At 45.5% G+C, this 111,668-nt stretch overlaps 1 protein-coding gene across 1 annotated transcript; it reads left to right on the top strand.

Annotated features, from left to right (window-relative positions):
* Positions 1-36,047: 36,047 nt before the first annotated feature.
* Positions 36,048-107,931, top strand: COLQ (collagen like tail subunit of asymmetric acetylcholinesterase). Its single transcript, XM_032144280.2, has 17 exons — positions 36,048-36,354; positions 68,664-68,776; positions 69,992-70,093; positions 78,925-78,969; positions 79,306-79,332; positions 81,118-81,189; positions 82,825-82,887; positions 83,364-83,390; positions 84,041-84,085; positions 84,277-84,312; positions 87,690-87,770; positions 91,853-91,949; positions 99,764-99,903; positions 101,510-101,629; positions 102,070-102,190; positions 104,150-104,252; positions 106,358-107,931. Exons 1-17 carry the CDS (start codon positions 36,249-36,251, stop codon positions 106,425-106,427), a joined length of 1,368 nt encoding a protein of 455 aa, XP_032000171.1. The 5' UTR covers positions 36,048-36,248; the 3' UTR covers positions 106,428-107,931.
* Positions 107,932-111,668: the final 3,737 nt, after the last annotated feature.

Raw genomic sequence — 111,668 nt, 5'->3', positions numbered from 1 at the left:
CAAGACTAGCCTGGCCAACATGGTGAAACCCTGTCTCTACTAAAAATAAAAAAGTGGCCGGGCACAGTGGCTTACACTTGTAATCCCAGCACTTTGGGAGGCCGAGGCGGGCGGATCACGAGGTCAGGAGATTGAGACCACGGTGAAACCCCGTCTCTACTAAAAATACAAAAAAAAAAAAAAAAAAAATTAGCTGGGCGTGGTGGTGGGCGCCTGTAGTCCTAGCTACTCGGAGAGGCTGAGACAGGGGAATGGCGTGAACCCAGGAGGCGGAGCTTGCAGCGAGCCGAGATTGCGCCACTGCACTCCAGCCTGGGCGACAGAGCAAGACTCCGTCTCAAAAAAAAAAAAAAAAAAGTTAGCCGGGCATGGTGGCACACTCCTGTAATCCCAGCTACTCCGGAAGCTGAGGCTCGAGAATCGCTTGAACCTGGGAGGCAGAGGTTGCAACAAGCCGAGATCCCGCCACTGCTCTTGAGCCTGGGCAACAGACTTAGTGTGACTCCCTTTCAAAAATAAAAAATAAAATAAAAAAATAAAAATATAAAGAACTCTTATATATAAGAAAAATATTAAGGTGCCAGTAGAAAAATGGGCAAAGGGCATGAATGTACACAGAAAAAATATAAATGCTCAATAAAAGTATGAATATGAATATGTAAGTTATACTGAAAATCCCTTTTTTTTTTTCCTGGCCTATCCACTTGGCAAAGAACTTTCTAAATTAATCTGAATTTTGGTGAAGTGGAAGTGAAAATGGAGACTCCCATGCTGCTGATGGAAGTTGAAGTTGGTACATTTCTGTAGAGTAATTCTAGCATTGCTTGTACTTGGAATCTTAAAAATGTTCATACCGCGTAAGTTTTGACCCCGTGAGTTTTTTTTTTTTCAAGACAGGGTCTTGCTCTGTTGCTTAGGCTAGAGTGCAATGACATGATCATGGCTCACTGCATCTTTGACCTCCTTGGACTCAAGTGATCTTTCCATCTCAGTCTCCCGAGTTGCTAGGACTACAAGCGCATACCACCATGCCTGGCTAATCTTTTATTTTATTTTTGTAGAGACAGGGTCTCACTATGTTGCCTAGGTTGGTCTCAAACTCATGGGCTCATACTATCCTCTTGCCCCTGCCTTCCAGAGTGCTGGGAGTATAGGCATGAGCCACTGTGCCAGGCCCCAGTGAGCTTATTTGGGAATATATCCTGAAGAAATAATAAAATATTTGGTCAAATATTTATATAAAAGGCCATGTAGCGTAATTTTATTTAGGAACAGTTCCAATGTTTAATAGTAGGACATTGGTTACATAAATGATGGTCTATCATAAAATAAAAATTGTATTATTTATTAATTGAGAAATAATCACAATACAACGTGTGAAAAGGGCAAGCTACAAAATGAAATGCAGTGAAGTAAGGAAATACCCATACTCATGCATATCTGCTTGCTTACAGAACAGAGGTCGGCACAAAATAAACTAACATTGTAATACAACTTGGTAGATGGAATTGTAGGCAATTTTTATTTAATTTTTTCCTTTATAGAATTTTAAAAATAATTATGTAATTTTTATTATCAGAAGCAGGCATTGTTTTAAAAGAATATTTGAAATGGAAAAGCATCACTTATTTTAAGGGCCATTCGTGTTTTTTATCTGCAGTTTTACATAAATTGAAGCATAGGACTTTATATCAAAATTCAGCTTCTTTGCACCACCCATATCAGACTTGTCTACACTGGCTAGTTTAGGCACAAGTGACCACCATGAAGTGGTAGACTTCAGTTTTAGGGGTGAACTCAGAAGATACTGTGACTTGGCCCATGACAGACTCGTGGAAGCAGCCTCATTTCTCAGGTATTCTTATGTCCTGCACAGGAGGAAGAGACTATGAAAAGGAGCATTCAGACTGGATAGTTTATGTAACCTCATCAGTCTCCTCCCACTCTGCCTCCGGACACACCTCTGGCAGCCAAATGCAATATAAGATTTTGCCATTAGGTGGTGTAGAGGGCTTGATTAATATTTGTAAATTGAACTGTGTAAATCTGTTACTAAATACTAGATAAAATTTGGGGAAAATGCTCCTTTCCTAATCATACTCTCTCAGAGAAAAAAAAAAAAAATGCTGACAGGTTATTAGACTGTCCAGCAGAGGTCAGTCTAAGTGTATAAAGACCCCATTAGTCCAGGGGCACTAATTGGCAGAATCCATTGACTGCTTATTTAGTAAAAATGATCTTGAAATTAATCTCCTCATAGAAGATTTTCCTTAGAAGGATAAAATATTGAAAATACCCCTCTAAAATGAATCTATTGGTTGATAGATATTTGATAGAATACTTTGTAGCCCCTAGTTTAATAATGAATTTCTTATGTGATCCTATTATATGTGTTAATAATACCCAGTTGCCTCATAAAAACTGAGCTTCGAAAGATTATGGCAGTTTTCTTAATTTAGAAAAACCCAGAATCCAGGGTTGAGGAGATGAATGGGAAGTAAGTTTTATTAATTATTTTGAGACAGAGTATTCTTCTGTTGCCCAGGCTGGAGTACAGTGGCACAGTCATAGCTTACTGCAGCCTGGAACTCCTGGGCTCAAATAATTCTCCCACCTCACCTTTCCAAGTAGCTAGGACTATAGGTACATGCCACCACAACTGGCTACTTTTTAAAAGTTTTTTGTAGAGATGGGTCTCACACTGTCGCCGAGGCTGGTCTCAACTCCTGGGCTCAAGCTGTCCTCCCACTTCAACCTCCCAAAGTTAAATGGTTTCTTAGGTTACTTTCTCTACTAATAGTCTTTCCAGAAATCTTTCATATTTCATAGGATTATTTGGGGATTCAGAAAGCCACCCAGAAGCTCCTAGCCCAATGCCTGGCATATAAAAGGCACTCAATAAGTGCCACTGCATTTTAGGAAGGTGAGAATTTAGAGAAGAGAACACCACCTGGAATCCCTGCTTAGCGGTGAATGTAAAAGTAGACATAGTGGTTTCCCTTTTCTCAAGTAACTGGGTCTTACTTCAAGTAAATTAGACATTTCCTGGAAATCAGGGGTTGTGTATTTTCACTTCTCTATATAGCCATAGTACTCTGTAAGAGTTCACTAACTACGTGTTAAATGGGAACTCATGATGGTTAACAATAGCTCAGTGGAGATGTTCTACAGTTATTTCATACATGCTACTTTGAAGTAGCTCAGCTTATTTTGTGAAGTGAGTGTATGTGCCATAGGGAAAAAAAGTCTCAAATCCATTGCAAGAAAATGGTAGGACTTTTGGACACTGAAGGAAAAAGCAAATGAAATGGAAAATTATATTTAATCCCAAAATGTTTTTGTTCCTTTATTATTTTCAAGACAGTTAGGCAGTGGGGAAGCAGTGCATGCCAATGAAGAAGCAGCCCATGACTCTGAAATAATGCAAATATAAAGTGATTACAGTAGAACATCATACGACTGTTTTAAGAAAGTAGGAAACCAGTTACATTCCAGATGGGAATTGTGACTGAGAAACCCCAAGAAAACTGAGTACTGACTATTACAGAGAGTAAAATACAGATGAAGTGTGAATTATCTGGTGTTTTCTGATTGCATTTGCTGCTGCTAATCTGAATAAATGGAATAATATGGAAAGAAGAAATTGACAATCCTATAAACTTTACTCTGGGAAGAGATGGAGATAAAAGTGTATGCCTTGGATTCTGATCTGACTGGCAGGATTGCCTCTGGCTTTTGCTAGATTATCTTGAATCTTCCCTCCCTTCCAGAGCCCTCTCTTTTAGAAGAGGGGCTAGCTGGCCAGTGAACCCATGACACATCCAGGTTGTATGGTCACTCTTCCAATTAGGGAGCTATGAAAGGAACACATAGAAACTCCTGGATCTCCTGTTTCAAAGTTTGAAGGAACCACTTTAAATTTTGATTCAGGGCCTAGAAATACCTGCAGAGATGGCAAGATCCATGATTTTCCTTCTATGCAGTGGTTGCTGGAGCCTGCTCTGTGGAGTGGCTAATCTACAGCCATGTAGTTCACTCCCAAGGCTCACTTCCCTGGTCCCTCCATATTTCCAGGAATTGCCTCCCCATTGCACAGTCAAGTTAGGCTCAAGAAGTCAGACCTGGTTTCACCTCAGCCCCAGCTTTGTTTGTGCTGTTTCTGCTGTGATGCTCTGTACACACCCACCCATTTTTGCCATGTGGAATTGGCTATAGGCTTCAAGGCCCAGCTCAACAGTCCCCTCTTCCATGAAGCCTTCCTTTCTCTGAATGCTCCTGCCGCACCTGGGGTGCACCCCTGTCACAAATTCATAATGTTCATGGTGAGCTAAATTCCCATCTCCCTCACCGTCTTGTCTTGGGAAGGAAGTAATCCAGGAAGGATTTGTATCACAAAAGCTATAGCAGACAATTTTAAACAAGGATGCAGGGTGGATAGATGAACTACCAAGGATCACAAGTCCACCCTGATGCCTGGGTATTAAGTAAGCCCAGCGGTTCTTAGAGCAATGCTGGGGATGGGGGGCTGGTGAGTGTGAGGCCCTGAAATGACTGAAGTTTTATTTCCACCCTGGCAAAATGAAGGTCAAAATTAAAATTAGATAGAATTACTGAAAATAAATATTTCTTTCACACTGTTGTGGACTGAGATTTATACCCACTACATTCATCAAACCATTTAATGGTTCGTAGTGCCGTCCCTGGCTCCCTACCCTCCATCAGCCACTCCATCCATCCCCTCTCCCCACCACCCTGCATTACTCTTGCGTTTCAGAATTTTTAATGGTTATTTTATTTATTTATTTTGAGACAGAGTTTCCCTCTGTTGCCCAGGCTGGAGTGTAATGGTGCAATCTTGGCTCACTGCAACCTCCTCCTCCTGGGTTCAAGCGATTCTCCTGCCTCAGCCTTCCTAGTAGCTGAGATTACAGGTGCCTGCAACCACACCCAGCTAATTTTTGTATTTTTAGTAGAGACGAGGTTTCACCATGTTGGTCAGGCCAGTCTCGAACTCCTGACCTCGGTGATCCACCCGCCTTGGCCTCCCAAAGTGCTGGGATTACAGGCATGAGCCACCAGGCCCGGCAGTTATTTTCACTTGATGATTTTTCCGTATTAACCTTAGTAGCAAAAAAACTGACATTTTAATTAGAGTGTGTTTTAAAATAGAGTGTGTTAACAGAAAATATTATCATTCAGTAAGGCCAACATATCAGGAGACTGTTGGTATTGAAAAAATAGTTATTACTCAGAGTTCCCAAGTAGAGGTCTCAGGTAGGAAGAGAATGAGAACGAGTGGGCTAAAACCCTATTGTGATTACTGCAGGAAGAAAGAAATGATGCAGGGTAAACAAGTTTAGGATTGGTTTATTTGAACAATGTCGATATACTCAGAAATGGTGGAGAGGCTGTCCCTAGCTGTCTGAATGTGGGCCTGGGGTGATTGGGTAGGGAGATAATCTCCCAGAATGTGAGAGCACCATAAAGATGGCCATGAAGAAGGAAGTTGGGGTTATGGGCTCTGGATTGGTTGGCTTGTGTATGAAAGGCGAGTTGTTTGACCTCTCCAGGGTCAGTAAGGCTCAAGCAGGTGAATCGTTTGCTATCACTGGGAATTGTCTAACCCTGTGCTGAGCAGTTCTGTCAGGGTCATTGAGGCCCAGTTGTCAGTGGAGTTTTAAAGTTTTCATTATATTGATCTCACACAATTTTTGCTAAATTTGTTTCTAGATATTAATCTGTTTTGTTGCTATTTAGTGGCATTGGCAAGTACTTCCAAAACAATGCTAAATGGCATTGTGGGCATGCACCACTTTCCTTCTAGGTGTTTTAGAATCAGCATGTCATTTATCTACTTTCCTCCTTCAGGAGGAGTAAAAGATGACAGGAAAACCTCCCTATTAGGAGTTACTGAGGCTGCAGGGTTGAAATACATGACAAGATCAAAAAAGAAAACCTACTACCATTTCCAAGTTGGGGCTTGTGGTCACCTGCAATAACAAGTGACTTATTGACAATTAACCCCCAATCAGGGCTAGTTGAAATGCTAGTCAATTACTTGTTGCCTAAACCACCTTCCTTCATAGCACTGAGACCAATGACAAAGGCAAACATTGAGAAAGCTGCTCCTCTGTAGTCTTCACCTTCAAAATCTCAGACCAGAAAAGAGGGAGGAGGTGGCGCAAGATGGCTGAATAGGAGCCTCCACCAATCATCCTCCTTGCAGAAACACCAAATTAACTATCCATACAATAAAGCACCTTCATAAGAAGCAAAAATAAGATGAGAAATCACAGTACCTGTTTTTAACTTCCTATCACTGAAAGAGGCACTGAAGAGGGTAGGAAAGACAGTCTTGAATTGCTGATGCCACCCCTCCCCCATGCCCCAGCAGTAGTTATGTGGCATGGAGAGGATCTGTGCATTTAGGGGAGGGAGAGTGCCATAACTGTGGGACTTTGCATTGGAACTTAGTGCTGCTGTGTCACAGCAGAAAGCATTATGAGGCAGAACTCAGCTGGTGTCCATGGAGGGAGCATTTAGACCAGTCCTAGCCAGAAGGGCTAAAGTGCTCTGGAGTCCTAAATAAACTTGAAAGACAGTCTAAGCCACAAGGACTTCAATTCCTGGGCAAGTCTTGATGCTGTGCTGGGCTTGGAGCCAGTAGACTTCAGGGGCACACAGTCCAGTGAGACACCAGCCAGGGTGGCCAAGGAAGTGCCTATACCACCCCTCCCCTCGCCCCAGGCAGTGCAGCTCGCAGCTCTAGGAGAGACTCATTCCTTCTGCCTAAGGAGAGGGAAGAGTAAAGAGGACTTTATCTTGTAACTTGGATACCAGCTCAGCCACTGTAGGGTAGGACACCAGGCAGTCCTGAGGCCCCCATTCCAGGCCCTAGGTCCTTGATGACATTTCTAGACCTACCTGGGCCAGAAGGGAACCCACTGCCTTGAAGGAAAGGACCCAAACCTGGCAGGATTCATCACCTGCTGACAAAAGAGCCCTTGGGCCCTGAATAATCAGCAGTAGTAGCCAGGTGGTACTCATCATGCGCCTTGGGTGAGACTCAGATGTGCTGGCTTTAGGTATGATCCAGCACATTCCCAGCTGTGGTGGCTATTGGGGGAGACTCCTTCTGCTTGAGAAAAGGAGAGGAAAGAGTAAAGGTGACTTTGTCTTGGAGCTTAGGTACCAATTCAGCCACAGTGAATAGAGCACCAAGCAGGCTCTTGGAGTCCCCAGTATGAGGCCTTGGCTCTTGATGGCATTCTTAGTCTTGCCCTGGGCCAGAGGGGAGCCCAGTGACCTGGAGGGAGAGTCCCAGGCCTAGCAGTATTCATCACAAACTGACTGAAGAGGACTTCAACCTTGGGTGAACATTGGCAGTGGCCAGGCAGTAGTTGCTGTGTGCCTGGGGTGGTGGTGACCACAAACAGACTCTTCTTGTGGAAATGGGAGGGAAGTGTGGGAAGGACTTTGTCTTGTGACTTGGGTGCCAGCTCAGCCTCAGTAAAATAGTGAACCAGGTAAATTCTGAAGTTTTCTGACTCCAGATCCTGTTCCTGGATGGCATCTCTGGACCCAGTCAAGGCAGAGGGGAACTCACTGCCCTAAAGGGAGGGACACAAGCCTGGCTGGCTTTGTCCAGCTGATTGTAGAGCCCTAGAGCCTTGAGTGAATATACACAATAGCCAGGTAGTGGTTACTGTGGGCCTTGAGCAAGACCCAGTGCTATGCTGGCTTCAGGTCTGACCCAGTGCAGTCCCAGTGGTGATGGACATAGGGGTGCTTGTGTCATCCCTCCCCCAGCTCCAGGCAGCACAGCACAGAAAGATTACATTTGTTTGAGAGAAAGTAAAGTAAGAGAACAAGTCTAGGCCTGGCAATTCAGAGAATTCTTCTGGATCTTATCCAAGACCACCAAGGTCTTGGGGCATTACACAGCATTACTGGGCCTGGGGTGCCACCTAAGGCAGGTATGGCTGCTGCAGCAGCCAAAAACTTGGATCACAACACCCAAGTTCCTTCAAATGCCTAGAAAGCCTTCCCAAGAAGTATAGGTACAAACTATCCCAGACTGTGAAGACTACAATAGATACCTGTATTAGTTCATTTTCATGCTGCTAGTAAAGACATACTGGAGACTGGGAAGAAAAAGAGGTTTAATTGGACTTACAGTTCCACATGGCCAGGGAGGCCTCAGAATCATGGTGGGAGGCAAAAGGTACTTCTTACATGGTGGCAACAGGAGAAAATGAGGAAGAAGCAAAAGCGGAAACCCCTGATATGCCCATCAGATCTCGTGAGACTTACTGTCATGAGAATAGCATGGGAAAGACCAGCCCCCGTGATTCAATTACCTCCCCCCGGGTCCCTCCCACAACACTTGGAAATTCTGGGAGATACAATTCAAGTTGAGATTTGGGTGGGGACACAGCCAAACCATATCAATACCTAACTCTTCAATGTGCATGCACTGATGAACATCCACAAGCATCAAGACCATCCAGGAAAACATGACCTCACCAAACTAACTAAAGCACTAGGGACCAATCCCAAAGAGACAGAAATATGTGACCTTTCATACTGAATTCAAAAGGAACTCAGTTTTGAGGAAAGTCAAAGAAATTCAAAATAAGACAGAGAAGGAATTCAGAATCTTTTCAGATAAATTTAACAAAGAGATTGAAATGATTAAGTAGAATCAAGCAGAAATTCTGGATTTGAAAAATGCAGTAGACATGCTGAAGGATATTTCAGTCTCTTAACAGCAGAATTGATGAAGGAGAAGAAAGAATTAGTGAGCTTGAAGACAAGCTACTTGAAAATACATGGTCAGAGAAAAAAAAAGAAAAGAAAAAAAAAAGAATGAAGCATGTCTACAAGATCTAGAAAGTAGCATCAAAAAGGCAAATCTAAGAGTTATTGGCCTTAAAGCCCGGGTGTGGTGGCTCACGCCTGTCATCCCAGCACTTTGGGAGGCCAAGGTGGATGGATGATGAGGTCAGGAGATCGAGACCATCCTGGCTAACATGGTGAAACCCCATCTCTACAAAAAATACAAAAAAATTGGCCAGGTGTGGTGGCACGTGCCTGTAGTCCCAGCTACTTAGGAGGCTGAGGCAGGAGAATCACTTGAACCCAGGAGGTGGAGGTTGCAGTGAGCCAATATTGTGCCACTGCACTCCAACCTGGGTGACAGAGCGAGAATCCGTCTCAAAAAAAAAAAAAGTTATTGGCCCTAAAGAGGAGGTAGGTAGAAAGAGAGATGAGGGTAGAAAGTTTATTCAAAAGGATAATAACAGCTTACCAAACCTAGAGAAAGATATTAATATTCAAGTACAAGATGGTTATAGAACACCAAGCAGATTTAACCTAAAGAAGACTACCTCAAGGTATTTAATAATTAAACTCCCAAAGGTCAAGGATAAGGAAATCAGCCTAAAAGCAAGAGAAAAGAAACAGTATACAAAGACGCTTCAATACATCTGGCAGCAGACTTTTCAGTGGAAACCTTACAGGCCAGGAAAAAGAGTGACATGACACATTTCAAATGCTGATGGAAAAAACTTTTACTGTAGAATACTATAACCAGCAAAAATTTCCTTCAACCATGAAGAAGAAATACTTTCCCAGACAAAAGCTGAGGGGTTTCATCAACACCAGACCTGTCCTACAAGAAATGCTAAAGGGAATTCTTCAATCTGAAAGAAAAAGACCTTAATGAGCAATAAGAAATTATCTGAAGCTGCAGAACTCACTGTTAATAGTAAACACACAGAAAAACACAAAATATTATAACACTGTAATTGCGGTGTGCAAACTCATATCTTAAGTAGAAAGACTAAATGATGGACAAGTCAAAAATGGCCAGGCACAGTGGCTCTTGCTTGTAATCCCAGCACTTTGGGAGGCCAAGGTAGGCAGGTTGCTTGAGCTCAAGAGTTCAAGACCAGCCTGGGCAACATAGTGAAACCGTGTCACTACAAAAAAATACAATAAATTAGTCGAGTGTAGTGTCATGTGCCTGCACTTTCAGCTACTCAGGAGGCTGAGGTGGGAGTCACCACCCTGGAGGTCGTGGCTACAGCCAGCCTGGGCGTTGAGTGAGACCCTATCTCAAAACAAAACAATAACTGCAACAACTTTTCAAGACAGAGTACAATAAGGTATAAATTAAAACAAAAACAAAATAAAAAGTAGAGGGAAGAAGTTGAAGTGTAGAGATTTTTTATTTTTATTTCTCACACTATACTGATGTAGAAAGTGTGGCACTTTAATTAGTTTTCTCTTTGCTTGTTTATACAAGTGTTAAGTTGTCATCAGTTTAAAGAAATGGGTTATAGGATATTATTTGCAAGCTTCGTGGTAACCTCAAATCAAAAAACATGATAGATAGATGATAAAAAAGAAGAAATTAAAACATACCACCAGAGAAAATCACCTCGGCTAAAAAGGAAGACAGGACAGAAGGAAAGAAGGAAGAGAAGACCACAAAACAACCAGAAAACAAGTCATTACTTATCAATAATAACATTGAATGTAAATGGACTAAATGCTCCAATCAAAAAGCATAGAGTGGTTGTATGGATTAAAAAAAAAAGAACCAATGAACTGTTGCTTATAAGAAACATACTTCACCTATAAAGACACTCATAGACAAAATAAAGGGATAGAAAGAGATATTCCATACAAATGGAAATCAGAAAAGAGCAGGAGTAGCTATACCTGTATCAGGCAAAATAGACTTCAAGACAAAAACTGTAAAAAGAGGCCAGATTATTATATAATTATAGAGGAGTCAATTCAGCAGGAGGATGTAACAATTATAAGTATATATGCACCCAATACTGGAGCACCCAGATATATAAGGCAAATATTAATAGAGTTAAAGAGAGAGATAGACCCCGATATAATAATAGTGGGAGACTTCAACACCCCACTTTCAGCATTGGACAAATCATCCAGACAGAAAACAAAGTAACATTGGACTTAATCTGCACTACAGACCAAATGGACCTAATAGATATTTATAGAACATTTCATGCAATGGCTGCAGAATATACATTCTTCTCCTCAGCACATAGATTATTCTCAAGCATAGACCGTATGTTAGGCCACAAAACAAGTCTTAAAACATTTTAAAAAACTGAAATAATATCAAGTCTCTTCCCTGATCTCAATGGAATAAAACTGGAAATCGATAATGAGGAATTTTGGAAACTATACAAACACATGGAAATTAAACCATATGTGTCTGAGTAACCAATGGGTCAATGAGGAAATTAAGAAGGAAACTGAAAAAATTATTGGAACACATGATAATGGAAACACAGCATACCAAAACCTACGGAATACAGCAAAGCAGTGCTAAGAGGGAAGTTTATAGCTATAAGTACCTACATCAAAAATGTAGAGAAACTGGCTGGGTGCAGTGGCTCACGCCTGTAATCCTAGCATTCTGGGAGGCTGAGGTGGGTGGATCACCTGAGGTCAGGAGTTCAAGACCAGCCTGGCCAACATGGTGAAAAGCTGTCTCTACTAAAAGTACAAAAAAAAAAAAGCTGGGTGTGGTGGCTCATGCTACGTAATCCCAGCTACTCAGGAGGCTGAGGCAGGAGAATCGCTTGAACCCAGGAGGCAGAGGATGCAGTGAGCCAGTATTGCACCACTGTACTCTAGCCTGGGTGACAGAGCAAGACTCCATCTCAAAAAAAAAAAAAAAAAAAGAAAAGAAAAAATAGAGAAACTTCAAATAAACAACCTAACAATACATCTTAAAGACTTAGCAAAGCAAGAGCAAAGCAAACTTAAGATTAGTAGAAGAAATAATAAAGAGCAGAGCAGAAATAAATGTAATTGAAATAAAGAAAACAATGCAAAAGTTCAACAGAACAGTTTTTTAAAAAATAAAATCCTTTCACCAGATTAAGGAAAAGAGAAGACCCAAATAAATCAGAGATGAAAAAGGAGACATTACAACTGATATCACAGAAATTCAAAGGATCATTAGAGGCTACTATGAGCAACTATATGACAAGAAATTGGAAAACCCAGAAGAAATGGATAAGTTCCTACACACATACAACCTACCAAGATTGAACCATAAGTAATACCCCACAAGCACAGGCAACCAAAGCAAAAATAGACAAATGGAGTCAGATCAAGTTAAAAAGCTTCTGCACAGCAAAGGAAACAAAGTGAAGAGACAACCCACAGACTGGGAGAAAATATTTGCAAACTACTCATCAGAATATATAAGGAGCTCAAACAGCTCTATATGGAAAAAATCTAATACAATTAAAAAATGGGCAAGAGATCTGAACAGACATTTCTCAAAATAAGTCATACAAATGGGAAACAGGTATATGAAAAGGTGCTAAATATGGTCATCAGAGAAATGCATATGAAAACTGCAATGAGATGTTATCTCACCCCAGTTAAAATGGCTTTTATTCAAAAGACAGGCAATAACAAATGCTGGAGAGGATGTGGAGAAAAGGAAGCCCTTGTACACTGTTGGTGGAATATAAATTAGTACAACCACTATGGAGAGCAGTTTGGAGGTTCCTCAAAAAACTGAAAATAGAGGGCCGGGCACAGTGGCTCACACCTGTAATGTCAGCACTTTGGGAGGCTGAGGAGGGTGGATCGCTTCAGCTCAGGTGTTTAGACCAGCCTGGGAAATATGGCAAACCCTGTCTCTACAAAAATACAAAAAAATAAAAATAAAAAATTAGCCAGGCATGATTGTATATGCCTATAGTCCCAACTACTCAGGAGACTAAGGATGGGGGATTGCTTGAGCCCAAGAGGTCGAGGCTACAGTGAGCCGAGACTGTGCCACTGCTTTCCAGCCTAGGTGACAGAGCAAGACCATGTCTCAAAAAAAAAAAAAAAAAAAAAAACCCACTAAAAATAGAGCTACAATATGAGCCAGCAACCCGCTCCTAGGCTTATACCCAAAAGAAAAATCAGTATATTGAAGCGGTATCTGCACTCCCATGTTTACTGTAGCACTGTTCACAGTAGCCAAGTTCTGGAAACAATCTTAAGTGTCCATCAGCAGATGGATGGATAAAGAAAATGTGGTACATATACACAATGGAGTACTATTCAGCCATAAAAAGAATGAGATCCTGTCATTTGCAGCAACATGGATGGAATTGGAGGTCATTATGTTAAGTGAAATAAGCCAGGCACAGAAAGACAAACTTCACATGTTCTCACTTATTGGTGGGAGCTAAAAATTAAAACAATCGAACTCATGGACATAGAGAGGTTACCAGAGGCTGGCAACAGTAGTCAGGAGAGGGGACAGTGGGGATGGTTAATGGGTACAGAAAAATAAAAAGAGTGAATAAGACCTAGTATTTGATAGCACAACAGGATGCCTATAGTCAACAATTGTACATTTTACAATAACCGAAAGAGTATAATTGGATCGTTTGTAACAACAAAAAAAAAGGATAAATATGTGTGGTGATGGATACCCCATTTACACTGACGTGATTATTATGCATTGTATGCCTGTATCAAAGTATCTTATGTACTCCATAAATTTATACACCTATGTACCTACAATTTTTTTAAAAAATTTCAGACCAGCTTCCCCTTGATGAGTCAGCAGATGACCTTTTCTCTCCTCGCCTTTCCCACTGTGATGTGTGTATAGTTGGGGGCACCATTAGGTAGGGGCATTTCTGTCATCCAGGTCCTCTGCAAAGTAGATGCCAAGGTAGGATTAAATACATGAGGGACTTTATTAAGGGAAATGCCTCTGTGAGAGAACGCAGAAGAGCTGGAAAAGGCTGGGAGCCATCAGACTGCAATGCAGGTCAGACCTCAGTGAGGAGAGAGGATAGGAAGGATGGGCAGAAGCATCCTGGCTGGGTGCCATCTGAGGAGAATTTGGCAAGACTTTTATCAGAGGAGTCCCATGCCTCCCAGGAGCAGGCCCACCTTCATATTTCTACTGGACATTGGAGAGGAGCAGCACAATGCCTGGGAAATGTGGCCTCAGCATAGATGTGGGTGACAGATTTCAGAGGGTGGCAGCTGGGGCTCTTGGTCAGTTATGCTCCTGTGATTGGAGACAGATTCTCATGGCTGCACAAGTATTTTCTGGAGGTCTCCTTGTTGCTGCCTTTAGACTGTTAGAACTGAAAAATCAGGAGGTGAAGTTTGCTTAGCAGCACTTAACAATCTAAGGATCTGACCCAAGTCCATCTGCATCTCTCCCTCTTCGACAGACAGATGGTCTGTCAGAAAGTGTTGAGTGTGATAAGCTGGAGTTTCTATTCTGGCTCTGCTTTGGGTTATACAACCTCTCTGAACCTCAGTTTCCTCATCTCTATAATGTGGGTTCCAGAATGCCTAACTCTATGGAGCTAAGACCATATGCTGTTTATAGAAATGCTTATTATGAAACCTGGCACCAAATAGCTCCTTGAAAAACATAAGCCCCACTTCCTTCATTCCCTCTTTATGCCTCTGGTCCCCCTCCCTCATAGAGTATAGGAGGAGGAGAAAGCTAGCTTTGCTGCATCGTGGAATCCTCTGTTAGACAAGTCCCTACATCTATATTGTTACTATGTGCCATTGACACCGTGTCTGTTGCCCACTGGAGAACTGGCCACAGCTGGTGTTTAATTCGGCCACCTTCCTTCCACATCTCAGCACAGAGCTGGGTTGTCAGTGTCAATGCAGGAAAGAGCACATTCATTTCGACCCAACTGAATTAGCCAGGCCAGTCGGCAGCCAGGAAGTCATGTGCTGCTTTCCCGAACCAAATATAAATTATTTTTAGATTATTCACTGTTTGGTATTGTCCATACCACAGCTCCCTCCTATTAGAGCACATCAGAGAAAATTGGCTGCAGCCAATTAATGGATATTTAGCAAACCATTTGCCAGTCCTGGGCCTCTGTGTTCTCATTTGTGAGAAAAGTGGCTGAAATGGACCCATAATTCTCAACCCTGGCGGCACATTGAAATCACCTGGGGAGCTTTTAAAACTCCTGATTCCCAAGCCACACCTCAGACCAATTACATCAGAATCTCTAGAGTGGGCCCCAGGCGTCAGTATTTTTTAAAGCTCTCCAGGTGATTCCAGTGTGCAGCCCAGTTTGAGAACCAGTGAAGGAGGATTTCAAAGCTTCCTTCCATCTCTAATTCCAGGGATGATGATCTTGAAAAGGGTATAGTCTACTTCTAATTCAACTCATTGAAATAGGAGTTACAAGAATGAGTATTCCAGCAATGTTATAATTTTATATTCTCAAGTTCCCTGTTCTTATGTTTCTGTTTGGCATCTTGGTCACTCAGTGTTTAGACTCATAAATAATACTTTTTTCTATATAAATATTTGTTTACTTCATGTGTCTGCCTTTCTTTGTTTTCACTTATGTTTGTGGCAGGTGTACATTTCACAGAATTGGTGAACTTTTCTTTATTACTCTATAATAGAAATTAGCTCCTGAACTCCATTCCCACTTAGTATTTAAGTGTACAGCCCAGTGAATTTTTCATATATATGTGGCCATGTAACCACCACCCAGATCAAGGTATAGGGCATTGCCAATAATCCAGAAGTCTCCCTCATGCTCTCTCCAGCCAACCCATCTATCCCTCAGAGCCATTACTCCTCTGACTTCTATCACTAGAGGTTAAAACTCAAGTCTCTTTTGAGTAAGTCTTTAATTTAGGCTCGTTCCTGTCCCTTGTTTTCTTCGTCTCTGGGGACGATCTAATTTTCAGGGGTCTTATTACCATCCTGCCATCAGGGGAGAGTTCTTCTTCAAGAATGACTGATTCGATAATCCATGTATACACAACAAACCATCCCAAACCAGAGTGACTAAATCCAAGACATTATTCTCTCATATTTTGTTGGTTGACTGGATTCAGTAGTTCGGCTTATCCCGCTTGAGCTGTCTTATGCAGTTGTGGGCAGATGGCAGCTAAAGCTGGATCCTCTCGAGGACAGCACTGGGCTGGAAGGCCTGAGTTGCCTGCCTTCTTCACTTTGAGAAAATAAAAATGAGCTTGGGCTAAGAATGTAAAAAAAAAAAAAAACTGCCTAAATAGGCATCAGGCTGGAATAACAGATGCAGATTGACATGATTTGAATCTGTGTCTCCACCAAATCTCACGTTGAATTGTAATCCCCCATGTTGCAGATGGTGGGAGGTGATTGGCTCATGGGGGCAGAGTTCTCATAAATGGGTTAGCACCATCCCCTTGGTGCTGTTCTCATGATGGTGAGTGAGTGAATGATTGTGAAATCTGGTTGTTTAAAAGTGTGTGGTGCCCCTGCTCTCTCTTCCTCCTGCTCTGGCCACGTAAGACATGTCTACTTCCCCTTCACCTTCTGCTGTAATAGGTTTCCTTAGGCCTTCCCAGAAGCCAGGAAGATGGCAGCATCCATGCTTCCTCTACAGCCTACAGAACCATTAGCCAATTAAACCTCTTTTCTTTATATATTACCCAGTCTCAGGTATTTCTTTATAGCAGTGTGAGAATGGACTAATACATGGATAAAGCCAGATGTGAAGTTAACAGGAGGAAATTTTTCATCCTGAGGCACACTGCAGCTATAAGTGGCTAACAGCTGCCTTTCTTATTCAGTGAGAAGCTTTGTTTTCTAAAATCATAGATTATTAGAAACTTTTATAAGTAAGAATGACATACTCCGTGCCTGGAGGGGCTAAGTCACTTTGGCACAGAGAAACAGTTTTAATTTGCAACTCAGATGCAGAGGATTTTCTGGACACAACATTCTACATCTGCCATAGCTTTCTAACATACAAGGAAGCAGGAGGACCTTGGCATTTCCCTCATAGTCCAGACCTGATGTTGAAACCTTTACACAGAGCCTGCTTTGCTTTGAGACCATCAACACTCAGATTCAATACTAAAAATCAGTGAATTGTATAGTCTAAAATGGTGACTTACGTGAATTTATGGTCTCTGGAGTATGGCATCTCAATTTGTTAAAATGACAGACATTAAAAGACTTTGAATGTTGTATATGGCTTTGCATCTGTTGGTGCTTCCTGGGCCAGTATTGTCTTACTCTTATTACTTGGCTCCTAGCAGATCTCCATTGCTTCAGTGTGTAACCAGGCTAGTATACCTAAGGTTCCCTCATGCCCCTCATCCCTCACCCTCTGGTGTATACCCACCTCATCCTTCTTTTATTTTATTATTATTATTTTTTTTTTTGAGGCAGAGTCTCACTCTGTTGCCCAGGCTGGAGTGCAGTGGTGCAATCTTGGCTCACTGCAAGCTCCACCTCCCGGGTTCACACCATTCTCCTGCCTCAGCCTCCCAAGTAGCTGGGACTACAGGTGCCCGCCACCACTCCTGGCTAATTTTTTGTATTTTTTAGTAGAGACGGGGTTTCACCATGTTAGCCAGGATGGTCTTGATCTCCTGACCTCATGATCCACCCGCCTCAGCCTCCCGAAGTGCTGGGATTACAGGCGTGAGCCACCGCGCCCAGCCTATTTTATTATTTTTTTTGTCGAGATTAGGTCTCACTCTGTTGTCCAGGCTGGAGTGCAGTGGCACGATCTCAGTTCACTGCAACCTCCATCTCCCAGGCTCAAGTGACCCTGCCACATCAGCCTCCTGAGTAGCTGGAACTACAGGCATGTGCCACCGTGCCCAGACAATTTTTGTATTTTTTGTAGAGACTGGGTTTCACCATGTTGTCCAGGCTGGTCTCAAACTCCTGGTCTCAAGTGATCCACCTGCCTCGATCTCTCAATGTTCTGGGATTATAAGCATGAGCCACCACGGCTGCCCCCCACTCATTTTTCTTGAGCCGCCTTCTCATCTATATAATGCACATATATTCTTCAAATGCTTTGTGTGAAAATTGTTTGACTCAGTGTCACTTTCGAGTTTCCTTGATGACTTCAATTTATAGAACGATTTTTCAGTTCAAAAACAAGCAGAAAAAAATCTACTTCATTTAAATTCCACGTTTTCCCCCAATCCTGTACTAACTCCACTTTAGATTTGTTTGGTGAGCTGCCCCACGGTTCCTCTGGGCTGCTGTCTCCCTCATTGCAATGGATGAATAAACTTGATTTTGTTAGACTTCTGATTTGTTTCTGACAGCCTTAAGCTGATTGGTCCAGGACAACTGTGGCCCCTTGGTGCACCTCCATGTGGTCTCTCTCCAGTAGGGTACCTGGTTTTTCTCATGAGGGCAAAAGTAAAAGCTGCCAGGCCTGGAACTGGCACAGTGTCACTGCTGTATTCTAATGGTTACAGCAAATGACAGGACCCAAGCGAGGTTCAGTGTGGGAGGGAACTACACAGGAATGTGACCCCTGGGAGGTGTGGTTGACTGGGGGCCATCTTTGGAGACCAGCTACTATAATTGTCCCCTCTCCTCATGGAGTTCCCATCCTGAGGCTCCACTTCTAATTTGCTGATGGATCTACTCTTTGCAAATAGGACTTTTCCAGTTTGCCATCTGCTCAGCCCCTTCCCATGGGGACATGGGAAGTTTCTGGCAGCATTCCTCATGCTATGCTGGGATGTACAGATCTCTGCAGGTCTCTCAGGCCCATCTGCCTGGACTTCTCCCTCAGACACTGGAATGCTGCCCCTGGGCATGGGCTTCTCCTTGGGGTCCACACTCTGGAGAGTCAGGCAATGGTCTCTTCTGTTCATGGGTTCCCCAGACTTGGCTGACCCATCCACTGCCTGAGATGACCCAAGGAATGGAGGACTTCGGGAAAATAAGAAGAAAACATGGAAGAGAAAATGGCTAATGTTCTGTTTTAGGTAACTGTCAGTGTTGCTTACTGGTATGGTTTTGATCTAGATTTGAGGGAATAATGATAGTCAAGTTTACATAACTCTTAGGAGCGTTCATACACATAATTTTATTTCATTCTTCACAGAAACCTTTTGGAGGGAGTGGTATTATTCCCCAGGTAAGGAAAGAGGCTCAGGGAAATTAAGTGGCTTTTTCAAGGTCGCATATGGTGTGGTTTTATCTTGAAGAGTGCAATTTTAAAAGAGAAAAGATTCAAAAGAGAATAAATGGGGCTGTGTTTTTAAATTGAGAACTTTTGAATTTTTTCCATTTTGATCTTCTTGCAAAATTCTGGGCTTAATATTTAGGTGACAAAACTCAGGATTACCTAAAGAACAAGCAATGTCAAAGTACAAGGAGGAGCAGTGATAAAGTGGTAAAGAAATAGATCATAACTCTTCTATATCATTCAGCTTCTACTGAGTCACCATTGTGTGCCATGCACTTTGCTAACCTTTTATGTAGCAAGATGTGAGCCTCTAGATTGCTCATCTGAGAAAAGACACTAGACGACACAGTTCCCACAGAACAGCTAAAGGGGCGACCAGACAAACTATTGGCTGAGATTTGATTCAGTGAGATTGATAAATCAGAGAAAGCAGGGGAGATGGTGCTCCTCAAATTGCAGGAGACATGAGGTGGGCTTCTCCAGGGACGCAGGCTTCAGGGCGCTGAACAGTGACCACTTAGGGGAGACATCTAGCACCTAAGCAACAATAACATGTGGCACTGTGCCTGAGGTGTGCATCTGAATCTCCTCCTCAGAGTCGTGGCAACACGGAACTCAACACAACAGGAGGGAGCTTTGATGCGTCCCAGCCAGCATGGGATGAAAGTGCTCACCAAAGACTTTGGCATTGGGATCTTAACTTTGAAAATTTCTTCCAACGGATATTTTAATATCTTCATCCTGCCATTAAGTCATTATGCAATAAACACTTTGCATTCATTTTTTAAAAGACTTTATTTTTTAAAGAGCAGTTTTAGGTTCACAGCAAAATTGAGAGGAAGGTACGGAGATATCTCATACACTTCTGGTTTCCATACAGGCATAGCCTTCCCCACTATCAACAGCATTCATTATTTATTATTATTATTATTGAGACAGAGTCTTGCTCTGTTGTCCAGGCTGGAGTGCAGTAGCATGATCAGCTCACTGCAGCCTCCACCTCCTGGGTTCAAGTGATTCTTTTGCCTAAGCCTCCTGAGTAGCTGGGACTACAGATGTGCACCACCACACCCATCTGATTTTTGTATTTTTAGTAGAGATAGGGTTTTGCCATTTGGCCAGGCTGGTCTTGAACTCCTGGCCGCAAATGATCCACCCACCTCAGCCTCCCAAAGTGTTGGGATTACAGGCATAAGCCACTGCACCCTGCCAGCATTCATTATTTTTAAAAGCCAGACTCCATTTTTAATAGAAATAGATTACTAGCTGGCTGGAGAGAGAGGTTATCAATAAAAACAATGTCACATGCTGGCGTAGTTTTCTTTTTCCTTTTCTTGCAAATATGTTAAAAATTGTACATCAGGAATATAAACCATTCAGCTTTCTTTGACAATTGGCTCAACTGGAACAAATAGGGTTGAGAATGATCCAGAGAAAAGTAAAACAAATTGGCTATTTATGGAGCCAATTACTAATATAAATGGAAATGCTTTTAGAACATGCTCTTTCCAGAAATCTCCCAGACTGACTGAAATAGAGCAGAATAAAAATAGAAAATTACTTTAGAAGGTCATTTGCATATTAGATGCTACCATTTGTTAGTTGCTTTGAGTTTGTGAAGTTCCTAAGTCAAGTACTTTGCAGATTCAAACTGATATGAAAGGGGAGAAATGTAATGGAAAGTTGGAGCATGTAAGAAAGTCCAAAAAAAAGTAATGAGATATGCTTTTAAGTTGGCCGCAATTCAAAATGTGTTTTTGAATTTGCAAACCACAGGGCCTCCTCCAAGGCCTCAGTTCTCAGAATTTGTGTACCAGTAAAGTGAAAGGCAGTTATAAACAAAAATCTAAAAGAAAAAATAGGTTATATATGCTTTTAGGGTGGATATATTTAATGGAAGGGAAAGAATGTAGGAAGGAGATAAGAGACCAGAAGAACATAGCCACAAAACATAATATTCCAGGGAAGTTGTAAGTTTGTGCAAATTACCCTGCTGAAAATGGCCACCTGGATAAGTGTGCCCCAATAATTCAATCACTGTAGGTGCATTCATTTCGCTCAATTAACCCTTATACCAGTGGCTCTCACAGTGTGGCCCATGGATGAGCAGCAGGAGCATCATCTGGAAACATAAGAAATGGAAATCCGCACCCAACTCCCAAGATTTTCTGAGTTAGAAACTCGAAAATCTTTGTTTTAAAACATTCTCTGAGTGACCTGATGCATGCTAAGATTTGACCTCTCTGCTTACCCACTGGGTGATATGTTTTTAGTTGTAGGTATCTAAGAAGAAAAATTGGCCCATTTTTCTTCTATGCAGGTGTACATGGATGTTTGGCCTCATTCCTGAGCCACAGGATGGTCAAAAGGATAGGGAAGTGGAGTTTCGGTTTAAGTTTGTTCTGGGCCACAATGGCATACAAAAGCAAGTGTGCTGGGCTAGGAAAAAGGCTGTGTGCCCCTGCAAATTCGGGGAGCTGGCAGAGAGGATGCTAGGATTCATTTGCATAACAAACCAGGGAGCCTTATGAGAAGGAAGTCATTCTAAGGAAGGAGAACCTTGGTGTTCACAAGTTTGACTCAAGAAAAGCAGATGAATGGGAGAAAGTGATGGTTTTGAAATATGTCTACAGATTCATTGGTACTCCTTCCTTCAAGTAGTGAAGCTTAATTCTCTCCTTGAGTGTGGCCTGGACTTAGTGACTTGGCTCTAGTGGTAGTGTGTCTCTTCTGGGAGTAGTCATCAAAAGGCATGGAGGCATTTTCCTTTATATTCCTCTTGGATCACTTGCTCTTGGGGAAGCCATTTGACATGTCCTGAAGACACTTATGAAGCCGTATAAAGAAGTCCAGGTTTCTGAAATCCTCCAGCCCCAGCTAACTCTTCAGGTAACTGCAGAGACTGAGCTCATTGCATCCTCCTGCAGCCTAACTCATATTGCCTGCCTCCACCCTCTGCTGCCTCTCCCCACCCACACTTGCGCTGGAGCCCTCAGTTTCAGTCTGTATTACATTTTAACATGCTTTTTAAAGATCATTTTGTAAGAGGTTTGGGATTTTTTTTGTGGGACAAATGGTAAAAATCAAGTGAGATGTAAGATTTTATTCAAAGGGGATAACTCAATTAGGAGAGTGCTTTGGCTTGACCCTTGTTTTGTGGCAAAAGTTGGAAGATCTGAATTTTTGGTGCTTTGAAGAAGTATTAGGGATATAAGATATCAATGAGACAAGAAATAATAAGTACTGATAACTAGTTTATTGAAAGTTTGGGATTCTTAAAAGAGCTTTATCACATCTCCCTTTCCCAGATTTTGGGTTATAGTTTAAGCAGGAATCATAGCTTTCGCTGTTAGTTTCAGCTATCAACCAGATATCTCATTTGCAAGCGTTAGAAAGTCCAGCCGTGTCTATATCAAAGCTTCTCATTCAATTCAAATAGCAAGGGAGGTCTCTACCTAAAGAGAGGTACTGGCCGTCTCTATGTACCTGATACTAGGTAGCCTAAAACCTGATCCATTTCCTGTGCCTGGCACAGTGATGTCCCCCACCAGCACAGGGGTAGGGAAGATGTCCTTAATGCATCTGCTCCATAGCGGCCTTCTTTCTCCTTAGTCTAGGGCAGGGCTAAAGGGAGCCATGAGCACTCCTCCCTCCTCCCCTCTCTTCCCCAGGGCTCCATTCAGCAAGTTGCCATGTGTATTCAAGAGTCCAAACATTCCCATATGTAGGCTAAGGGGGAAACTTTCCACATGACCATTCCTTTGATTTTCACAAACCCAGGAACTCCAGTTTGCAAATGAGGAAGCAAAAACTCAGACAGGTTTAACAACTTGCCCATGATCATATAGCTGGGAAATAAATGGACTTAAATTCAGGTCCTTCTGACTCCAGAGATGTGTGCTTTCTTCCACAGCTGAAACCAGTTAAGCTGGGTGTTACAGGCTGGAATGTGTCTTCTGCAAATTCATATGTTGAAGCCCTAACCTCTAGTACTTCAGGTATGACTGTATCTGGAGATTGGGTCTTTAAGAAGTGGTTAGGATAGGCCGGGCGCAGTGGCTCACACCTGTAATCTCAGCACTTTGGGATGCCGAGGCAAACGGATCATGAAGTCAGGAGTTCGAGACCAGCCTGACCAATATGGTGAAACCCCGTCTCTACTAAAAATACAAAGAAAATTATCCAGGAGTGGTGGCGCATGCCTGTAATCCCAGCTACTCGGGAGGCTGACGCAGGAGAATCACTTGAACCTGGGAGGCAGAGGTTGCAGTGAGCCGAGATAACACCACTGCACTCCAGCCTGGGCGACAGAATGAGACTCCATCTCAAAAACAAAACAAAACAAACAAAAAAAAACAGTGGTTAGGATAAAATAAGGTCATGAGAATGGGCCCCAATCCAATCCAATTGGTGTCCTTATAAGAGGAGGCAGTTTGGACACATGAGGCACCAGGGATGTGTACACACAGGTAAGACCACTTGACGACACAGCAAGAATATGACCATCTGCAAGCCAAGGAGAGAAGTCAGAGAAGAAACCAACTCCGTCTGCATGTTGATCTTGGACTTCTGGCCCCCTGAACTGTGAGAAATAAATTTCTGTCGTTTAAGCCGCCCAGCATGGGGTACTTTTTATTATGGCAGCCCTAGCAAACTAATACACTTGGCTAATGCATTTTCCAAGCAGTGTGTGGAGAATCACAGGCTGTCATTGAGGTTATGTCATCATGTCACCATTTTCTCATCTGAAGACTATTTTTTCCAAGGATCAATGACCTGGCAGTTCCTGAAGCCAGAGCTGAGGAGAGCTGGTTCTTTTGTCCCAGGCTAGGTGACATCCCTGATATGGGAGATGTCTGGCATATTGTGGAGAGAGACTGGGGGAGGCAGGTGGGCATCAAGGCACTCACCCTGCTGCCAGCTCACACAGAGGGCCCTGGAACCTCACATTCCTGGGCCAGACTTGTGCAAGGTGCCTTCCATGTGTATTCCATTTAAAGCAAAGGCCCATGGGGCTGCAAACCCATGATTCTCTTGGCAAGAACCACATCTGTTCTGAGACTTTGTAAAGGGAAACTTGATCTAGGCTGAATTATCTTTTTTTTTTTTTTTTTTGAGATGGAGTCTCGCTCTGTCACCCAGTCTGGAGTACAATGAATCTCTGCTCACTGCAACCCCTTCCTCCCAGGCTCAAGCAATTCTCCTGCCTTAGCCTCCCGAGTAGCTGGGATTACAGGTGCCCACTACCATGCCCAGCTAATTTTTATATTTTTAGTAGAGATGGGGTTTCACCATGTTGGCCAGGCTGGTTTCGAACTCCTGATCTCAAATGATCCGCCTGCTTCCGCCTCCCAAAGTGCTGGGATAACAGGCATGAGCCACTGTGCCTGGCCTGAGTTACTTTTAAGGTTCTAGATATATGCGGTGTAGTTTGTCTAACTTGCATGCATCGTGCAAATCAACTCATTAATTCATTCAACACTATTGAATGCCTGCTGTGAATCAGATTTGGCACCTGGAGGAATAAAGAGATAAAGCAGCAAGGGCCTTGTGCTCAAGAATTAATAATCTACTTAGAGAAATAAAGCACATACCTAAATAATTACGGCTATAGACCAAACATTTGTGTTCCCCCCCAAATTCATATGTTGAAACTTAATCCCCAAGTGATGGTATTAGGAGATAGGGCCTTTGGGATGCGATTAAGTCATGAGTTTTGAGCCTTTATGAATGGGATGAGTGCCTTTAAAAAAGAAGTCTCAGAGAGACCCCTTGTCCCTTCTGCCATGTTGAGGACACAGTGAGAAGACTGCCATCTATGAACCAGGAAATGAGCTTTCTCCAGACACCAAATCTGCCACTACCTTGATCTTGGACTTCCCAGAGCTGTGATAAATAAATCTCTGTTGTTTATAAACCACCCAGGAAAAGATATTCTGTTATAGCATCCCAAACAGACCAAGACAATTATATTGCAAGGTTGAAAGAACAGACTAGAGCCTCATTTACATTTACACGTATACATACACGCAAACCTCAATACTCATATTTTGGAATAGTTTAGATCACTCCTGCCACATAGTAAGGCATTCTATAAGGTTTTTTGTTTGTTTTTTTGAGATGAAGTCTCACTCTGTTGCCCAGTCTGGAGTGCAGTGGTATGATCTCAGCTCACTGCGAACTCCGCCTCCCAGGTTCAAGCAATTCTCTGGCCTCAGCCTCCCAAGTAGCTGGGATTACAGGCACGTGCCACCACACCCAGCTAATTTTTGTATTATTATTAGAGATGGGGTTTCGCCATGTTGGCCAGGCTGGTCTTGAACTCCTAACCTCAGGTGGTCCACTCATCTTTGCCTCCCAACGTGCTGGGATTACAGTCATGAGCCACTGTGCCTGGCCTTTATAAGTATTTTAGATGCTGTATGTCTAATCCATACTGTTGAAGAGGACACCCATTTCCCCACATTTCTACCTGGGCTACCACCATCTAAGTCCATGCTCCCATGCCCTACAAGAAAAAAAGGAGTTATCAATTAGATTGATCAGAACCAAGGACACTCTTTGGGTCATTTTACTCATGGGTGGGTGTTACCCTACCATGATGATCAGCATCGTGTCATGGGCTACCTTTGTCCCATGCTTATGGTCAGGAGGCTTCCTAGCAGCTGCTTACCCAGATCTGGACTCTGCCACCTCTCTCCTCCCTATCCCTGGAGGGGAGGCAGACAGGAGCCCGAAGAGGAGCTGGCCATCTTAGATTCCATGGGGAGGAAGCAGGCAATTCTCTGTGGTCTCCAGGCCTAACCCACATTCTCCAACTTTAGCAGAACCTGTTTGGTTGTTACCACAATTATTAAGGTGACCTCCCATTTCCATTTGGCTGCTAAGGCTTACATGGAGCTTCCCTAGTTAGGGGTCCTGAAGGAAGGAGGGAGGAGGGCTGAGTCCTGAGATCTGGATAGTCATTGTCCAAGGAGCCTCAGCAGTAATCTCTGACACTTTATTGAAACCCCAGAAGGATTCCTTCAGAGGAACTCTGAAGAGTTTCCTAGCTAATGAGTGGCAGAGCCAGGAATCAAAACAGGTACTGTCCGCTTTAAACCATGGTGCTCTTGCCCTCAAGCACACTGCCCAAGGAGAGTCAAGGAAAAAAAGCAGAGCATGAACTAGGGAAGTTCCCAGAGGGAACACATTCCTCCTGGCAAAGGCTTTGTTGAGGGGGAAACATTTAAATTTGGGAGAGTTGGGAGGATTTGGACATGAAGGGATGGGGACAGGAGGCTTTCCAGGTGGAGGAAGTGCAGGGATTCTGGAATAGGATGTCAGGCCAGGGAAAACACGGCAAGCTGTCCTTGCTGGCAATTCCCAGTAGGAGCAGGAGCTGGAATGCAATGAGCCCAAATAAAATGTTCCCCCACTATCCAGCCGTCCAAATTTGGAATTGGCCTTCTGCTATGCTGAGCCACCAGGATCTGCCAGCAGCCTATCATCCAAGCATAGCTCATTCTATTTCTCTTCAAGGGCTCCCAGCCAAGAGGCCCTGCCACTGCTCCCCAAAGGGCCATGATCATGCCCACACTGTGCCCTGGGATGGGGCAGTTCACTCACCTGCCTCCCCATTTCCCTACTGTGTCTGGTCCTGGAGCTGGGTAGTGTGGTGTAAAGAATACAGGCTTTGGGATATGTGGGCTGGCTTTGTGTTCTAGCTCTGTGGCCTTGAGCAGACTACCTAAGCTACCTTTGTCATCCTCTATCCATAGAGATAGTAATACCTACCTCATAGAGTTAGCGCAAAAGCCTAGAGGCTTCCAAGAAATCACATTTGTAGGAACATCATAGATATTTAATGATTGGTGGTTGTAATTGGTATTTTCATCCCTTAAGATCAGAAATGACTCTTCTGTGAATACTTCCCAGAGAACTACAATTAAAATTCATCTCTTACCTTCTCATCGACTCTGGCACTCCTCCTTCCAAATTCCTATAACTCAGATGGCAGTCAAGCCTCCCAGATCACCACTGACCCCAGTTCCATAGCTCTGATCACGCTAAGTTCTCTCCAGATTTCTGCAGTGTCTCAGGAAAGACTTTTCTCCCCGTCCCATCCCTGCGTTGTCCTACGCTAGCCTAGAAGCCAAGCCTGGCACCTGCACCTGTGTCTATGAGAAGGCTGCTCACTGCAAGCCCTTTCTGTGTTCTGGTAACTTTAATAAAGGCCTGGAGGCTGGGAAGAAGGAGGTGTCAGGTTGGGGTGAGTGTGACCTGGAAAACAATAGAGGTGCAGAGAGTTGGGAGGTGAAGGAGCCAGGGTTCAGAGAAGGAAAACACACACCACCTCTCAAGGAGAAGTAGCAACATTCCATCAGAAGAAGACAGTGGAGGGTGGGGTATTTGGTGGTGCTGCAGACTTTGGGAAATACAATCTGCTATGCTACCTTAAATATCTATCCAATCTGATCATTACTCACCACCTCCATTGTCACTTCTTGGAAAACCAACCGTCATCTCCACCTTCAGTGTCCTCCTATTAGGCCTCCTGCTTCCCCCTACAATCTACTGTGGTGAAGCCAGAGGTGATCCTGTTACAACACAAGTCAGAGCTGCCACTCCTGTTCAAAACCCTCCACTGACTTCCATCTTAAAACAAAGTCCAAACTCCATGCGTGGCCTACAAACGCCACATGACCTGGCCCCAGTGGCTCCTTGGATCCGATTTCCTTCATTCTCCCTCTTGCTTACTCTGCTCCAGCCACATGTAACTCCACTCTGCTCCTCCTGAAAAAACCAAGCTTGTTGGTGGCTTAGGATGTCTGTACCTGATGCCTTAGAATGCTTTCCTCCCAGATATCTGCATGGCTTATTTTCTCAGGTCTCTGCTCTGATGTCACCTCCTCAGGGAGGCTCTCCCTAATCAATTATTTCTCTCCATTATTCTGCATTACAGTGAACACCAGTGTGCTTCTGTCTTGAGACCTCCTTAGAATGTAAGTTCCCAAGGGCAAGGACTTTGGTACATTCTGTGCATGCTGAATCTCCAACTTGTAGATCTTGGCCTGTGTGGTGATAGGAACACAGTAAATATTTATTGAATGAAAAAATAATGGGCCAGGCGTGGTGGCTCATGCCTATAATCCCAGCACTTTGGGAGGCCGAGACAGGTGGATCACATGAGGCCAGGAGTTCAATACCAGCCTGACCAACATGGTGAAACCCCATCTCTACTAAATACACAAAAAAATTTGCCAGGCATGGTGGTGCGCATTTGTAATCCCAGCTACTTGGGAGGCGAGGCACGAGAATCGCTTGAACATGGGAGGTGGAGGTTGCGGTGAGTTGAGATTGTGCCACTGCACTCCAGCCTGGGTGGCAGAGTGAGACTCTGTCTCCAAAATAAATAAATAAATAAATAATAATTAAATAACAGGAAAAAAGAAAAATAATGAGTGAATGAATTCTCTGACCGTTCTCTTACCTTCCTGAATCATTGCTTTTCTGTTTCTGTCTTCTCCAGTTTAGCCTTCTTCATCTACTTCCTGGGGACACTCTTGTGGTTTTAAAACATCACTGTTACATTTGGTAACTCTTTATATAAGGAAACAGATTGCCACATAATCCATGATAACTGGGTGGAAAATTTTTAATCTCTCTTGTGCTTAAAAAAAAAATCACCTGTTTCTCTTATCTGAGATTGCGTCTGTTTACATTTTGGCCTTGGAGATAACCCTTTCCCTGTGGCTCAGTATTTTTAAAGCACTTTAAGGCCTTAAGTGGATTAAATACAGAACATACTGAGACCTCAGGTTTGTGCGACTTGTACTACAACCTACAGGATGGGAAGAACCTCCTTGTCACAGGGATTGTAAGGCTTCACTGGAGCAGCGTGGGTGCCTATGTATGTTCTTGTCCATCTCTGAGGAGATTATTTCCTACACAGCCAGCCTCAGCTAGTAGGTGACTCTGCGATACTCCTTAGCAGTGCCTGATTATTGTGCATGTTGGCTAAGATCTCTCTTCTCATAACTGGGATGCAGGATGTATAATTATATGCAGTAAGAGTGGTTCCCTTTCTTACCCTTTACTTCTCAGTCTTGGTCAGCATTAGCCTATTGTTAAAAGTTTTGCCAAACACAGCCACATGCCCTTGATCTCCACCTTCAGCTGGGCAGAGATAAGATCCAAGCTTTGAAAATGGCTTTGGGCCAAATCAAGTTGCTTGGTGGGCCTTCCTCCCCACCCCATCCAATCTCCTCAAATGCAAGAGGAACCATCTCTCCAGGAGGCAAGGTGGTGGGGTGGGGGAGTGGGATTGAGGTAGGGGGCTGGTGATGGGCTGAGAGTGTTGATGGAGGTGATGGGATTGTGGGTGGTAATATTATTTCAATAAATATATAAAAATAAAAATTTGCAATTAACTTGTGTTAAGTACAAATAGTATATTAGGAATATGCATTTGAACTGTCTAGAAGAGTTTGCAGTGAATGTCACCTAAGTTTCCCAGGGTTCACCTTAGGGGAAATCTGGGGCAAGCTCCATCTGAAAGAGTGAGGCAGATTTGTTTCGCCCTTTGGTGGCTTACTAAATATTATGAGCTTACTTATTCCTATGATTCTTGAAATAAATAACATTAGGATTTATTTGTTCAGGATTCAGGATGTTTTTCCTTCCTGTGGGCTTTAGTTCAAGAACCATCAATCCTCGGGTTGTCATAAAGCATTTTGGGGTCTCTTCGGAAGTCCCTGGCCTTCCCTGACTTCCTGTCTCCCTACCAAGAATGTGGTTTTGCATCCTCAGAGTTGAATGATTCTTGGACACACAGCCTTTCAGAGTCTGGTTTCAGGTAAAGACAAGGTTGATTGGTGTTCCATGGAGAACACGTCTAGCCCTAAAGGTTAGAGGACTGGTGACATCTGATTCGATGTGTCATTCAGCAGCCTGCACGGTTCATATCTAGTCTTGCTAGTCATTGTTCCAGCCAGCCAATGACCTGAACCTCTGCTGCTGTCCCCAGAACTTCACAGAAGCCTCAGTTTTCTCATCTGTAAAATGGGAATTGTAATTCTAGTCTTGCTGCCTCACTTATGAGTATCAAATGAAAAAAAGATAAGGATTTTATACAAAATAAAGCCCTATATAAGAATTATTTATCATACCAGCAACATGTTTAGTGTATAACATGTAGATAAAAGTGGGGAGCTAGATAATAAGAATTAAATAAAAATGGGTTTGAGGGTCAAATATGTTTGGGGTAAAAGCAAAGTCAATTCATTTCTTTACTGTAGGACTTCTCAGTGTTTTTGATATGCCAATATATGTTGTAAATTTCCAACAGTGACATAAAACAGGCAGGGTTTCCTAATGTCCATGAACTTCTCTGCTTTTCAAAAACCACGCATCTCAGAATGAGCACACCTCCCAGCATAGTATGAAAAACACTGTATTGGATAAGATTACTGTCGCTAGTGTTGTGATTGCACTCCAGATGGCTCAAGGCCAGCCTACTGTCTCTGCCCTGAAAGTGAGGAAATCCAAGCTCCTGGCCCTGGAGATGTAACTATGGGCGAGATGCCTGGATAAGTCTGATGGGTCTTATCAGACTCGTTAGCTCTTCTGGCCCTCTGTTGAAGCTATGCTTTGCATTCCCAGGCCCCGTCAGTTCTGGCTTTGATTTAAGCCTGAGTTGCCAGGGAACAGTGAGCTGTGAGGAGGGGCTTTCCTGGGGCTTCTCAGTTGCCCAGGCTTGCCTCCCGCCTGTTGGTGGGAGGTGGCTATGACCTCTGCATAACTGAAGTATCATCCATTCTGGGTCAGAGAGACCAGGCTCAGAGCTCTGTTTCTCTGCCAGGACCAATCAGTAACTCTCTGCTCTTCACAACACATCTGCAAAAGACTTGTTGGACCTCAGGCATGCAGGATTGGCACCTTTTTCCTTTCTGCTCTTTTCTTTGCTCCTAAGGCTGCCATAACTTGATTTTGTAAAAATAGAATTTTGTTTTTAAATTACAAATTAAATAAAGCTCATTGTAAAAATTTTAATACAAATATGTATAAGCTTGAAAAGGGAATTCTCCTTTTATCTTCCCTTATCCCGTATACTGTGGGATGTACATCATTCTAGATCTTCCTCTATGCACATATAAAAACTGATAAACAGATTTGCTTGTTTGTTCAGAAATTTGGTCAGATACACTGCCACTTTCCTATTTCACTCGACTGTGTTCCATTGACAATTTTCCATGTCAGTGCATACATGTGACATTTTTCTTATTTTTTAAAGTCAAGTTTACTGATGGGAAATGTACATATAATAAAACTGACCCTTTTTGAGAGTATGGTTTGATGAATTTTGACAAAATATACAACCACTCTAATAAAGATAAAGAATATTTCATCACCGCTAGTTCTCTTGGGCCCCCTTCTCTTCTCACAATTCTAACCCCTGGCACCATGGATCTGTTCTCCAGCCCCATAGTTTTGCCTTTTCCAGAATGCCCTACTAATGGAATTATACAGTATGTAGCCTGTTGTGTCTGGCATCCTTCACTTAGCATAATGCACTTGAGATTCTTCCATGTTACTTAGTTTATTCCATTTTATTGCTGAGTAGCTTTGCATTGTATGTACACATGCAGTTTGTTTATCCATTCACTGGTTGATGGCCATTTGGGTTGTTTTAGTTTTAGCTATTACAAATGAAGTGGTTATGAACTTTCATGTACAGTCTTTCTGTGGACATGTGTTTCATTTCTCTTGGATAAATACTGAAGAGTAGAATTGTTAGATATATAATAAGCGTATATTTGACTTTATAAAAAACTGACATTTTTTTTCCAAAATGGTTACACCATTTTGCAATTCCCACTAGCAATGTTTGAGAATTCCAGTTGCTTCGTATCCTCACCAACACTTGGTATTGTCAGTCTTTTAAATTTTAGCTATTCTAGTAGGTGTGTAGTGGTATCTCACTGTGGTTTTAATTTTCATTTCCCTAATGACTAAAGATGTTGGATATCTTTACAAATGTTTATTTGTCATTAATGTGTCTTCTTTGGTGAAATATATATTCGCATCTTTCGCCTTCCTTCCTTCCTTTCTTCCCTCTTTCCTTCCCTCCCTTTTTTGAGACAGGGTCTCATTCTGTCGCCCAGGCTGGAGTGATGCAGTAATGGCTCACTGCAGCCTTGACCTCCTGGGCTCAGGTGATCCCTTATCTTCAGCCTCCCACGTAGCTAGGACTATAGGCATGCACCACAACACCCAGCTAGTTGTTTTTTTTTTTTTTCATAGATACGGGGTTTTGCCATGTTGTCCAGGCTGTGTCCATTTCTTTATTTCATTTCATTTTTTTTTTTTTGAAACAGTGTCTTGCTCTGTCACCCAGGGTGGAGGGCAATGGTATGATCCCAGCTCACTGCAACCTCTGCTTCCCAGGTTCAAGCAATTCTTGTGCCTCAGCCTCCTGAGTACCTGGGATTACTGGTGTGTGCCACCACACCCAGCTAATTTTTGTATTTTGTGTTGAGATGGGGGTTTTACCTTGTTGGCCAGGCTGGTCTCAAACTCCTGGCCTCAAGTAATCCACCCACCTTGGCTTCCCAAGGTGCTGAGATTACAGGTGTGAGCCATGTCTGGCCTGCCATTTCTTTTAATTAAGGCTTTTATCTTATTATTATTGAGCTGTGAAAGTTTTAATATATTCTAGCTACAAATCATTTATCATATATGTGTTTGGCAAATATTATGTCCTAGTTTTTGGCTTGGCTTTCCAATTTAGTATTCTATTTTGAAGAGCAGAAGCATTAAAGTTTTTATAATGTCCAATTTAACTTTTTTAAATTTAAGATTTGTATTTTGCATCTTATTTAAGAAATCTCTGCCTAACCCGGGGTCACTAAGATTTTCTTCTGTTTTCTGCCAGAAGTTTAATATTTTAGCATTTACAATCAGGTCTGTGGTCTATTTTAAAATAATTTTTATGCATGGGGCAAGATAAGGGTTAATCTTTATTTTTATTTGTTTGTTTTGCATATGGAAGTCAAATTTTTCCAGCACCATTTGTTGCAAAGACTGCCTTATTCTTTCTAGTCACTGCATAACATTTTGAATGGATGTCCCAGGATTTATTCCACCAATGTTTCATTCATGGACAGTTAGGCTGTTTCCAACTTGAGGCAACAATGCACATCCTTGCACCTAAACCACTGGGCAGTTGAATGAGTATTTCTGAGAACTTCTGGGTCAGATGGCATGTGTATTTTAAGTTTAATGGGGCCAAAATATTGTTTTCCAGTATATACTCCTGCCTACAAGGTCTGAGAGGGAAGACTCTGACTTTGAATGGCTTTATTGGTGTGAGCTTTTCTCAAATCTCAAATAGTTTCCTTCTGGACAAATCTAATAGTCTATGTTATTAGATTCTGGAAACATCAGAGCCCTTCCAGGAGGATTTGAAGAAAGATGATAATTTCTGTCTTGGTCAGTTAGGGTAATCTTATAAGAAATAGGCTCATAAAATATAAGATATCTAAGGAAATGGAAATTTACTAAAAATTGTTTAATAAGTATTGGGGCCCTATAAATAACTCTGTGTTGGGGCCTCCTCAGAGGGTAGAGGCTCCTGTAGTAACTTTAGATCAGCAGTGACTCATTCTCCAGTGACTTGAATTATAAATTTAGCCCCTCTGTCTGCGGGTCCTAATTCAAGGTGGCCATCCATAGTCTCTCTCACACTCCCACCATACTCACCAAAGCCCTCCCTTGTATCAGGCGCAGGCCAGCCAGCTGTATGTGCAGAGGCTCCAAGGGGTGCTGGGGAAATGTAAGTTGTGCAGGAAGCTGGAGCATAAAGTTATGCTACTTTTGCACATTCTTCTCTTTTCATCCTATCCAGTGGTGTGATTTGATCAAAGTAACTTACATTGTTGAGGATCTGTTAGGTGACAAGGACTGTCCTGGGGGCCTTGAGAGTACACAGAGCTGTGGGATAGTCCCCTATCTTTAGGGATGTTAATGCCAGCTAAATAGCAACACAAAGTGGTGTTCAAAAACAATAGCAGCAGGTGTCACCGGTAGGACATATTGACAGAATTTGTTCCAAGGGTATGGTCACTGGTGAACTCTTTGTGCTGAGAGAAGGAAGAAGTCATGCTGGCTTTGCAGAGGAGGAATCTGAGCTAGATAGTGAAAGTTCATATTCTGACACCAAGTTACTCAAAAGATACCTTCCTCTCAGGTAGACTGTACCTTCTCCAAGCCACCAGAAGCTGGCTGCTGGGGCTCCAAGAGTTAACAAGAGTGAGCCTGAGAATGTCCTTATTGGGTTTGGCCAACAATCACAGCTCCTTCTTGTAAAAATTTTGGGAGCAGCTAAATGGGGGTACCCTCTCTTTAATCTGTCCTATAAATTTTGGATGTAATTCAAGTATATTTTTTCATGCTTTCAAAAGCTTTCCTTATCAACTCTGTATCAGTTAGCTATTGCTGCCTAACAAGTCATCCTAAAACTTATTGGTTTGAAACAATAGCCGTTTTATTTGCTCATGACTCCATAATCTGGGCTGGGCAGTTCTTTAGAGGGTCTCACTTGGGGTCACTCCTGTGGCTGGCATCATCTGAGACCAGGACAGGGCTAGATGTTCCAAAATGGCTTCACTCGCCTGTTGATGCTGCATCTGGGATAGTCAGAACAGCTGGAGGCTGGCTGCTTCCCCCTCCATGTGGCCTCTTCAATAGTCCAGACTTCTTAAAGTGGCAGCTGATTTTCAAGAAAAGGCAAAAGCAGGAGCTGCCAGGCCTTTTAAGGCCTAGGCCAGGAGATGGCACAGTGTCCCTTTAGCCACATTCTATTGGTCAAAGTAAGTCACAGAGCCACCTCAGATTTAAGGGAGGGGGAGCTAGCCCTGCTTTTTGCTGGGAAGAGTGGCATGCACACACTGGGATGGGAGGATTTTTGGAGGCCATCTTTGCACCCAGGCTACCATGGCTCCCTGGGTCTCCTTTGTGCTGTTCCTATATGCAAGTTTTAATCTGTGTAGGATTCATCCCCGTTACCTCACTTAACTTTCCAACAAACCTGTAAAGGGAACATTGTCTCCATTGTATGGATGAGAAAACTGAGGCTTAGAGAGGTGAGCTTGTGCACTGCCACTCAGAGCTGAGAGTCAAGCCCAAGTGTGGTGCTACAGCTGTAAAATATTGCTTTATACCATGCCCTGACCCAACTCCACCTTCCCCATAATGAGCACGGGGGCAGGATGCCCACCCAAGCGTCCAGTAACTACCAGACTGTTTCTGAGTTAACTCCTATGAGGCATGTAATATATAAATTAAAGCAAAATGAACAACTCTGTGAATTATTATTTTGTTTTAGTCATCTAATCGTCTCTATAACAGGCTTTTATAAACTCATAAAAGGTATTAAGACTGTGATAATTTTTATTTGAGAATTTTGTCTAGCCAAAGATTAAGTTAATGATGTTATTTTCTGAATATAGTTTGATAAAAATCATTCACTTTTCTATCCTTTTACTGTTTTCATTTATTTTGCCTTGCACTGAATCAAAAGGTTGCAGCTTTTGGAGAGAGAAACACTTTTTCACAGAGAAAGCTGTTTGGAAATATAAACTACTTCTTTCCTCCTTTTTATTGGATGATTAAAGAAAAAAATTAAAAGTTAACTTTACATTTGTTACACAATGGGTAAAAATGTCACAGGCTGACAGTGGAGGGGTTTTTCTCCATGAAATTCGGTTTGAATCAGGAGAGTTGTTTCTGCCCAGTTCCAAGCAGGTAGATGGTGGCGCATAACCAATTAGGAATCTCTCTGCCCTTGAGGACTGCCTCCAGTGAACATCTGAGACTTGGCTGCCTTCTCATCACCTCTTCACTAGCCACTGACCTCAGTCTCCAAAAAAGAAAATTTTGACATCTTAATTTTAATGTGGGCATTTGATATGGTGCTTGAGATAAATATAACTCTATGTAGTATGGAGACGGTTTAATGGGAAATGGTTGGCATTCTTTCTTGGTAAAGGCATGGGGGACAGCAGAGGTGGGGGAAGGAGAGAGAGGGAGGGGGTGAGGAGGAGGGAGAGGGAAAGAGAAAGAGGGAAAGACACACACACACACACACACACACACACACACACACGCATGCAAACAGCAGTGAGGAAGAGAAAAGCAGAGATAAGCAAGGCTCCGCAGCAGCCTCCTTTCTAACTTGACACTCGCCAGACCCTGGCCAGCATGGTTGTCCTGAATCCAATGACTTTGGGAATTTATCTTCAGCTTTTCTTCCTCTCTATCGTGTCTCAGCCGACTTTCATCAACAGCGTCCTCCCAATCTCAGCAGGTAAATGATGGCCACAACTTTCCTTTCTTCCGTCTATCAGGGGACAGGGGGAGGAAGGAAGATTGTTTTGCAATGTGTCCTGATGTTTTTGCCATTCAGCTCTTGGTGGAGGGAGGTTGGAAGGGAGACGGACGCCCCAGCAGCTTCCTGTCACCCGAGCTTGTCTCGGAAGCCCCTTCTGTCCTTGTTCCAACCGGCTCCTACCTGGCTGCTCAAAGCAGAGATGCTTTGAAAAATGGTTTCTGCCTCCCCTACTTCTCCCCATTTGCTGCATGATTTCATCTTGGTCAGGAATTTTGGAGAGCTTAAAAGAGACAGAGGAGTGCAAGTAATAGAGAAGTGAGTCTCAGATGTTTCTATAAATACATCTCTGACCTCTTCGAAGGGGGCTTGCCTCACAGGGGCTGTTGTGGAGTAAACAAACCTCTTTCCAGACCCAGATAGCATCCATGGCCACAATAGTCCCTCGAAGGGAAAATGCAGGTGGCAGGGGCCGGTGGGGTGGGGGGTGGGCAGCGGCGGGCAGTTGCAGCCTCAGGACTAGGTTTTCCCTTTCTCCAGCCCTGTCTTCCTGGGTGCGACTTCCCTTCAGCCTCAGACAAGGCAGCTGGAGGTCCTGAGAGAAGAGAGCTTTCCAGGGAGAAGTGGAGGGGGTTCCACAGTGACAGCCAGGTCTGGAGCTGAGTGTGTCTGCAGGGTATGAGGCTGGGAGATTTGGGGAAGGGGCTGTGTCTGGCAGCCTGCAACCTTTCCTGAGGTCACCAGGCTGTTGCCCTTGTCCTGTCTGGCCCAGAGCAGGGGAAGTATTGGGTTACTAGTATGGCCTATTTAAACCTTTCTGAGGAAACTCAAATGTTTCCGGAGGGCTTGAAGGAGGCAGGCAGACCCTCACAGCCCCCCTCAATTCACCTCAGTGACCCCTGACTCTCCCCAGCAAAGTTTTAGTTATGCCTCCAACATGGGTCTCATAAATACTTCAACTGAGACAGGAATTTCACTATCACTGCCTTTGCTGGAAACACAGGGAGGGCCAGAAATGCCAGGCTCTCGGAGAGGGCACATCTCTGAATCCAGCTCCCAACTGCTGTCCATTGATAAAAACAGCTCATCAGCAAGTTGTGTAGCCAACGTTTGTGGGCCGTGAGGGAGTGACTCAGAGACTGGTGTGGGGCTAATTATAAAAGTGTGAGAAACAGAAGGAGGTGGAGGCAGATTTGCAGAGAATTCAGGAGGGTGGGCAGGAAAGGTGAGTGGTGGTATCACCGTGGGTGTGTGCCCACATGCCCCTGCAAATTCAAGTTAAGAGCATCAAGCTTCTTCTAGGAGTGAGTAGTCATTATTCATTCCCCAGTTCAAGGGAGAAGCTTGAGAGTTAATTTGGCCTAGTTTGGTGGTTCTTAATCATGTTTGGGTCACGGATTCCTTTGAGAATCTGCTGAAGGTTAGGACTTAAGGAAACTCAGTTTTCTGGTTCTAGCCCTGCCTCTGATGAGCTCCCTGACTTCTGAGAGACAGTGGCCTTACACTATAAGCACCATGTGGGCAGGGCATGTGTCTCTCTTGTACCTTACTGTTTTCCCAGGGTCAGAACAGTGCCTGGCACTTAGTAATTAATAAATACTTGATGAATGAATGAATAAAAGCTTCTCATCTACAAACTGGGGTTTACCATCATTTTGTATTACTTAAATAGCACCAAAGTGGTTAAGGAGTTAATAAAACTAGAGAGAAAAGAACCTCTGGTTTTCTTTTGAACTCTTTGCCTTGGAGAGCACCCTGGCACAGCATAGATATCTCTTAGGTAAGGTTTTTGCAGACTGTACCAATCAGGGCCACAGCAGGATAAAGAAGCAACTCAGGTGGTTCAGATGAAAAGATCTGAATGAAGGGATCACTTTGAGAGGTGTGGGTGGGGTTAAGGGAACCAACAAGGAATGCTGAGGCACCTAGAGGTTAGCAACTGCAATACGCCTTTACCACCCTGTGCTTGAAAAGGCAAGAGGGGCAAATAGGAAAATGGATCCCAGGGAGATTTGGAGCCTTGGAGGAGGGGCCATCAAGCAAGAGCATTGGTCATGGAGGGACCTAAAGCAGGGAGAAAGTGAGAGAGAAAGATACCATCTTCTCTCTCCTCCCATCCAAGCACCTATTGGCAGCGCCTCTCATTGGCCAGCCCAACTTGAAGCCAGAGGGCAGAGCATGGAGGTCAGAGACCAGAACACTGAGGGCAGAGAGCCAAGGGGAGGGTTGGGATGGAGAACAACCAGTGCGCACATCCACACGCACTTCTGGCTGGGAATGTGGTCGTTAGACAGTTGGGAAAACGATGGAATAGACCTAGGGAAATCACTAAGGTAACCAGCTCAGTATCACAAAGATATGTTTTCTCCGGTGGTCACTTGGCTTTGTCCCCCTAATTTAGTCACCATGGCTTTATGACAGCACAGTTCAGAAATAAACTTAAGCTTTAAAAAAATGGAAACTGTTCCTTGTAATCCTTTGGAAATATTTTCCAACAGTTTGATGTAAAATATTCTATATTCAGAAGCTTATAGACTCTTATTCTTCTGAAGATAGGCTGTGTCTACACAGAAAATAAGGGCAACCAGGAAAATCTTTTCATTCTATGCATTATAACTTAGTGAGTGCCTACTGTGTGCTTGGCACTCTAATGTGTGCTTCAGGGGACACGGAGACAAGTAGGATGTGGCCTCTGCTCTGAGGGATTCCATGATCACCTGCTTTTGAAACACAGGTGGCATGTGGTAAATGCCCCGGAAAGGGATTGTGATGGAGGAAGAGCTCTCACGGGCCTGTAGGCCAGTACTTACCTTCATAGATAATCCACTCCTTCACTGCCTTCAGCAAAGACCATTCCAGAAGTGCCATGCACAGCACCAGCTATCTGGATCAGAGGTTCATTACCTGCAGCCTCCTCTGCTGGGTCCCAGAGGAGAACCAGGAATGGAGCAAAAAACATCAGAGGCCAGAACTGATGAGAGAAATGCCATCGCTAAAGCACATAATATTTGATACACACAAAACTATTTCAGGCCTTTAAGCCTATTAACTCTTATTTTCGGCAGCACTCTAATAGACATAGATAGTATGTGACTTGAAAGCTGGTGATTACATATAGCATATTAAATTGGGGAGGGAGGAGTTGCTGCTTAAGCTAGACACAATGACAGATGGTAAGAATGATTACAAGAAAAACAATAAAGAATTAGGAAATGGGTCTGAGATTTCAAAAAGAATAGTAGGCCAGGCATGGTGGCTCACGCCTGTAATCCCAGCACTTTGGGAGGCTGAGGTGTGTGGATCACCTGAGGTCAGGAGTTCGAGACCAGCCTGACCAACATGGAGAAACCCCGTCTCTACTAAAAATACAAATTTATCTGGGTGTGGTGGCGCATGCCTGTATCCCAGCTACTCAGGAGGCTGAGGCAGGAGAATTGCTTGAACCTGGGAGGCTGAGGTAGCAGTGAGCTGAGATCGTGCCATTGCACTCCAACCTGGGCAACAAGAGTGAAACTTTGTTTAAAAAAACAAACAAAAAATAGTAGACTAGAGCTACCTCTAGAGCCTCTGCTCTGTCTGTAACCCCTGAAGGCGTCATTGACTACAGCACATTAACTGGCTTTCATTATGATGAGCAGGAATGGTCCAGTAATGACTGGATTGTGCCTACTTTATCTTGCTTAAGAAGGTAGATAAATGCCATTTATACATTAGAATGATTTCTACTGAACGTGGCAATTATTAAAAATGCCAAGATTCCCACGTTTGGTATATTGCCTTAACCATTGGTGGGTAATAAACCACTGTGACACTTGGTAGATTAAAACAACAACCATTTATTGTTGAAGTTCATGTGTTTGTGGGTAAACTGAGGGTCAGCTAATCTAGCCTGGGTCTGGCTGGCCCTGGCTAGACTCACTTATGGGTCTGTGGATTGACTTGGCTCCAATATCCACCCACGGTTGTAGCTCAGTAGTAGTACAATTTCCAGAATGTGGAGGCACAGACACAAAGACAATAATATTTACCGGAGGGCAGGCCTTCCACACAGTTTAATTTGTGTAATTCTCGCAGCACTCCTGAATGGGGGCAGCACCACTTCCCCTTTCAGATTAGGAAATGGCAGCTCAGAAAGGTTAAGTGACTTGCCCAAGGTCATGCAGCTGTTATGTGGGAGAGCTGGAGACTGGAATCCTGCTTCTTTAAATCCAGGGCTTTCACCAATATAGACCAAATCTGCTTATGGTTTTGGATAAATAGTGATATTGGCTTTTAAAATCCTGTAGGCTACCCTCCTATCCTCTGGAAACTCCCCTCTGGATTCTTTTTTGTTTGTTTGTTTTTTCGAGACAGGGTCTTGCTCTGTCGCCCAGGCTGGAGTGCAGTGGCGCAATCTCGGCTCACTGCAACCCTCCACCTTCCAGGTTCAAGCAATTGTCATACCTCTGCCTCCTGAGTAGCTAGGAGTACAGGCACGTGCCACCAAGACTGACAAATTTTTGTATTTTTAGTAGAGACGGGGTTTTGCCATGTTGGCCAGGCTGGTCTCGAACTCCTGACCTCAAGTGATCCGCTGGCCTTGGCCTCCCAAAGTGCTGGGATTACAGCCACCATGCCCCGCCTGGATTCTTTATTTTCCATTCCCTCCTACTTTTTCCTCAGGATATCAATGCCCAAAGCTCTAGCAAAAGACTGAATATTGCTTTATATTAAAGTGTGCATGACTTGCCAGGGTACTGATTTATCTCTCCTTTGATGGTTCTTGCATTTTAATGGAGGTTAAGGATCTAAGCTAAACAATACTCTAGTGAAATGGTGTCAACCAGAGTGTTTGGGGGTGGGGAGCCAGGGGAATCCACTTCACAAGCCTTCCCTTTAGGCATTGTGAGCTGACCCATCGATGCCCCTGCAGACACATGTGGCTTCCCTCATTGAATACAGGATTTTCCAGGAAGGCAGGACTCTCCAGGTGATGTTTGGGTCCGGGTCTCAGAAACCAGATGGTGAGAACACCCAAATCCAGTCCTGTAGAGTGAGATCAGATGGAAGGATGTGATTTCTGTCTGGGTACTGGAATCTTCTCCTGTTGCCTGCTGGGATGTAACCCAGGGCAGGCCTTTTGTGGCCTGTAGGGCCTGATGTCCAGCCCCGTGCTCCCCTGCCTGGAAGCCAGCCAGGCCACCACTTGGGAACTATCCATGTTCTTGGCACTAGATTATAGACCATTTATTTGTGTCTGATGCTGATCAGCTATTGTTTAATGCTCCATAATGCACTTGCCAGCCATCTCCTCTGATTTACCGCCCCATATTTCCTATGGATAATAAAATCAGAGAGGATTCTTAAATTAAAGAACTCTCTAAGGGGTCCCAGGCTTCCTGCCAACCCCATCCCAAGCCTCTGCATGCAGCAGTAGGCTCATGTCCTGTTCAGACACAGAGAGGGATGGGTGTGAGAGATGGGAGACTTTCCCTTCTGATAAGTTGGGCCAACCCCCGACCTTACTGTTTGCCACACTCACACCTCCTTTTTCAGATCCACAGCCACCACTGCCATATCCATACAAAAACAACACAGCTCCAGAGTGAACAGAGAGCCGCTCTGGCTTCGATGAGACACCAAATAACCTCGTGTCCCATTTTCTTTATTTTATTTTTTATTTTGATTTTTTTGAGACGGAGTCTCGCCCTGTCGCCCAGGCTGGAGTGCAGTGGCACGATCTCAGCTCACTGCAACCTCCGCCTCCTGGGTTCAAATAGTTCTCTTGCCTCAGTTTCCTGAGTAGCTGGGATTACAGGCGCCCACCACCACGCCCAGTTAATTTGTATTTTTAGTAGAGACGGGGTTTCACCTTGTTGGCCAGGCTGGTCTCGAACTCCTGACCTTGTGATCTGCCTTCCTCAGCCTCCCAAAGTGCTGGGATTACAGGCATGAGCCACCGCCCCCAGCCCCCATCTTCTTTAAATGCAATTCAGTCATAAGTACCACTTGTATTTCTCCTATGGACTGGCACCAATGATCCCACAAGCCTCTTGTTTTACAAAGCACTTTCACAATTACAGTTGTCTTGCCCTTCACAGTAGCCCCTACTGTGAGGGGTCCTGGGTGCAAATTGTGCCTCCCTTGGTTATGAACTGTGTGATGGTGGAGAGCTCATTTCATGCAGTGAGCCCCAAGTTTCTCATCTGAAGAATGGATATAATAGTCTCTGTCTCACAGAATTGCTATGAGGATTTATTAATTCAACAAACATTTCATGAGTGCCAACTATATGCCTGGGGATATGCAGCAGTGAGCAAGCAGACAAAAATATCCCACCCACATGGAGTTTCTGTCATCTCTCTGAGAAGAACTTATCCAGTCCTAAGAGATGAATGAAAGACGGAGTTGGTGAACCAGCTGCCCAAAGACCAAATCCAGCCTTTATGCTTAGCCCTTAGAGTACTAAAGGTGGGGGGTGGTGATTTCTAAAAATTGCCTTAGTGGCTAACATTTAAAAATTGAATGCTTTAACATTAAAAAAAAAAGTATTTCTGATATCTATTTAGCAAAAAATAAAATAAAATTAGCAAAAAATAAAATAAAATAAAATAAAGAAGCAAACATCTTGAAAAGCAGGACAAGCTGCTGGACGCACATTCTGGCCATCACTGGAATGGAGCTTTTCCAGCTCACCAAGTCTGCTCTTAACCCCCTTCCACCTCCCTTACTACATCTACCTCTCTAGCCCCCTCTGGGCATGTGACTCTGATCTCTGGGACCAGGAGCCCTGCTGGCTTGGCCTCTGCCTTCCCCTTCTTCAGCATCTGTCTAGAATCCCAAAGCTCTGCACAGCTCAGTTTGAAAGTCAACATTCTAGATCAGAGAGTCTCAAACTACAGCACTGGTTCCCAGCCCTGGTTAGGCAAAAGAATATGCACCTGGGTTGCATTATGAACGTCCAGAGTCCAAGCTGAGCAGATGAATTAAATCAGAATCTCTGGGGTATTGGATCAGGCATCGGGAATGCTTAAAGTCCTCCAGGTGATCCTAATGTCTGGCGAGGGCTAATCACTGAACTACGGCCAGCATGGAAATCACCTGGAGGGCTTGTTAAACTGAGACCACTGAGACACACCCTGGGAATTTCTAATTTAGTAGTTCTAGTGTGAGGCCCAAGAGTGTGATGCTGCTGGTCCGTGGACCACGCTGTAAGAGCCTCTGCTCTAGCTCACCTCTGAGTTCCTATATTAGTTTCCTATGGCTACTGTAATAAGTCATCACAAACATAGTGGCTTAAAACAGCATACATTTATTATCTTATGGTTCTGGAGGTCAGAAGTCTGAAATCAAGGTGTTGGCAAGGCCGAGCTCCCTCAGAAGGCTCTCGAGAAGCATCCATTTCCTGCCTTGTCCAGCTCTAGAGCTTCATTTCTTTCATTCTTTGGTTCCTGGCCCCTTTCTCCACCTTCAAAACAAGCAGCATAGCATCTTGCTTCAGTGGTCACATTGCCTCATTCTGTGTCAAATGTACTCTGCCTGTCTCTTTTAATGACCCTTGTGGTTGTATTTAGGATCCACCCAAGTAATCCAGGATAATCCCCTCATTTTAAACTTCTTAATTTAATCACATGTACAATGTCCCATTTTCCATATAAGGTAACATTTACAGGTTCCAGGGATCAGGATCTGGATATCTGTAGGGGCTGCCACAGGTTACCTAGTTTTTCCACTAGGTAAACAGACCCATGAGTGTTTTGTTAAAGTGACATCAGAATCAAAGGCACAGGGATGTGTACTGTCTTCATTTGGGTTCCTTCTCAGAAGTGGAGCCTGAGACAAGGATTTGAGTGCAAGTAGCTTATTTGGGAGGTGATCTCAGAAGGGCAGTGGGGAAGTGAGACGGGGAAGTGAGACAGGGAAGAGAAGACAGTCAGTATGGAGTGTGTTCGGGAGCAGGTTACTGCTATGAGCAACTGGGGCTCAATTCTACTGGGGGCCTTAGGGAGACAGGCAGGGGACTGGGATATTTATCCATCAACTCCTGGGGATTTTCACCACTCTCTTCTTCCTGGTTACCCCAAACAACTTCCCATGGTTGGAGAAGTGCTCTGGCATAGACACAAGACCCTGTGGTGGGAAGCTGAAAGCATGAGCAGGATCGGCGAATGGGCGGGATTGATGAATACGGGCAGGGAAGTGTCCTCTGCTATAGATAGTGTGAGAGACCAGCTGTGTCCTGCTGGCCCTTACACAGTTCCTTGCCTCCATCACCCCTCTGGACAGTAACAGTTATAGCTCAGCAGCCCTTCCCTGCCAGGATGCAGAAGTTGGGATCCAGCGGGCCATGGAACCACCACTAAAAACACTAAAATTACCTTTCATTGAGTACTTTCTGGTCGCCAGATTCTTGACACATATTATATTTAATCTTCACAACAATGTCACAAGGTAGCCATTAGTACCCCTGTTTTACCAAAGAGGAAAGGAACATTAATAGAGGTGCAGTCACACGGTGTCTGGGTCAGCATTCCACATCAGGACTTCTGACCCCAAACCATGACAAAGGCAGAATCGCGGAGTGGTTAGGAGTAGGGCCTCTGGTGCTGCACTGCTGGAGGTCAAATCCTGTGTTCCCTTAGCTTTGTGACCTTGGCAAATTACCCTGTTGGTGCCTCAGCTTCCTCGTCTATGAAATGGCTGTAAAAGCAGGTTTTCACTCCCAGAGAAGTTGTAAGGATTAAGTGGTCTAATTATGAGCATAAAGTACTTTCAATAGTGCCTGGCATACAATGTGTGATATATACATATTTTCTGTCATTCTTTCCAGAACCTCATGGTGTCTCTACACATGGCAAGAGGTCACGATCTTTTTCCATAATTAATTGTGTCAAAAGGCAAAAATCCCAAATACAACCCAAAGAACTTTTTGCTTAAAATATCCAGTGAGTTATGGCAAAAAAGAAGAGACTCAGCTTCCACCCACTTTGCATTTATAAACCAGCCCCTAAAGAAGGAACACGTTGCCCAGAGAAGGAGGCTTCTCGTGGTGACCGGCTTTCCCAGATGCTTTAAAAATACACCTGGCCCTCTTCCATCTCCCAGCCCAGGAGCATTTAGCTCCATTCAAGCCCGCACTTATCTCTCATGGCAACCAGCATAAACACAGGCATGGGGCGCGTGTTTGGGAGCTGGCGACAGCTGAAGGAGAGGCCTTGTGGCTGCTACAGGCTTTGCACCATCAACCAGCTGGGGGCTGCGAATGAAAAAAGAGAGGAAAGAAAAGAAGGAAGCATCAGTGTGAGTCGGGCAGGTTCCTCCCTCCCAGGCATCCCACACTTTGCTCACTCATCCTGTACCACTCTCCTCTTCCTATGGGTGTCTTTGAGAAGTTTAGAGAAGGCACCAGGAGCTTTCCTGCTGCTGTTGGGATTTCTCTCCTAGGACCATGCTCCACAGAGTACTTTCCAGGGGTTTCGGGCCTGGCATGGGGCTTCTTGGGGACCCAGGAAGACAGGGAATGGGGTGACATTGGCCATCCTACTTGGAGAGACTTTCCTGCCCACCTGCTCTTCTTACTTCACTAGGATTCTGGGTTTGTTCCAGTGTTTGGACTTGTCCCCTGTATGAGGGGACTGTCGGGTGGGTTATGATCGTGAGGAGTTGAAATTGGACTGCCCTTTGTGTCCAACAGGGCCCACTTGGCTTCTGAGACCGTCCTTATTGGGATGGACCTCATGGAGTGGCCCCAAAAAGTTTCCAGATTCTCCGTGGTCATCTAGAAATGAAATTCTCAACCACTGAGCGGTGTCCAGGACTTAGGGAGGCTCCAGGTGCGGAAACAATCTGTTTTCCTTCTGTTGATCTTCTCGAGAGCTGGGTGGAGCAAGGTCATGGTAGGGAACCATCATGGTGGAAAACACAGGAGTCCCCTGTCTCTAGAGAGCAGCAGGGCCCTGCAGGAGCAGCGTTGGTTGGGTGGTTTGTCCCCTCACTCTTCCTGTCTGCCAGTAGAAAGTGAGGATTGAAGGGCCGAGGTGACTTTAGGAACAATCTGGGCCACAGAAATGCTTTCCCCAGAGTATATGAGGGAAATGGTTTATTTGCCTTTCTTTTCTTTTCTTCCGTTACCTGAGTCCGCTGCTCTGGCCCTCACTTCCCTCTGCTGTGGAGTCCTGAGAATAAGAGTGCATTGGCTGGACAGGCTTGAGAGCCGGCTGCCCTGGGCATGACTGCCAAGATTATTTTGTTCATGTCCAGTAGAAGGTCATATGGAGACATGTAGGCAGGGGGTTGGCCATTTGCCTGTTTACTTGTGTTTTTAGACAGACTTGCAGTGCAGTCCTTAGGAGTTCAGGTAAAATTAGGACACATCTGTAGTGTTGGACAAGTCATTTGCTCTCTTATAGGATCCAGTTTCCTCATCTGTAAAATTAAGAGGTGGACCAGACTTTAAATATCCTTTTAGACTTAGACTTTCCCTGACTTTGTGGCTAACATGCTGTTTGCAAATTTACAGAATTAGCACCCACACAAAGAAGGGGTCTTGGCGTGTGTTTCTCTTCTGAGCATTGGCACTGAGAACCCATTATGTGAGAGTAAAAGGCATGGAGTTCCCATTCACACAGCTCTGGACTTGAGTGAGTCTCTGTAACCCATCAGCTGAGAGATCTTGGTCATGTGATCTTTGTTTTGGTTTCCTTCCTTCCTTCCTAACTTCATTCCTCCCTCCCTCCCTCCCTTCCTCCCTTCCTCTCCCTTGCTCTCTTTCTCCCCTCCCCTCCCCTCCGTTCCCCTCCCTTCCTCTCCCCTCCCCTCCTGTCCCCTTCCATCCTGTCCACTTCCCTCCTTGTCTCACTCTGTCACCAGGCTGGAGTGCTGTGGCAATCACGGCTCACTGCAGTCTCCACCTTCTGGGCTCAAGGGATCCTCCCACCTCAGCGCTCCTTCCAGTAGCTGGGATTACAGGCACATGCCACCATACCCAGCCAAATTTTGTATTTTTTGTAGAGACAGGGTTTTGCCATGTTGCCCAGGCTCGTCTTGAACTCCTGGGCTCAAATGATCCACCTGCCTTGGCTTCCCAAAGTGCTGGGATTATAGGCATGAGCCACTATGCCCAGCCACGGTTTAATTTCTTAATATTTCAGTTTCCACATCTGTAAAATGGAGATAGTAAGAGTCTCCATTTTAGATGGTGATGGGGATAAAATGAGCTAATACATACAGAGCTTTGCACTGCACCTGACGTACAGTTTGCTCTCAATTACTGGTTGCAACCATTATTCCAAATGGTGGAGAGAAACTAGAATTCAGCCACTTGCCTCCTCCTGGGATGCTTCATTCCACTATCATCCCATCTGCTTTTTTTTTTTTTTTTTAGTTGTAGTCTCGCTCTGTCACCCAGGCTAGACTGCAGTGGCACGAGCTTGGCTCACTGCAAGCTCCGCCTCCCGGGCTCACGCCATTCTCCTGCCTCAGCCTCCTGAGTAGCTGGGACTACAGGCGCCTGCCACCACGCCTGGCTAATTTTTTTTTGTATTTTTAGTAGAGACAGGGTTTCACCGTGTTAAGCCAGGATAGTCTCGATCTCCTGACTTCATGATCCACCCACCTCGGCCTCCCAAAGTGCTGGGATTACAGGCATGAGCCACTGCGCCCGGCCCCATCTGCTCTTATTCAGTGCTGAAGATTCCAGTTTCAGAATTGAGAGTCTCCATCTAAAGCCTGAGGCTGAGTTGGGGACATCCCAGTGCACAGGCTATGGAACGGGAGGTCTGGGTTCAGAATCCAAACTCCACAGGACCTTGGATATCATAGAATCAATTTTCCTCACCTGGAAAAGGGGAATATACAATCCATAACGTCATTGCGAGGATCCAAGGAGAGAGCCTGGGAATGGCACAGCTCCGGGCCTGTGTCAGAGTATGTACTCAGGAATTACTGTTGTACTTTGAGGGGCAACATTTGACTTTCAGGACATGGGATGCTCACACCTGAGGACAACACCTTAGCCATTCTGAGTTCTCAGTAGAAAGGCCTGCTACCCAGCAAAGTTCATAGGCAGGAGCGCTTCCTTTGGCTGTGAAGGAGAAAGCTTCTCCCCTTCTAAGACAGGGGTGATCTTAGGAGGAAACCCTACAAGGCACTGCAATCCTGAGACTGTCCACTTTTTGGAAATTATGCAACTCTATGCAAAACCTAGCAAGAAGACAAGCCACGTACTGTATCTAGTTAATCTGCATCAGAACAGGCCCTCTGTCCACATGGCATCTGTCTTGCATGCTTCCTTTGAGGTGACAATGGTCATCAAGTCACCAGGCCTGCCTAGTGCAGGTCCTCCTGGGCAATCAGAGGAAAATGATTAAATATGAGATTTTCAAGTGGAATGCCAGCAAATAGTGGCTGATTTGACATAGATGCCCAGTTTTCTGGCCATATACCCATCTGCTGCCGCTTTGCATTTTGCTCAATTTTTTTTCTAATTGAAGCAATAAAATCCATTTGAGTTGATTAAGATCCTCCTTCTTCTTATAGTTATTATGTATGTAATTTTTTTATTTTTAGTAAAGACAGGGTCTAGCCATGTTGCCCAGGCTGGTCTTGAACTGCTGAGCTCAAGCGATTTGCCTGCCTCAGCCTCCCAAAGTGTTGGGATTACAGGCATGAACCACTACACCTGGCCTGCAGTGTGGTTTTAATTTTCATATAATGAAAATTATATACAATTTATAATATATAATTTAATTCTTATATAATGAATGAGACTGAAAATTTGCCCATTTTTCATCTGTCAGATGGGCAAAATTCAAAAGATGTAACATCAGACTGTTGGTGAAGGTGTGTGGAAACAGACATTCTCATCCACTGCTCCTAGGAGGGGATGTGAATTGATGGGGGCTTTGTGGAATTATTTGATGAATAATTTGATGAATTATTCACTCGTCAAACCTGGCTTTCCGTCTCTAGATTCATTACGACTATTACTTAATATACATAGCATTTGAGATACTTCCCCTCAATCAAATGACCAGTATTTGTTGTACTGCCTACAATATGCTTGGCTACTTGTTATACAGATGGTTGGAGTTTGTGTGAGAGCAAAGCAATCAAGACAAGGAGATAACTCATCTATGTTCAAGTAAGACTCTGCCATTTACCTGGGCACTTATTTGAGCTTCAGTTTACTTATCTCAGAGCTGTTGTAGGCCAATGCTTAGCACATAGTGAGTGCTCAATACGTGTTGTTGAGAGTTGTGACAGCTGGTGTTGGCAGGCTACCTAAGGTAAAGACTGTTTTTGTGTTCTGCTTTAGGCCATAAGAAAACACCAGAAAAAGTTACAAATGAATTAAGATTTAAATATAAAATGTGAAACTATAAAATTATTAGAAAAAACCTTGGGAATTTTTTTGGGTAACTTGGGTGTGTGGAAAAACCCAGAAACCATAAAAGAAAATAATTGTACATTAAATTCTGCTACATAAAAAAATAATGTGTAGCAAAAGCAAACTCAAAAGGCCAAAACAAACTAGGGAAAATAGTTGCAAGCCATATAATAAAGTGTTTCTTTCCTATATATAAGAAAAATAATGTAAGAGAAAAATTGACAACCCAATGAAAAAAATGGAAAAAGTATAAATGGCTTCAAAATGTTTGAAAATATTCTCAGTCTCATTTACTATATGAGAAATGAAAATTAAAACCATGCTGAAGGCTAGGTGCAGTGGCTCACACCTGTAATCCCAGCACTTTGGGAGGCTGAGGCTAGCAGATCACTTAGCCCAAGTGTTTGAGACCAGCTGGCCGACATGGCAAAACCCCATCTTACTAAAAAATACAAAAAATTAGTTAGGCTTGGTGGCACACACCTGTAGTCCCAGCTTCTTGGGAGGCTGAGGTGGGAGGATTGCTTAAGCTTGGGAGGTCAAGGCTGCAGTGAACTGTGATTGCACCACTGTACTCCAGCCTGGGCAACAGAGTGAGACCCACTTTTCACCTATCATATCAAGTAGGCAAAATTTGAGAGGTCGAACATCAGACTGTTGGCAAAGGTGTATGGAAACAGGCGCTCTCATCCACTGCTCCTAGGAGGGGACGTGAATTGATGGGGGCTTTCTGGAGATCAATTAGGCAGTATGTGTAAAAATTACAAGTGCTCATACTTTTTGACTCAGTATTTTTATTTCTAGGAATTTATGTAATGGATAGTCTTACCAACATACACAAAGATGCATGTGGAAGGTTATTTAGTTACATTGTTTGCATCAGCAGATGTTTTCAAATCATCCAAATGCACATCAATAGGGGGCAGAGTGAACAGATTATGGTTCTTCCAAAGAAAGGGATATTATGCAGCCATAGAAAACAAAGTGGGGTGGGCATGGTGGCTCACGCCTGTAATCCTAGCACTTTGGGGGGGTGAGGTGGGAGGACCACTTGAGGCCAGGAATATGAGACCAGCCTGGGCAACATAGCAAGACCTCGTCTCTAAGAGAAAAAAAAAAGAAAAGAAAACAATGTGCATGCATTTTATGTAGTTACAGAATAATTTCTCAGAAATACTGTGAAGAGCCTTGTGCACTGGTGTGTGCCTATAGTCCCAGCTACTCAGGAGACTGAGGAAGGAGGATCGCTTGAATCTAGAAGTTCTGGGCTATAGTGCACTATGATGATGGGATATCCACACCAAGTTTGGCATCACCACAGTGTCCTTCCAGGAGCAGGGTGCCCCATTGCTCTAGGAGGGGTGAACCCGCTCAGGTTAGAAACAGAGCAGGTCAAAACTCCTGTGCTGATCATTAGTGGGATTATGCCTGCACTCCAGCCTGGGCAGCATAATGAGATGTCGCTTAAACAAAATTACTGTGAAGAAACCAAGAGGGAGTACCATATGTATAATAGAATATTACAAGTAACACTTTGAGTAAAAGGGGGAAAATATTATACCTACCTATTTGCTTGTATATGCATAAAATATTCCCAGAAGTATACATAGAAAACTAAGTAATGATTGATAATACATAATTGGAACTGGGTAGCTAAGGGAAAGGGATAGGAGAAAGAATTTTAATGTATACTTGTTTATATGTTTTGAATTTTGAATCACATGCATGTATTACCTATTCTAAACAATTAAACAAAACACCATCTGTACAAAGTTCTACCTTTCATCTGGAGCACAAGATGGAATTTTTTGTCTTTAAAAGTCCTTAGATCCAAAGCAGCAAGGAGAATTGAGATCTCAGGGAGTTTCCAGATTGGTAGAATCACAGGATTATAGTGCTACAAAAAGCCTAAGGTTTATCTTGCCAAGTTGCTCAGTTGATAAGTGCTAGTGCTCAACTGAGTCCAAAGGGATCAGCCCTAGGTTCCCCAATTTCTGGAATCCAAGGGTTTTAGTGACTTTCAGACCAATGGGTAGAGATGCCAGTCTGTGCCAGTGGGCAGCCATGGGACTTCCAGGAACCCAGCCTCCCTCCTCCGCACCTGTTGTGGACCCTTGGACAATAGATCCTGGAGGTGGGGTTGGGGGTGCAGGGATGGATCTAGGGAAAGGAATAAGTGAGCCAGGTGGTTTTGAATTACAAGTGCCTATAGAGCTAAACTGTCACCATGGAAAAATGAAGCCATGGAAACGTAGCGGCTGGAAGCACAGGATCTTTCCACGCAGTCACAGTTGTCAGCAGGTGTTGGAAATAACCCACCCTTTGGGCCCGATGCAGCTGGAAGGTTTTGTCTCTGACCTATGGCCAGATCTCCCGAATAATTCTACAAACTTGTCCTCCCCTGTCAAGCACTGGCAGAAGATTTAATAGCACCGGTTGATTTATGTTGGCTGCTGTAATCAAATTCAGAGTCAAGGCACAGCCAGCCATGGAGAGGTTTCTTTATGTTCCCTTGGCTCCTAATAGCATTGTCTCCGCCTTCCTCTCTACTTACCACATGCCATTTGGTCAAATTAGAACTTGAACTCAAAAAGCAGATACCTTTCTTTAGATAAGATCCAAAATAATTCTCTTGTCAGGGGAAAGGGGGATGGATTTGTTTCCTTGACTCTATGTGTGCAAAGGAGGTATTTTTGATATATGACTTATATAAAATAATGACCGATATGAGATGACAGATTTTCTTTCATTTTTTTTTTTTTTTGAGATGGAGTCTCGCTCTGTCGCCCAGGCTGGAGTGCAGTGGCGCAATCTCAGCTCACTGCAAGCTCCGCCTCCTGGGTTCACGCCATTCTCCTGCCTCAGCCTCTCCAGGTAGCTGGGACTACAGGCACCCGCCACCACGCCCGGCTAATTTTTTTGTATTTTTTAGTAGAGACGGGGCTTCACCGTGGTCGCAATCTCCTGACCTCGTGATCCGCCCGCCTCGGCCTCCCAAAGTGCTGGGATTACAAGCATGAGCCACCGCGCCCGGCCGACAGATTTTCTTTCATCCTTGTAGTGAGGGTAGACTTTTCCTCCTCATGACATCTCTGTGGATTAGGGGTGGGAGACAGAAGACAATAACCTTCTTATATTGTTTGCGGTGATTCAACGACCTGCTCAAGGCCTCTCAATGAGCGGCTTCAGGTTCCTCTAGGCGGCGCTGGTGCCTTAGCTCTGTGCAGCTCCAGGGGCCCCCTAGACATTTGTCAACAAGGGAGTGGGGCTGACCTACTCCCAACCCTAATCCTTGTGAACATATCTTCTGGTTCTCTGTTGCCTACCTAAAATTTTTAATGGTATTCTTTTTAAAATTAGGAACAATTTCAAACATTCAGAGAAAGTAAAGATAATTTGTTCAGGGAACACCAGTATGTCCACTGTTTGGGGCTGAATTGTGTCTCCCCCAAATTCATGTTGAAGCCCCAATAATACCCAGTACCTTAGAATGTGACTGTATTTCTTTTGGTTTTGGTTTTGTTTTTTGAGATGGAGTCTTGCTGTGTTGCCCAGGCTGGAATGCAGTGGTGCAATCTCGGCTCACCGCAACCTTCAGTTTCCAGGTTCAAACGATTCTCCTGCCTCAGCCTCCCAAGTAGCTGGGATTACAGGCACCCACCACCACACCTGGCTAATTTTTGTATTTTTTAGTAGAGAAGGGGTTTCACCATGTTGGCCAGGCTGGTCTCCAACTCCTGACCACAAGTGATCTACCTGCCTCGGCCTCCCAAAGCGCTGGGATTATAGGCATGAGCCACCATGCCCAGCCAGAATGTGACTATATTTGGAGATGAGGTCTTTATAAAAGTGATTAAGTTAAGATAAGGCCATTAGAGTGGGCATTAATCCAACTTGACTGGTGTTCTTATAAGAAGAGGAAATCTGAACACACAAAGAGACACGAAGGATGCGTTCTGAAGAGAGGCCATGTGAGGACATGGCAAGCAGGTGGCCATGCCCACGCCAAGGAGAGAGGCCTCAGGAGAAAACAAACCAGCCACACCTTGGTTTTGGCCTTCCAGCCTCAAGATCTATGAGAAACAAGTCTCTGTTGTTTAAGCCATTCAGTCTGTGGTACTTTGTTACCCCAGCCCTAGAAAACCAATACACGCATCGCATTGATTCTGCACTGGCTATCATTTTGCTGTAATTACTCTATCATATATCTGTTTATTAATCTTTTTTATTGATGGATTTCAAGTGAGTTGCAGATTTGTCACCCTCTTTGAAGAATAGAGTAGGGGAGATAAACCCATGTTTGATTGAAGACCACCAGCACACCTGGTTGAACCCTCTCTGTGGTTGGGATAATCAGAGATTGTTTACTCATGGGAGTTTACAAACCAGGAAACTGAAACCCAGAGATGAACAGTCAGTGGGTTTGATTGGAAAGATGTGATTCTGGGCTTTGGTAAGTGGTTCCAACCTTAGCTGGCTGAGGCGACACTTCTGGCTCCTTTGGGTGCCATTTCTTCTGAGGTTTCCTGCTCGTTTTCTCTAGGTGGTGGTGGTGGAGGAAGATCTCCACTATGTGCTGGTAACTGAACCTCTAGAAGTCTCTGGAGTCAGACATCCAGATTCAATCCTGGCCTACTGCCTACTGGTTGTGTTTGACCTTGGGTGCATCCCTTAATCTCCCTGAGCCTTACCTGAAAATGAGGAGTACTAATATACACCTTGTGGGGCTGTTGCGGGGATCAAAGGATTGAATGGGGGAACATCACGGAATGTGTCCCATTGTTGGCACCTCACTACTGGGTTAGGGCAATGCTATCTATCACCTATCAATGTTATCTGCTATAACAGGTAAGCATTTTAGTGGCTTATCCTAATCAAAATCTATTTTTTTCTCACTAACAGTCCAGTGTCCCTGGTTGGGGGCAGTGCACCTCCATTCTGGCATTCAGGGATGCAGGCCCTTTACATCCTGTGGCTCCACTGTCCCCCAGGAATTGAGTCTGTGCACCCAGGCAGAATTATTGGCAAGAATAATGACATGCCCCCATCTCTCTAAACTGCAGGGGGCTGGGAAATGCAGCTACTTCACAGGGCTCACTCTGGCCTATGGAAGAGGGAGCACACATTTTGAAGGGAATGTTAGCCTTTTCCACACAGCCCCAACTCAGAGAAGGTCCTCTGATGGGAAGTCAGTGGCTGGGAGTTAGTAGAGGAGGCAGCCAGCTAGCCCGGGAAACTGCCCCACCAGGCTAGAGCAGTGAGGACAGCAGGAAGGTTGGAAGTGGTTAGGAACCAGTGAGGCATCACCAAGGGTCAGGGTCAGATGACCACAGGAGGGCACCTCCTCCTAGGGCTGTGTGCAAGATGGCTTTGGAACTCTGACCCCAATTCTGTACTAGCTATGTGGTCCAGATCAAGTGCCTTAACTTCTCCAAGAGTCATTTTTCTCCTCTGTAAAATGGAGATAATCAGCTGTGAGGGTTAAATGCAATAATGCCTGGGAAATGCTGAGTGTGGGTCATCGTCATTTCATGATGTGGGCTTTGCCAAACAAGAGTCTGCAAGTATGCAGCGCAGGCAATGCTCCTTCCCTTCATCTCAGGGAGGATGATACTAACAAGTCATGGCCCTCTTTCCTCAGAGTCCTTCTTAACACAGCATTCCAGGAAACCTGTATTCATCAGTGCAAGTTAGGCCGGGCGTGGTGGCTCACACCTATAATCTTGGCAGTTTGGGAGGCCAAGGTGGGCAGATCACAGGAGGCCAGGAGTTCAAGACCAGCCTGGGCAATATGGTGAGCCCCCCGTCTCTACTAAAAATACAAAAAACAGCCAGGCGTGGTGTTTTTCCTGTGATTCCAGGTACTCCAGAGGCTGAGGCACTAGAATCTCTTGAACCCAGGAGGTGGAGGTTGCAGTGAGCCAGGATTGTGCTGCTGCACTCCAGCCTAGGTGACAGAGGGAGACTTTGTCTTAAAAAAAAAAAAAATTTATAAAAGGCTGGGCACAGTGGCTCATGTCTGTAATCCCAGCACTTTGGGAGGCCAAGGCGGGTGGATCACCTGAGGTCAGGAGTTCAAGACCGGCCTGGCCAACACAGTGAAACCCTGTCTCTATTAAAAATACAAAAAATCAGCCAGGCGTGGTGGCAGGTGCCTGTAATCCCAGCTACTTGGGAGGCTGAGGCAGGAGAATCGCTTGAATCTGAGAGGCGGAGGTTGCAGTGAACCAAGATCATGTCATTGCACTCCAGCCTAGGCAACAAGGCAAAACTCTGTCTCAAAAAAAAAAAAAAAATCAGTTCAAATTAGCAGATGAGATGAAAACTCTTTGTCCCCAAGAGGTTAGTCTTTTATAAGACTCTCCTGAGTAAACAAAACCATTGGATCTAGAGGTGAGATTAAAGAAAAAATTATTCTGACACTGGTTAAAATGGTAAGGAAGACTTTATCCAAGACTATTGCAATAGGTTTAAAGACTGCTATTGTAATAGGACACAGACATCAACCTTAGCTCCATTACAACAAGGACAAGTGGGGAATTATAGCCAAGAAGCAGGTTGGGTGGGTCAGTGGATTAAAAACTACTAAGAGGAGACATCATGATAGGGGGATTTTGACTGAACCAGCTTAACAGGATTCTTGCTGAAGGCAGACCAGGATGATCATTTCTCAAGGGTGGGGGAATTCTCTCTAAACTGACTTATCAAGATTCTGGCTATAACTGGACTCTGCAAGGATGGACACGGAAGCCCACGTTCAAGGCCTAGTCAAGAAGAGGGCTCAGGGGAACCTGACCAAAGCTTGGCCGAGGAAAGAATGGTTGTCAGTGGGAAGGTAGAACTCGGGTCCTCCTACCAATTTCCCTGCCCACCAAGGTTTTGGGATGGGACAGCGGACGTGAAGTGCTCCAGGGCTGGTGGGAGCCTTGGCACTGCCCCAGACAGAGAGATGTCTTTGCCTCTGGGTCCCTGGGAAGGGTGTGGGAGTTACCTATGCCACACAGGCTCTCTGTGAGGTAGTGGTGGGAGACACAGCAGGAGCAGCATGCAAAGCAGAATCCATTCGGCCCCATCAGCAGGGAAGAGGCCTGTGTGTGGCAGCAGCAGGGACAGGAGTGCCTGGAACAGCTCCCGGGGATGTCGTATTCCAGAAGAGGTCTCTAGCCTGGCTGATAAATCCCAGAGCTGCAATTAAGACAAAATACTGTGAATGTGACACCTGCTGACAGCTGCAGGAAGGCCCCGGAAACTTGTATTGTGAATTAGATTTTGCAGGCAGTTTGCCGTGGTGAACTGGTGCCAGGCTAAGGCACCTGAGGGAACTTGAGGGCAAAGATTGCTCACCAAGGGGGAAGAGGGGAGATCCTTCACCCCTGTCTAAGAACCATTGATGTCTCAGGAATCACAGACCCTGATAGATGCCAAAGTTGGAAAGGGCTTAGAGCTCATCTGGTCCAAGGCTTTCATTGTACATCTAGAAAAATCCAGACCCACAGGGGAGATAGGTTGTCCTAGGTCACACAGTGAGTTAGTGCCAGGGCTAAAGACCAGGGCTCTTAATCCCAGGCTGGCACACTTGACTGGACAGCAATTAAAAGTAGTTGAGCATACATCCAGAAATTTGACTTAAATTCAATGGTGCATGCTTCGAAAGACAGAGACAATGCCAGAGAATGAGAAAAAGTGATGGACAGACAGACACAGAGACAGAGAGAGCAAGACAGACAGAAAAGAGAGTAGCAGAAGGAGAGAAACACAAAGAGACAGAAGATATTCGTGAGCCTGAGCCATTAGGTTCAAATAGAGATTCAAACACCTGCCGAGTTGGACAGGACCCCCGCGATCATCTAGTCCAGCTACTTTTGTTTTTACAATAATGAAACAAAGTATAGCTGAGTGGTTTACATATGTCAACCTTTTTAGAAAAAGTTTGATGCCATGTGGTTAAAAAAAAACCAGTAAGTGCTTTTGGTGTGAAAAGTGGCAAAACTTCCATCTCTGAAGGTTTGCGAAATGAAATTTGAAAAATGAAGAGCTGCAAGAATATGACTCAGAATAGAGAAAGTCAGGAAAATGTGATGCAGATACTTCTGCAACTCTCTAGGACTCAGGACTGAGGACTCCCTGGCCTTATTGCTACTTTCTCTGAGGTGTTAGACCCAGTTTCTGAGAAGGACAAAGGGGAATTCCCCAGAGAAGGAACACAGCCTAAGCCTCACCTCCCACTCCTCCCATCTTGATACAGCAAGTCTCTGCTTTCAAGTATCAGCTCAAATCCCACCTCTTCCAGGAATTGTTCCTTGATATCTCACTTGGACCCTCTCCCCCTCAACTGTTACCCATTTCTTCCTTCTATAAATCCCTTCAGGCATCCCTGCCCTATGCTAGCCACTCTTCTTTTTTACCTTATGCAACAGTTATCCAAGAATATGTCGATAAGAGAGCCCTTATTCGGTGCCAGGAATTCCAAAAGCTGTAGCTCTAATCCTCACAGCAAACTATCAAAGTCGGCTTTGCACGCCCACTTTTTAAGTAAGAAAGCTTAGACTCCGAAAGAATGAATAACTTCCTCAAGGTCACACAGCTACTAAGTGGCAAAACCAGGACTTAAGCCCAACTTGGATGACTCCAGGGCCAGTACTCTTCCCATGACACTGAACAACACATTCCAAGGGCGGGAACTGTGTCTAGTCATTGTATCTTGCACAATTTGGTACTTACTGTGTTTCTGAATGAATAAAACAGTAAATGAATGAATGAACATAAGTGTCCTTTCTTTGGAAGGTTATAGTGCAGGGCTTGGCAAACTACAGCCTGTGGGCTGAATCCAGCCCGCCTCCTATATTTGTGTAAACTTTTACAAAACATGGCCACCCTCATTCCTTTATGTATTGTCTATGGCTGCTTTCCTGTACAATGGCAAAGTGAGGCTGTAACGGAGACCGTGTGACCCACAAAGCGTAAATATTTACTATGTTGCCCTTTATAGCAAAAGTTTGCTGACTCCTGCTGTAGCTTATGGTCTTTACTAAGCTGATTAAAGCAACAGTGCTTATTGCTAAGTAGTATAATAATAATCTTGTCTTTTATAATCTAAAATATTGTGTGTGTCCATGCTTGTGCACTGGGTGTGCCTATAAAGTACCAGATAGATTTAAGCGTGTAACTGGTATATGCCGCTTCATCCAAAAAGACTTGCCTACATGCCCTTTGGAAATCTATATATTTTGTTGGTTTGTGGTTTCGTTGTTGTTGTTGTTTTAGTTACGTTTAGCTTTGTCAGCAACACTTTGGCCCAGACAGGATGAGAGCTGAGACCCCTGGCCATGAAGGTCTTCCCTGAAGCAGAGGAGGGCAGGCTCCCCTTGGACAGTCTCGGTGGGGGGTTGACTTTGAGGCTTACCAGAGCAGTATTGACAAGGCGGTTTTTGAGCCAAATGAAAAGCAGCTTGTTTGACTGATTGCTCTCAATTTCCTCTTGGCTTGCAGGGGGATAAGTATCCCTGGGCTCCCAACCTCATATCCTCCCCTGGGCTGAAGGCACTCTTGTCCTCCAAGCCTCCCCTACAGCAGTGTTCATGGGCAGCTGGAGCAGGGCTGCCTATCCATTGCTGCTCCCAGGAGCTCAGGACTGGCCCCTGACCTCTGGCATCTGGAGCAGAAGCAACATCAAAGCAGGGATTGGCCAACTCCCACCCCTGATGCCAAACAGGCCAGGCACTGGGAGCACTCGGAGGCGTGACTAATCTCAGCCTGTCTCCGGCTAGTGTTCCCTGGCCAGTCTGCTTTGGGCCCTGCCTCACAATGACGGGCTCATCATTCAGCCTCGCTCATCTGCTCATCATTTCAGGACTGCTCTGTTACTCAGCAGGCTGCTTGGGTGAGTTGTGTGTGCGTGTGTGCACATGCGTGTGTGTGTGTGTGTGTGTGCGCGGATGCACATGCATTGTTTTGGAAAAAAGACTCTTGGAAAGCAGACTGTACTAGGATGTTTTAGCAGCCTTTAAATTTTTTTTTTTAAGTTTTTCTTTCACAGGGCTGTTTCTCATTGTGAAAGCCTTTAAATTTTAAACTGCTCAGCCAGTGTTGAAATTTCAATGCAAAGGGGTTTCACAGTAGAGTTGGTGGGGACCTGGCCTACATGCTCACGGGCGTGTGCACTTGTCTGTGTCCCTCTTGTGGCCTTGACTTCAGGCTGGCTGGCTGGCAGCTGGTACCTTGGCTTTGAAGTAAAATTGTGTTCTGTGGTCTGGGCCCCCGCTGGCGTTGAGTGGCTGAGACAGTCTCCATCACTCTTGAGTGGACTGCCTTGGGTAATTTGGCTCAGAGGCACAGCCACCAAACCACAAATTGTTCTTTGTAGCTTGTATCCTTGCCTGCTCGGGGGCATACGGCAGAAGGCAAACTCTACCATGTTCTTTCAGAGAAGTTCAAATTACGTGCAACTTTTAGGATCAGAATTTGTCTTTCAAGGTTTGTTGTGGGGATTGAAGGAAAATTGTAGGGTGCAGCCTTCTCTGGAACATGTGAATTGGGGGTAATTTTGGGCAAATTGCATTCAGTTAATGTAAGAACTTTACTGTAGCTGAGACCCAACTTACTACAATAAAGTCAAAGCACTCCAAGCTGTCATACAGCATGTGCCCTTGGCCTTCTCTCTTCTGTTGGGTCTCTCTCTCTCATGCAAGTTCCTACAGGCAGGGAAAGGCCCCAAAAGAGGAGGAGGAAGTAAAAAGCTGACTAGTCCACCAACTGGACAGGCAGGTGCAGAACAGTTAAATGGCTGCACTTGTAATTCTCCCAACCTGCTGAGGCAGGATGCTTATGTCACTTCTTTCCTTTGGCAGTTTCTATTGACACATTTGTTGGATTGAAGGGGTGGGAGGGAAGGCTACTTGTCTAGAAATCCTTTCTGCAGCATTTTGCCTGCCCCCAGGTTGGTGCATTCTACTGGACCCCTCTTGCTGTCAGGACTCATGCGGTCCTGAAGTACTTGATGGAAAAACAGAAGGCAGAAATGGAAATGGCTATTTCCAGTAACCTATTGTGGGGCTGGCCTTGCAAGAGGGTAGATGAAGATGGATACAGTGGTGGTTCTGGTGTCATACTTATTTTAAAAAGGGACTAAAGGAGGCCAGGTGCAGTGGCTCACGCCTGTAATCCCAACAGTTTGAGAGGCTGAGGCAGGCGGATCACCTGAGGTCAGGAGTTCAAGACCAGCCTGGCCAACATGACGAAACCCCATCTCTAGTAAAACATGACAAAACCCCATCGCTAGTAAAAATACAAAAATTAGCCCGGCATGGTGGCGCACACCTGTAGTCCCAGCTACTCAGGAGACCGAGGCATGAGAGTGGCTTGAACCCAGGAAGCGGAGGTTGCAGTAGGCTGAGAACGCACCACTGCACTCCAGCCTGGGCAACAGAGTAACACTTTCTTACACCCACTCTACAAAAAAAAACTTTGACTAAAGGACTTTGGAGATGATTTGGGCAAAACTCTTTGTGGTACAGATGAGGAGACTAAGTTTCAGATTGAGTAAGTGAGTTGTGCTGGCTCACATGGCCACTTGCACCTGGACTTAACACTCTTTAATTCAAATCCATGTCTTTCCAAGAGTAAATTGGAGAGAATCGCTTTCCCAAGATGTGCCTCAGTTTCTTGAAATGAAACAAGAGAAAGTCTCCTTTTCAAGAATGGGTATTGAGTCCAAAGGGCAAAACCAGCATCATCAACAACAAAAGTTCCAAACATTTGCCCAAAGCCTGCATTAAACAATTATCCATAAGTTGGCAATGCACTGGCCACATACAACACGACCTTGATGTCTTTAAGTTGGGACATGCGGTCCTGAAGTTCTGTGATGGTTGGTATTTCCAAGGCAGCTGCCTGGTGCTGAGCCACGTGCTGCTCCCAGGTTTCTGCAGGCTCCATGGAGATACGCACAGGATTGCTTTCAATACAACAGAGCCTCCTGGGGCTTTTCCAGACTGGAGCTTGAGCTCAGACACAATTCTACAGAGACGGTCCATGAGAAAGACCCACAGGCCACTCGGATGACACCGGAATAGACATGTGAAGTCCTGGCTTAGTTGACTGGGAGGGAGGAGGGAGGGGGAAGCTGCTCCCAAACACGTCCACCTGATGGAAATATTCTGAGCAGGAATGAGCTGTAAATAAACTAGGCTCCTAAAAACAAACAGCTCCAGGGAGTCAGGGGAGGGCAGAAATAGATGGCCTTCCCCTGCTGGGAAGAAAGTGGGTCAAGGGGGAAAGGGTGAGGGGGATGGGGTAGGGGAGCTGAACAATGCAGAGGCCTCAGCCAGAAATGCAGCTGATAATTTGTGGTCACTGAAGAGGTCCCCAGTTTCCAGGAATAAAGGAGAGAAATGATTTCTTTAAATGATACAAGGTCCTTCATCAGTGGAAGGCCACACAGGGTGCTGGGTGAAGGAAGGCACTGGAGGCCATATATGGTCTGGAAAAATAATGGTGATGAGTGCATATTAGCAGTGTGGGCCTGCCAGCCTCCCAGGTGCTTTTGGAACACTGCAGCCTCAGCCCTTAGCTGTGTGCTGAGGCAAAAGAGAAGCAAAGGAGAAACTGTAGCCAGAGGACCTTAAAAATGTTCCAGGATTGGTGTGAGCCTGCCAGCCTCCTCCACCCTACAACTGAAGCTGCCCATTCCTAGCGACTCAACACTCTAGGAAACTTGGAGAAGCTTGAGGAGGAATACATTGGTGTTTATGTCAAGTTCGGGAACAATGTATCCATATTATTTTACCACTGAGAAAAGTAGCCCGTGACAGCTGGAGCTTCCCTGACACTCAGAGCTCCGCATGGTGTTTTGCAACACAGAAGCGATATCACAGAACACCAACATCAGACACGGTCACCCTGTGACCTTGATGGATCGAGAAGAAAGTAAGAATCACTTGATAATCACAACTGAACACAGATGAAAACAGGACCATCATCCAACCACAAAAGTAACTAAACATTCTCTTATCCTTGCTAATATGAGTGATTGCTGCTGTTTAAAAAACCAGTCACAGCTTTAGTCTTGCTCCACTCTCTTCTTCTAGATATGAATTAAGATACTCAATTATAGAATGGCCCTTTCTTCCTGATGGCATCCAATTCAGAGTGAAGCCAGACTTCATTTCCTCACAGTCTCCCCTCAATCACTTAGCAAAAGCCCCAACCCTAGGATCAGTCCTTCCCAGCACCCTCTAACTGAGATGCCCCACGGTTCCTTCTGGTGTGTGTTCTCCCTCTTTGCAGTGAGTCAATAAACCCAGCTTGGTTCCCTGAAGCCTTTGCTCGGAGGGCACTGATGCTATAGCCCCAAGTTGTTGTTATGGGACTTGTAGCTCCAGACCTTCATTTCTCCCACCTGCAGTCATGGTGTAGAGCTCAAGAGGAAGGGCTCCGGAACCAGACTGCCTGGCTCTGTCACTTACTAGCTATATGACTTCGGACAAATTGCTTAACCTCTTTGCCTCAGTTAGTGGATCTGTAAAATGGAGATGATGATAACAAGAGTAGTACCTAGCTCTCAGGGTTGCTGCGAGGATTAGGTGAATTTCTATGTGTGAATCACTTAAATGGTGCCTTGCATGTAGTGTTTGTCATTATTAATTCAGCAAACGTTTGTGGAGTGTCTAGTGTATGCCAGATACAGTGCTAGACCCTGGGGATAAAAGCTGTCTCCTGCTCTCCCAGAAAGCACAGTTTGGTCAGAGGGATACAAGGAAATAGTTTTTCCCCATGGAAGAAACCTAACATAGGGGTAAACCCAGAGAAAAACAGCAGGGCCACTCAATCTTGCCTGGGAAGTCAAGGAAAGCTTCCTGGTGGAGGCGGCACCTGAACACTTCTTGATGGGCTGCTTGTGGGAGGGCAGGGAGTGGGGTATAAGCAGAAGGCCTCTGAGCTCTGCAAGCCTTTCCAACTACAGATGCCATTTAGGTACTTTCTGCTTCCCACAAGGCCTGGCCCAGTGCCTGGCAAAGAGTGTGCTCAAATGAATAAATGTCTAACACCCATAAACTAGTGCCTGCTGTGACTTTTCTTTCTCAAACTCTGACCACTGTTGCCCTGGGTACCCTGCAACTTCAAAACCACCCTTGATTCTCCCTGCTCTTTCCCTCCTGCAACACGTTGGCCCCCAGTTTCTCTGCATCAGTCCCTCCCTTCCTGTCCCGTGCCCTGCTGCATGCTCCCATTCTCCAAGCCTGTCCTCCCCACACCTGCACCTTCCCTGCACACAGTGTTCTCCAGCACCATTTTGATCCTGTCACTCCTTTACCCTGCACCTGCCGTGGTTTCCTACGACTTTCTGATTAAAGCCTAAACCCTTTTGTGGGGTATCCAAAATGGCACGATCTAGCCCCAAATTAACTTTCCAGCTTTCCTTGCATCCTGACCCCAACACTCACTATTCCTTTAAGATAAGAGCCTCCTCTTCAGTGGAATGGCACAATCTCTGCTCACTGCAACCTCTGCCTCCCAAGTTCAAGCGATTCTCCTGCCTCAGTCTCCCGAGTAGCTGGGATTACAAGCATGTGCCACCACAGCCAGCAAATTTTTGTATTTTTAGTAGAGACGGGATTTCGACATTTGGTCAGGCTGATCTTGAACTCCTGACCTCAAGTGATCTGCCCACCTCGGCCTCCCAAAGTGTTGGGATTACAGGCGTAAGCCACCACGCCTAGCCTGTTTGACGTATTTTGGAGTGCCTGTCTGCCTTGCCTTCCTCAGGAAAAACTCCTCCCACAGCCTCTGTTGAGCTGGTGACAGACCCTGAGATCCTGCTAAAGACTAGGTCTCAGCCTGGTCCAGGGGAGGCTCTGCTTAGCTGCCCCCATGACCTGTCACCTGGCTGGGCAAACAGATTCCCTGTGGTGGATGTTTGAACTAAGACCCACAAGGGGATGTTCCAGACAAAGCAGATGGGGGAGGTAAAAGAGGTGAGGCAAGACTGGGTCAGCCATCGTGGAGAGATGGGCGCGAAGACACCAAAGAAGATGGAATGGATCAGATGCACGGAAAGAAGCATAAAAGGGGAGATGGGGGACAGGGGATGGAGGAAGGTGAGAGAAATACCAGAACAGTGTCATGTCCCATTGACTCATTGGCTCCAGCTCTTTCTGACAGTTGTTAACTTTACAATAAATCTCCTTTTTCTCCAGAGGCCATGTGAGTGTAGCTCTGCTTCTCACAATCCAGGTAGCTCTGAATGGAACACAGTCTCTCTCCTGCCATTCCTCTCGCTCCCTGGGGAGCCTCCCCTCCTTCCATCAGCCACCTCCCCAGCTAGCCCTTCAAGGCCTAGCTCAAGTACCCGTGAGTTTGCCAGATATTTTCGTGGTCTGGAAGACTTCCTGTCTAAATTCTCCTTGCTCTTCCAGAATTAGCATAAATACCATCTTTCCCAAAAGATGGCCAGGTCTATCCCAGCTGGTGGCCACCTGTTGTTCCTGTTTTTCTGAATTCCTTCAGTCCCTCGTTAACTTGTATGACCTGGAGTGGATGCTGCTTTGGCGTTGAGTGCTGGGTTTTATGGAACTTTTTGTGACCAAGCTAAGCACCAAGCATTGGATAGGCCAACAGTTTTCATTGGGGCCATTTTGGAAATTTTCAAGGTATTTTTGGTTGTTGCAAAGGCTGGGATGGGTAGCACCACTGTCTTTGTTGAGCCAAGTCAGGAGTGAGAGCTGTCTTGCAAAGGGTGGGACAGAATTGTCCCACATCCTACATGACTTTGAAATGTCCCAAGGAACATTTGTACCTATATATAATTATCTCATTCTAGAACTGAATTCTCTTTTACACAGCTTTTTTTTTTTTTTTTTTTTTTTTTTTTTTTTTGAGACGGAGTCTCGCTCTGTCACCCAGGCTGGAGTGCAATGGCGCGATCTCCGCTCACTGCAAGCTCCACCTCCCGGGTTCACTCCATTCTTCTGCCTCAGCCTCCTGAGTAGCTGGGACTATGGGCACCCACCACTACGCCTGGCTAATTTTTCTGTATTTTTAGTAAAGACAGGGTTTCACCATGTTAGCCAGGATGGTCTTGATCTCCTGACCTCGTGATCCACCCACCTCGTCCTCCCAAAGTGCTGGGATTACAGGCATGAGCCAACGCACCCGGCCTTACGCGGCATTTTTAAAGCACTGTTATAATATAAATTGAGTTTTCTAAGACTACAATTACAGGGTAATGGTTGTACTTTATCTAGTCGGGAATTTTACCCAGTGTTGTTTATTATTTCAGAAAATCACATCACATGGTGGACACATTCCTTGTAGCATGAGAAGTGCCAATACCATAATCTTTATTTGAGCTGTTGCATTCACTGTGATTTCATGTAAGTGTGAGCATCAAACTACAGCATTATGCATTCTAATATGGTTGTGTCTGACCACTTATAATCAAAATGTTTACTTTTATATCATAAATCACTTTCTTTTATTTATTTATTTATTTATTTATTTTTTGAGATGGAGTCTCGCTCTGTTGCCAGGTTGGAGTGCAGTGGCGCAATCTCAGCTCATGGCAACCTCCGTCTCCCACGTTCGAGCAATTCTTCTGCCTCAGCCTCCTGAGTAGCTAGGACTACAGGTGCTTGCCACCGTGCCCAGCTAATTTTTGTATTTTTAGTAGAGATGGGGTTTCACCATGTTGGCCAGGATGGTCTCAATCTCTTGACCTCATGATCTGCCCGCCTTGGCCTCCCAAAGTGTTGGGATTACAGGCATGAGCCACCATGCCTGGCCCATAAATCACTTTCTTATATTTCTCTTTTACATAGAATTAAGAGCACTGTATTGATTTTTTAAATCGTCTGTCAGCGTGCTGTATTATTTATGAATTTCATTTCCAGATAATTAAGGTGTCTTTACAAAATATTTCCCATAAAAAGTCGCATTAGGCCTGAGAGGGCTGAGGGCCTTTGGCACAGGCCAGTGGAATGCTCCATCATCAAGGGTGCGAGGGAGTGTGTGTGCACGGAGCTACCATTCCTGTGGACACCGCATGACCTGGCAACTTCTGGGGAGCACTTAGCACTTGTCTAGTGTCTGAGGCAGGTCCTGGAGCACAAGGTGGAGATGGCCGGCAGATGCTGGCCCCTGAGAAATAAGACAGAAAACTGGGTTCAGGGCTGAGAGCATGTGGTGGTCAATGTGGCATGCATGTTCTGTGAGGTCAGAGGTTTCGTGAAGGGATGGAAGTGAAGGTACATCATGACACCAAAACTGAGAATTGAAAAACCATAGCTTTGGGTGATTATGGATATTGCTGCTATGAACATTTTAATACATGCATTTTGGTGAAAACACACCCACTTTTCCTTTTTTTTCTTCTTTTTTTTAGGGCCATTTCAAGAGAAATTTTTACTTTTTGGTATAAAAATAAAACTATAAGCATTCAAGGTAGCTCTTAACTAAAAAGTTTATCTTGAAAAATTTGCAATAACCCCCACTGGATTCATTAGGTAGGGACACAAATCAGGGCTTTCTCAGTGCAAACACCAGAGAACATATATATGGTCCTGGCCAATGCCCATCATTCAGAGATGCCGGGGAGGAGATTCAAGCTTGGAGTCAGAACCTGAAACTTTAAAGATCACTTGCAATCATTATTCTGAATGCACCCACTTTTCTATTGGTAAAAACCTAGGAGTGAAATTGCTGGGCTAGAGTATAGGTCTATGTTCAGCTTTAATAGAAAATAACAAGCAATTTTCCAAAGAGGTTGGATCAATTTACATTCATGGCCAGCTAATGTGTGATAGTTGTGGTTGTTCCACATCCTTGCCACATTTCTTATATTCTGTCCTTTTAGTTTTAGCCGTTCTGGTGGATGTGTAGTGGTAACAACCCAATGAACATCAGTGATGTTCAGCATAACGGATGAGTAGGTTGTAATATAGTCACTCAGTGGGACGCTATTCAGCAGTAACAATGACAAATAGCAACCTAGATTATTACCATAGACACTATGTTAAGAGAGAGAAACCAAAGACAAGAGTTCATATTGTATGATTCCATTTACATAAAGTGCAGAATTAGTCAAAATGAATCTCTGGTATTAGAATTCATGATGGGAAGGGGTGCAGAGATTGGAGCTTGAAGGAGCTTCTGGGTGCTGGGGAATGCTGTTTCTTGACCTGGGTGCTGGTTTCTAGGATACATCCACCTTATGGAGATCTGTTGAGCTGTAACTTACTGATCTGTGTACTTTTTGTAAGGCATACTTCAACATTGAACATTTACTAACATTGAACATGGGCGAGACTTTTTGTAAAAATAAAGCTACAAAGGTTCAGGGCCCTCCCTTTATTTCCTGACACTGCAGATTAGGCTACCCATATATTGAGACATTAAAACGTAACTCTCCAGTGAAATGAGTGACACATGAATGTGTTTGTAAAGTCTAGAGTCACTGTGTGTGTTTTAAATCATGGGTCTGGGTGTCCTGTAAGTAATGCTGCCACTGGCCCTGGCTGCCTCCCTGTCTAAACAATTTCCTTCTGAGTATGATGTTAAAGTTATTAGCAAGCATTTTCTTCTCCTCAACTACTGGGGGCATATGATGAAGTCTGTTTGAGCTTTGCATTTCCTGCTGCATCTACAAAGTGACAAGTCAGTATCTGAGGAAGGAGAAATGAACCTTATAATGGTCACAGTATCCAGACAAGCCATCTGCTTCTTTACGAACCATCTTAATCCAGCAAAGGCAAGGGCAAGGGAATAATTGCTATGTCAAGTAGCCAACAGGAGGCCCACCCACATCTAACAGGCTAGAAATTAGATTTGGAAGTCTGGGGTGGCAGGATGGGTCTTCCCTGGGCACGGTGGGTGTGACAGAGGCCCAGCACTGACCACATGCTAACAAGCAGCAGTTTTCTCTCAACAGCCCTTCCCGGCCTGGATCAGAAGAAGCGTGGTGGCCACAAAGCATGCTGCCTGCTGACGCCCCCTCCACCACCACTGTTCCCACCACCATTCTTCAGAGGTGGCCGAAGTCCGGTGAGTACTTTGGGATTTATGAGAGGACAAAAAGTGCAGGCTACTCAGTGCACACCACACAGCCCCGCCTGCCTGCCCCACTCGACCTGAGCTGCCTCCGGAATCTTTTCTGAGAGCCTCAACCCTCCACTGTCACTCAGAAGTCGAGCCCCGGAATGGACATTTTGCAGTTCCTGGGGTGTGTCCATTCTCCAAATATCTTAAACAAATGATGGAGGGAGATTCTTCTCAGCAGGAATTGGATTTGGCAGTTTCTCATCTTCCCAAAAACCACGAGGTGAATTTGTAATATAACTTCCTGGGTTCCCATCAGCTGCTCAAATATGGAATTTCCCCTTCTGTTTTTCTTCTCCCTAAGTGTTTATGAAATTCCCTTCTGCAGCCTGTGTCTAACACAGACCATTTCCATGAGGTGACTCAGGAAATAGTTCTCCTGTAGCCACACTGAGGTGTGAGAGGGAGCAGAATTTGGAAAGAAAGGACCAGGTGAGGAAAAGAGCAAGATTCGGGAAACTGGCCTAGAAGACAATAGCCAGGGCATTCTGGGGACTTGGGAGTCTCAGCTCTTTCCCAACGCTCTTTCTCCTGAGCTGTCCAATTCAGGAGCCACTAGCCATATGTAGCTATCTGGCACTTGCAATGTGGCTAGTTCGAGTTGAGATGTGCTGTAAGTGTAAAATACATACTGGATTTCGAAAGAAGTAGTATGAAAAAAGAATGTAAACTATCTCATTAGTTAACTGTCTAATATTGAATATATGTCAAAATGATAATATTTGGGTTTTGTTGGGTTAATGAAAGTATATTATTAAAATTAATTTCACTTTTTTCTTTTTACCTTCTTGAAAGGTAAAAAAGTGACTAGTAAACAATTTAAAATTATGATGTTGCTCTTATCGGTGCCTCATGTTAGTTATGTTTCCATTGGACAGTGCTAACCTAGACATTGGATAGAGGCCCCTGAAATGAGCTTCCTAACTCTATCCAAAGTGGCTACGAGGTGTCTGTAATCCGTACAAGCCAGGTTCGTCTCAAGAGCAGATGAGAGAACAGAAACTGGTAGCCCAAGATGTCATCTTCTTGGGGCAGTCATTGGGGTGTCAGGGAACTGCCAGGCTTAGAGACCTGAACCCGGAGCAGGTCTGTGTCCAGGATGGTGACCCTTCCTCTGTCCCCTACGCCTGACCTCTAACTCTGTGTTGCTTTGTACTGAAGCTTCTCTCCCCAGACATGAAGAATCTCATCCTGGAACTGGAAACCTCGCAGTCCCCGTGCATGCAAGGCTCGCTAGGCTCCCCTGGGCCTCCCGGCCCCCAGGTTGGTGCACTCTACCAGACCCCTCTCGCTGTCTTCTGTTTAGAGCAGGAAAGCCCACTGCACAGAGCCTCTTAGTGTCTGCTCTTTCTCATGTGATACAAAGCCATTTTTCCTTCTCTCGCTTGCTTCCTGCTCCAAAGCCACTTGGATAGAACACTGGCTCTTTGCTGGGTAAATTCTGGCCTCCCAGCCTTGATTTCCTCATCTATGCAATGGGGATAATAATTGTCCCTACAGTACTGAATTTTGGGGGAATCAAATAAGGATGCCACCTCTATGGATATGGTTTTTATTATAGTTACAATCAGACAAACACTTGATGACAATGCCCCTTATGTAACCATTGACCCCTCCTGTGGACCCAGAGGTGCCTGCGTTCAGCACAGGAAAGTGGAGGCGCAGAGGAGATTGTTTCCTGCCTCACTGGGGCCCCAGGTATTGCTACCAAGCAGCCCACCCCTCCCCACCAAAGCTAAAGGGGAGAGTGAGAAACAGGCAAAATGCTGCAGAAAGGATTTCTAGACAAACAAGAGTACCCTCCAGAGACCCCACCCCACAGAGTCCTGGCCCCTCTGGCCTGCCTCCAAGAGTGTGCTCCATCGGTGAGGAACAGCTGGGCCTGAGCCTTCCATGGGGAGGAGAAAGAGGGTGTAAGGAGCAGTTAGTTCCCCAAGTGCCTTCCCATGCAGGGGGCGTAAAAATGACATCACCCACCTGGGTAAACACTCCTGTGGCTTCCGGACACTTGAAGGCTCACCTGGATTACAAAGCCCCACAGGAGGGGACTCCGGCCTGTATCTCCTACATCACCTCATACCACCTCCATTGTCTCCTTGACTCAGCCACAGTGACCATCTCTCGAGTTCTCAAATACCCCAAGCTTGCTTTAGCCACAGGGCCTTTGCACTTGTGGTTCCTGCTGTTTGGAATGTTCTTTCTGGTTTGTATCATGGCCAGCTCCTGTTGGCCACTCAGGACTCAGCTTCTATGCCACCTCCTTAGAAATGCCTTCTTCTACCACCCACTCAACCACTTAAAGTAGTCTCCTGCCCACAGGACCACTGCAATCACTCTCTGCCACAATGCCCTACTTTAATTCTCTGCATGATTTTCTCATCCCGTTACAGTTTTCTTATTTGTTCTTCTGTTCCTGGTCTCCCCTCTGTAAAATGTAAGCTCAATGGCAGGGGTTGGCAAACTATATCTGTGGATCAAATCCTGCGGCAAAGTTTCAATAAAACTTCGAAGTTTTATTGTCGGTGGCTGCTTTTTCACAACAAAGGCAGAGTTGAGTAGTTGTGACAGAGACCAAATGTGGCCTGCAAAGCCTAAGATACTGACAATGTAGCCTTCTAAAGAAAACATGTATCAAACCTTGGTCTGTGGGAACGGAGACATTGTCCATCTCACTCACTATTATATTCCCTGTCTACGACAGTGCATGGGGTTGGGATAGGTTCTCCATAATTACTTGTTGGATACAAGAAAGAAAATAGGACTTTGAACCTAGAGTTGGCCAGAGGCTGCCACAGAGAAGCTTGGAAGCCTGCAGAAAAGCAAGATGAGAATCCTCGGAGGTGCATTTCTATCTTCCCACCTTCAGCAGTCTACACTAACAGGTCTCAGGCATGCTAGAATCCATGGAATATAGAAAAGAAAAGGGGGATTTTCTGCTGACCTCAGGACAGTGGCTCTCTGGTCACACACATCTCTAACCTCGTGAAATCCCCTTTGAATCACATGGAGACTGTGTTGCCCAACTGCAGGGTCCTGTGTAGCCACCTTCATATCCTTAGAACACAGTGTGGATGCTGTCCCTACTCAAAGTGAGGTCTGTGAACCAGCAACATTGGTATCATATGGAGCTGGTTAGAAATGCAGAATCTCCTCCCCCTGACAAATTCATTCTATCAGAATCTGCATTCTAACAAGATACCACCCCTCCACCAAGTGAATGGAGTGAGTCATCTGCACATTAAAGTTGGAGAGGTACTGAGCTAGAGCACAATGACCTTGTGAAATAGTTCTAGTCCACTTCAAGAAACAGAATTAAGGCTTGGAAGAATCAAGAGAATGGAATGAAAACCCCCCTCTTCCCTATCCAGAAATAGGTGAATAAACCGAAGATAGTGGTTCTCAAACTTATCTACACATTACGATTCCCTGGGGGAGCTTCAAAAATTACTAATACTTGTTCCTCCTCCCCTGAAATTGCTATTTATTATTATTATCATTATTATTATTATTGGAGAGAGAGTCTCGCTGTGCCACCTAGGTTAGAGTACAGTGGCTTGATTGCAGCTAACTGCAGCCTTCACTTCCCAAGCTTAAGTGAGCCTCCTACATCAGCCTCCCACAGGAGGGTGGGACCACAGGTGCACATGCCATCATGCCTGGCTAATTTCTTAATATTTTGTAGAGACAGGGTCTCACCACATTGACCAGGTTGGTCTCAAACTCCTGGGCTCAAGCAGTCCTCCCACATTGGCCTCCCAAAGTGCTGAGATTATAGGCATAAGCCACCCCACCCAGCCTGAGGTTGTTATTTAATTGGGCTGGGTTGGGGCCTGGGCTTTGGGATTTTTCAAACATCTCCAGAGAACTGTAATATGTTGATAGACTTGGGAACCACTGGCTGAGGGGAGCTGTTGTTATTTTGAAAAGTTTTGTAGAAATCATATTTCAGGGAGGGAGATTCCAGGATGGCCGAATAGGAAGAGCTCCAGTCTACATCCCTCAGCGTGAGCGACACAGAAGATGGGTGATTTCTGCATTTCTAACTGAGCTTTGAAGAGAGTAGTGGTTCTCCCAGCACAGAGTTTGAGATCTGAGAATGGACAGACTGCCTCCTCAAGTGGGTCCCTGACCCCCAAGTAGCCTAACTGGGAGACACCTCCCAGTAGGGACCAACTGACACCTCATACAGCCGGGTGCCCCTCTGAGACGAAGCTTCCAGAGGAAGGCTCAGGCAGCAACATTTGCTGTTCTGCAACATTTGCTGTTCTGCAGCCTCTGCTGGTGATACCCAGGCAAACAGGGTCTGGAGTGGACCTCCAGCAAACTCCAACAGACCTGCAGCAGAGGGTCCTGACTGTTAGAAGGAAAACTAACATACAGAAAGGGCATCTACACCAAAATCCCATCTGTATGTCACCATCATCAAAGACCCAAGGTAGATAAAACCACAAAGATGGGGAGAAACCAGAGCAGAAAAGCTGAACATTCTAAAAATCAGAGCACCTCTTCTCCTCCAAAGGAGTGCAGCTCCTCGTCAGCAATGGAACAAAGCTGGACAGAGAATGACTTTGATGGTTTGAGAGAAGAAGGCTTCAGATGTTCGGTAATAACAAACTTCTCCGAGCTAAAGGAGGGTGTTCGAACCAATCGCAAAGAAGCTAAAAACCTTGAAAAAAGATTAGACGAATGGCTAACTAGAATAAACAGTGTAGAGAAGACCTTAAATGACCTGATGGAGCTGAAAACCATGGCACGAGAACTACACAATGCATGCACAAGCTTCAGTAGCCAATTCAATCAAGTGGAAGAAAGGGTATCAGTGATTGAAGATCAAATGAATGAAATGAAGCGAGAAGAGAAGTTTAGAGAAAAAAGAGTAAAAAGAAATCAACAAAGCCTCCAAGAAATATGGGACTATGTGAAAAGACCAAATCTACATCTGATTGGTGTACCTGAAAGTGACAGGGAGAATGGAATCAAGTTGGAAAACATACTTCAGGATATTATCCAGGAGAACTTCCCCAACCTAGCAAGGCAGGCCAACATTCAAATTCAGGAAATACAGAGAACGCCACAAAGATACTCCTCAAGAAGAGCCTGCCTTACAAGAGCTCCTGAAGGAAGCACTAAACATTGAAAGGAACAACCGGTACCAGCCACCACAAAATCATACCAAACTGTAAAGACCATCAATGCCATGAAGAAACTGCATCAACTAATGAGCAAAATAACAAGCTAAAATCATAATGACAGGATCAAATTCACACATAACAATATTAACCTTAAATGTAAATGGGCTAAATGGTCCAATTAAAAAACACAGGCTGGCAAATTGGATAAAGAGTCAAGACCCATCAGTGTGCTGTATTCAGGAGACCCATCTCACATGCAGAGACACACATAGGCTCAAGATAAAGGGATGGAGGAAGATCTACCAAGCAAATGGAAAACGAAAAAAAGCAGGGCTTGCAGTCCTAGTCTCTGATAAAACAGACTTTAAATCAACAAAGATCAAAAGAGACAAAGAAGGCCGTTACATAATGGTAAATGGATCAATTCAATAAGAATAGCTAACTATCCTAAATATATATGCATCCAATACAGGAGCACCCAGATTCATAAAGCAAGTCCTTAGAGACCTACAAAGAGACTTAGACTCCCACACAATAATAGTGGGAGACTTTAACACCCCACTGTCAACATTAGACAGATCAATGAGACAGAAAGTTAACAAGGATATCCAGGAATTGAACTCAGCTCTGCACCAAGCGGACCTATAGATATCTACAGAACTCTCCACCCCAAATCAACAGAATATACATTCTTTTCAGCACCACACCACACCTATTCCAAAATTGACCACCTAGTTGAAAGTAAAGCACTCCTCAGCAAATGTAAAAGAACAGGAATTATAACAAACTGTCTCTCAGACCACAGTGCAATCAAACTAGAACTCAGGATTAGGAAGCTCACTCAAAACCACTCAACTACATGGAAACTGAACAACCTGCTCCTGAATGACTACTGGGTACATAACGAAATGAAGGCAGAAATAAAGATGTTCTTTGAAACCAACGAGAACAAAGACACAACATACCAGAATCTCTGGGATACATTCAAAGCAATGTGTAGAGGGAAATTTATAGCACTAAATGCCCATAAGAGAAAGCAGGAAAGATCCAAAATTGACACCCTAACATCACAATTAAAAGAACTAGAGAAGCAAGAGCAAACACATTCAAAAGCTAGCAGAAGGCAAGAAATAACTAAGATCAGAGCAGAACTGATCGAGAAAGAGACACAAAAAAACCCTTCAAAAAATCAATGAATCCAGGAGCTGGTTTTTTGAAAAGATCAACAAAATTGATAGACTGCTAGCAAGGGCAACAAAGGAGAAAAGAAAGAATAATCAAATAGATGTGATAAAAATGATAAAGGGGATATAACTACCGATCCCACAGAAATACACACTACCATAAGAAAACACTATAAACACGTCTATGCAAATAAACTAGAAAATCTAGAAGAAATGGACAAATTCCTGGACACATACACCCTCCCAAGACTAAACCAGGAAGAAGTTGAATCCCTGAATTGACCAATAACAGGCCCTGAAATTGAGGCAATAATTAATAGCCTACCAACCAAAAAAAGCCCAGGACCAGACGGATTCACAGCCGAATTCTACCAGAGGTACAAGGAGGAGCTGGTACCATTCCTTCTGAAACTATTCCAATCAGTAGAAAAAGAGGGAATCCTCCCTAACTCATTTTATGAGGCCAGCATCATCCTGATACCAAAGCCTGGCAGAGACACAACAAAAGAAGAGAATTTTAGACCAATATCCTTGATGAACATCAATGCAAAAATCCTCAATAAAATACTGGCAAACCGAATCCAGCAGCGCATCAAAAAGCTTCTCCACCATGATCAAGTGGGCTTCATCCCTGGGATGCAAGGCTGGTTCAACATACACAAATCAATAAACATAATCCATCATATAAGCAGAACCAAAGACAAAAACCACATTATTATCTCAATAGATGCAGAAAAGGCCTTTGACAAAATTCAACAGCCCTTCATGCTAAAAACTCTCAATAAACTAGGTACTGATGGGACATATCTCAAAATAATAAGAGCTATTTATGACAAACCCACAGCCAATATAATACTGAATGGGCAAAAACTGGAAGCATTCCCTTTGAAAACTGGCACCAGACAGGGATGCCCCCTCTCACCACTCCTATTCAACACAGTATTGGAAGTTCTGGCCAGGGCAGTCAGGCAGGAGAAAGAAATAAAGGGTATTCGATTAGGAAAAGAGGAAGTCAAGTTGTCCCTGTTTGCAGATGACATGATTGTATATTTAGAAAACCCTATCATCTCAGCCCAAAATCTCCTTAAGCTGATAAGCAACTTCAGCAAATCTCAGGATACAAAATCAATGTGCAAAAATCACAAGCATTCCTATACACCAATAACAGACAAACAGAGAGCCAAATCATGAGTGAGCTCCCATTCACAATTGCTTCAAAGAGAATAAAATACCTGGGAATCCAACTTACAAGGGATGTGAAGGACCTCTTCAAGGAGAACTGCAAACCACTGCTCAATGAAATAAAAGAGAACAGAAACAAATGGAAGAACATTTCATGCTCATGGATAGGAAGAATCAAGATTGTGAAAATGGCCATATTGCCCAAGGCAATTTATAGATTCATTGCCATCCCCGTCAAGCTACCAATGACTTTCTTCACAGAATTGGAAAAAACTACTTTAAAGTTCATATGGAACCAAAAAAGAGCCCACATTGCCAAGGCAATCCTAAGCCAAAAGAACAAAGCTGGAGGCATCACGCTACCTGACTTCAAACTATACTACAAAGCTACAGTAACCAAGACAGCATGGTACTGGCACCAAAACAGAGATATAGACAAATGGAACAGAACAGAGACCTCAGAAATAACACCACACGTCTACAACCATCTGATCTTTGACAAACCTCACAAAAACAAGAAATGGGGAGAGGATTCCCTATTTAATAAATGGTGCTGGGAAAACTGGCTAGCCATATGTAGAAAGCTGAGACTGGATCCCTTCCTTACACCTTATACAAAAATTAATTCAAGATCGATTTAAGACTTAAATGTTAGACATAAAACCATAAAAACCCGAGAAGAAAACCTAGGCAATACCATTCAGGACATAGGCATGGGCAAGGACTTCATGACTAAAACACCAAAAGCAATGGCAACAAAAGCCAAAATACACAAATAGGATCTAATTAAACTAAAGAGCTTCTGCACAGCAAAAGAAACTACCATCAGAGTGAACAGGCAACCTACAGAATGGGAGAAGATTTTTACAATCTACCCATCTGACAAAGGGCTAATATCCAGCATCTACAAAGAACTTAAGCAAATTTACAAGAAAAAATCAAACAACCCCAAAAAGTGGGCAAAGGATATGAACAGACACTTCTCAAAAGAAGACATTTATGCAGCCAAGAGACACATGAAAAAATGCTCATCATCACTGGCCATCACAGAAATGCAAATCAAAACCACAATGAGATATCATCTCACACCAGTTAGAATGGCCATCATTAAAAAATCAGGAAACAACAGGTGCTGGAGAGGATGTGGAGAAATAGGAACACTTTTAGACTGTTGGTGGGACTGTAAACTAGTTCAATCATTGTGGAAGATAGTGTGGCAATTCCTAAAGGATCTAGAACTAGAAATACCATTTGACCCAGCCATCCCCTTACTGGGTATATACCCAAAGGATTATAAATCATGCTGCTATAAAGACACATGCACACGTATGTTTATTGGAGCACTATTCACAATAGCAAAGACTTGGAACCAACCCAAATGTCCATCAGTGATAGACTGGATTAAGAAAATATGGCACATATGCACCATAGAATACTATGCAGCCATAAAAAGGATGAGTTTATGTCCTTTGTAGGGACATGGATGAAGCTGGAAACCATCATTCTGACCAAACAATTGCAAGGACAGAAAACCAAACACTGTATGTTCTCACTCATAGATGGGAATTGAACAATGAGAACACTTGGACACAGGGTGGGGAACATCACACACCAGGGCCTGTTGTGGGGGGAGTGGGGAGGGATAGCATTAGGAGATATACCTAATGCGAATGACAAGTTAGTGGGTGCAGCACACCAAGATGGCACAGGTATACATATGTAACAAACCTGCACGTTGTGCACATGTACCCTAGAACTTAAAGTATAATTTAAAAAAAGAAAAAAAAAGAAATCATATTTCAAAAAGGCTTTGCATTATGCATGTTCACCTGCAGATCCTGGGGGTGCAGTGGGGGCCTGGGGAATTTTGATGAATTTCCTCTCTGCTGTTTTGGAGAATTTGGAAAATAGCTGACTGAGCATTTTGCAGACACATTCTGGCTGTGGATGTGCAAAGCTTTGATGCAGTGAGTTGTAGGGTCCCTGAGCTAGAGTCAGCTCCTCTCCAATGGACAAAAATGCACTCTTTACTTGCCAACATTCTTAGTGTCTTAAAAAAGAAGACTTTTTTCCTGCTGAAGAAAGGTAAAAATTATTTGGCACCTAGTACCCACAAATTGACCATGGGAATTTCCAAGGTGGCAGCTGCTGCTATGTGCAAAACTTAACTTGTCTCTTGTCAGGCCCCCAGGAAAGTTTGGCAAGAGTAACTGAAAAGATATGAGAGGTGATGAAGCCTCTTGTTTTCAGCAAATGGGATTTATTCAAGACACTTTGGTTGCTCTCAACAAGCACTTGGGATGTTTTAGGCAAACAAAGAGTTACAGGGAGAAAATTAAAACCACAGAGAGTAGATATGTAAGCATTGCAACCATGGAGCCACTGGAAAACCAGCTCAGAGAAAGCTAAAGAGGAGGAAGAACAGAGGAGGGGACTGGGCTGGAGGGCACAGGAAAAGCCTCCATGGGTCCCTGGAGCCCTACATCTGCCCAGAGAATGACATTGCTGCTGTAGGAGCCCAGTGCACCAAGATCCTCTCACCCATCCAGCTTCGGACTGATACATACTTTCTTCACTTTTTATCTTGATTGATTAGGGTCCACCGGGGCTTCCTGGCAAGACAGGACCAAAGGGAGAAAAGGTATGAACCACTGCTTTCTTCAACCCTTCTTTCCTTGGTAATTCCAGCCTGTTTTCTGGGCGTCCCACTGAGAATTTCCTAGTTGAGATTTCCAAACATGTGCTAACTCTGCCGTGGTGTGAGAGGCTGGGCTCCATGATGGCTGAGCTGCTGCAGCACGTATGGGATACCACTGGTGTGTTTTGACATGGCCTACTGACATGGCAGAGGGGCCGTGAGCAGCAGCCAAGCAACTGAGCCACATGGCCATGCCCAGTCATCAGCTCTACTAAGCCTTCTGCTTCCAGAACATCTCTTCCAAAGCAGCCTCTCCTTACCTGTCTTCTCCATCCACAGGGGGAGCTTGGCCGACCAGGAAGGAAGGTATGGTCTGCGCTGTTCTGTGAGTGTCACATGAGCGTCTGTGCTCCACGTGCATGTGTGTGCATGCACTCCTAGGGAGGGGGGACCAGCAATGCACTTCAGTGGCCACTGATACCCAGGTGGACAGTGATGGTGCTGCTGTCTCGATGGTGACAGTAGAAACCTTGCCCTTTCGGTCAACTTCTTTGTTCAGGAGCAGGAGCCTGCTATTGCCAGGCATTCAGACTTCTTCTAGGGACTGCCAAGCCTGGCCAAATTCCACCCCTCTCACTTCCCACCCCAACCCCAGACCATCTCACTCTGCTACCCATCAGAGAAACCCTTCATAGCTCCAACCACTAACACAGAATGACTGTCACTGTCTGATTAAATTTGAATAAAGTGCCAGAGCAGACAGAAACAAATGGCTTTTGCTTTTTGGCTCAGCTGAAATAAATGGAGGTTACTTAAGGTCACAGTGACTCTGATTGAACCAAACACATGTTATCAAGGCTCTCATTAGTGTCAAGAGGGAGTAAATCAGCTGCCTATTATATTTGCTGAGGTCAGTGGATACTGGCACTGAATTTCTAGGTCTTGGTTATAGACAGGGTTGCAAAACTTTGGCCAAGAAAGATGTCCATGGCTCTAAATATAAATTACTATATTTATTGTTAAATGGTTTATTAAATGGTTTCATGGTCCACAAGATCCTTAAACAGACTTTTGCAAGACAAAGTTACAACTCTTTAGGGCACAGATGAAAAGTATAGCCAAGGCACAGCGGCTGTCTGAAGTGCTGGGGTGGTCTCCATGGCAATGGTCAAAGGATATTCTGCTGTGGTGTCCATGCTCAGGCCTAACAAGGACCATGATTGATTAGTGATGTCTACCATGGATGTGGGAGGCAACAGTACAAACCAGTACACATGCCAGGATTTGGTATATCTGGTTTAGGGGCTGAGCCCTTCACATCTCTAGCTAATTGTGAAATTAGCTAATGGGTACAAGGTCAAGATAGGCCCTTAGCACCTGCACCCACTCTCTCTTGCAGGGCTTGCTCTTCCATAGCCCTGGCTTAGGCAGAGACAGAGGTGACATGTACCATGTGCAAGTGAATACATTATTATGGGACCACTCTCGGGAGGAGCCTGTAGGGGGAATGGGAGAAGCCAGGCAAAGGTGTGGTATCAGGTGAAGTCGAGCTTTAGCAGTCTGATCCCTAGGGGGAGCTTGAGAGTGTCAATTGCCCAAAGGTAAGGGAGCTGGGCTATTGGCTGCAGGAAGGAGAGTTAACATAAATTACTGGGCAGTTCTAATTGCTCAAGGGCAAACCGCAGTTACAGGTTGCAGAAATGAGCTGTTAGCAGCAAGGAAGGTAGCCTCTGGGCGATGGGCACTCTGAGCAGGTCAGAAAGACCTTGAAAGAGTGCTGACAGCATCTGCTACTGCTCCCCAAATGTAAATCCTATCTCATTCCATAGCACATCCTTGGGAAGACCCCATTGGAACACAGGGGATTTTTGGGTGGGGGTGGGTAGAAGTGATAAAAATTTTAAAAACCGAGAAGTTTAGAATCCCTTTCTCACCACCCTCCATTTCTTGAGAAGAATAAGATCCTGTTTGATGATACAGTGTGACACCAAGGGCTTGTCAGGCCATCAGTTTTTGGAGAGTGGAGATGAGGGTCATAGTAGCCATGCTTAGAGACCCCACTCTCTCCTCTGGGCCCCAGAGACAAAACATATTTATTAGAAGTAAAGAAACAAACCCAGTTGCCCTGACTTTTGTTCTTGGTCTTTGAAGGGTAGACCTGGCCCCCCAGGTGTTCCTGGCATGCCTGGGCCCATCGGTTGGCCAGGCCCTGAAGGACCCAGGGTAAGTGTGGCATGCTCTCAGGGCTCATGCGGTGTCAAAACAAGAGGGGGGAAGATGGCAGCTTTCCTGACTCCTGGCACATAGTCAGGGAATCCCTTCTTCAAGAGGGGGAAGAAGAAGAGAGCTTAAGGACTGGCCACAGGGCCCCAGATACTTCCTCCTTCACTTGGCCTGCAAGACCTTGGTCAGTGCAACAGCTCTGCTCCTGTGGGAGGAGAAATAGGAGGCTGGTACCCTCTTCTACAGGGGCCCTGGTTCTCCTTTGTCCTAGGAACTAGCACCCCACTCTGGTTTCCCTGAGATGACCTAAGAGGGGCTTGTGTCTGGGAAGCTCTTGCCTGTCATGCTGACCTGGCAGGGAATGGAGAGTTGAGGGGGTGGTGTTGGCTGGCTGCAGGATGGAAATCCTACATTCAGAGAGGGATTGCCGAGTGCTGAGGAAATCTCCTTCCTCAGTCAGGCTATGGAAAGCAAGCACATCCCCATCTGTGCCTCAATTTTTCCCACTGGTAGTCATAGACTAGAGGGTTCAGAGGCGTGACTCAGAGTTTTATCTGCAGAAGTCAGAGCTGGGCAGGTGGATCTCACCATCTGCTCTGATTCGTTTACTGGCTGTATTATAGCAGTGGGAAACTGTGTGTCCAGTTCTCTTAGGAAAAGTCCCAAAAGGATATTTTAAAAATCCTCTGCAGAGCTGAGCTGTCCTGCACAGCAGCCAGTAGCCACATGTGACCCTCAAGCCCGTGGAATGTTGCTAGTGCTACTGAGGAACTGAATTTTTAAACTTTAACTATTTGAATTAACCTTTGCTAAATTCAGTTATTTGAAACTGTTAGTTTGCAGCAACTTGCATGCATGAATCTGCTTTTTCAACTATAAATTTTATGATCTCTAAATACAGATCAAATATTTTGGATGAAAATTTAGCACCTGAATGGAGATGTGTAAATGTAAATTACACAGCAGATTTCAAGTACTTATTATGAAAAGCACAATGTAAAATATCTCAGTAATTTTTATACAGATTACAAGTTGGGATGATTAGATTAATTAGATTAAAGGAGATTTATTAAAATTAACTTCATTCGTTTAGTTTTACTTTAAGGTAACTTCTTTTAAAAGTTTAAGATTAAGTATGTGGCTCACCTTCTATTTCTATTGGTTAGTACTGGTATAGAGTATCTTTAGTACAGAGGGTGGGTGCTGGAAGTCCCAACCACAAATCATTCTGAGGACCCTTCCTATGCAAAGAGCAAAGCAGGCAATGTTTTTTGCGTGTGTTGACACCTTGTTTTCTGAGGCCCCAGTTCCCTCATGCCTCCTCCACTACTCTGTCACTATCCTCGCTAGGAAAATACCAAGTATTACCATATACAACATCTTAGTGAGCAGTTGGTGTGGGGATCTGCTTCACTTTGGGCATTTTCATTTTATGTTTAATCTTAAACACAAGAATGAAATGTGGAGTTTCACTGGGACCTCGGGAGGGAGAAAGTGGGCGCATCTGGGGCCCTCAGATTTACAAGCCAGCCCTGATATCCCCAGTTCCTTCCCAATCTTGCCTGTGACTCTCCTGGTTCAGTTTCTCTAAAAAATATCACTGCGGGTCTTTTCTTCTTCTTCTAATTCCCACAGGGTGAAAAAGGTGACCTGGGTGTGATGGGCTTGCCAGGGTCAAGAGGACCAATGGGCTCCAAGGTCAGTGTGGGGTCCAAATGGATGTTCCCAGATCTTCTCTGTAAGGCTGTGGAGCAGCTGCTGTCTACAAACATAGGGACTGGATGGGGCTGCAGTCCTGGACTAGGGAATGTCATGGATATTGCAGAGCCTGCCTTTACCAGCCCTTTGGAGAACATCATGCCCTAGGATGCAGGGGCATAGGGATGCCATTCCTGCTGTTCTCTTGGGCAGGAAGAACCAAGCTTCTGGATATCAGAGCAGATGGAAACCTTTGATCAGGACTTTGCAGGGTGATAAAAGCAATGTTCCTTTTAGGCCTGGTATAACCACAACCCTCTGGGACATCTTTGTGTTTGGTGCTGCAACCCCACTAAAACTCACAGTGCAATGTGGAGACACACCTTACCACCACATTCAGGGATTCCTTCTATTCTTCTACCAAACTCAGAAGTCCTATAAGGCTGATTGTAAATGTACCTTCTGCTTTCTTTTAGGGCTACCCTGGATCCAGAGGGGAAAAGGTTAGTGCTTTTCTTGGATGGTGTCCCAGAGCCTGGTCTGGGCTACAGGCTCTGGAATCAGAGACGTGCAGAGGATGGGCCCAGGTCTCTATTTAGTCTGCAACTAAAGCCACCATCCCTAGCTATTCCCCACCCTTTGTCAGTGGACTGAGAGAGAAGTGAGGGACCTCCTGAAGCAGGGCAAGCTGGTAAGAGAAGGGCTCCCCATAGAGGCAGAGGCCTCTCGTGTGGAGCACATAAGCAAATGAAGGCCGTGCCAGGTAGAGAATAAGCACAGTTTGCACAGAGTGCTGGAGGAAATTGGTGATGCGTGTCTTTAGGCCAAGCTTCCACCACACAACCTTCTGACCTGGGCAAAAACCAAATCAAAACCAGCATCAACCTGTGGACAAATTTCCTACAGGATGAGAGAGGATTTGGGGCCCAGAATTTTCCATGAGTTGTCCTTTATGAATGCAAGAGGTCTTCAGGGTTCAACAAGAAGTAGATCACAAAGCATTCCTTCCCTGGACAAGTCACCTGACATCTCTGAGCCTATTTCTTCACTTGTAAAATGAGGGTTTTGGTTTAGGGAGCTTTTCAGTTTGAAATGCTTGAATTTCCCTCCCAGGATATTAACTCATTGACTTTCTCCTGTGGTTTCTTCCTAGGGATCCAGAGGTGAAAAGGGTGACCTGGGTCCCAAAGGAGAAAAGGTAATGGAGAAAACCTTTCCATAGAAATGATAAATGTCAATGCAAGTAGAAGCCCCCACCCACCCCCATCTGTGGACTGATGATGGACTGATGGACAGGCCTCCATCTTGAAAATGACCAACCAAGCCTGTCCACAGCCATTTCAGGTGTTGTTTCAGAGGCAGTCACAATATTTGTTGCTCTTTTCACAGGGTTTCCCAGGATTTCCTGGAATGTTGGGGCAGAAAGTAAGTAACCTTGAGGTAGTGAAAATAGGCCTCAATAAAAATATCAGGTCCTCCAAGCACAACAAAAAGAGCTCTGCCTCCTTGTCTATCAGGCAGGGATGGTGGGTTTAACCATGGAAACTTCTGGTTTGGGACGGGAAGCAAGTTGCTTTTCACCCTGGGGAGAGGGTGGCGGGATGGTCTGGAGCCTCCCTCTAGCTCAATGGGAAGGAAAGGACAACCCATCTGGGTTTTGGGTTTTTGTTTGTTTGTTTGTTTGCTTGCTTGCTTTTTTGCTTTTCCTACCTCTTAAAGGGCTGTGGTCCTACTCAAATGCAGAAACCTTTCTCACAGGGGACTCAGATCTGAGCTACAACAGTCAAAGCCCCTGTCAGCACACAGGCCCCAGTGTAAGGCACAGGTGTCTTTAGCTTAAGGTCACTGTGCCTTATTGCAGTCCTTCTTCAAGGGCGGTGCACATACTGCCAGAAGGACACAAAAGTATTTGAACTGAAGACTGCTAACATTTTTTTAAGAGTTAAATTTTGTATTTAAATAGTTAAATATTGGCCAGGCCTGGTGCCTCATGCCTGTAATCCCAGCACTTCGGGATGGCTTGAGCCCAGGAGTTCGAGACTAGCCTGGGCAACATGGTGAAATCCTATTTCTACCAAAAAAAAAATACAAAACATTAGCTGGACATGGTAGTGCACACCTGTAGTGCCAGATACTTAGGAAGCTGAGGCGGGAGGGTGGCCTGAGCCCAGGAGTCAAAGCTGCAGTAAGCCATGATTGCACCACTAAACTCCAGCCTGGGCCACAGAGGCAGACCCTGTCTCAATAAATAAATAAATAGTTAAGTATTTAATGGATATCTTGCTTGGGACAAAGCTTGATAAAAAAGGGTCCATTTCAGGTAACTTAGAGAAAAAAATATTCAGCCTGGGCAATATAGTACTATCTCATCTCTAAAAAAAAAAAAAAAAAAAAATTAGCAGGTCATGGTGGCACATGCCTATAGTCCCAGCGACTCAGGAGGCTGAGGTGGGAGAATTGCTTGAGCCCAGGTGATTGAGGCTGCAGTGAGCTGAGATTACGCCACTGCTCTCCAGCCTGGGCAACAGAGAAAGACCATGTCTCTGAAAAAAAAGAGAAGAGAAGAGAAGAAAGAAGTGAAGAAAGAGAGAGAGAGAGAAAGAAAAATATTCAGTAAATAGCAAAACAGTGGTATACGGAGATGACAAAAATTGTGAAGGTGACCATTGACCAACATATTTTTTGAAACTTTTACTGAGGGTTAGGGTTGGGGAAGAAGAACGAGGGTAGGTGAGGGGAAATGTCAGAGAATGAAGAGAGAAAAGGGCATACATGGCCATTTGGAACAGCTCGTAAGCTAACATCATGTTGGCTCCTCATGCCATAAGCCATTGACATTGGAAATTGTTATTTTAACCTAGGTCTCAAACCATCATGTTCTTCAAACATGCAAAGGGGATGCTTTGTTAGTATTTTTAATTTTTAAAAGTTCACCTTAAAGTTTTATTTACCAAACTAAAACAATTTTTATCTTACCTTTTCTAGTCAGTGGAACATGCTTAAATATTTTCAATCAACATGCATTAAGTTATTATATCACTACCTTAAGCTGTCAGAAACTACCCTCTGCTACCCTAGGTAGGGTGTTGGGTTAAAAAAATAGATTAATTATATAAGCAAATTAAAGGAAATGTTAAAAGAGAAAAAACAGTTTTACTTAAAATATTTAGATTAGCTTTTCATTCAGGGCAACAGTGAACGTCAAAGAATAATAAATTACTGTAAAATTAAGTATGGCAGCTTCTCTGTCCTCTGCACCATTTACTAGACTTCCTATCTGAAGAGTTGTCTTCCCCTTTTATGACAGGCTGTTTTAAGACAGAGCTGATATGATGACCATAATTAGGTCTTGGGAGAGAAATTAGATCAAGAAATTCCTGACTGCTTCCAGCTGATGTAGAGAAGGGCCACACTTCCTTCTGACAATCCTTGAAAAAAAAAAAAAATGCTGCTTGTGCTGCTGTTTCCTCCCAGCCATAAAGACATCCCCGAGCCTCTCTAAACAGCCAGGGAAAAACTGCAAACATCTCCATGGCGTGTAGCATCCATCCTATCCTCTCACACTGTCCCTTTCCCTAGAGACTGTTGAAGGATGTGTGGGTTGGAAAGAAATCATAGATTTAAGGACAATTCTTGGTGAAACAAGACATTGGTGGCTTGGGTAGGGACACATTGGCTGAGCTGACAGATAATTTCAGAGCTTTATGTTTGATCCTTTCCATATACAGGTGTTTCCTGGAATTTTCCATTGTGTTATAGCTCCTCTGACCACCATGTGAAAAAGTGCCTGGGTGTTTTTTGTTCTCTCTGAGGAGCTGGGCAGCTCTTCATGGGCACTGGCTGCTGACTAACACTCATGGTTGCTATTGCTAAATTTTTCTTGTTGGTGGTGCATTCTGGGCTGTTGGGGGATTACTGCAGATAGGAATGAAGTGCCCTGTGGGTTCATGACCCAAAGAAACAGTAAGTGGGGCCGGAATCCATGTAGAATAAAACGGGGAAGAAGGAGAGAAACTAAGATGGAGAAATGAGTTTTGTGAAATATTGGCCTTAAACTATGAAATTCTGCAATGGGTACATTGGGTTTTGATAGTTCAACATAGAGCTTTACAAATAGGAATATTGTTTCCATTGTTCTCCATGCCTTTTTCCATAATTATATTGAAGATGTGAACATATGTTTGGAACATCTCTCCCCACAAAAGAACTTTCATCTAAATCAAATGGAAGTGAGCTGGAACTCAAACCAATGCTTACTAAGAGTGGGCAAGCACATAATCCTAAGTAAGAGTCATTAAATGAGTAGAAACTTCCCAAAGATAACAGTTGGCAAAACAGTGTCCAATCATTTAAAAACCTCTAAATTTGACTTTGTGCTAAAAACAACATGTAGGAAAATACAACATAAAATTCCAACTAGAAGGAAAGTGTTTTCCCAGACAGCTTGTAGTAAGTAGCACAGGCATGCTGTGCTGGATGCCCCAGCCTCTCACTGCCCGTTCTGGGTGATGATTTGTCTCTCCTATTTGGCCATCAAAATGTGTGCTGCTCCACACCTGTCCCTCTCAGGTAACAGATAACCCACTCAGAATTACCTTCTTCCTTCCCTCCTCTTCCTTGAAAGACATGTCTGCCTTTCTCATGACTTCATCACTCTCCCAACCTTCCAGGGCAGCCCAGTTGGCATAGATTTGGAATGATCAAGTAAACTGCCCTTGTAGCCAGTGACTGGCTAGACCTGTGTAGATGTGCCCACTCCACATGCCCTAAGTCCTCTCTTGCTTCTTTTTCCTTCTTTCCAGGGTGAAATGGGTCCAAAAGGTGAACCTGGGATAGCAGGACACCGAGGACCCACGGGAAGACCAGGAAAACGAGGCAAGCAGGTAAGGATCCCAGGGCTTACCACCCGCCTGAGGTCAGAACTTCCTGACCTGGCAGTGTGTGGAGTGGCAGGCAGGTGGCGTTAATCAGATATATTCTGTAGACCTAGACTCCAACGTCCTCTAGGCTAGCAGATGGGAGCAGCACCACTTCCAGAAGCTGCTGGCATCTCTAGGCTAGCCACAGTTTGAAGTGGATGGGATAGGATGCTCCATGCGAACTGTGCCAAGGCCAGAAGCAAGAGTGGATATTTGGTTCATAAAAATAAGTCTATCTTAACCAAAGCAGCTAGGAATGGAAGGCAGATATGGTCATTTACCCAGAAAACCTATTTTATGCTTCAATGTCCCAGACACAAATGAAGTTTTAGAAACGAGCCTAGATATTTTCCTGCTGTTGAGAAGTCTTCCGGGTCTCAACAATAAGGTGGTTTTTCCCTGCTCAGGCCTCCAATTTGTAAGTGACCTTTTTTCTTGGGTTTATTAACGTGCTTAAGGCAATTGTTCATTCTGAACTCCCCCTGGTCAGCAGGCTCTTGTGTTAAGCCATGTGATGTGACATGACTGCTCTAGAGACAGCCTTAGCTGTCTCATATATAATCCTGAGAGGTAAACATCTTTGGATGGAAGCTTTTTCCATTCTTTTACTTATTTCCTTAGGCTATATCTGTGGCCCACAAACTTAATCTTACATCAAGATCACCTGGGGGTGGGGCCGGTGATTAAATACAGATGTACAGATCCCTCACATCAGGTGCAATGGTTGTAGTTCCAAGCTTGCCACTCCTCATCCCCAGTGTCTAGGCCTTATTTTCCAAAGACCATAATATAATTGACCTGGAATGAGGTTTCAGCATGGGTTTGGCTATTTTTTGTTAAGCTCCATGTGATTTTAATGTGCAGCCAGGTTTCAGAACCATAATAACACTATGAAGCCAATTCTGGTCTTTTCCCAATCAGCTTAGAAAGAACACAGGCTCTAACCTGGAAAATTTAGACTGCACAGTAACTTTCAAAGTTACAATCTTCCAGTCCAATTTTCAAACTTTGATCGTGGGTGGCATGGTCATGGTTTCGCAATGATGCCACAGATACCAATTTCTTAAAAGTAGGCTCAGATAAAAAAGGAAAAAAATAGGGGAGAAATCTTTTCTTGTATCACTTTATCCCCTCCTAATGATTTCCATTCATAATATTTTAAGCTTGGGGTTCCAGAAGCTTCCTGGCTTCCTTCTGTCTTGGGCAGTGTTTGTCTTTTCCTAGTTTCTGGCGATAACCAAAGCCAGGAAGGCCATTTCTTGAGCCTGCTGAGACTGATTCCGTTGGAATCGTAAAAGCTACACCAAAACCACACCTGGGAGCTCAGAGAAGTTAGAGAAATGAGCCCAAGCTTTCGACAAAACATTGTGCACAACCCGAGGGTGCTGCAAACCCTCGGTGTTGGTGTCGTTCCAGTTGGGAGATAACGAGTTGTTAGCCTTAGAAGCCTGCTGTGATACTTATTTTTATCATGAATTAATCTCCCAGCATAGAGTCTTACATACTCTTTGTTTGTTGGCCAGCAGTGCTGAGAGTCTCTGAAAGTTATTGTTAAGTCAATCCAAAGGCAAAAATCAGAAATTCAGAAGGAATTTCAGATAATAATTTCTGTGCCAGAAGGATTACAGAGACCACTTAATCCAGTCTCCTCAGCTTATTCACAAGGAAGCTGAGGGCCAGGGAGATGGAGTTGCTAGCCCAAGACCCCTCCATGAAGTCAGCTTCAAAGCCAGGGTTAGAATCCAGAGAGTTGAGTTGAGACCAACTTTCCCCACATGACTTCTTCTCTCAGCTACCTTCATGCTTCAGGACTTGCCTTCAGGCAAGCCCAGGAAAGCAGCTGTTGACTTTATTATAAAAATCTTCTCAGCCAGGCGTGGCAACTCATGCCTGTAATCCCAGCACTTTGGGAGGCTGAGGCAGGCGGATCACCTGAGGTCAGGAGTTAGAGACCAGCTATAGTAAAACCCCGCCTCTACTAAAAAATACAAAAATTAGCTGGCTATGGTGGCGCACACCTCTAGTCCCAGCTACTTGGGAAGCTGAGGCAAGAGTCGCTTGAACGCAGGAGGCAGATGTTGCAGTGAGCTAAGATCACACCACTGCACTCCAGCCTGGGGGACAGAGCAAGACTCCGTCTCTCAAAAAAAAACCTTCAGTAACTGAGAAACAATTTCCTTGAGAGAGATCACCCAACTTTGTGGCAAATAAGGAATAAAGAATGCCTTTCCTGGAAAGCTCTACTCAGTGAGTCCTGCTGATAGAGATGTGGCTCATTCTGAGCGATGGCCGATAAGCGGAATATTCCATTACTGCTGGTGTCAGAATGAAGGAGCATTTCCAGCTCCTTCAAGCTTTGGAACTTCCTGTGCTCAGAGCCAGCTGACATGGCCGTTAGAAAAACAAGACTGAACTGTGGCTATATTAAGATGTGTGACTTCCTTTGCCATCCTGGGACCCAGCTTGGTTACTGCAGGGAATGCTTCAGCTGGGCTGAGGCTTAAGAACTCCCTCCATAAACATGGAATCAGAAATAAACTCTGACCTCACAGATCCCATATTCAGAGTTCAAGAACTCCTTGGACATTACCAAGACGGCCCCCAGTGCCATGTGGACAAGGCGGCAGGTCACCTGTCACCGTTGTGGCTGGAAAGGAGTCCCAAACCTGCCTGCTCCCCAGATTTGAGGAAGATTACATTTCATCAGGTGGGCAAGCCTGCCAAGGCGCAAGTGTAGTAAGAAGAACCAGGTCAAAAATGTCAGGTGTCAATCACTGCTCTGATTAGGTCTGAGGCAAGAGCAGACAATTAGCAAATTGCTCAGGGGAAGAGTCAATAGCATGCACCAGCCTTGGTTTCAGGGTGACTCCTAAGAGCAACCCTGAGGGAGAATGAAGAGCCCAGTCTTTGCTCTTTATGCTCCCAGCATAGGCAGAAAAGAGGACACTTCATGTGGAACAGCTGTAGCCACAGGTGTGCCCTTTTTAATAAACCAAGACTTGTTTAACTACGTGAAACAGATGGAACTAAGCCAGTTGCTGTGATAATTGGCTTGCCCCACATAGCTCTTCGTTCTGTGCAAACCACATTTTCACCTCTGAGATCTTTGTTAGTCTCACAGACCTATGTGGGTGTAAATTTACTGGCCTCATTTTAAAGATGACAAAACTGAGGTACAAAGCAATGACGTGAGTTACCCAGAGTCTTAAGGTCAAGGTGAAACCTCTGGATTTACAGATCAGCAAAGCTGCCTACCTTTGTGTTTCTAGCATCTTTGTCCTCCCTCATTTCATCTGGGGAAAGGAGGTGAGCTAGACAGATTCCAGCCCGTAGGGAGTGTATGTCTCATGGGGAGACATCAATGAAATGACCACACAAATAATCCATATGCTATGATCTGGGATAAATGCCATGAAGGAAATAGGCTGAGTTCTGAGACCTTATGGTGGGGTGAACTGACTCCATCCAGGAAGGTCAGGGAAGGCTTTGCCATAGGGCATTTGAGCTGAGAGTCAAAGGGTGAGTGACAGTTAACTAGGCTAGGGGGAAGGAAGAGATTTTGGGGCAGAGAGAAGGATCTCGAGAAGGGGGATAATAGACATGGTGCCCTTGAAGACCAAAAAGGCCAAAAGGCTGGAATGAAGCTGGAAAGCCTGGCCATGCAAGGCTTTGCAGGCTGCAGTAAAGAGCTAAGTCTTTATCCTGAGTGCAACGGGAAGCCAATGAGTGAAAATAGCTCATTTCTAGGCCTCCATTTCCTCACTTGCCCAGGGCCTAGAGTAGATTTGACCGGTTCCTTTCAGCTGCCATGTGCCACGTTTGTAGGACAGAGCAAGAACTAAGGTCTGCAAACTTGTAGCCATCACTATCTCAAATGTCATTTGCCCTAAGCTTATTAAGAGCTCGATGGTCAAGACCTCTGGAGCTGCATCCCCCACTGGGCTCTTGCTCCTTAAGTGCAAGGTGATCTCTGATTTGGTGATAAATGAGGCGGGAAGCTTGCTATGTCATGCTTTCATAACAGGCTCTGCCTTTCTTTCTGTCAGGGACAGAAAGGGGATAGTGGAGTTATGGGCCCACCTGGCAAGCCTGGGCCTTCTGGTCAACCTGGCCGTCCAGGGCCCCCAGGCCCCCCATCTGCAGGTAAGAGCTACACTGCTTCACTTGATCCACTGTTGCAATACTGGCCAGCCTCCCAGAGAGGGCACAAGGAAATGCCAGCAGAGATGCCTTGTGTTTCAAGTTAGAAACTACCAGAGACACTCTAATATCTTTGTAATTTCTCCACGATTTAGCTCATTCAACTTTTATGCAAGAGAGATAAATGCCATTCTGAATTTTTTTAGCATTCTGGAGAACAAATAGAGGAAAGAAAAAAAGCACATTAATGATGTCATTTATACCTTAAGTGAAAAATAACAGAAACATATTTCATCAACTAATACCTTTTTCTAGATATAAGTGTCATGGCTCCAAGCAATTCTCTTAAACCTAGAAGTAAAGGTGACATTGCAGGGTTTTCCAATTTACAGTGTTATAAAAGAGTCCTTATTTGTTTGCAATAGATAGAGAACGAGGCCGGGCGTGGGTGGCTCACGCCTGTTTTTTCAGCACTTTGGGAGGCCGAGACGGGCAGATCACTTGAGGTCGGGAGTTTGAGATCTGGTCAACCATGGCAAAAACGCTTCTCTACTAAAAGTACAAAAAGTAGCCTGGCGTGGTGGCACGTGGCTGTAATCCCAGCTTCTCTGAGGCCGAGGCAGAAGAATCGCTTGAACCTGGGAGGTGGAGATTGCAGTGAGCTAAAATTGTGCCATCTCGAAACTCTGTCTCAAAAAAAAAAAAAAGAAAGAAATTACTAAAATGAAATAAAAAATAAAAAGTTGGCCGGGTGCGGTGGCTCACGCCTGTAATCCCAGCACTTTGGGAGGCCAAGGTGGGCAGATCACGAGGTCAGGGGATTGAGACCATCCTGGCTAACACTGTGAAACCCCATCTCTACTAAAAATACACAAAATTAGCCGGGCGTGGTGGCGGGTGCCCATAGTCTCAGCTACTTGGGAGGATGAGGCAGAACAGCATGAACCTGGGAGGCAGAGCTTGCAGTGAGTCGAGATCACGCTTCTGCACTCCAGCCTGGGCGACAGAGCGAGACTCCGTCTCAAAATAAATAAATAAATAAATAAATAAAAATTAAAAGTCTGCTATTGAGAAGGGCATAGATACACTGCTTCCTTGTATGTTTGTTTTCCAGACAGAGCCTTGCTCTGTCACCCAGGCTGGAGTGCAGTGGTGTGATCTCGGCTCACTGCAACCTCCGCCTCCCAGGTTCAAGTGATTCCCCTGCCTCAGCCTCCTGAGTAGATGGGATTACATGTGCTTGCCACCACGCCTGGCTAATTCTTGCATTTTTAGTAGAGATGGGGTTTCACCATGTTGGTCAGGCTGGTCTCGATCTCCTGACCTCGTGATCCGCCCACCTCGGCCTCCCAAAGTGCTGGGAATACAGGCGTGAGCCACCACACCCAGCTGCTGCTTCCTTCTTTTACCTCATTCAATTTTATTAGCTAAGCCCTTTATTTCGTTCGTTTGTCAGCTCATGGTAGGGGCTTTCACAGCACATCAACTGTATAAAGACAGTATCAAGAAGATCATTTGTTGACTAAAATATTTTTTGTCTTCAGTTATACAAAAGGAATCCAAACAATTTTTATTCCAACTTTTTCTTAAGAAAATGAAGACATTTACAATTCCATAGTGTATTCCCCCTCTTCCTGTGTTTATGGAAATATATTTGCAGCCACATCATGGGATGGGCAAGAGATGTCATATTTTGTTAGATCCTTTAAACTAAGTTAAATCTGGCTCTGAAAGTCCAACCTGCTAGGATGCCAAATAAATTAATTCAGGCATTATTAGAATTTTCACTACTCCTCCAACAACCACGAATAGGTTGGGCAAAGATCCTGGTGAATTATGGCAGAAAAATGTCAGGGAAGGTCCCTCCAACCTTTGGTCGACTCCATTCACTTCTGAAATAGAGTAGAAATAGAAATAGACTTGTTGTCCAAGTCCCTGTGGTCCACAGATACCTGGTGGCTGCTGTTCTCATGCCATACGTGGGTATCAGAACATTTTCAAGGCTGGGAGTCCTGGTCCCCACAGTTCAACTTTCCAAGGAGCACCCCACAACCATTCTTTCTGACACCTGTCTCTTCCTCAGGATACAAGGGGTCCCTCTCCTGTCCATGTCTAGGGATGTCGCTCCTCTTCCATCCCTGACCCCTTCCTTCCTCATACTCCTCATATACCAGCACCCCAATTAGGAGCTTTGTCCTTCAGAGAACAGAAGGCAGAAAGAAAAGTTTGTTTCCAATAGTACCTGCTTTTAGCAAGGGCAAGAAAGCACAAACTCTTGCTACCTCCTTGAAACAGGGAGCGGAGGAAGGAAATACTGGGAGAACAAACACTGATTAGTATGGGTAATAACTTACGTTTGCCACACCTATTTCGATGTTGTTAGGGGAATCAGATTTGAGATGCAGCCCAGGCCACGTGCCCACACTCCATAATTCATTTCTGGAATTGGCTGGATGATCTGAATGGGGGTCCTTTCAACTAGTCCTCTTTCTCCTTGGTTCTGGAAGGCATGATGTCCCCCTGGAACCCCATAACTATGAGCTACCAACCGCAGAGACTGAGAGCTTGGCCTGAGTTGTGCCTTCAGAAGGGACTCTCTTGGCCCCTGGGGTACTTAGGGGCTCACAAAACTGAGGAGTAGGCCAGGCGCGGTGGCTCACGCCTGTAATCCCAGCACTTTGGGAGGCCGAGGTGGGCAGATCACGAGGTCAGGAGATCGAGACCATCCTGGCTAACACGGGGAAACCCCATCTCTACTAACAGTACAAAAAATTAGCCGGGCGTGGTGGCGGGCGCCTGTAGTCCCAGCTACATCGGAGGCTGAGGCAGGAGAATGGCATGAACCCGGGAGGTGGAGCTTGCAGTGAGCCTAGATCGAGTCACTGCACTCCAGCCTGGGTGACAGAGCGAGACTCCGTCTCAAAAAAAAACAACAACAACAAAAAAAACTGAGGAGTAGTCCAGGGGCATGGGATGGGTGGACGCGTAGGAGGTCCTTAGCAGACTGGGATCTTAATGGTCTCACTGTGTTTATCTCTTTGTAAAGGCCAGCCTTCACCTGACTTGTCTGGTTCCCTCCTGGGGCTAGGGGATGGATGGGAAGGACTAGGCTGGAGCTGTTAGCAGCTCCTCGGTGCCCGCTGTTTCTCTTGTCTTGTCAGTCTTCGGTGTATTGCAATCCTGTCCTCTCAGCAGGCCCCACAGAGTCATACTTTTTCTCTCTGGCCTTCCAGCTCCCTCTCTTCCACCCAGTATGCCCACCTCCCTCTCCCTTGACTACCCCAGCCTCTGCCCAATCACGCCCTGCCCTCTACCCTTCAGAGGACACCTTGCCATCTATGGAGCTGGAGCTATTCCTATGGTCTCTCTGGGTCCACATGACCTTACATGGCACTCCTCTCACCTTCTGCCCATCCAACGAAATTCTTTCTTCCTTCGAAGCTCTCTTTTCAGTAAGGCCTTCCTTGGCCCATAACAGGATGGATCACCCTCCCCTGAGCCCTGGTCATTGCCTCTCTGTTATGGCCTCTCCATTGGTAACGTTCCTGCAGATGTGTTACATCTTCCTGCTAGATCCCTGAGGGCAAGGTAGGCGGCTGAGTCAGCTTCACGTCCCCACTGGCACCTGGTATGTGGGTGGACAGGGCTGCTTCCTGCAGGGGCTCCCAGGCAGGGGTTCTGTGGGTTCACAGTTCATCTCCTCAGGAGCCAAGCAGGGTGGGGCCATCTCTTTGGACTGATGCCCCCGCCCCGTTTCCGTCCTTTGAGCCACTTCCTTTCTGAGGAGCCTTCTTGAGTGAGGGGGCTGAAGAGAGAAAAGAGAAGATGGGGCAATAAATAATTCTACCCTTTGGAAAATATTGGAGGGGTAGGGAGAGAGGGCGAGGAAGGAGTTAAAAAGAGATATTCAGCCGGGCGCAGTGGCTCACGCCTGTAATCCCAGCACTTGGGGAGGCCCAGGCGGAGGGATCCCTTGAGGTCAGAAATTTGAGACCAGCCTGGCCAACATGGTGAAACCCCCATCTCTACTAAAAATACAAAAATTAGCCGGGCATGGTGGCGGGCACCTGTAATCCCAGCTACTCAGGAGGCTGAAGCAGGAAAATTACTTGAACCCAGGAGGCGGAGGTTACAGTGAGCTGAGATCTCGCTACTGCACTCCTGCCTGGGTGACAAAGTGAGACTCCATCTCAAAAATAAATAAAAAAATAAATAAATAAATAAATAAATAAATAAATAAATAAATAAGATATCCCTGTGCCTGGGACCAGTTGGATAATCATCCAGAGTTGGACTAGGCCCTGCAGATTGGTTCCTGAAACTACCTTTGACAGTCTGATGGAAGTCCCAAAACCCACTCTCGGGGGAAAAACTGCATATACCTACATCCAAGGTTTTGCACCCCGTTTCCCAGGGTTCCAGAACCCCTGTCCCAGCGCCATCGTGAGATAGCCTTGGCCTCTGTAGACCACAGGTTAAAACTGCCCTGGTCTAGTCCTACACTCCCCTTAGAGATAAGAAACTTGAACCTCAAAGAGAAGTGATCCTGCAAGGTCACAGCACTGACTGGAGGCCACCCTGGTCCACAATCAGTCCGTGACTCCAGTGAGTGTCAGCCAGGTGGCCCTAGAGGTTGTTGTGCTGGTTCCTCTGCCTTCTCCTAGATTCCCCTCTCCTGATCCTTTCCCACCAAGGCAGCCAATGGAAGTGGGAGCCTGCCTGGGCAAAGATGGAGAGCCAGGTCCTCTGGCTGCAGGGGGTGGGGATGAAACCCAGCTGAGACATGATCTCCCAGAGGTCAGGGTGGGGAAGTTCAGGTTGCTGAGTCCTTCAGTATAGCCTGGCAGAAAATAGGCAGGGGTAACGGATGCCCTCCAGCAACTGGGAGGAAGCTGCAGGGAAACTGCAGTGGTGGCAGCAGGCTCCCTGCCACATCCTGTTGGGAGGTGACCTCGGTTTCTGGTGCCCAGTTCTGTGGGACCAGATAGTGCTGGGGGAGGTGGAAAGGGTGAGAGCTTTGTACTTATCCGAGTTAGAGGGAAAGAGGGGCTAAGAGGTGGGGAGGGAATAAAGGCAAAATGCCTTTAGGATGTAATTTGCAATAATCAAATTACAAATTTGGCTGAGTCCTTCCTGTACCCAGACAGAGTATAAGTGAATCAATGTGGTACCTGGGAATTGCCAGCTTCCTGAGAGCATCAGTATTCTTGGACGTTTGTCTTTTGAACAGCATAGTGTTAAGTAAAACATGAATTCAAATCTCAGCCTCACCATTCATCAGCGGCTAATAGGACAAACTCCTGACTGTCTCTCAGGCCACGGTTCTGGAGAAGTTGTTGGGGTCACAGAGCCTTCTGGAAGGCTGCTTCAATGCCACCCTCATGTTCTTGGTCACAGAGCTTTTCCACTTCAATTTCCCGAAGTGCTTAATTACCCAGAATATTCCTGGGCTGGTGGATTCCCTGTCTCTCTGGGCTCTTCTGAAAATACCAGAACACAGACTAGAGCTCTTCCTACAGAATTATATTTGTATTTCTTGTTAGAACAAACAACCATAGCTTAGGATAAGATGTTGGCACAGCTCCCTCCCCCCCTGCTGTCAGCATTCTGATTGTACGCGTACCTGTCAACCCGCTCAGGAAGGTTCAGTCTCCTCCGGCTGCAGTGGTTTCCCTGGGGTCCTGGCCAGATCTCTCCCCTGGGGTCATTTTATTTCCTGCCCTTCTGGATCTGTGAACTGTGTTCCCAGCCCCTGGCTGCCCCAGATGTCATACTACCTGACACCAATGACTGGGTGGCCTCCAAACCCACCCCCCAATATTTTCCCAGAAGAAGGGATCCTTACCTATTTCTCTTCTTAGTCCCCATCTTTTCTTCTCTTTCCTCACTTCCTGTTAGATGGCTCTTGTTCTGGTGCTTTTTTGCCAGCCAGAACGTGACTTTTACCCTCTTCCGAAGACTTTTTCTCTCCAATTAGTCTGCATTCATTCATTCGATCATCAAACACTTTCCATGCCCCTACTTTGTGTAAGCCCTGGTGGATGAAAACAGGCACTAGCCCTGTCCTTGTGGAGTGACATTCTACTGGAGATCAACCTTGATGGAATAATCTCACAATATATAGAATCACAAAGAGAAGTGCTGTGAAGAAAGACATAGAAACCATGAAATTGTATCCCAGGTACACATGACAGAGTCTGAGGATTCAAAAAGACTTCCTTCAGGAAGTGATGTTTGAACCCAGATCAGAAGTTGAGAGGCAGCTGGGGAGGGATGGAGGATGAAGGGAGGATGATCTGGCAGGGGAATGGCCCAGTTCTCAACCTTGGGGCAAATTGGAATCATCTTGAGAGCTTTTAAAAATATGGATGCCTGACCAGGCGCGGCGGCTCACACCTGTAATCCCAGCACTTTGGGAGGCTGAGGCAGGTGGATCACTTGAGGTCAGGAGTTCGAGACCAACCTGGCCAACAGAGTGAAACCCTGTCTCTACTAAAAACACAAAAATTAGCCAAACGTGATGGCACATGCCTGTAGTCCCAGCTACTCGGGAGGTTGAGGCAGGAGAATCACTTGAACCTGAGAGGCGGAGGTTGCAGTGAGCTGAGATTACACCACTGCTCTCCACCCTGGACGACAGAGTGAAACTCCATCTCCAAAAAAAAAAAAAAAAAAAAAGGATGCCTTATGCTAAAGAGGTAAAAAAAAATTTTTTTTAATAAATAAAGTGTGGATGCTGCCTAGGTTCAGTTCAGTTTTCAGAAGTCTTGATGGAATTGGTCTGAGGTGTATCCTGGTTATCAAAGCCTTTAAAAACCAAGGTACTACCTTCACAGTTCTTCCACATTGCTAGGGAGTACACTGTCTGATCATATCTTTTCAAGACATGCCCTCACTTCTTCAGCACCAGGAGAGGGTAAATGGGTGGAGCATATACTAACGTTCTATTTTCTTCCAGAAGAAATTAAAGAAACCCACACCCAGAAATTCCTCTGTTAAGATCCTACATTGGCCGGGTGTGGTGGCTCATGCCTGTAATCCCAGCACTTTGGGAGGCTGAGGTGGGCGGATTACTTGAGGTCAGGAGATCGAGACCAGCCTGGCCAACATGGCAAAACCCCGTCTTTACTGAAAATACAAAAATTAGCCTGGCGTGGTGGCACACACCTGTAATCCCAGCTACACAGGAGGCTGAGGCAGGAGACTCGCTTGAACCTGGGAGGCAAAGGTTGTAGTGAGCCAAGATTGTGCCACTGCACTCCAGCCTGGGCAACAGAGCAAGACTCCATCTCAAAAAAAAAAAAAATTCTATATATAAGAAAAACAAAAGTTTTTTAAAACAATAAAAGTTAACAGTCAATAATGTGTTTGTCGGCAAGAAGCCCTCCGTTAATAATGGTCTAAACAAATAGGGCATTGTTTTTCTCCAATAAAGAAATCCAGAGGCAGACAGTAACTGGCTTTGATTCAGCCTCTGACTGGGCCCCAGGCCCATGAGCCTTTCGTCTTTCCTGCATGTTGGCTCATCTTCTCATGCTTGTGACTTCCTGGTTGCAACATGGCTGCTGCAACACCAGACATCTTGCCTGTCTTCAAGGCAGGAAGGAGGGGGAAACTATCGCCTACCAGCTATTTTTCTTACCTTATCTCCTCCATGTCTTGGATCAAAAGCATCTCTTTGAATCTCTCCCTCAGGCATACCCTGAAATGCTGTGGACTTTAACCTTTTTTCTGTTGCAAAGGTCGCTCACATCTCCCTGGGTTGTTTGGTCTTCTCTTCCTCGGCTCTAGTAACACAGCAGTCTGTTGCTTCCTAGGACAACTTATAATGGGACCCAAAGGGGAAAGAGGATTTCCCGGGCCTCCAGGAAGATGTCTTTGTGGACCCACTATGAATGTGAATAACCCTTCCTACGGGGAATCTGTGTATGGGCCCAGTTCCCCGCGAGTTCCTGTGGTAAGGCTTTCTGGGAGAAGTCTGGGGTGGTTATCCGTGAAGACCTCTCACCTGATCCTTATGGGGCTTTGTAAAATCCTTTCAGTAAAACTGACTTTTTTTCATGACTCTGAGTACACCTTCATTATAGAAAATTGGAGACTATGAGAAAATCAAAAGAGGAAAACCAAATTGTCCATTTGATTGTGAGTCCATTTTGGAGTATTTTCTTTGTCTTATTAAAATGTAACTTTTATATGGTTGAGATTATATTGCATAAAAATGTACTTTTGGCTGGGCACAGTGGCTCATGCCTGTAATCCCAGCACTTTGGGAGGCCAAGGTGGGCGGATTATAAGGTCAGGAGTTCGACATCAGCCTGGCCAATATGGTGAAACTCCATCTCTACTAAAAAATATATAGAAAAATTAGCCGGGCACAGTGGTGCACGCCTGTTGTCTTAGCTACTTGGGAGGCTGAGGCAGGAGAATTGCTTGAACCCAGGAGGCGGAGACTGCAGTGAGCTGAGATAGCACCACTGCACTCCAGCCTGGGCAACAGAGCAAGACTCCGTCTCAAAAAAAAAAAAAAGTTACACTTTGTTATCTTAGCTGAAATCCTGCCATGTTTCCACACTCTATAAATAACATTTTAAACTTTTTATTAGAGAAAATTTCAAATACATATAAAAGCAGAACAAATAGTATAATGAACCCCTATGTACCCTTCACCCAACTTTAATAATGATCAACTCATGGCGAGCCTGTGTCCTTGTTTTCTCTTTATGCCTACTCACTACTGCCCATTCCCTGTTGTATTATTTTGAAGTAAACCTTGGACATCAGTTCATCATAATCATCCATCTAGTGTGGCTGTGCTACAATCTACTTAACCAGTGTTGGTGTTTAATCAATCTATTGCTTATTGGCCACCCCCAAGCTTTTTACTAATGTAAATAATACTATAAAGAACATCTTTGAGTAGGATAATTTTAAGAATCACTTCCAGATGTCAAATTACTTGACTATATGACATTGCCTTTTAATTTAAGTCTTGGGAACATTTTAAATATTTAAAAATGTTAAATCCGAGGCCGGGCGCGGTGGCTCATGCCTGTAATCCCAGAACTTTGGGAGGCCGAGGTGGGTGGATCACCTTGAGAGTCAGGAGCTCGCGACCAGCCTGGCCAACATGGCGAAACCCTATCTCTACTAAAAATACAAAAGTTAGCCAGGCGTTGTGGTGCATACCTGTAATCCCACCTACTCGGGAGGCTGAGGTAGGAGAATTGCTTGAACCCGGGAGGCAGAGGTTGCAGTGAGCCGAGATCGCACTACTTCACTCCAGCCTGGGCAACAGCACGAGACTTCATCTCAAAAAAGAAAAAAAAAAAGTTAAATCCGAGTGAATATTTTAGTTTCAAACTCAGACATTAGGAACTGGATTGAGAAGGTGAGGGAATCAAGACACTCCTCTCACTTCAGAAGGAATGCTAGAGTGTAGTGTGCAAACCCCTCTTCCCACTGTTGAGCAGCCCAAGGATAGAGATTCTGTTTCCTCCTCCAGCTTTTTCCCTGCCCCCTGCAGAAGTGTTTTCTGGAATCCTCACCAGTGTGTTCTCTGGCAGATTTTTGTGGTCAACAACCAGGAGGAGCTTGAGAGGCTGAACACCCAAAACGCCATTGCCTTCCGCAGAGACCAGAGATCTCTGTACTTCAAGGACAGCCTTGGCTGGCTCCCCATCCAGGTACCCCCAGGCCATCACCTCAGGACATACTTCCTGCCCAGGAGAGAGCTGCATCCATTAAAGGAAGGGAAGGCCACCCCACTGGGCCTGGAGAGTGCTTTCTACAGTCTGTCTGCATGGGAGGGCTGAGCATCCTCCCTCAAACTATCTCTGAGCAGCCCTCCATTCCCCCACCCTGACCCCCAAATAGAAGCCCCTCTCTGAGCCAGGGTTCCAGATGGTCTCCACATCCCTGCGTGCCAGGTTGCTGTCTTGATCTGACCCAATGTTTAACCAGCTACAGAGCTCTGGGCAACAGGAAAGGAGTACCTTTCCCACCCCTGGGAGGAAGTCAAGGCATGCCCCCCAGCAGTGCCTTCGGACCAAAACCAATGACCTCGCTGCCTGTGGCTGCCTAGGTATGCCATGCTCCAGTTAATGCTGTGTGCTTCTTTGACCAGCTGACCCCTTTCTACCCTGTGGATTACACTGCAGACCAGCGCGGCACCTGCGGGGATGGGCTCCTGCAGCCCGGGGAGGAGTGTGACGACGGTAACAGCGATGTGGGTGACGACTGCATCCGTGAGTGAGGCCCAGCCCAGGAGGACCTGAGGCCTGAACAGCAGGGGGGTGGGAGTCGGGGCCAGCCCTGGACACCAGCTGTGGTGCTTTGGGACCTTTCTAGAGCCAGGGAAGGGTATACCCAGGCCACCTTGTGCCACCCACCCCAGTCCCTGCTGCCCCAATTTCAGCCCAAATATTAACTCTTCCACCACCCAAGCACCTCACCAGGGGTGGATGTCTAGGATCCTGCCCCCAGTTAGGCCTTCTTTATCTCAAAATGTAGCCACCAGGTCCTCCCAGTCCTACGTCTTAGCAAAACCCATGTTACAGGTGCAGAAGATAAAGGTGATGGGCTCTCACTTTGCATGGAGGAGTGAAAGGCAAAAGGGAGAGGCCAAGAATCTGAATGAGGGCTCATTTACGAGGTAGAGCTCTAGTAGCAAAGCCCTCCATAGGGGAAGCTGGGCCAGCCAGAGCTGCTGTCAGCCTCGTGGGCTGCTGCCTTAACTGGTAGGCAGCAGGCTCTGGAGGGCTTGCTTTTGTTGTTGTTTTTAATCAAGTAACAAAACCAGGAGATGTGGTGGAAAGCAGGAGCTTTAGAGTCAACAGAAGTTGAATGCAGGCCCTGAGAAACACCAACCACCCTCAGGCTCAAGGCAGAGGCCACATGGTGGGTGGGGTAACGGGGAGGGGGGGCAATTTACAGCTCTGAGCCTCACTTTCCTTGCCTGTAAAATGGGTATGATATGCTGGCTGCTCAAGTCCCTAGAGATCCTATGAGCTAACATGTGCAGAGATTATCTGGATATAGTAAGGGTTCAACCACCATTCACTGAATTCATTTAGGGCTTGTGGTTTAAGCCCCTGCTCTAAAGAGCCAGGCTGGGGCTCAGGGCTGGGTGTGTGTGGATGCAAAGTCATGGTCCTTGCTCTCAAGAAGCTCAGGGGAGGCTGGGCACAGTGGCTCATGCCTGTAATCTCAACACTTTGGGAAGCTGAGGTTGGAGGATCACTTGAGCCCAGGAGTTCAAGACCAGCCTGGGCAACAGAGCAAGACCCAATCTCTACAAATAAAAAAGAAAAATTAAAAAAATTAGCCAGGCTTGGTGGTATGCACTTGTAGTCCCAGCTGCTTAGGAGGGTGAGGTGGGAGGATGATTTGAGCCTAGGGGTTCAAGGCTGCAGTGAACTGCGATTGCGCCACTGCACTTCAGGCTGGGAAACAGAGCGAGACCCTGTCTCAAAAAAAAAAGAAAGTTCAGGGGAAGGATGACAGGGCAGAGTGGGTGGCGGGAGATGCTGCTGACTGTCTCTCAGTGTGGCCAAACTGTCTTCCGACAGCTCCAGGGATGGCATCCCCTAGAAGGCTGGCCCTGCCCAGAGTCCCTTCTGCCTCTGCTGCACAGTGTCAAATAGGAGCTCTCACAGTAGGAAGGAACTAATGGACTGTCCCTGCCCTGTGAAAACGACGCTGGGGTCCATACTCCAACACCCTCCCATCGTGTGAGAGCAGAGGTCTTTGCTGAAGATCATGTGGCTCCCCAGGGACACAAGGCTGGGCTCACCAGTGTCACGCAGAAGCTCTCTGTTGACAGATGAGAGTCACCCATGCACCCTCACTGGGGCTCAGCAGTCTCCCAACCCTCACTCCCGGGACCCCCACACTGGCTTTATGAGGTGGAGGTCGTGTCGGTGTCCCAGTTTTGCAGATAACGATCTGGAGTCTCCCCACCCCTCAGCTAGTAAGTGGTGAGGCAGGGCCAGAGCCAGGGTCTCCTTCTTCTTGTCCCATGGCACATCGCTGTGGGACCAGAGCCTGAGGGCAGTCCCTGGAGGAGTGTGAAGCTTAATGGAGGTCAGTTCTTTAAGGGGTGCAGCACTTAGGGTGGATCTCTTGGGCCGCATGGTCCTTATAAGCTGAGGCAAGCCTGTCACCTCTGCTTCTTCTCAGGACTGCACCTCCTTATGTCCCCTCAGGCTGTCACCGTGCCTACTGTGGAGATGGTCACCGGCATAAGGGTGTGGAGGACTGTGACGGCTCTGACTTTGGCTACCTGACATGCGAGACCTATCTCCCTGGGTAGGGATGACTCCCCTCCCTTCCTCTCCCCCCTCTTTCTCCCTCCCTCCTCTTTGCTTTCCTTCTTTCCTTCACAAATATTTTGAGTGCCTCTCCACTTTGTGGTGCCTTCTAGACACTGAGGTATGGTGATGAATGACACAACACGTGCTCCCTGCCCACCACGTGCCCTCTTGGTCAGCACTGCCTGCGTGCCACTGTTACTGAGCCACGGCTCCCACAGCCACCTGCTCCATCTGAGGCCCAGAGGGGAGCTGCAGTCTCTGAGCTCAGCTGCTGCCCTGTATGAGCAGCCCCCAAACTCAGTGGTCACCATGACTACTTAGTCTCCTGGGCTGTGGGCCTAGGTGGGAAGCCCAGTGGAGAGTAAAGGTCTCAGGGCATTTCCAAGAATCGACATGTCTACCTAACCTGCCTTCCCTGGAACACCCTGCCCATCCCTCAGGCATGCCTGTGACCACAAGTGAGATCAAATCAGCCTTAATATCTAATTTCGCAAGCTCGTGGCCCCTCCAAGAAAGTACTCCCTCCAAGGACCCCTCTAGTTATCCCTGAGAATCCTCAGTGGCTATTTATGTTGCTCAGGAGAAGTATTCTAGTGTCCTGGCTCCACACTGGCACCTGCCAAGCCAGCTGAGGGCCACCACCGCCCCATGAGGTGCTGATTCCATGCCCAGATTGTAACCACTGGGCTCCTTCCAAGGTGCAGAAGGTACATGTCTCCCCAGTCCTTACAGAACCAGAGTTGTGCAACATTCTCAGGAAAATGGGGAGGCCGTTCCTTTTCACCTAGGCCATGCCCTGCTCTTCCCTGGGTTCCAGAGTGGATCGACTGGTGCCTCCGATCTCTTCTGTCCTTGAGTCCAGTCCCTTCAGCTTTTGCTCCCATCCCTTTTTCTCTTGTAGACTCGGACCTGGGCCCTTGGCAGGGCTGGGGAGCCATGCCTGTCTCTCCATTCCCCCTCTCTGCTCTGTCTTCCAAGGGGGTCTCCCTAACACTCACATATTAGCATGTTCAACCAGGCTGGGAGAACTACAGAGCTGTAGTCTCCCCCAGTCTCTCCCAGACTCTAAGCCCATTTAGGCTTGGCCAGGACCCCACTCCATGTATGTGTCTGTGTGCAGTGCCCCTCTCCTTGAAGGAGACAGGCCTCTGCCAGAGAGTTGGCTCTTCATGGCTCCACAGAGACGAATGTAGACAATCAGATATGGAGTACAGGATCGAGTAGAGCCCAGGGCTCCCCCACGCTCACTGTGGTTACGCAGCTACTCCCCAGAAGCCTCAGAGGGACGCTTGTGACTGTGCCTGTGAGGTTTAACGCCCTGTCTCGGATGATCATCCGGGCCTACAGAGGTATAAACTGCACTGTCCAATATGGTAGCCCCCATTCACAGGCTGCTGTTCAAATGTAAAGTCATTCTAAGTAAACTTAAAATGCAGTTACTCAGGCCAGGCACTGTGACTCACGCCTGTAATTCCAGCACTTTGGGAGGCCAAGGTGGGCAGGTCACCTGAGGTTGGGAGTTCGCCACCACCCTGGCCAACATGGTGAACTCCCGACTCTACTAAAAATACAAAAATTAGCTGGGCTTGGTGGCACGTGCCTGTAATCCCAGGTACTCAGGAAGCTGAGGTGGGACAATCGCTTGAATCTGGGAGGCGGAGGCTGCAGTGAGCTGAGATCACACCACCGCACTCCAGCCTGGGGGACAGAGCGAAACTCTGTCTCAAAAAAAAAAAAAAAACAAAAAATGCAGTTATTCAGTCACAGTAACTACATTTCAAGAGCTCAATAGCCACATCTGGCCAGTGGCTTCACAGATACAGGACATTTTTGTTGGTAGGGTGCATTGTAGCAAGGGGGATTCCCTCACAGATGCTGTGCTAACAGCAGGGTGACCACCTCCTTCCACCCAGGCCTCTAGCTAGAGCTCAAGGCAAAAATCCCAGAGACATGATTCAACTCCCCCAGGCCTCTCGCTCCAAATGAGAATGGGAAGTTTTTATAGAACCATTGGCCCTTGGCCGCTGTTTGATGAGGTTTGACCGGAAGTCACCAGCATATAAAAGGTGGCCTTTTAGAACGCGTCTTTGCCTCCCTCAGGTCATATGGAGACCTGCGATGCACCCAGTACTGCTACATCGACTCCACGCCCTGCCGCTACTTCACCTGAGGGCTGTGAGGAGAAGGTGGGCTGCGCCCCACAGAACTGGCAGCAGCTTCTCCACCGTCATCAAACTGGCCATGTCCTGGCCCCGTCTCCACCAACTTTTGTGTGACAAAAACAAGGACAAATTCCTGCTACTAAGAACATGCTGTCAACTCAGTCTGACTGGAAGAATTTAGGACCACTGCATCCTGTCTTATCCAAGGTACTGGAAAACCTTCCACATGCCCAACCTGAGACCTGTTCCCCATCGCTACCATCTGGCCAAACAACTGGCTACAATGCTCTTCCTCTTCTGGAATGTTGCTGACCCAGGCCGTGGACTTGGCTGAGCACTGTTAGACACACATTGACCTGCAGGCTTTTTTAGTATGTTTTGATCTCTTTGGGGAACCTGGAGTACAGGCCTCTCCACCCCTGACCACCGAAACGTGCAGGCATTCTCCCTCACACTGGGCAGCCCGCTGTCGGGTCTCTCTAGGCCTATGAACCACAAAGCAGGGAAGTGGGCATGTTCTCTCGGGGTGGCTCACAGCTTTGAACCTGCCAAAGGACCCCTCGACTGGCCACAGCCCAGCCCAGCCTGACATGGATGTGGCTGCCCAGGAAGAGACTTAACTGTGAAAAAGTACTGAGAACCCACCTGACCCAGGCTTGCCCCAAGCAGAGGCTAGAAAAGAGGCTCCTCTTCTCAGTGTTTCCCAAAGGGGCGGCTCTTGTGGTTTCAAAATCTCTGGCACCATCTTGACCTCTTGGCTCTCTCTGCACTTTGCCCCCTGTCTCGAAAATGTCCCTCATGTCCATTTGCTGTCCAGGAGACTCAGGAGGACCATGTGACTTGCACAAGCCCACACCTGGGCAGGCTGTTGGTGTCTCCTTGGTCCTGAGGCAGATACTCCCCTGGGTCCCCCATCTAGGGCCAGCTGCAGAGGGCTCTCTCTAGGCACAGCGTTCCTGGCCGGAGCTCTACCTCTTTGCCTCCTGCTGACCCCTGACAGCGTCCTGTGGCATTTCTTTCATGTCTGCATATTGCATAGCCTTGTCCTCCTGTGTGCCTGAGCTCCTCCCTTTTCGATAAGATTATTAGTCCTGCATATCTGTGAGCTGCCTTTCATCACCATTTTTCCTGAGTAGGGCTTAGTTTTATTTTGGAAAGACATCTCCAAGGTGAGGTCCACCCCCACAGCAGACCTCAAGTAGAAATTGCCCAATTTTTACCAGCTGGAGGGACACCCTTGGGTTTTTGTACGAAGCTATTTAATGCGCCCGAATCTTGGGGACTCAGCAGGCTGGAGCTTGGGGCCTAGTGGACCATCACCTGGTGTCTGTAGGTGGACCCGGTCTTCCACAGGTGACATCAACCTGAGGGTGGCATCTTTAGAGGCAGGCACATGGGCAGCCCTGTTCCCTTCGCCTCTACTGCAAGGCCTGGGGAGATGTTGTTTTCATGCTGCTTCCACCATCACACTGGGGTTTCCGGATGGGAAATAAAAAAATAAAGGCAGTTCATTTCCCCGCTGTGGCTCTCTCTTCCATTGGTGGTGGGGGTGGGGCCAGTGTCTCAGCATTGCCAGATGGAGGGAGGAGTCTAAATTCAAATCTGCTTCCCAAACTCTGTGGAGGGTTCTGGAATGTGGAAGCATTCCAGCTCCCTCAGGCACAAGGGAGGAAACAGATCAAGAGATGTCATGGACTTGCCCAAAGTCAAAAAACCCAGTCTTGCTAGGCCAGCCCCGTCCTCAGCCCTAGTTTTAGGACCTTGTTTAGGATGGAATGGAGGTCTAGTACTACGCCTGGACCTGGCCAAGAGAGGCCCTGTCCTGGTCCCAAGGCTGGAGGGCCCTACCCTGGCCCTCCTCTGGCCATCACTCTCCCCACAGGGCGAGGTGTCTATGTGGCCAAAGTGACATACCCGCTGGAGCTTGCACGCCCCACTCCTAGACCATGCTCCAGGTACCTGGGAAACCACAGTTCCCCAACCAAGTGGTCTTGAGCCTGCTTCCTGGGCCTGCAGGCCTCTTGCCCATGTCTGTCCTCCTGAGTGTGACCTGCACACATGCAGGCCTGGGGGTGGCCAGCAAAAAGTTGTTTGTAGGAATTATAGATGGGGCTTGGAACGTGGGCTGGGGTTTCCTCATGGACACACATGAGGCCCTTCTTAGTGTGGGATGGGCCGGGGTAAAGACAGAAGGGGATCTGGCAGGGGGCTGGACCCTCCTCTCCTCTTGCTACCACAGGACTTTGTGGAATCTAAAATTCCAAATTCAAACCTGGCCTTCCATTCTTTATGAAAGTATCCTTTTTGAGGGGAGCAGATAGAACATATTGAATCGTTTAGTTGGGAGTGGTGGCATGTGCCTATAGTCCCAGCTATTTGGGAAGCTGTGGCGAGAGATCACTTAAGTCCAGGAATTTGTATTCGTCCATTTTCATGCTGCTGACAAAGACGTACTTGAGACCAGGCAATTTACAAAAGAAAGAGGTTTAATTGGACTTACAGTTCCACGTGGCTGGGGAAGCCTCACAATCATGGTAGAAGTCACATCTTACGTGGATGGCAGCGGGGAAAGAGAGAGAATGAGAAAGAGCTTGTGCAGGGGAACTCCTCCTTTTAAAACCGTCAGATCTCATGAGACTTATTCACTATCACGAGAACAGCATGGGAAAGACTTGCCCCCATGATTCAGTTACCTCCCACCAGGTGCCTCCCACAACACGTGGGAATTCAAGATGAGATTTGGGTGGGGACACAGCCAAACCAGATCAGGTGGCCCGTGCCTGTAGTCCCAGCTGCTTGGGAGGCTGTGGAGAGAGGATCACTTGAGTCCAGGAACTCAAGGCCAGCCTGGGCAACACAGTGAGACCCCCCCGCCACCTCTAAAAAACAAAAAGCAAAATAACAAAAATAGTCTGTTCTTTGATTATAATGTGAGTGTCCATATATGCTCTTTCCTGGACCCTGAAATATTAGGGATGGGCCTGTCTCGAGCTATTTCAAGGGACGGTTCTGAAAGGCTGAGGACATGAAAGGATTCAAAGTCACATGTTTTAAGAATATGTGTAATAGTAGTAATTCTGGCCCTTTGGCATTTTGAAATTGAAAGATGAGAGATCGGGGAAGGTGGGCAGCTCCCAGCCCTTCCCTGAAATCCTAACTGTGATGTAGGGAGCTGGTTCCCCATGAACAAAAGTGGGTGGGCTGCCCAGGGAGCCATAGAGTTGGTATCCAAGAGCTCATCTATACCAAGTAAATGTTTCCTGAGATAATCTGCTGGTCCTGGAGGAAGTTGGGGTGCTACAATCAATGTGGAGGGAAGAACACTGAACAGGGGTGCAGGTACCTGTATTCAGACTGGGTTCATCACTTCTCATGGTCTCAATTTCCTGAAAAAGACTTTCAATAAGGGCTGATTTTTCTTCCAACTCTAACAGATTGTGGGTGTGGCGCCTGCCCTTCAGCTCTGACAGAACATACCATAGGAGCAGGAACGGATTCCCTTAGCTGCTCCTGAGGCTGTCACATAGGGTGGCTTAGAATAAGACAGGGTCTCAGAGATGCAGTTGGTCACCAAAGAAGGCTATGCCAGTCCATATGCTTTTGTTGGCAAGAACAGAAAATCCAATCTGAATACCACATATTTATTGGTTCATATAACTTTAAAAGTCCCCTGGGGTGGGGTGATCCGGCATGATTCAATCAAGGTCCCCACTCTATTCCTCTGCTGTCCTCTCAACTATTTGAACCTTTCCATTAATTTGATCCTTAGGGTGGATCCTTAGGGTGTTGACTGCTGCAGTTTCACGCTTACATCTGCACCCTGCAAAATCCAGAGGAGGAGACAATGCCTATTCCAGTGGCTCCCAAGAAATTCTTTTCCAGCCAGGCATGGTGGCTCATGCCTGTAATCCCAGCACTTTGGTAGGCTAAGGTGGGTGAATTGCTTGAGCTCAGGAGTTCGAGATCAGCCTGGATAACATGGCGAAACCCCATCTCTATAAAAAATACAAAAATCAGCCGGGTGGAGTGGCGTGCACCTTCAGTCCCAGCTACTTGGGAGGCTGAGGCAGGAGGATCACTTGGGCCCAGCAGGTTGAGGCTGCAGTGAGCCATAATCACACCACGGGACTCCAGCCTGGGTGACAGAGTGAGACCCTTTCTCAAAAAAAAAGAAAGAAAATTTATTTTCTAGAAGTCCCCAGCAAACCAAGGAGGCAGTGAGCCTCCTTGGTCTGCTTTGGATCACACGCCTGTTCCTGAACCAATTTCTGTTGGTCAGGAGAATGGCACTTGCTGACGAATGAAGGCTGGGTTCCTGAACCCATGGAGACAAAGGTTATAAGAATTTAGGACCACTGCATCCTGTCTTAATCCAAAGTACCGGAAAACCTTCCACATGCCCAACCTGAGAACTGTTCCCCATCACTACCATCCAGCCAAACAATCGGCTACAATGCTCTTCCTCTTCTAGAATGTTGCTGACCCAGGCCATGGGCTTGGCTTAGCACTGTTAGACACATTACTCTTAGCCTATCCCCTGGAGATTCTCCAGAAACACAGAGGCTACATAGGGGTGACTTCTGGACCAAATATTAGGGAACATGAATTGGGGGAATGGGTACAGGGCACACGTAATGTCCATTCCACTGGTTGTCTGGTTTTGCTTCTCCTTTTGGCAGGAATAGGTGCTGAGCTGCTTGAGGCAAACCTTTGGGAAGACTGCTCACACCATACGCAGAAGGCTACTGGTTGATTCTTTTTTTTTTTTTTTTTTTTGAGATGGAGTCTCGCTGTGTTGCCCAGGCTGGAGTGCAGTGGCACAATCTTAGCTCACTGCAACCTCCGCCTCCCAGGTTCAAGCAATTCTCCTGCCTCAGCCTCCTGAGTAGGTGGGATTATAGGCACATGCCACCATGTCTGGCTAATTTTTGTATTTTTTTTTTGAGACAGTCTTGTTCTGTTGCTCAGGCTGGGGTGCAGTGGCATGATCTCGGCTCACTGCAAGCTCTGCCTCCCAGGTTCATGCCATTCTCCTGCCTCAGCATCCTGAGTAGCTGGGACTACAGGCGACCGCCACCACACCCGGCTAATTTTTTGTATTTTTAGTAGAGACGGGGTTTCACCGTGTTAGCCAGGATGGTCTCAATCTCCTGACCTTGTGATCCGCCTGCCTCGGCCTCCCAAAGTGCTGGGATTACAGGCGTGAGCCACCACACCCGGCCTGTACTTTTAGTAGAGATGGGGTTTCA

This window comes from Hylobates moloch, unplaced genomic scaffold (assembly GCF_009828535.3).
Source record: "Hylobates moloch isolate HMO894 unplaced genomic scaffold, HMol_V3 SCAFFOLD_22, whole genome shotgun sequence".
NCBI classification, from domain to species: Eukaryota; Metazoa; Chordata; class Mammalia; order Primates; family Hylobatidae; genus Hylobates; species Hylobates moloch.
The sequence above is the reverse complement of the archived record's forward strand: the minus strand, read 5'-3'. Positions and strand labels throughout refer to the sequence as shown.

What these genes read in the sequence shown, in the direction of transcription:
- COLQ (XM_032144280.2), top strand. Translation starts at nt 36,249, where the DNA reads ATGGTTGTCCTGAATCCAATGACTTTGGGAATTTATCTTCAGCTTTTC. An exon ending in GAGGACCAATGGGCTCCAAG is followed by an intron (nt 82,888 to 83,363) that starts GTCAGTGTGGGG and finishes GCTTTCTTTTAG; the next exon opens with GGCTACCCTGGATCCAGAGG. An exon ending in CTGGATCCAGAGGGGAAAAG is followed by an intron (nt 83,391 to 84,040) that starts GTTAGTGCTTTT and finishes GTTTCTTCCTAG; the next exon opens with GGATCCAGAGGTGAAAAGGG.